Consider the following 124,958-nt stretch of genomic DNA (forward strand, 5'->3'; position numbering starts at 1 on the left):
TAACATTTAAACCTATTTTCTGCACATTCCAGCACATAAAATAAAATATTTTTTGTGTTTACACTCACTCTTTCAAATAGATGTAAGTAAAACACAGCAGAAAATAAATAAAGTCAAAGACTCAGCGGTCCTGTTGCTCTATTTTTACCTGTAAAGCAGGACTGCGGTAGGCGGAGGTTTACCCTGGTGCAGGTGTGCCGCGGTCAGTTGAAGAATCCGTGAGTTTCTCTGTGAATTTCCCATTACGTCATGGCGCACTCGGTGCTTGCTCAGAAGTTTAGGGGTTTTTTTCGCTGTAAAAAGAAGTTTTCTTCCCACGCACAACAGACGCTAATGTTTTTGTCACTTTTTATGGACTCAAACTCAAAGTAAGGTCAGTACTTCCACGCTTTAAACACTGCACGCTCATACTCTCTCCCACAATCGATATGTGATCCATTGTTGATCTGCACACAGCTGTTGTCACTAATGGCGCACTCGCTTACGTGAGACATTCTCGCAAAAAATCACGGTTTTAGTAACGCAGTAACGCAGCGTTCCTATGGGAAAGTAACGGTAATCTAATTACCGTTTTTGCAATAGTAATCCCTTACTTTACTCGTTACTTGAAAAAAGTAATCAGATTACAGTAACACGTTACTGCCCATCTCTGGTCACATCTACATTAAACTCCAAACTGTGTCTTGTGTTGCATCATATTACTGAGGGGCATAATGAGAAAACTGACAAGAAAAGTCCATGGTGTATGTGGGTATGAATTTCTGTCATTTTAATTGCAATAACTTATAATTGTGTACTGTAATTCATATATTTTTACTGTATAATGTGATGCCCGAGAAGAGTTTTCTGACACACAAGTGAAAAAAAAAACTGGAAAGATTTTTAACCAAACCTTACTATCATTTTAAAATAAATCTTCTGTCATTTTTAAAAGAACATTGGAATTCTTATGTCGACATGTATCCTGGTAATTAATTAGCTGAGGTATTAAATTTAAAGAAAACATAAGGAAGAAAATAACAATGGAAGTACTAGCTCCTGTAGCCAGCAGATGTCACTGTTGAGACATGGCAATATCAAATTCAATAATCTATTATTTCCAACAAGAGAGGGCATTTAGTTTATTAAATAAAGACCTTTAGACGCTGGATGTATAAAATCAGTGCAAATGATTAATAGATTTGCCTATTTTTCATCTCATTCACACTAACAACGTCATTTCACTGGACAAATTATTATTATTATTATTATCCATCCATCCATTCGCTTCCGCTTCTCCTTTTCAGGGTCGCGGGGGGCGCTGGAGCCTATCCCAACTGTCATAGGGCGAGAGGCGGGGCACACCCTGGACAGGTCGCCAGTCTGTCGCAGGGCCAACACACAGGGACAGACAAACAATGGCGCTCACGTTCACTCGCACATTCACACCTAACGGCAATTTGGATTTTTCCAATTAACCTATCTCCACAAGCTGCATGTCTTTGGACGGTGGGAGGAAACCGGAGTACCCGGAGGGAACCCACGCAAACATGGGGAGAACATGCAAACTCCACACAGAAAGACCCCGGCCTGATTTTTGGAATTGAACTCAGGACCTTCTTGCTGTGCAGCAACAGTGCTAACCACCGTGCTGCCCTATTATTATTATTATTATTATTATTTTAAAAGTGAATAAACAGATCTGGCAAATTAGACCACTTCACCTGGTGTGATGGCATCAGCCACACATGGGTAAAACAAGTCCATTTGTTCACTTATTAGTTTGGTTTACAGTTTTCTTCATTAATATAGTTCATTAATCATTTTATTTAAACCTAACACTGATATTATGAGCATAATAGCATTGTGTGGTTTTTCTAAAAATGTTTTCTGTTATATTAATTATGTTTCTCTTTCTTTGAGTTACCTGGTTTTGGGCAGTGGCTGTTTCCTGTTTGGGCAAAAGGCGTGGCTGAGGAATCCCAGAACAAAATGCCTGCTCAGCAGGACCAACCACGTGCTTATCAGGAACAGGGGTGTTTTAGGTTTACTCACGTTATTCTGTGCATAGTTAGTATTAGTGTTTGTTTTTGTTTCCCCCCTATTGTGTGTAAATTGTTTGGCCAAACCACTATAAAAGCTACCCTCTTGTGTCTTTGTAATTAGGTCAGTTTATGAGTTAAGTTGTGTCCACTTTGTTTTAAGTTTCTGAACATTACTTTTTGTAGAGTTATATTTAGTTGACCTCTTTTATGGGCCCGCTAATTATATTTTTGAATTTTGTCTTTTGAACTTTTTTTGAGGTTTAAAATGAAGAAAACCCATTTTGAAGACATTTTTTCCTGTCCTCTATGTCTTGGCTGCTTGGTCCCTCACACTTGGCAAAAAGTCCACTCTTAGCTCAAAACACACAACTGTACTGTGTGAGTAACTGTAAATATTAGGGCCACACAGTTAACTAGGAATTGAACCTTAGAAAAAGTAATTATGTAAGATGAATGTTTGATGAAATTATTTGCCAACAGTCTTTATTGATACTGGCTAGAGGCAATATCCAGCAGAGACACACACACACACACACATATTAAAAATAAATTCCCCTCTGGGCGGTCTTTATCCTTCAAGTTCAGGTCCTCCTGGGAGCTTGAGGGTAGCTTGCCCAGTTGCTTAGCCGTTCCTAGGACTGCGCTCTTCTGGACAGAGATATTTGATGTTGTTCCTGGGATCTGCTGGAGCCACTTGCCTAGCTTGGGGATCACTGCATCGAATACTCCGATTACCACAGGGACCACTGTTACCTTCACCCTCTACATCTTCTCGAGTTCTTCTCTCAGCCCTTGGTACTTCTCCAGGTTTTTGTGTTCCTTCTTCATGATATTGCTGTCACTCAGTATAGCTACATCTATCACTATGGTCCTCTTCCTCTGCTAGTCATGTTAGTTAGCCATCACCAGGTTGTCTGTCTTTAACTTGAAGTCCCACAGGATCTTAGCTCGGTCACTCTCCACCACGCTAGGGGGGTGTCCCATTTGACCTAAGGACTTCCAGGGCAACTTAATTATGGCATTCAATCTATGCTCTGCCTGCTAGCATCTTGCACCCTTCTGTTATGTGCTAGATTGTCTCAGGGGCATCCTTGCACAGCCTAAGGGACCATCATGGAAGGACAGGCCCATGCACGGTATGTACCACCGGCAGGCAGAGGAAGTGGCTGATATCCAGAAATCCTTTACAGATATATAATCCTAGAGAGAGAGAGAGAACATTATATTTTATTGGAAGGCATTCAGATCTTGTGTTACATTTAGTGATTCTGTTCGTGAGCCAGTCAAACTTTAGTTTCACATGACCACTGCCAAATTTATCAACATGCTCCCTCCTTTGGGTGAGAAAGCGGGAGCATGATCTCCTTCTGCTTTGAAGAAAGTCATGCTCAGGATTGGCTCACTCTGTCAGTCTTCACCTTCTTGGTAAGTTCATTAAAGAGTTCAGAGCATTCTAGTTTATTTCTGAAGCTCCACCTTTTTAATTGGTTTCCATTCTTCACAAGGCTCTTTTGGTATATTACCACAATGTGATAATTTTTTGGCACTAGTCGCTCTCTATACACAGCCAAACTCCTATGCTTATTTTATTTTATTCTACTTCAATTGTGTCCATTTGCAGAATAATAATAAAATGGAGTCCAGAAGAGCTAAAGCTTGGAAGTACTTACATTACTTTGAGTTTGATTCCGTAAAAAGTCACAAAAACTTCCTACTGGGGAAGGTTCTTGTTGGCTTTATTTTGTGGCACCAACTAACCCCCATACATGGAGCAGGCTCTTACAGCATTCCACGGGCTTCGTTCTGTTGGAACTAACTGTTCTCCGTACTTTGGGCAGGTTCTTCTTGTTTGTATCTTGTGGTAATAACTACTCTCCATAAACGGAAAAAGTCCTTATGCTGCGCTTCTCTACTCTGCCTGAGCACTCAAAGCATTTTATTCAACGTGTATTATTCGCCCATTTACACAAACACTTTTTCCATCTACTTTTGACAGATTGATATCGACTCCGCCTTGGGGTACTAACCACCCACCATACTTCGAGCAGATTCTTGTTGGCTGTGTCTTGTGGCACTAACCGCCCTCCATACTTTGACAGACTTCTACGGCACATTCCTCCGACTGCACCTTTTATCCTCGGAGTTTCGGCCCTAGCGGAGGAGTCCAGCACGGCAGCTCTTTCAGTTTCCTGTTGAGTTTCCCTGTTTCAGGGACAGGAACTCCCAGCTCTGCTTCTGTCCCCCGCCCATGATAATAACACGGACCGAGGGCAGGACGCGATTCTTGGATTAAAGCCGTCCAAAGTCGGGACTTCCAGGGTCGCGAGAGGGATAACTTCCCAGCTTTATGGCGCTGTAGTCGGGTTATAAAGGCACAAGTTTTCCCTGCAAACCAACAACTCCGGGTGAGTAGAAACGATTGATCGCAGAGTTGGTTTCCAGCTAACTCGCCCACGGCTGGAAAAAGAAAAAGTTGTGCCGCTTCGGTTCGGCAGTTTCCTCCTTGTTGGGGCTCCATGCGGTAAAAACAGGCTCGGATCTAAAGATAATCAGCTCTAAGGAGGTGAACAGCTTGTCGCAGAGCCGTTTTCCTGCTCGAGGCCCGAGCTGTGACTAATCTCAGGCCACGGCACGAAGAGCCATTTTTACCGCAGAGTCCTGTTGGAGGCAGGACAGCCTCACACCAAAGAACCGCTTTAATCACACACTGTCATCGCGTTTCATTACCGACGAGTTAATTTTACTTGATAAAAGTAACACCTGGACTTCAGAGAGAGGCACCGGGAGTGAGAGCCGGGGTCAGAGATTTAAAACGGTCAAAGTTTTTCACTTTCAAACTAAAAACCGCCGAGTTTAAAACGTGAGGCTTAACATTTGGGGTTTTTCTCGACTTTTTCTTCTTCTGTTTTTTCCTTTGGGAATTACAGTCAGGAGAGGTGTGTTCAAGAACTATCTGTATTCCCCTGTGTCCTGATGCTGCATTCACGGTCCAGTAAATCAACTCAGTCATCCTTTGAACGCGTTTTAGTTAGGTATTTTGGTTTATTCGGCGTTTGGAGACTAAAGTTGAAAGTTCCAGAATATACCCCCCAACTGTGCTGACACTCACTGCTGTGTTCATGTGTTGAAAGAGAAATGATGTCTCGGTTGCTCAAACTGATGCTGGAGTTTGATCTACAGTTGATGTACAGTTTACATTCTGCAGAGACAGTGAGTTCAACTTTACTCAAATTTCTAATTTTGTTGAATTTTTTTATCAGACAACAAAATAAACAAATATTTTTTTAACTTGATATTTATTTCTATAAGACAGCATAAAATATAAATACTTGCTAAAAAATCATTCTAAGCTATAAACTATATTACATATTTTAATACTCTGCAGTGTCAGGCCCTCCTTCCTGTTTGAGCTTCTATTTTATTCAAAAGAAGCAACCAATAAGCAAAAACAAAGCGCTCGTTTGCACCATGCCTGAGATAAAGTAGATATAAAAACCGCATCATAGAGGATGACACCAGATGAATCACTTCAGAACCCTACATGTGATCATTAACCTACACAATTCAACAGAAAAACAAACTGAAACCTTTTTTGGGGGTGGAGATAAAAGTAGAAAAACTAAAATAATATGTTTGCATAAGTGTGTGCACCCACCTATAAATGTGGATATGGGTGGGGATAATTAACCAAGCACATTCAGATTAATGCCAAATAGTCAGAGGACATTGACTCTGATTTAAAATCAATTTTTGCTGCTCTCAGATGGTCATCAATACCTGAAAAAAACATGACACAACAGTGACTTCACCAACAACTAAAAACTGATGAAAATATGGTTCCAGATGGTTTGTTTGGTTCAAAAGCAACACTGCACATGACCACAGAACAGCATACCTATGGTGAAGCACGGGGGAGGCAGTGTCATGCTCTTCTGTGGAGGGACCTGAAGAAAATGCGCTGAATTCTGCAATAAAATCAGTTGCCCAACACAGTTCCTGTTTAAGGATCCTCGTATTTATGCCGTTAGGTTATTATTGAAGTTTCTCACTCTTTTTTTTTTTTTTTTTTTTTTTTTTTTTCCTTATGTGTGTGTTTTGTTTTGTGTGGTGTTTTTTTTTTTTTTTTTTTTTTAAGTTGAATTGTACAGGTTAAAGGTCACATTAATGGTGGAAAAGGTCCTGAAGTGATGTATCTTGTTGTCATTGTTTTACATCACAAAACCCTGGCATTCTAACAGGGCATCGGTTACAGGACATCGGTTATTATATAGAAATTATATCTATATTTAAATACTTTCTATAGAAAGTTCATATAATCGTACAGTAATTTTCAGATCTATTTCAATTCAATTTCACTTATACAGCGCCAAATCACAACAACAGTTGCCTCAAGGCACTTATTATATTGTAAGGTAGACCCTATAATAAAACACAGAAAAAAACCCAACGATCAAATGACGCCATATGAGCAAGCACTTTGGCGACAGTGGGAAGGAAAAACTCCCTTTTAAAAGGAAGAAACCTTCGGTAGAACCAGACTCGGGGAGGGGCGGCCATCTGCTGCGACCGGTTGAGGTGAGAGAAGGAAGACAGGATAAAAGACATGCTGTGCAAGAGAGCCAGATCGTGGGGGCGATCGTGGCTCAAGAGTTGGGAGTTCGCCTTGTAATCGGAAGGTTGCCGGTTCGAGCCCTGGCTTGGACAGTCTCGGTCGTTGTGTCCTTGGGCAAGACACTTCACCCGTTGCCTACTGGTGGTGGTCAGAGGTCTGTGTCTCTGCCAGAGTCTGGCAGCCTCGCCTCTGTCAGTGCGCCCCAGGGTGGCTGTGGCTACAATGTAGCTTGCTATCACCAGTGTGTGAATGTGTGTGTGAATGGGTGGATGACTGGATATGTGTGTATTGTGGGATGAACTTCATATAATTGTGTAAAGCCATTGAAAGGGCTTTACTGGGAATATTAAAACATTGGGGGGTGCTGTTAGGATTTGTAAGGAGAAAGAACTGCCCTGTTTGTCACAGCTTTGTTATTACTCTTTTTATGAAGTGCTTTACTTATCAGTGTGTGCTGGAAGATGTGGCGGAAGGAAGGAAGGAAGGAAGGAAGGCAAGCGGGAGGGAGGGCTGGTGATGAGGCAAGATAGTGTGAGTTAGACTACATCTAATGTTGTTTTGGTAGAAGCTGCCATTTTATTTTATTTTTGTGATCCTGTAAGCCTTTAAATAATAAACCTCAGGTAATAGATTATAGCAAACTGTTCACACTGTAACATAGCAGGAAGCGGCTGAGAGGCTTCTGTGTTTTATATCTGTTAACTTCTGCAGATGTGAATCTGTTGGCCCTCTTAAGACAGAATCACCTTTATGAAAAAAATCTCTCCATCTTTTGCTTGTAAAAGTAAACAAGTAAGTAGGGTTTGCAGTTTGAGGCTTGACCTTCATTCTGGTAAAACTGGAAATGGGGACAGTGAAATGTGTGAAAACCATAGATGTAAATACAATATATAAGGTAAAAACGTAGTTTGTGTAATTCTAATGAGCTTGGAAGTCAAGTTTTGGTTTGAGCGTCTTTATCCTTCAGCAGAGTCTTAAGTCTCTGAGCAGCTCTCTGTGAGGATCTTCAGGAATAGTTCTCCAGGCTTCTTGAAGGACATTCAAAGCTCTTCTTTGGATGTTTCTGCCTTTTGTTCTGTTATCTGTCAGGATGATCCCACACTGCTTCAGTGATGTTGAGGTCTGAGCTCTGGGAAGGCCCATTCATGACTGATAGTGTTCCCCTGTGTTTTTTCTATCCAGGTATGCTTTCGCTGCATAGGGTAGTGTGTTTGGGATAATTGATGAAGCCGTTGCAAATTAGATACTTTCCAGATGCTCCGTCGTGGATCATAATGTGATGGGACTTTTCTGTAACATCGCTATCACCACTGTGTTTTACAGATTGCTGTAGTCGATTACCTTTGTACCCAAAAATGACGATTATTGTACCATTTGGCCAGGGGGTTAGGGTTAGAAAGGCCTTCTAATTTATTTATCTTTTAATGTTTTTACCCTGTGGTATAGAAATGGTAACAAGTATTTTCCTTAGTCATAATAACTTATCATAACGACACTACTCAAGAATCAAGATTAACTCGCGATTTTTGCAAAGTTCTGTAAGTCAAACAAAAAGCAGGTTATCAGGAAATCAGAAAATAAAATACAGAAGACAAACACGATCCAGCCTGCACAGACACGAGGATCGCCGTGTTTGGGTCGGGATGATGTTGTAGGTGTCGTGCAGCGAGGATATTTCAAAGATGATTTTCAGGGGCGGATCTGGAGAAATTTTCTGAGGGTGGTATGGAAATCAGATGGGGTGGCAAAATCAAAGCCCTTTTTTTTTGTTACACATATGAAAATGTTAGATTCTTTAATATGTGGTTAAAATACACATATACATGTGTTTCATATAAACCTAGCCTGTAACTTTTATATTGGCTTTAGCCCCAATAATTAAACACGTCAGTTACATTAAAAAATGCAAATTTTTAGGTTACTATGTAGCCCAGTAAGTATAAAATCCAGAAAGCTACACAACATGAGGTGGACCAGTTAGAAACACAAGTCTAACTTAAGTTTCACCATCTTTTATTAGAAATAATTACATTGTTACATGCTTACGTTTACACAAAATATCAGAAATCTGCACGATCGGTTGCTACTGACAACAAGAAACAAAGCTGTTTCCCATTTTTAAGGGGGGCAGTATGCAATATATTTAGTTTTATCATTTATATTCATTGTTAATTGTAGCTAGGCTCAAAGGGTTAATGTTAGCTTATTGTAATAAACAACATTGTCATGTGCAAAATGAGGGTGGCACTTTGGGTGGCAAGCGATTATCTGCTGGCCCCACAGTAGATCCGCCCCTGCTGCTTGGACGGATGGATCAGCTAATTCGACTGCCAGATTGATTCTGCACTGATAACCAAAAGCTTTGTGTTGTCACCTGCAAATAAGAAAGTGCAAAACTGTTTTCACACCTCTGTCATGAAAAACATCTCTGACTTCCTTCAGGCTGGTACTGTTTCATGCACCCAGCGAATGGCGTTAGTCGACGCAGCTGTGTTGTGTTGCCTGGTTGCCATGTTTGGAAACACATGTGAGCCTGATGTTGTGCAGGGTTTAGATTTACATCTGTTTGTTTTTTCACTTGAGAGGAATATGAAGCGTATGTGGCTTCCTCCCTGCGTGCTGATGTGAAAATCCTCTGAGAGTGTGATCCGCTGCTCTTTGTTTAAAGTGTTTTTACTCTTTTTATGTGACGTGTGACAATTACACTCCAGCAGTGCCAAGCATACAGTCAGAGAAACTGATGCTTCCTTCTTTTAAAAAAGAAGGCTGCACAGCTGCTGTTTGCAGAAAATAACATTAAAAGGTCATTTTACAGGAAAAACACATACTTCCACTTTTCTTTTCTTCTAATTCCACCTCTAAATTTTTATGTTGGCATCTCCTAGAGTGGCTTTGGTTGATTCACAGCTCAAAATAATCCTCCTTTATCTGATAATTTAGCATTAATCTCAGTCTCTGTGTAAAATGAGCCGTTAGCCCCCCCTCCCCCAAGATAACTTTATTCTGATTGGCTGCCTCTCACAAGCAGAAGGTTTAAAGAGCTGGTGAGTGGGAGGGAGATGATCGTATTAGGGATATCCCCTCTTTGTGACCTCTGAGGTTAGAGAGTTGAAAAAACTGCGGTGACGCTGTAGGAAGTCCGGTGAATTTTTATAATTTCATGCACAGCCCACCTACAGTTGCTCTTTGCCCTTCAAACATACAGGCAGTTTTCTTTGGGATCAGCACTTTGCCAGATTGTACCTTTTGTTTCTTTCTTGATTCTTTTCTCGTTTATGATAATTGCTCGGCTGATGTTTAGCTTGCGTTTGCGTCTGTCTAGCGCACCTCGGCCACAAGCTTGATGGTGGTTTTAATCTTCTTATTGCGCTGTTACGCCTGCAGACACATGGTGTGCAGCTTCAGGAGTGTGTGCAACAGCTCACAAACTAACAGGCTAAAATAACGCTTGTATGAGGACATAACTCTAGACATGTTAACAGGAACTGTGCACTGAAGTCAAGGTTCCTTTTTTCTTACATACAGGACATGGTTTCCCTCCTGAGTTAAAGCTGATCAGCAGACTCAGCAGCAGTTGTTCTTTGTGCTTACATCTTTTTTCCCTCTGCAGCAGTTTCAGTTAAAAAAAAAAAAAGATCTTTGTTGAAATTTGCATCTCCTTTTTTATTGGTTACTTTCGATTTTAGTGGACATGAGGGTAAATTAGGAGTTCTTCCCCCGTACTGAAGTCGACCACGCATCACATGCTCTCTCTGTGGTTTATACTTCCCTGTTTTGCCAGTTTTTGATGACTGATCTGTAGTCTGTAATGGTGCTTACTTAACTGTTGGCAGTTCATCTTTGTTTGGCTAATTTATAAATCATCAGCTCTTTGCATTTATTCCCAGCTGACTTCCTTCTGTTTTTTTGTAAAACTGTTTTGCAACGAGCCAAATCTATTTTTACTCCCAGGTCAAGAAAACATTTAATAAGAGCACAAGTTGCATAGAAATGTATTTCTTGTGCTCCACCTCAGTGTAGCTAAAGTAACAGGACTGCATTTTTGCGTTGGTTGGCTCTGATATTAAAAAATGACTGTGAGATTGCAGTGCAATCAATGAAAATCAATGCTGTCAGTCAATATGAATTCAAACTCTGACTGCTGGCTATTGCAAAAGTCAGCCTTACAGATATTTTGTTCTATGTTGAAAGCAGTTATTTTTTAATAAGAACTGCAATAATGTCACAAACCTCAGTCATTTTGTCGTCTCAGATTTCTTAAGAAAAGACAACGTGTCACCATCTAGACTGTAACTGTCTGCCTCTTCCTCTTCCCATGGCAGAAGTTTCTAATGATGAGCTCAGTGTTTGGACAGTAATCCCTGACTGCTCTGAGCACCCAATTTATCACATTTTGCTCTACTTTTTGGATCTCTGTGATGTCAGAGAGAGCTGATATGTTTAATGTGGTAATCTAAGGATCAGAAGTTCCACTTTCCTGCTACTCAAATTATTTGTCAGAGGGATCCAGTCACAATAAAGCTAGTTTAAAGACGGGGATTCCAAACTCACCAAAACCAGACTAGCGGCAGTCCAGTTCTGGGAAGGAAGGGGAGCTCAAACGGTTTGTTTCACTCACTGAGGCTCCACTGAGATAAAAGAGGATTTTTTTTGGGGGGGGGGGGAGAGAGAGAGATCTGTGAATTATGCAAAGCTATTGTATAGTTAAACATTTTTTAAAAAGTGGAGGTGAAATGTTTTCAAAGAGACACTTTTTTTTGTTTTGTTTTGTTTTGTTGTGAAACTTTTTATGCAGTCTCATTAATGTGAGGAAGTCTAAACAGTGCCAAGCAACTATTTGTGTATGTGCATCAGAAGAGCAGCTGCACATGTTCTATAGATATCACTATGGAGTGCATGCCTTAGCTTGTGTTCCACCATCCAGGTCTTTGGTATGCATTTGATGATGAATATAAGCTTATCACAAAAACTAAGAATATATGTTGTTTGAAAATTCATTTGTGGGTTGAGCAGCAGAGTTAAGTGGGCTGTGCCAATGCTAAACAGCTCATTCTGCTACCGACACGTGTTTGGTGTCGTTTATTGGTATGGTGACCAAGTTAGTGATCAGCATGAGGAAGAGGTGCACGGTTGTTATGGTTCTTCCATATGCTGCTGAGGCCTTTTAATTGAATAAATTGTGAATATGTCTTGTTTCTTTAGACTTCAAACATCAAATTCAATAAATGACACCAAAGGAGATGATAACTCTGACACAGTTGTTTTATAATTTTGTGTATCTGACTGTATTAAGATTAATGAGCTTCTATTGTTCTTCGGTGTTGGATGACAACACTGAAGCCATGATTAAATGTTCTTTTCTTAGCATCAACCACCAAATATCCCATGAGTCATACGGGTGGGGCCGTGGCTCCAGCTCACCAGAACAGTTTACAGATTTAGACGAACCACCCCAGCTGACAGTTATTTCCCAAATCACCACCCAAACAGTCATTTCATAAATCCTGATGATACTTTCAGCCTTTAATTTTAAATGATTTGTTTTGGGTGGGGGTGTCATTACATCTAAAATCAATAAAATATGGAACATTTGTGATGTTGGGCTTGAAGGTTTACCTTTTGAAATGATGATGATGGTGATAACACATCCCATCATACTCTGAGGTGGTTAGAGGGGAAAAACATGCGGAACTAAAACCAGATTTAGTGTTTAGATTGTGACTCTGGGAGTGGGTTTAAAATTAATTTGGCTGCAGTTTCTAATGGAGCTTAAATTAGTTTTTCAGCCCTGAAAGTTTCATGTGCAGATGCTCTGAGGCGTGTAACCTGGAAAGTATTCATCGAATGAAAGTAAACTTTTGGATGGCACAAAGAAACGCAGTCAAGTTGCCGTACACAAAGAATCGGCTGATTTTTATGCTGATGCAGACTTTTAAAAATCTATTTAGTTGCGTATTTTTTTTCCCCACTGTATGTTTCCATCTGCTGATCAGCAGCTCGGTGACCCCTTCGGTGATCCCGCACACGCTGTGACCGCTGAGCTTTTGTTTTGGTGGTCAGTTGGTGTGAATTGTTGGACTCGCTGTCAGTTCTGATTGCAAAAGGTCTTTTGATTGTTGGGTATCAGTGACGTTAGACAGTCAGCAGCAGTGAGAATGCAAAGCAAAGCAGAGCATACCAAACACCTCCTAATTAGAGCTGGGCAATATGAGATTTTTTCATATCACGATATGTTTTTTTCATTTCAGGCGATAATGATATCTATCACGATATAAGCCAAATAACTATATTTGTAAGATTTAAATGTGCCGTTGCTCACAAGTAAAATGTGAAATAATCAGCAGCTTGTTTTTATTTAAATATTTATTTCCCATAATAAGTTCAACAGGGTAGATGTAGTTAAGGAACATGAGACTTTTTCAGATAAATAAAGGCAAATATTGCAAACTACACAAAAGGCAGCCGCTAAAGCGTTTAAGTTTCAAAATAGAACAAACGAAACAGACTAAATTGTCAATTCCACTTAGAAACAAAATATTAATTCTAAAAATAAATCTTAGTTTGTTTTACAGAAGAACAGACAAAACTGACTAACTTTTGTCAATATCAAATAAACTGAGAACTAAAAGGAAATTCTCAATCTCTCCTTGTTGTATAGCTGAGCTTTTCAAACAGTTTTAACAGTTACTTTAGTCTGACAAAAGCCGAATGACGAATTAGCGCTTCCAGTCAGAGACTGAGGCTACGTCCACACGTACACGGGTATTTTTGAAAACGGAGATTTTCCGTTTTCGTTTTAAAAAATAATCCCGTCCACACATAAAGGCAGAAATGAAGGAAAACGCTGCTATGAACATGCCAAAGCAGCAGGTGGAGCTAGATTCCTAACCGTGCAGAAATGTTGGCCAATCAGAAGTCTAGAAGCCTCGGTGGGAAAAAGTAAACAAAGCTGGGGCATAGAAGCAGAACCGAGTCGTATGTGTGGAGGGACAGTAACTGTGTGTATATGTAAGCATTTAAACACTGCAGAGAGTAGAATTAACAGTATTGTAGAAATTCATTTCACCGAAACAATAACGTGGCGCACAGTGTGACGCATGCACCAGTTCATTGTATTTCCAGACTTGCTTTCGGCACAATTTACAGTGCACGCTACTCTGTTTTTTGTCAGACTTGAAATAGCCGAAATACCTTCACACTACGGAACTTCTATGGCTCTTCCGTTCGACAATCTCTCCGGCGTTGGAACCATTATCTGTTTTCTCTTCGGTCACGCTCGGTTGATTTTTCTAGTCGGCACACTCATTTCCTCCATTACCCGCTGGCTGCTTCCCAAACAAACACACGTGCGGCTTGGCACTTGTGCTGTACGTAACAAGTCACGCGACGTGACGCTGCGGCTGTGATTGGTTCGGCTCTGCGCTACTTAATTTGGATTGGCTGATCCTTTTTTTTTTTTTTTAAAGAGGACAAGAGCGACGAGGTCTATCGCGATAGCTTAATTTCTCTATCGAGTAAAAGTTATATCGCGATACATATCGTTATCGTTCTATCGCCCAGCTCTACTCCTAATACAGCTCATCTGTCCACTTTTAAACTAAATCTGTTGACCACATGCAGCATCAGGATGCATCACAAAAACACTAAATACACAATAATAGAATTAAAATAAGCCTAAAATCTTTCAAAAATAAATTATAGAATGAATTCAAATTATAGAATCGATTAAAGTGACACGCAAAACTCGAGAGGCATCAGCAGAATAAATGAAATATAATTATACACTTGAAGGTTTTGGGAACAACACAGAAATAAGCTCAAAGTATAAAAAATCAAAAACATTTCTCAGAAAGCACTAAATTAGACACTAAATACGTCTGTAAAAGTTTTAAAAAGGAAACGGGCTCTGACGAACCAGAGTTTGTCAGAAAGCAAACGGTCAAACAATAAAAAAATATCTTTAAAGAAATGAGCAGCCAGTGCAGTCATTGATGATGTATTTAAAAAAATAACTGGGACATGTGGCACACTATTGCGCTCATGAAACACAGTCCTGTGGTCAGATGGGTGAGGAGGTTTCTTCCTGTTAAAAGGGAGTTTTTCTTTCCCACTTTCGCCAAAGTGCTTGCTCATAGGGGGTCATATGATTGTGTTATTGTAGGTTCTAGCTTACAACATAAAGCGCCTTAAGGCAACTGTTGTTATTATTTGGCACTGTATAAATAAAATTGAATGGAACTGAGGCAGGAAAATTGTGCCAAGATTAGCAGGTAAATAAAAAAGCTGCTGTCAGATTGGGTGGGCTGCTCATCGCCAAAGAAATGAATTTTGGTCAGTACTAATAGTAGATTCATTAAACTTTAAAAAAGGAGAAACTCGTCGCTATTTAATCTTATTTACTTAAACTTTGAACTATGATTCAACTGCATAAACTGGACAGAATGACGATGGACTTTTGTGGAGAGGAAAAAGGAAATGTTGCGCTGAAAGGCCGAACGAGAGAATCATTGTAAAACTGAATGTGGTAAAACAGTCTGACTTTCATCTCCATTATTTCGTTTTCACATTAGACATGTTTGTCATTGTAGCCGAGACAGTGACTGAAGTTGAACGTAATAGCCCAGTAGCCCAGTGAGATTGTTGTTTTCAGCGGTGCTGAGGTTATGATTCAGCAGTGACCTCGTTGGCTGAGGCTTTGGACAGGAAGTGTCCGGACAGTCTGAGGCTGTTGCATAAAGGGGAATCTAAACATGGTGTGAAGCTTCTCTGTCTGCCGCTGCATCGTTTCACTGTGTTTGAGGTCCTCAGTATGACTTTAGCAACCCCCCCACCCCTCCCTTATTCTGCTGCCTGCAGGCTGACAGACCGGCCGACAGGTTAATACCTGGCACCTGAGCTGCCTCCTGCAAATAAAATCTCTGCTGTCTTAGTTTAAGCCGTGTTAGCGGAGCTACTTTAGAGAATGCACTGTGGGTTAGTAGGTTAGTTTACCTCTGGCCTCTCAACATCTGTCTTGGTTTAGAGTTTGAACATTTGCCTATTTTAGCATGAGGGTAAAACAAAATCCAGACTTAAAGTCTCACAGCTTTTAGCTCTTAACGGACTGAATCCAAACTCCACCTCGAACCCTACATGGGCCACCAGTGACCTGGTGGATGATGTTTCTACCTGCACCAGTGCAAGACTAACGTTTGTAATCTGCAGCCAAACATCTGACATTACGCTCGGTGCCTGTTCATGTTTCTCTCAGGGTAAATTAAATTACGAAACAATAACTCATGTCACGTTGCACTTTATTAACAGTTTGTGTGACTTGAGAAACTGATAAGATAAGATAAGATAACCTTTATTAGTCCCACACGTGGGAAATTTGTTTTGTCACAGCAGGAAGTGGACAGTGCAAAAGTTATGACGCAAAAATTAGAATACAATAAGAATAAATACAGTACACAGCTGTACAGAATAGAATAAAATAATATACTATATACAGTAGAATAAAATAGAATAAAAATATACAATAAGATAAAAATAGAATACGAATGCTATATACAACTGAGTAAAAATACAACGATGCCAGAAAGGATTATTGCACTTAGTGTTATTGCACATGTGTGGATGTGTGTGTTTGTTCAGTTAAAGTCTTTGTTGTGGAGTCTGACAGCAGTGGGGAGGAAAGACCTGCGAAATCTCTCCGTCCCACACCGTGGGTGCCGCAGTCTCCCACTGAAGGAGCTGCTCAGTGCTGTCACAGTCTGCTGCATGGGGTGGGAGACGTTGTCCAACAGGGATGACAGCTTAGCCGCCATTCTCCTGTCACTCACCACCTCCACTGGGTCCAGAGGGCATCCTAGAACAGAGCTGGCCCTTCGGATCACCCTGTTCAGTCTCTTCCTGTCCCCAGCAGAGATGCTGCCGCCCCAGCAGACCACACCATAAAAGATAGCAGAAGCCACCACAGAGTCATAGAAGGTCTTCAGGAGTGGGCCCTCCACCCCAAACGACCTGAGTCTCCGCAGCAGGTACAGCCTGCTCTGCCCTTTCCTGTAGAGGGCGTCTGAGTTATGAGTCCAGTCCAGTCTGTTGTTCAGATGAACACCAAGGTACCTGTAGCTGTCCACAGCCTCAATGTCCATACCCTGGATGTTCAGTGGTTGCAGTGGAGAATGCTTGTGCCTGCGGAAGTCTACCACCAGTCCACAAAGTCTTGAGTCAGTCCTCTGTACTCCTTGTCGTCCCCATCAGTGATGAGGCCGACTATTGCAGAGTCATCAGAGAACTTCTGCAGGAAGCACTGGGTGGAATTGTGGGAGAAGTCTGCAGTGTAGATGGTGAAGAGGAACGGAGCCAGAACCGTTCCCTGTGGGGCCCCCGTACTGCAGACGACCCTGTCCGACACACAGCCCTGAGTCCTCACATACTGTGGTCGGTCGGTGAGGTAGTCCAAAATCCAGGTAGTGAGGTGATGGTCCACTCCAGAGTTCACCAGCTTGTCCTTCAGAACCGAGGGAAGAATAGTGTTGAAGGCACTGGAGAAATCAAAGAACATGATTCTCACAGTGCTTCCAGCGGTCTCCAGGTGAGCGAGGGAACGATGTAGGAGGTGAATGACGGCATCATCCGCGCCAATGCCAGGCTGGTAGGCAAACTGAAGTGGGTCCAGTGATGAGCTTGTTAGGCGCCGAAGCTGAGCCAGGACCAACCGCTCCAGGGTCTTCATCAGGTGGGATGTCAGAGCCACCGGCCTGTAGCTGTTGAGGTCCTTGGGGCGTGAAGTCTTTGGCACTGGTACAACACAGGAGGTTTTCCAGAGCTGTGGGACTCTTCCCAACCTCAGGCTCAGGTTGAAGAGGTGCTCCATCACCCCACACAGTTGGTCCGCGCAGGACCTGACGACCCTCGAGCTGATGCCATCTGGGCCCGCTGCCTTCTTGCCATTAAACCTCCTCAGTTCCCTCCTAAGCTGGGTGGTTGAGAGAGACAGGCTGGAGCCTTGTGTTGAGTGTGTATTGGATGCTGTTGTTGGGGGTGGGGGGGTCACGTCATGAGTCACGTCAGCCTCAGTGTTACTTTTTGTTTTAGTGCTATTGTCATTGCAGCTGCATGCAGGTTGGTAACAGTGTGATGAGCTACAGAGGGTGTCAATATGTGCAACCAGCATAAAACAGTAGAAGTATTTACTGTAACAGGCAATGGCACGTTTGACTTATTTCCTGTGTAGCTAAAGTGTTGGCTGTTAAAAAACATAAAACGGTATAAGATTAAGATGTTCTTTACTCTGAGGGTTTACTTTGGTTGTTCTAATGTTGCACTTGGTTGAGCGTTGAAGCCTATGGGACATTTAATGTTAATAACAGCTCTGATCGTATCTTTTGCCCCACATTATAATAACGGGAAAACTAAGCCTGGAATAAATCAAACTGAACTTCTTTTAAAGTGAGAAAAATATTAAAATACGACATCACTGGGCTGAACCACATGGAGTTCTTCGAAGGTAGAAAATATTCTGACCTGATTCAGCTGAAATCATCACAGATGTTATAATGAGCAGCAGTTTAAGTTTACTAATTATGTCCAAAGTGTAAATTTGTTTCTTTTCTTGTGCTTTTCAGCAGCATGACGACTGCAGTGACCTTAGAGGATGCTCTCTCCAACGTGGACCTGCTGGAGGAGCTGCCGCTCCCCGACCAGCAGCCATGCATCGAGCCCCTCCCCTCCTCCGTCATGTACCAGGTCAGTACTCAGGAAACCTTGAAGCACACTTCTTAACATAAATAATAGGAATGATGCTGGGTCACTACAAACATAAACATACACCCACATGTAAGTGCAAACATGTGCAGTGTATGAGCATACCTTATGGACACATTTAACCCACTGATTCCTCAGTGAAGTACATTTAACCGCTGTGAGAACCAGCAAGGTGTATCAGCAAGCTCCACAGATTCCAGAAATACGATGAAATCGCCCCGTTAGATATAATTATCTAAGCTAATGATGGCTTATTGTGGCCAGCTGTGAAGTGTTCAACATGAAGTTCAGAGGAGAAGAAATCGAAAGTGATTTGGTTTCAGTATACAGATGTTCTTTATCCGTGTGAGCGCTGTGATACGATGCTTACCTTTCATTTTCCGTCTTTCCATCACAGCCCAACTTCAACACCAACTTTGAGGACAGGAACGCGTTCGTCACCGGGATCGCCACGTACATCGAGCAGGCCACCATCCACTCCAGCATGGTACAGTACACTCGCTCTGATTTCAGATTGCTCGCTTTTGTCTTCTGACTTACTGGGAAAAATAAATCTGTCAGAATTGGGTCAAAGGCCTGCTGGAAACGGGGCCTGGGAAGGTTCCCACCATTTGGTGTTTGTCTGGCAGGCAAACACAAACAGGATCCAAACCCAGAAGGAAATGACCCGGGGACAGACGATGCTTTGTGTCCCATTAGCGAGGGATGATGGTTCGGGGTCTCTGCGTGCAGGCAGGGCGGGTTTCAATGCATGCATGCTTTGTTGTGAATCATTGTAGATCGTTTCTTTAATCGCTGATGTGACTGGTTTTTTTCATGTAGAACGACATGCTGGAGGAGGGGCAGGAATACGCTGTCATGCTCTACACCTGGAGGAGCTGCTCACGTGCAATACCACAGGTAATACCACAGAGCGCGTTACTGCTTTGGTTGTTCTCAGGGCAGTGAGTCAGTGTGTAGAGAGAAAATGACATCAGACATCTTAAGTGTATTTATTTTTGTTTTTCTCTACAAGGAGGAGTGCTGAAAAAAGTGAATGAATAAGTGAATGATCTAATTAATATATGCACACTGGTAAATTCATCAACAGAGGTACAAAATAATTGTAGATATCAAAAACAAAAGAGTTAAAAGTTTGATATTTTAGTTCTAATTTGCTTTTGGGTTAATTTGTCCTTTTTATTAATGCCATATTTTTTTCATTTTTTCCTCTTACCTTTGTATGTTCCAGTTTAAATGTATGTATTTTAATAGTTAATGTACTATATACCTTATTATCAGTATAACAGGAACTTTATTGGGTGTTGTTTGTTGAATTGCTTCCTTTATCTGTTCTGTTTGTTTCATCGTCACACTTTTATTATTTTTCACAATTTCAAAAAACAAACAAAAAAGAGAAAATATTTAACAATAAGCAGAGGAATAAGTGATGATGCAGCTTAAAGCTGAGATATCAGTTTGTCACATTTGCCAATGAACTAATTCAATTCAATTTTATTTATACAGCGCCAAATCACAACAACGCTCGCCTCAAGGCGCTTTATATTGTAAGGTAGACCCTACAATAATACATACAGAGAAAAACCCAACAATCATATGACCCCCTTTTAGCACTTTGGCAACAGTGGGAAGGAAAAACTCCCTTTTAACAGGAAGAAACCTCCAGCTGAACCAGGCTCAGGGAGGGGCGGCCAGAAGGAAGACAGGATAAAAGACATGCTGTAGAAGAGAGCCAGAGATTGATAACATGTATGATTCAGTGCAGAGAGGTCTGTTAATACATAGTGACTGAAAAAGAAAAACTCAGTGCATCATGGGAATCCCCCAGCAGCCTAATTCGTGCTTATTATTAATTTTGATGCTAACTGGGACTTTAGGTTTTTTCCAGATCATTTGAACTAAAAACAAAAACGGAATCATTATTTGTTTAATTCCTGTCTTTGGTGTCTTGTAGTGGATCTCAGGTTGATCATAGATGTGATGTAATGATATTGTTTTTATTTTTGTGTTGATTTCTGCTGAAATTTCTTTTTATTTGATGAACATTAAACTGATTGGATGATGAAAACGTGAACAGTAAAACATTTTTTTTTTTTAAAAAAACAACCAATTTCATAGTCGAGCCTTTTGATTAAACTGCATTGTGCACATCTGATGGTCACCTAAAGCTGGGATGTTGGTTTGTGACACTGCGGTGCTAACGCTGACGATGCAACAGAGGGCTGACTGAGGCAAAAAGAGTTAACTTTAGTAGAGTAGATGAGGTGGAGGAGGGTCAGACTGTTCTGTCTCTGCTGATTCTTTAAGAGAAGTCTCAGCTTCCAGAGAGCATTCGACTTACTGAATCTGCTGTAACTAGGACCCAGTCAGAAAAAGGTCATGTTTTTCTTTGGTTCATAAGATGAACGCTGCTCTTTGCGTTTGTTTCTTTATTCTCAGGTGAAATGCAACGAGCAGCCCAACAGAGTGGAGATCTATGAGAAGACTGTCGAGGTGCTGGAGCCTGAAGTCACCAAACTGATGAACTTCATGTACTTCCAGGTATCATCAATTCTTTGATCAGCAGATACTGATGATGACCGGCCGTCTCTAAATCCTCTAAAGCTGCTTTATTTTCCCGCAGCGCACAGCCATCGATCGTTTCTGCGGCGAGGTCCGCCGTCTGTGTCACACCGAGCGCAGGAAGGACTTTGTCTCCGAGGCGTACCTGCTGACCCTCGGGAAGTTTATCAACATGTTTGCCGTGCTGGATGAGCTGAAGAACATGAAGTGCAGCGTCAAAAACGACCACTCGGCGTACAAACGGTACTCCATAAAACACACGCTCTCCTGCACTCACGAGGCCGGTTAGCCCCACAGACACTAGATGGCAGCATCAGTCAGCAACCTGGAAACCATTTACTATCCCCTTCCTGATCTCGGTGTTGGAATATATGGAATTAATCATATGGAGTATGATAAAGAGCAGAGGCTCATTCGACCCTCCTTGCTTCTGCTTTGACTTATTTGTCTGCGTGTCTGCAGGTTTACAGATGCAAAGTGTCTGAACAGAAATCGGTAAAAGAGCTTCCCACATGCGGTCAGACATTCAGAGCTTCAGTATGATGTCAAAGTGTTCATAGTAAACACGATAAAAGTTCATGTTCATTTTTTTTTTTTTCTCCCTTTTAACTTGCTCAGCTTTTTAGCCACATTTTAGGATGTTTGAGGAAAATGAATCAGTCCAGTTTTGCCTGCCTAACATCAGGGAGTTCTCAGGATGACCTTTTTAACACTCAGCGTTAAAAGGCTGATGGGTATTATTGTCTCCATACTGGGCGGGCGGTCACATTTGTGAATGCAATAATGCCAGAACAAAGTGACGCGTCATATAATGTCTCGATTTGATACCATAGGTGCATCTAGTAAAAGTCTCCGTCACGTTTGAATCTCAGCGAGCTTGACTTCAGGGGTAGCACTCCCGTCAGTGTTTCTTCTCGATGTAAAATACATAAGTTGATCTCTGGGAATTTCAAGCGCAGCTCACGTATGTGTTCACGTCTCTCTCTGGTATAGAGAGGCTGTGTTTGGTCTTTAAAACGAATGCACAGTTTCTCTCCTCTGCTCAGAGCCGCTCAGTTTCTCCGAAAGATGTCGGAGCCTTCGTCCATTCAGGAGTCTCAGAATTTGTCCATGTTTCTGGCTAATCACAACAAAATCACCCAGGTTGGTCTAAAGAGTGTAAAACACTCTTTGCAGCATTCATAACGTCAAATCTCATTTCTCCATATTCTTTGGCACACAGGATTTGACAAGTAAATATTTCTTTAATATTAAACTCTTGTGTACCCTCTGCCAGTCGTTGCAGCAGCAGCTGGAGGTGATCCACGGATATGAAGAGCTGCTGGCGGATATCGTGAACCTGTGTGCCGATTACTACGACAACAAGCTGTACCTCACTCCCAGCGAGAAACACATGCTGCTCAAAGTAAGTGACGCTGCGGAGGCTCGTTTTAAACCAGAGCGCTGTGCACAGGATAACCACAGCTCTCCTCTTCTCCAGGTGATGGGCTTCGGCTTGTACCTCATGGATGGAAACAGCAGCAACATCTACAAACTGGATGCCAAGAAGAGAATAAACCTGAGCAAGATCGACAAGTTTTTCAAGGTACGGCGGGACGTGTGACATGAACAAAAAACACAAACACATCTGTTCTTGACTTGAAAAACAAAAAACCGATGATGAGTGATACGTTATATAAGATTTCTTTTTACGGCTGTTTGATGTATTTAGGAAATAAATACCAAAACTTCAAACCATGGAATAAAATCCCACATGTAAAAAGCTAATGGTAATGCTAGCTTTATCGATCGTCAAATCGGTGTTTAAAATGCTAGTTTCCACCTTGTGGTTGTCATCATGGTTGCTGTCCACGGTTTTAAATGGTTCGTGTGTTCTTGGTGTTCGCAGCAACTCCAGGTGGTGCCGCTGTTTGGAGACATGCAGATTGAGTTGTCCCGGTACATCAAGACCAGCGCTCACTTTGAAGAGAACAAGTCCAGGTGAGAGCAGAAGACAGCTGCGTGGCTGAAATTTTAGGAGCTGACAGACTGTTAAAACTATGATTTTTCTTTTTCTTTTCTCCCGCTCCAAACGTGAACAGTCAAAAACGAAATTTGCTTTTCGTTCATCGCAGTTCTTTCTCCAACCAGCTGTGACCGTCGGCATGATGGGATCTAATTTGAATAAAGTGTAGCAGTTTAATGCTGCTCAGAACAGATTTCTCCCTTTAAACTGTGAGCTGCAGACTTTTATTGAAGCTCGTGTCCACTTTTTCTACTAGAGTTATTCAAAATGTCGGACATTGTCCCGATAAATGGGACAAGGGATAAAAATGCGGTCTGGGCACCTGGTCCGCTATATTTGTAGGGACGATGATGTCAGTTTGTCTAAAATATGTGAGCCACAGTTTGATTTCTTGTCTTGTAGTCTCAGTGAAATCTCTCAGCAGTTGTTGGACTGATGATTTTGCTTCAGCTGAATGTTGTCGTCCCCCCCAGGCGGGGAATGTGCTTTGTTGTAGGAGCAGGCAGCTGCAGACAGCACGGACACAGTTTTTACTATGTGACTTTTTCATAAGTCAGTGTGAAGGGTTGACGTGGTGTCGGTGCGTTGTAGCATTTCATCTTTGTGATCGAGTTGAACTTTGGCAAACTTTGGCAGGCGTGTGGTCTCACGCTCTCCTTTAAAACAAACATGCTGCAGCAAAATGACATTTTTACTCGATCCATGCACCACCTCTCTATCGGGTTTCATTTGTTTTTATGCGTAATCTTAGCAGCTGGCACCTAAAGCTGTTTTTCTCCTATGGATGCTTTTCTTTATCATCACTCATTTATCCCATAATTCCTTGCTCTGATTCTCTCCTCTTTCTTATGTTTTAGGTGGACTTGCACGTCCATATCCAGCAGCCCTCAGTACAACATCTGTGAGCAGATGCTTCAGATCCGAGACGATCACATGCGCTTCATCTCCGAGCTCGCTCGCTACAGCAACAGTGAGGTTAGTGTGGCTTTCCCTCGGATGTTAAAGATCATCGGCGAGGTATTGGATTGAATGCGGTGCAGGTTTATTGTCATAATAAGCTGCTGTAGAGGATCAGTATCCCGCTGACCTTTATTTCACCAGAGAGAAACACACTCCAGCTTTTAAAGCTTTCTTATGTTCATTGGTATGTTTAAATTCCCAGCTGTGATGTAAGAGGCTTTTCAGCAGATGTCTTAACCCGGCGGATTTTCAGGGGTCATTGTTTAGTGTGACTGAGATGGGAATTTAACTGACTTGTGGGTCAGAAATACACTGAACACAGGAATGATAAGGGCAGGAAAGATAAATTCGAAGAGGGCCGTTTTTATTGGTATTTAGGTTTATGCTGATTTTCTTTTTTTCAGCACTAATCTATACTGTGAGAAAGTCAGGATTGTGTGGATTGAGCCTTAAATGACGTTTGTTTGTGTGCTGATGTAGGTGGTGACTGGGTCAGGGCGTCAGGAAGCCCAGAAGACTGACACTGAGTACAGGAAGCTGTTTGACTTGGCCCTGCAGGGCATGCAGCTGCTCTCACAGTGGAGCGCTCATGTTATGGAAGTGGTGAGGAGAAAACGCATGATGAGTGATTCCAGCTGAGATGTTTGTATTTATAAAAGTAAGAGTAATCCTCCCCCCTTCCCAACTCTTCCTGCAGTATTCCTGGAAACTGGTACATCCCACAGACAAGTACTCCAATAAAGAGTGCCCCGACAACGCCGAGGAGTACGAGAGGGCCACCAGATACAACTACACCAGCGAGGAGAAGTTTGCCCTCGTAGAGGTCTGTCACATCAGTGCACACATTTAAATGGTCACTCCATGTGAAATCATTCAGACCGGAAAAACATTCCCACTGCAACCTACCAGAATCAGCGTATTCTTTATGTACCCACTGTACATAGCGTCCTTCTAAGTTTCTTGGTGGATGTGATCTGTCCAAGCTGTTATAGAGAATACATGAACAACAGTTTTGTTCCTCATTTTCACATACCGTATTTTCACGACCATAAGGCGCACTGTGCTAAAAGGCGCAGTCTCAGTTATGTGTGCCCTTACTGTATTTAACACACACATAAGGCGCACTGGATCATAGGGCGCATACAAGTACCGTATGCGTATTTAAAAATAAAGCGGGAGCAAACCTGAGTTCGGTACCTTACTCACATTTTTATTACCAGTAATCGTCATCATCAACAACACACAAGCATACAAGTGTGCATATTTAACAATAAAGCAGGAGCAAAACAAAGTTTGGTACTCACATTTTTATCATCAATCAAACCCATCGAAGTCCTCATCCTCTGTGTCTGAATTGAACAGCTGCGCTAAATCTCCATCAAACATGCCAGGTTCACTTTCTTCACTGTCAGAGTCACTTTCCGTGCCGTGCGGCTCCTCGGAAATGATGCCGGCTTTTGCGAAAGCTCGAACAACAGTGCCAGCAGACATGTTAGCCCAAGCATCTACAATCCATTCGCAAATTGTGGCGTAACTCGCCCGGCGCTGCCTTCCACTCTTAGTGAAACTGTGGTCTCCATCGGTCATCCATCGCTCCCAGGCCGCTCGCAGCCTTACTTTGAACGGGCGGTTCACACCGATGTCCAGCGGTTGGAGTTCCTTTGTCAGGCCTCCCGGAATGACAGCAAGCTCACAGTTCATTTGTTTCATTAGTTTTTTCACATCGGCTGTGAGATGGGCACAGATTAAGAGCGATGGTGATGCGTGGAAAAAACCACCTGGTCTCCTTACATACACCTCCCTCAGCCAGTCTTTCATCATTTCCTCATCCATCCAGCCCTTTTCATTTGCCTTAATGATGATTCCTGCTGGAAACTTCTCTTTAGGCAAAGTCTTTCTCTTAAAAATCACCATAGGCGGCAGCTTCTGTCCATTAGCATGGCAGTCAAGCACAACAGTAAAAGAAGACTTTTCGTGCCCCGTTGTGCGTATCGCTACCGTGCTGGTCCCCTTCTTCTCCACAGTGTGACTCACCGGGATGTCAAAAGTGAGCGGGACCTCGTCCATGTTTGTGATGTGGCTGGGCTGGATGTTTTTGTCGCCGATGTGTTTGCTGCAGTAGGAGCGGAAGATGGCCAGCTTTTCCTTATAATCCGCTGGAAGTTGCTGCGCTACCGTAGTCCTGGTCCGGATGGAAAAATGGCACCGTTTCATAAAAAGTGAAAGTGAAACTGCTTTTAGCCGAATGGTGACCGTCGAAACGCTTCTCCCGCTCGTTCTTTGCTCGATGATCCACCGCTCGAGTCTTTCCTCCAACTCGGGCCACCTCGCCTTATGTCCGCGGAAACTCAGCTGCGTTTTCTTGACCTGCCGGAGCTTGTTTTCCAGCTTCCTCCATTTGCGAACCATCGATTCGTTAATCTTAAATTCTCTCGCCGCTGCTCGATTTCCATGTTCCTCCGCGTAGCTGATGGCCTTCAGTTTAAACTGTGCTTCATAAGCGTGTCTCGTTGCCATTTTCAGGGTTGCGCCCACACTTCACCCTTTAGCGTTCTCATGGTGTTCTCTACTACGTCCTCCTTACAACACACAGGGCGCACTGCGCTATAGGGCGCGCCGTACTTTTTGAAGGAAATCTAAGACTTTTAAGTGCGCCTTATGGTCGTGAAAATACGGTAAGCTGCATTCAGAGTGTTAAAATATGAATATATTGGAAGCAGATTTTGAGCCAGAAGGAATCAGGACTTGGATGCTGATTGATTTTTTTTTCATGGAATGACAAGATTGGTCTTTTGATCCACTTGAATTCTTGTCCCTGATCCATTGTTGTGCTTTTACAGGTGATTGCAATGATAAAGGGACTGCAGGTGCTGATGGGACGCATGGAGAGCGTGTTCAACCACGCCATCCGTCACACCATCTACTCAGCTCTGCAGGACTTTGCTCAGGTCACTCTGCGTGATCCGCTGCGCCTCGCTATCAAGAAGAAGAAAAATGTCATCCAGAGGTTCGAATCGCATTACAGTCAGATTTAGATCGCACTCAGATTTAGATCCAGTTTGTGGGAGATGTGATGGTTTATTAAAAAGCGCTGATTCCCCCCCCCCCCCCCCGAAAATGTTTAAATTGCCTTTGTGATGCAAATAAAACAACATGGGGGACTCAGCTGATTGCACCATCCTGTGCTGGACTTCCACCCCACAGTCCTTAGAGATCTCCAGAGCAGAACAAAGCTTGTGTTGCAGATCATCCATCCACAGGACACAAAGCTCTCTCTGGAGAGGCGGTTAACTGATAATGAGGACCGCTTCAGTAACGATCCAGCCAGTGAGTGAGCCCACAGGGACACATTGGGCTGAACTTAGCTTTCAAAATAAGAGTGCAGGGACTCTTCACTAGTAATTTGATTGCGAGCTGCTTCGTTGTCTGAGATGGACAAAAAAATAATAATTAAAAATGCTCAAATTAATTGGCAAACTATTGCTTCAAATATCTGGCCATCCTGCTCAAGTAAAACCTGTTTGCCTAAATAATTTCCTGCTTAATGTCAATTTATTTACCATGTTTAGCTCATCTGTTATTAAGTTGTGTTTGAGACTACATTTGTTAACATATTGAATAGAAATATTGTGGTTTTTGCATGAACCACCATTTATACACATTCTCATTTTCGGTTCGTTGGTGCTCCAGTAAAGGCCTAAGTGCGTCTTCCTTTTGGCTGAAGACACAAAGTAAAACCGTCTCATTCAAAAGTATTTTGTTTTTCCTTCTTTCTGCAGCGTCCTCCAGGCCATCCGAAAGACCGTGTGCGATTGGGAGACCGGCCGGGAGCCTCACAATGACCCCGCCCTCCGTGGAGAAAAAGATCCAAAGGGTGGCTTTGACATTAAAGTTCCTCGCCGCGCCGTGGGGCCGTCCAGCACGCAGGTCTCACCTCACTGACATTCTTTATCATAACTCATTTTAATGTATGAGGATGCAGGATGCTACATAGACGTTTTGCGTATAGTTACATTTTGGCTGAACTGCATTTTCATGTAGTACCAGTGTATACCACACAGTGGTGTAAGTTATTAAGAACACAGGAAAAGGTGTGCGGCATAAAGTAAAGCCTCTCGAGAAAATGCAAGTAGGACTAAAACGAGATATCAAAGGTTACGTCTGAAAACGGCAACAAACCCACGGGTAGAGCACTGCCCCCTGGTGGTGAAGGTTTGACATTAAAATTTGCAGAGGGTATTTACCGTATTTTCACGACCATAAGACGCACTGTGCTAAAAGGCGCAGTCTCAGTTATGTGTGCCATTACTGTATTTAACACACACATAAGGCGCACTGGATCATAGGGCGCATACAAGTACCGTATGCGTATTTAAAAATAAAGCGGGAGCAAAACAAAGTTTGGTACTCACATTTTTATCATCAATCAAACCCATCGAAGTCCTCATCCTCTGTGTCTGAATTGAACAGCTGCGCTAAATCTTCATCAAACATGCCAAGTTCACTTTCTTCACTGTCAGAGTCACTTTCCGTGCCGTGCGGCTCCTCGGAAATGATGCCGGCTTTTGCGAAAGCTCGAACAACAGTGCCAGCAGACATGTTAGCCCAAGCATCTACAATCCATTGGCAAATTGTGGCGTAACTCGCCCGGCGCTGGTTTCCACTCTTGGTTAAACTGTGGTCTCCATCGGTCATCCATCGCTGGATGTGTTTGTCGCCGATGTGTTTGCTGCAGTAGGAGCGGAAGATGGCCAGCTTTTCCTTATAATCCGCTGGAAGTTGCTGCGCTACCGTAGTCCTGGTCCGGAGGGAAAAATGGCACCGTTTCATAAAAAGTGAAAGTGAAACTGCTTTTAGCCGAATGGTGACCGTCGAAACGCTTCTCCCGCTCGTTCTTTGCTCGATGATCGCCTTATGTGCGCGGAAACTCAGCTGCGTCTTCTTGACCTGCCGGAGCTTGTTTTCCAGCTTCCTCCACTTGCGAACCATCGATTCATTAATCTTAAATTCTCTCGCCGCTGCTCGATTCCCATGTTCCTCCGCGTAGCTGATGGCCTTCAGTTTAAACTGTGCTTCGTAAGCGTGTCTCTTTGCCATTTTCAGGGTTGTTAAAACAACGATGTCCTGCATAACGCACATACCTGTTCTTTTATACAGGTATGTGCAATAAAGTCAACGCACACACTTCACCCTTTAGCGTTCTCATGGTGTTCTCTACTACGTCCTCCTTACAACACACAGGGCGCACTGCGCTATAGGGCGCGCCGCACTTTTTGAAGAAAATCTAAGACTTTTAAGTGCGCCTTATGGTTGTGAAAATACGGTACTGTAAGGAGCCTTTTTAATGTGGATAAAATGGTGACGAATTAATCAAAATCCACAATAATTCTGTATATATTCTGTATAATTCTATATTATGTTTCTAATGTTTCACACTGCATATTTGAATGAATGAGTGAAAAGCAAAAAAGTTACAAAAGTACATAAATGCACTGTAGCATAGTAAATCACTGTAGGTGATCCTCCAGCACTTTTCCTAACCTGGAAACCCATCATCCATCAGCCCAGCTATCACCACCTCTCACTGAGAATTGGAAGGGGATGTTGGATTTACTAGCTTTTCAAAGATCCTCTTACCTGCTTTTGATATTTTGTAGTATGAAAGCTTCAGAAGATGGTTACTTTTTGTTTTCTACTTTTTTTTTTAATGAATTGTGAATCTTCTGTGTAAAAGGTGTTACGGGATTGGACTAAGACGTTTTTTGGGTTTACGGTACTCAGTTTGTGGCTCTGAGACCTCTGCTTTCACCATCGGCAGTTACACCGCACACCTCACCTTGGGTTCTTTTTATACCCATTCATCCTGTGTGGTGCTGGGTTTAAAGTTGTGTTTTATGTCAGACTCAGTAGTACCATCTGTTATGTTCTGTACTGCAGACAGATTTATCAGCTCAGGGGTCATTTCCAAGAACTAATCTGTTTTCCAGGTGTGTGCAGGTGTGTGGCACTATTTGTTTACGCACCAGAGCGCATCAGCACAGTTAGCTTTTGATTTGTTTCCAGGATTATATAATTCTGCTTCCTGTGGAGGCAGTTTTGCATAATAACTGACCGCTCACATCCTGTCCTCAGTTATTCTTTATTAATTAACATGGGAATTAATAAGAAATGTCAGAGGATGACACCATAGATAATCTCATGTACCGTATTTTAAATAAAACGAACATGTTTCTTTCAAAATAAAAGCCTTGCTAAGAAACAGAGTTTCTATCCATGCTAAAGCACTTTTAATTTGAGATGGATACAGCAGTTACCTGGAATATTTGAACTGCTACAGTATTTTATTCCTTAGCTTAAGAGGAAAAAAATAAACATGATGAAGCGCCGATCCATTGCGCTCTGACAGGACCACACCCTGGGGTGCAAATATGCAACACACTAGGAAACCAGGAAAGAGGCAAACACTTTTCCACACCACTATGGAATGACTGAGATGATGAAAATGTTGAAAGCAACACGGAGCTTTCATACCGGCTGCCCACCTGTAATGAGATTAGTGTTTGCAGGGTTGTGAGTACAGTCAGCAGGGCGCCGGCACTAATGAGGTCTTCCTTTACTCAATTCTCTTTGTTGATGCAGCTCTACATGGTGAGGACCATGCTGGAGTCACTCATTGCTGAAAAAAGTGGCTCAAAGAAGACTCTGCGCAGCGGCCTGGAGGGCCCCACCATCCTGGACATCGAGAGATTTCACCGCGAGTCCTTCTTTTACACTCACCTGCTGAACTTTAGCGGTAAGAGGCAGATGCAATCAGTCACACCTGAGAACGTTTCATCTCTGCCTCCCTTAGAATAAGATGATTCTTATTTTATTTTCCTATTACAACTTTTGGATATTTAACGATATTTAATGAACATTTCTGGGATTAGAGGGTTGGCTTGAAAAGTCATAATTTTTGAGCACTCATAACTTCAAGTACAGGACTTTGAAGCTCTGTTTAAAAAGTGCAACCAACTCACACACATCTCATCACTCACACACTCAGAAAGTCATAGTCTAAAACTCAAATCATTTTGTTCAGCAAACGATAAATATCATCACCAGCCCGAGGCCCCTGACAGCTTTTGGAAGGGATGTAACCTTCTTCCATCTCCCCTCTCTTCCCTTCAGAGACCTTGCAGCAGTGCTGTGACCTCTCCCAGCTGTGGTTCAGAGAGTTCTTTCTGGAGCTCACCATGGGTCGCAGGATCCAGTTCCCCATCGAGATGTCCATGCCCTGGATCCTCACCGATCACATCCTGGAGACTAAGGAGGCTTCAATGATGGAGTAAATATGCTTCTTTTGTAACCAAGAACATTTATTTCCACTGGTTACCACCAACTCTGATAACTACTGGACAGTTTCCCTCCCATTCTTATTATTAAGTTCTTCATCCTATGTGAAAGATGGGCTGATTGTTTGGTGTTCTTCTCACAGCAGTGGAAATAGATATTCTCCATGGTATAATTTGCAACTTGGTGCAAAAACGGAGGACTGCGTTTGTCCTTCTCTAACTAAACTTCATGTTTAGTCACAGTCTGGCTCTTTGCGATTGGCGGTTGCGATCGGACAGATGCGTTCTGACAACTTCAGCGCTCGTTTCTTTTCACCTTCCATTTTCAAATAGGACCCTGGATGAAATCCTAAAAATTGGGATTATCCGTGAATGTTTTCGTGTCTGCTTTAAATCTTTGCTGCAGGATTACGTTGATACGAGGCAGGTTTTACATAAGCCATTAAGCACATCAGCTGGCAGGAAGCATACGTGCTGTAATTCTTCAAATATTCACCCAAAATTTTTGGGAAAAAAAGAAAAGAAAAACTCTCCGTTTTACTCTTATTTACTATGGAGAGTAAGTGTTTTGTGCAGGTCGTGCATATTTAAGCAGATGTCTGTGTGGCGCGTATCAGTTCTGCTAGTTTCCAAAGAGCGGCGCTGAACGACGATGGTTAACCTCGAGTGAACACGATCGAACTGATGAGTTTGATGTAACGCTTCCTTTTTTAACCAACTGCTGCTGCAGCTAAATGAAGCTTCTTATTTTACACGTCTCAGCTTTTATCCTTGTTGCTGAACAGATTAATTCTCTCACGGTTGCAGGGTGTGTTTAATTCTAGAATAACATCTTAATCCCCTGCAGGTATGTGCTATATCCTCTGGATTTGTACAACGACAGCGCACACTACGCCCTGACCAAATTCAAGAAGCAGTTCCTCTACGATGAAATAGAGGCAGAGGTAAAGGATCATGATCTCAGATATGTGGCGGCTGCATCACCGCGCTCATAATGCCTCTGACTGCACGGCTTTCCTAAATATCCTGTTTGTTGCTTACAAGCTCTCCTATAGTCACCTCATTAATCTCAGTTTCCTGTCCATTTCATGAGCTGTTGAGTAGCTGCATTTCTATTCATTATGTAGCCGCTTGCAGAGCTTTGTTAATGTGCATGTAGAATGGATTTGGCTCGGTTCTTTACAAAAATCTGTGAAAATAATTTTTCTCCTTAAACCAGAAGAAAGTACTATTTCATTGGTCATCTATGTTGAAACTTTTAAACATTATTTTTTTTCTTCAGGTTAACCTGTGCTTTGATCAGTTTGTCTACAAGCTTGCTGATCAGATATTTGGGTACTACAAGATTCTAGCTGGAAGGTACGTCGACCCCTCTCCCCCTTATGTGCAGACACACAGTCTCATAAGAAAGGATTTGATTGCTTCGTCTGTTTTCTAATGTGTTGATTCCAGTAGTAATCAAGTAGCATGATTAGTTTGAGAAGCAGTCGGATCACTTTTCCAATGTTTTTACATTGTCAAGGCCTCAACGACAGCTAGCTTATTTGTCGTCCAGCTAGAGTGATAGTGTGAACGTAGCAGAGGGTATTAAAAAACTCTGTGGGAGGATGAAGGGGATAAAGGTGCTATAGCACATGTGCTTAGGTACAAATTATTTATTTAATATTTGTAATATTGCAAATGTCAAATATGACAGACACAAACAGGACATAGTCGGACAATTTCAAATGCACCTCTACCCTCCAGGATTGTGGGGATCCGAGGGAACGGTTCAAAACTCGGCTCACTTCCGGTTCTATCACAATAGCTTTGCATAATTCACAGTTCAGAATAATCCTCCTTTATCCTACACTGGACCTCGGGGGAGCCCCTGTGTTATGTCTCTGAAGCAAACTATTTTAGTTTCTCCCCATTGAAGCCATCTCTGTTCTGATTGGCTGCCCCTCACTGAGCGTTTAGAGCAGTCTGAGCTTATGGCTCACAGAGGTTTGTGTACATACACTGACCTCGTCATTAGAAACTCTGGTCATGATTAAAGTGAACCAGATATACATGCCAGGAAATAAGGAGCAGGCCTAAAGGTGTGATTTTTACAAACCTTGACTTCTCTGTGTTTATGTGAATCCTCTTTCAGTCTTCTGCTTGACAAACGGCTGAGATCTGACTGCAAGAACCAAGGAGCCAACATTCCCTGGCCGTCCTCTAACCGCTACGAGACTCTGCTGAAGCAACGCCACGTCCAGGTATAAGCTGCACGCTGTCGTGCTTTCCACCTCACTGTACTCCCACCTTCATGTTGTCTCTAACTAACTGGCTGTGAACCTCAGCTTCTAGGCCGCTCCATCGATCTCAACAGACTCATCACTCAGAGGGTTTCTGCTGCTCTTTACAAATCTATGGAGTTGGCTATCGGTCGCTTCGAGAGTGAGGATCTAACCTCCATCATGGTATGTAGTTGTAATTTAATTTAGCTGATGATTCCTGGGGTTTTTCATTTGACTTAGTTAAAAATATATAATGGTGGTGTGTGACTTGTTTAAAGGAGCTGGAAGGCCTTCTGGAGGTCAACCGCATGACGCACAAGCTCCTGAGCAAGTTCTTGACTCTGGACAGCTTTGACGCCATGTTTCGCGAAGCCAACCACAACGTGTCGGCCCCTTATGGCAGGATAACACTGCACGTCTTCTGGGAGCTCAACTACGACTTCTTACCCAACTATTGCTACAACGGGTCTACCAACAGGTGACATTTCAGAATAAAATCACGGTGAAGGTCACAGAAAGACCAAAATGTTCATATATTAATGCCAGTAGCTGGAGCTAAAACTAAGAGGCAGTTTCTTATAAACGTTCACAGCTGTTTATTTATTTTATTTTTTATAGTTTTATTAGATAAAATATCAGATTGTGCTTCTCAAAGGTTTAGGGGGGAAAAGGGAGTAATTGTGTGGGTCTTGTATTTTCAATCCCGATGTTATTTTAATGGAGATATGTTTCCAACTCTGCCTTCAGGTTTGTGCGCACCATCCTGCCCTTCTCTCAGGAGTTCCAGAGGGATAAACCACCCAACGCTCAGCCTCAGTACCTGTACGGGTCAAAGGTCAGGACATTTTTCTGTTAGAGCTCCCACACTTTATCTCCTTATATTACAGGGGTGGACTCTCAGATATTCAGTATACGCTGTCAAACTGTATCCACAGAATACAAGGGTGAAAGCATTACTCTGGGAAGTGTGTGCACGTGCTCAGACGTCCCCTCGGAGGAAATGAATGCCTTAAATGTCATGAAATGTGAAAACTCCATGCAGCACATGAGTCAATCACATGTTCTTCTGTTTAACGTGTAGTTATGTGGACCAACACGCTGGGGGCGCTAACCTGATAGTGTAGCTATGATGCTGTCAGACTGTTTCAGTCCTCACACTCATGATGTTGATGTCTGTGTGTTCCTGTGTCTAAAAATAAGACCAGAAACTGTGTATAAAAGATGGACGTGGCCGCTGTGATGTCACTCACTGGTCGGTGAAGTCCTGTTATGAAGCATCGAGGTGACCGTTCTCACCATCGCTTCTTGAAGCCAGACGTGAAGAGAGAGGGGCGGATCTGACTATGACAGACGCTGACTGAACACTCTTTGGCTACTAATGTTTTTTTTTGGGGGGGGGGGGGGTTCCCAAGGCAATTCAAATCCACTTTTCATATCATCTTTATAAATCACACATCAAGGATTTTGTCTTTTTTCATTGGACTGCAGAATACTTTGATATCCAATCAAAATAATGTAAATAATATTTGGATAAATCAAAATCACTCCCAGACATGTCCAAAAGTAGTTGTTGTTTTTACTTTGGGAGAACAAATATGGCTTGAGAGGGTTTTGTAATTTCACTGTAGGAGAGGTTAAAAAATACATTTAAAAAATATATTTTTGGTTTATTTATGGACATAAATAAATGACATGAATATAAAAGAATGATCTACAGAGTTATGAGTAAAACAATTTTATTTATTTTTAATGTTTTTGTGGATAGTGAAGCTTTGATTAAACAGACAACATTTGTTTCTGTCTGAGCCCGTTCTATAAACACGCAGGCGACGCGTTAAATGACAGATTTTTTTTATTTTTCTACATGGATAAATTTTTGTCAGTGCCAAAAGAAAGATGAGTGCCATATTAATGATATTTAATTTTTGGTTTGTAATTTTTTTTAGGTCTTAAAAGCATAAATCTTTTTATTTAAAATGGTGTGCATGTGTGCGTGTGTGTTGAAACCTTGCTGTAATAGGTTGGAAATGTTTCCTCTGAGGAAAAACACACAAATAGGATTTTGTGAGTGGATGAAAATACTCGGTGACAATTGAATCTGAACAATGCTGTGATGACCTTAATCCAGTTGATTCATGTTGGCTCGCTGCCGGACAGCTTAGCCAGCGTCCTCAACTCATGGTCTTGGGTAATTATGTGACCCGTAGGCTGCGCCGAGAGGTGGGGTGATTGCATGATGTTGGAGAGTTTGATGCTGTCTTGGCTGCTGCTTCTCGTAGTGTAGAGGGCTCCAGATGTGGACATGCCTTGACAGGTTGAGTTGGTCACCACCGGGTGTCCGGCTGCGGCCTGGCCGGGGAGGATACAGATGTTGTTAAGACAGCTCCACAACAGGATGCTGGCGATGACGAGGAGCAAGATGCAGCAGATGAGCCATACGGCCATTGCCAGCTCCCAGCCGGCTCTGTCGTGACCTTCGCTGCTGTCGCTCAGAGTGCTGAACACTTGGCATTGTTCCCGCACCGGATTGGCAGCCTGACACGTCACACACAAGAAGTAGGCAGTCTGAGGGAGGAGATTGGCCAGGTGTGTGCTGGTCTGACTGACAGGGATACGATCCTCATACATGAAGCTTTTGCGCTTGTAGCCCATGAACAGGCTGTTCCAGTTGGGGTCGTACATGACGCTGTAGAAGGTGTCAATGCAGGTGGGGGAGGATGGCCAGCTCACCCTGGCTGAGGTGGAGGAGATGTTGTAGATTGCAATCACCATTGTGAGAAGATGGAGTCTGCAGAAATGAAGTGCATCCTCAGTTACTGCAGCTGTCTGATGCTTGCGATGTAAAACTGAGCTGGGAAAAAAGGAAGATGGGAACACAGTGAGACACTGAAAGGACTAATTTGAGATGACAGGGTGAGGTATTTCTGTGCTCTTTCCCCATCTAAGAGCTAATATAAGAAGACATCATCAACAATAAGCTTTCTCTTGGCTCAGTGAGCCATTTGGTCATGATTCATAACATTTAAATAAGTCACCATCCTAGTTATGTTGCACAACAGAAGCTTTCACATTTTACTCTTAATTTTGGCTCCTTCCCACCCATATTTTTTTAACCCATTTCCTTTTTTTTCCCACCGATCAGCACTTTTGTTCCCTTTAAGAAGCAAAGCACTTTTAACCAGATTTGAGAAGTGATTCTCAAGCTCTTAATCCAGTTACTCCTTAGAACATAAGTAGCAACCATTATTTATTCCACAAAAACAGGCATCCGAGGCTCGAGACAGCGTTAAGTAATAAGTAAACAAAGTAAGTAAATGTTTTAGTGGAGGCAGCACATCTAAAGAGCTGAAATGCTTGAATTCGCTCACAGGGAAGACCTAGTCAGCTTGACGCACCTTATAGGAGAAAGAAACCTGATGTTCAGTCCCCTCAGAAGAGTCCCAAAGATCCCGGATGAGCCCCCATTTATGTCGCAACTAGGTTTGAGGCTAAAAACAAAAAAACGTGTGCACTAAATTTAAAAAAGAAAAATGAAAACAATAATAATATGCCGGACAAATACCAGAGAATTACCACATACGTGATCCAAGTTAAGAATTTATGAATTAGGCCTGACTCTCATACACCTACCCATGCACATTTTATTTATGTACAATTAGCAGTTAAACACATGCTCAAACTGCACGGCCACTGTTGTCCCTTTAAGGATTATAGAAGGGAATAACACATCTGCTTTACTTTGATCTATAACAACTAAAAATGTAAACACTGATATCAGTGGCTGTTCTTTATTTAATGCTTATAGCATCTATGCAATTGTACTTTTGATGCTGATATTGGTCGCCGTCGTCGGCGGTTCCAGATTTTGTCTCAGGTCTTTAATGTCAGTGTTTTGTTGCGTTTCAGATAGAAGTGAATGGAGGTGGTTCTAAATAGTTGGTGGAAAAGCAGCATTAAGTCTTAGGACTGTTCTGACGTAAGTGGGCAAAAACGCATCCAAAAACTCACCAATTTATGGTTTCAATAAAAGCTCTAATTACTTCCTGACTTTAAATCCTGCTCCCATTTGCAGTATGCACAGAGCTTAGCATAATGAAAAATGTCATGACCACACAGCCGATCCTCACCATGTTATATAAAGCATAACGAGGGGGAAACAAAGCAATTTCGGAGGATAATAAGCATTGTACAAAGAGTTATCTGGAACAGATGGGTGGGAGGGAGCTGAGATTATGCACAGATGATGCAAATTGCATAATGGAAATTTATTTTTCTGAGCTGTCCAGTTTACGAGCTTTTTATTTCAATATTTTAATAAATCCTGAAATTTATTTTATAAAATCACACTTTGACCCAAAGCACCTGCTGACATATTTAACTATTGCAAGAGTTTATTTTGCTTTAAAAATCTAAACTTAATCTTCAGTATTGAATAATATTTTACGTGCATTGAATAAAATGACACCCAAATGTAAAAATGATTAAAAGTTTTCACTTTGCCCTTAACCAGTGCAGGGTGGGTTTGGTGCTCACTGCAGGCTCAGTTAAAAGAAATGCTGATGACAAATGATGCTTTAAACCCTCCTAAATACTGGTGCTTTTCAGACAAAGTTAATCTCACAGGTTTCATTTTGTTTTCTTTTTGCCACATTTTTACAACTGTAAAGAAATCTTGTGGTTTTTCAGAGGTGTCATAAAAAAGCATCTTGTTATTGACGTTTCTATAACTATTGGCTGTAACAAGTAACCAGTACGACCACCGTCATCAATTCAAAGCATAAAACGGAAACTTACCGGGAGACCTGTGCCAGCACATGTTGGTGTTTGCTCAGATTATCCCGTAATGCTGCTGCTGCTCGTCACTCACTTAAAAAATCTTTTCTTGTGTCGCCGCTCTGATGCTGCGTGCTGCTGTGGAGATTTCTAACCTCAGTACTGACGCAGAGATCGGTGTGTCCTCATCGCCGCTGCTGCTGGATTAGAGCTTCACCTCACTGCTGACAGGAGAGAGGGAGGACTAAAAATCTGTGGTGTATGTAAGGGAAAAGTGCACAGTGCAGACAAATCAATCTTTATATGTTAGCAAATTTGGTTGCTTTGATTTTGTTTTCCATGCCAGCGAGTTAATGCAGAGACATCATAGTGTTATTGATCGTTATTTCCCCTTCGGGCAGCACTTTGGTTTATGTCAGAGTATCTTGTATATCTGACACTGGAGCTTAAATGTGCTTCAGTTGGCGAGACCATCTGCCTAACTGTTTGTTCCACAGCAAAAGCTCTGAACAACTGGCGGCCAGATTGTCGTATTGCTGTTCGTGGTCCCCAGAGGATAATCCTAATGTGGAAAATGTTCCCATTTTACTCGCTTTAAAAGTGCCATGGAATTTAATGTAAGCATTCGTTGATTCCTTTCACTTTTATTTACAACGCATCAGCTCACAACAGCAGGTTAGTGTGTCTGATTATTGTGATCCTCTCAAATGTTTAACACTGTGATGACACAAGAGGAAAACTTACCCTCTCCTCTACTATGACCTTCTTTTCCGGCCTCAGCTGTTCTTTGGGTTTATTTTGGCTTTTTCTTTTTAATTAAGCTGCTTTATAACGTAGCACTTGGGGACTGTGGGGACAAAGAACTCCCTTAAAGAGAAGCAGACTCTGAAAGAGTAGTTGGTGGACTGCTTTCTCAGAGCTTCACCATCCCCCCCTTTAAATATCTCAAAACAAAGTCCCTGCATGGTGGTGTGCAATATTCATACTAACCTTTTTGATGTCTTTTGATGTCTTTCTCTGCATGTAGACCCTGAACCTGGCCTATAGCAGCACTTTTGGCTCCTATAGAAACTTTCTGGGCCCCCCACACATTAAGGTGATGTGCAGACTGCTGGGCTACCAGGGCATTGCTGTGGTGATGGAGGAGCTGCTGAAGGTTGTCAAAAGCCTGGTGAGTGTGTAATGATGTGCAGGAGCTATGATTTCATGATGCTACTGTGCTTCATTCTTTGTGAGTTCACTTCCCTTTAAGTGGAGTTAAGCTCTCTGTTTCTACAGCTTCAGGGCACCATAATGCAGTATGTGAAGACCCTGATGGAGGTGATGCCCAAGATTTGCAGACTTCCACGCTACGAGTACGGTTCCCCGGGTATGTCAAAGTGTAGCCAGCTGATACACAATGTCTGGGTCTGATACAAGCAGTAAAAAAAACTCAGCAGATACTGCACATGTAGAAAAAGATAACAGTGATATTTGATACGAGTCAAAGAACACCCATACATGTGAATATAAGCCACTGCGTGGAGACATCTGGTGCTTTTTGGTCTCAGTGCTGGATTTTGCTTGTTTTGTGTGTTAGCGTTCAAACTGCATTTTATTGACTTTCATTTTAACTGGTAGAAAAGGCAAAACCTCTGAGCACAGTGGATTTGCTCTGTCAGTCGTGTCAGGGTCTTAGCCGCACAGACTGAATCTGCAGAACAAGTCGGAGTAAAATCTGAAGCTGTGAGTCAGGAGCGAACGCTTCATTCAAATGAAGCAAACTGCTGGAAATGAGTCGTATTTAACATTTTAATCAAAGCTTTCAAATGTGAGGAGAAAAACTGGTCACATTTCCTTTTGTTAGATGACCTTGTTCAGTCAAAAGATTTGCGTCACATCTACGTGTATCCAGCAATGATCCAGAAGCACCTAGTCTGACATGTAGGCAAAACACTGATTGGCGTAAAGGTTTTCCTTAATGGGAAAGGAAGTATCAGTGGACGTTCACCAGGAAGAGGAGGCACAAAAAAGTAATCAAAGAGTTGCGGTGGACACGTTTCAGTACAGAGACCTTTATCTTGACTTTCTTTACTCCACTGAGGGAGCAGCAACAGAACAAACATGAGCCCACAAAACCTGCCCTTCATGTGCTTATCAGGGAGCGCTGCATACCTGCTGTAATCTACTTTTGAGTGCTGTTATCTGTAGCAGATATGTGATAACTGCAGTGTAATTCCATTCAGGTATCCTGGAGTTCTTCCACCACCAGCTGAAGGACATCGTTGAGTACGCTGAGCTCAAGACTGTGTGTTTCCAGAACCTGAGGGAGGTGGGCAACGCCATCCTGTTCTGTATGCTGAGTGAGCAGAGCCTGGTACGGGTCGCGGGGTCATCGGGAGCCTCTGGCGACATTAAGATGCTCCGCAGATGTTTTCATTATTTTTTTTCCTCATGCAGTCGCCTCCTATTCTAAAGTTTTGCTGTTTTCCCTCCAGTCACAGGAAGAAGTTTGTGATTTGCTGCATGCTGCACCTTTCCAGAACATTCTTCCCAGAGTCCATGTCAAAGGTAAATACTGAGAGGAAAAGTCAATTTTATTTGCACAGTCAAAACAGCAGGAGGGACCCAAAAACTTTTCTAGTTCAGACACATGTATTAACATCCCAGATCTCTAAAACGTCCACTTGAATAAGCGGCCTAAATTTAATAAACAAAGTAAGAATGTGTAATATTTTGTAGTCCCTGCACAAGTCACAGTTGTTCCTGGGCAGGGTTGGACTTGTTTATAACTTTATGGACAAATTTCTAGGCAAAGTCAACAGGCAGATGGGTTCCTATTGATAACTTTGTGCTCTTTGCTCTGCGCAGTTCATACAGTGTAATCAATAAACTGTCTCCGTGCTTTATCTGCTCTGGGTCCAAAACAATGATTCAAGCGTCTGAAATCTCTGCTCGCTGTTGAATAAAAGGCGGATTCTGGTGGTGCCAGAGTGACTCCCAGCGATTTAACCATAACCCGAAATCACAAAACTCTTTAATTTCCCTTCATGCGACCTTAAGCTCATTGCATCCTGCTTAAGTAATCTAAAAAGGGTCACAAGGACTTCATCACATTGACCCTTTTATCCGTCTGTCCGTCCATGCTCTGCTGTTATCGCTCCGCTCAGATCATTCTGGCAGCAGGATTTATCCAGATTTGCCTCATTTTTCAAATCGTCCTGGAGGAACTTGAAGTGTTTCCTGGCCACATGAGATTTATGATCTCTTGTGCTTCCTTTTGGGTTTTCTACCTTTGGATGGAAGGATCCTGACCAGATACCAGAATCCTCTCGATGTCTGTCTGCTTTGACATGAAGGAGCAGCTGCACTGAGCTTGTTCTGGATAAGGCTTATTTTATTTGTATGAACCCCCACCTTTTTTTTTTTCTCTAACCAAAGACAAGTTTGTTTAAATAGAGGCTCATTTCATCTGCGTGTATTCATGATCTCATCTTTTGGTTCCAAAGTTGACTAACAATGAGACTCATTAACCAGCTGAAAAAACGAAACCTTTCCATGTAAATTTCCTCCTTGGTTTTTCCCGTCGCTCAAGGGTGAGATGCTGAGATGCAGCACTCAGTTGTTTTCCATCATTAAAGTATTGTTTTAGGAAAAGCTTAACAATTTTAAAAACAGCTGGGTGCTGTGTTCTAGCAAACATTAGTTCAGCGGGAGTCAAGAGTGCTTTTGTTGGGTACGGTTTTCAGCCGGGATTACAGAGAGTCAGTTATTCCAGCGCAGCATTATCTGCAGCAGGTGTGCATGCGTGTGTGTGTGTGTCAGAGACACCAGCGTGCCATACTGTGGTTTACTGATATGTTTTCATGGGTTGCAGAACATTGTAGAGGTTGCATCTTGTTCTGGCTGAAAATATTGCTAATTTTTATGATTGTTTTTAAATATTAAAATCCCATAAATTTAAAATTTTATAAACCCAAACTGGATGCTGTAGCCATCATGTGTGCGTTTGATTTTCTATTAATAACAAACTCGATCTGTGCCTCTCATCTCAATTTTTTTTTTCTTTTGATGTTTACAATAACTTTAGCTTATTCCAGGCAAGCAAAATTTTACCTTCATTCTCTGAATATTTCCAGACTTGCATTGGGGCTTAATAGAAATTTGGCACATTCTTAATTTTCTTTTTCCAACATCTTTTTAAACCCTCATAATTCAGAAATATCCAGAAGAAATTTTAAGAGCTGAAAAACACATTTACTGTCTGTTTACATGAACTGCAACCAAATAAATTTTATACCCAACTCGTGTCAAAATCGATGACAAAATCCGATTTTTGCTCGGCGCGATTTTGTTTTTCTCTGTAAATCGTAGTTTGAATAAGCTGTAGCAGTTTAACGTCTGTGACGTAGAGGAGCATAAACGGCCACAGGGTACCCTGGATGTTTGATCCGTTTCTGATGAATCATCGGTGGTTGCTCATAAAAAGCTCATCTTCTAACTGTGATTCCATCTGTGTGATAATATTTTTCCATTAATGTTTTATTTTAAATGTTCAGTATGAGTAAGCCCATGCACGAAGGTGCGGTTTGTGCATTTACTTTCCACTTGATGTTGATCACACTTTTTCTTTTTCTTTTTCTTTTTTTTTTTTTGCCTTTCTTGCTGGTGTCATAAAGCTCCGTTACACAACCTGTGTATTTCCAGGACCTGGTAATCTGGAAAAATCTTAATATGAAGGTCAAATTCTGGCAGGCTTCATTAAATTTACTAAAGTTAATGTAGAAACAAAACAGCTGATTGTGAGAAGTTTTTGTTTTATTTAATTTTTTTTTGTTATACAAGTAACAACTCTGTCGGACTGCGTTTTGGCACATTTTCACTTTTTTCCTTTCTTAGTCTGAATTTTCTATTTCTTGTAAGCTTTTATTTTTTTATTTTTTTAAACCTCTTTCTTAAGAACAAATTTCCACTGGTTGACAATCCTCAACTTAAACTTCATGCATTTCTTTGTCTGTCTGTGTAGAGGGGGAGCGCCTCGACGCCAAGATGAAGCGCTTGGAGGCCAAATACACGGCGCTGCATATGGTTCCCCTGATAGAACGCCTCGGCACACCACAGGTAAGAGCCGCCGGATGGTGTGTTCACTTTCCCTCGGGTTAGTTATGTAAATACAAATGCTGGAGTGTTTCAGGGCCAATTCAAAACCAGCTGATGTTTGTCTCTAACAACCAATGAGGAAACTACTTTCTTCTCAGTACAGCTGAGAGCTGGAGTTAAAACATCTTCAGAACTTAAATAAATTCTCCAGGAGGACTTCATGAACAAATTTGCTGCCATATAAATGTGTTTCATCGTGTGGACTTTATCCTGAGGATGACATCAGGCAATAAACCAACTTATTTTGTTTCCCTCTGAACACACCATTAAGACAGAGATAAGCTACAGTTGCTCCTGTGTCATGTGACACTTATGGAGGATGCTGACCGGTAGACGATCTTTTGAATGCTTTTACTTCTCTTTCAGCAAATAGCCATCGCTCGTGAGGGCGACCTATTGACCAAAGAGCGCCTGTGTTGCGGTCTGTCCATGTTTGAGGTTATCCTCACACGTGTGCGAGGCTTCCTGGAGGACCCTGTGTGGCGTGGGCCGTTGCCCAGCAACGGCGTGATGCACGTGGACGAGTGTGTGGAGTTCCACCGCCTCTGGAGCGCCATGCAGTTTGTGTACTGCATTCCTGTGGGAGCCCACGAGTTCACAGTGGAGTGAGTGTGGCCGAACACAAACACGCACACGCTTCCTCTCACCTAATATTTACTGACACACCCTCTTCCTGTCCTCCAGGCAGTGCTTTGGAGACGGCCTCCACTGGGCAGGCTGCATGATCATCGCCCTGCTGGGACAGCAGAGACGCTTTGACATCCTTGACTTCAGCTACCACCTCCTCAAGGTGCAGAAGCACGACGGGAAGGATGAGATCATCAAGAGCGTGGTGAGTTTGAAAGACATGAGCACGGCTGTTAAATACAGCATACATAAGGTGCAGATTTAACGCATCTTCCCTCACCTGACGTCCCCGAGCATCTCCACCAGTTACTGCATCCAAAATAATGAGCACACCATCTCAAATAGCAAATGTACCAAGAATATAAGTAAAGACCTGCGTATGTCTTCAATTCAGTTAGATTTTTTTATTCATTTTTAATTATTATTTTTGACACACATCAAGAAAATGTGATTGACTTTTCTGCTTCATGCCATAACCTGCTGATATGATTTGAAACCTCAACAACAGGCTGTTAAACGCACGGCTGAACTCTGAACATTAGATAATAAAATCTGCTGATGGCGCCCTGCGTGACGTGACGTGCAAAGTTAATAAAGATTATGACCCGTATGGAATTTATCAAGGTGAGTTTAGGTTCACATGACTTCTGTTTGTTGTCGTTTTGTAGCCTTTAGGGTGTTGATAATGATGTAATCTGGCTTCAGTCACACCAGATCATATGAGACTCAGATTTAAAAAGCTATATTCCTTTTTTAACCTCTGTAAATAAGTGATACTTTTCTATAAATACTTTGTAAAAAACCACAGTAAGAACTGGTAATGAAGCATGAAAGATGAGCTTGATGAGTTTCAGATCCTCCACCTCTAATTTTTGTCGTGGAGCAGCCAATAACGTCGCAGCGTTTAAAGTCACTAAACAAGATCCGTCTCAGGTGTGAGACTGCAACAGTTAAAATAACTTCGTACATTACTGAGAGCAAACCACACTGAACTGTTGTTTTTGTTTTCTAATGCTGTGTTTCTGCTTTGAGTCCAAAATTATGAATTATGAATTTCACTGCTAACAGAAAGCTAAATACAGCTCAGCGTGAATCTGCAGACGTCCGTCCTTCTGCTTCATGAGCACAAGCGTGTCGGCGATCACAAGAGCGGCTTCAGGTGTTCATTTTCTTCAGTTTTGCAGCACTCTGGTCCTTGCGGAGGCAGCGCAGGGAAGTTGAAATCAGAACTCGGATTTCTGTCAAAAAAAAATACTTGAATAATTTATGTTGAAATCTGTTACTGAGTGTATCCCCTCAGAATGTAGCAAAGAGCAAAAAAGGCTTCAGGGTGACCCACTGAATCATAAATGGACTGTTTTTTGTTTTTTTGGGGGGGGGGTTTTCCCTCACGGACTATGAAAGAGTTTTGAATCAGTTGGGAGTGAAGTGTAGGACGATGAAAGAGAAATGGGCGTGATGGTTCTGTTTGCTAGGAGCTTACCTGCCTCTCAGGAATTTTTGTTGCGTTTTGTTTTCCGTGATTGTTGATGAACTCTTTGTTGAGTATTGTGCGTTGGCAACACTGACCCAGCAACATTGTGATGCATTCATGGGCAGATAAGTAGGTCACTGAGAACCAAACCCACAGGTTTCACTGAGTACATGGGGGGGGGGGGGAAGCTAATCAGCGTGGCTGCACATGAAAACACAGAATGAGGTTCTGAAGTCGTCAGATAGTCGCTGCAGGTAACCCTCCGCGATGTTACACTCTTCAGCGTTTGTGTGGATTAAGCAGATGAGTTTGTTTTAGAACTGCCGGGAGCTGGATTTAACCTTGAAATGAGCCTGGCTAACTGTCCCGTTTTCTTGGTGCTCAGCTCACATCTCCCAGCTGGATCCTCAGATTGAACTGAAACACTGTTAAAGTTCATAATAAGCTGTTTTATACACAATTGCATACAATTTCCTGTTCTTCCACTGCCATTTGGAAACACCAAATATCAAACAGGCTCTTATAGCTCCTCCCCCTTTATGGGAGCTTTTTATAATTGGCTGTCCCAGATAAACAGAAGGTTTAAACAGCAGGTCAGCGGGGCTTTTCTGTAGTTCCACAGAAATAAATCCTAAAGCCCAAGAAAGAGTTGGCATTTTTTCCTGAAGTTGCTCATTCAGAACATCCTCATGTTCTACAACAAGCCACTAAATGAGACTGCAGAAGATGTCAGGCAAACTCCAACCCACCAAATGCACAAGCTCAGAGGCATTGATGGCCACCACGACTGCAATGTTTATGTCTGAAGTTCAGGGTTTTTTTTGTTGTTTTTTTATGCAACTGATGCAAATGCTCTTGAGAAACTGCAGAGAAAAGTTATCTGGCTAAAACGTATCACAAACTGTTATTTCCTGTGATGATCCAAAAGCCCGTAGGGGGGGTTAAGAAAAATAATGTTGGGAATTATTGTGTTGTCAACTTCAGGGCTGACCTACGGTACTATAAATACACCCTGCTCTCTCTGTGACCTCAGAATGGAGAGTTGGAAAATCTGTGTAACACTGAGCGTTTAGCACAGTCTGAGCTGTTGGCTTTATGTGCTATTAGAAACTGTGGCCACGTTTAAAATAAACGTTCACCAGTGAAATAGGATCTGACATAAAAGCAGCAACGTGATTAAGTGGGACCTGTTCTGAGCTCATTCCCGTGTTTGTCTCCCTTTCAGCCTCTAAAGAAGATGGTGGACAGAATCCGTAGATTCCAAGTCCTCAACAACGAGATCTTCGCCATCCTGAACAAGTACATGAAGTCTGGCGACGGCGAGAACATGCCGGTCGAGCACGTGCGATGCTTCCAGCCTCCGATACACCAGTCGCTCGCCAGCAGCTGAGGCGGCCGTCGACACTGTGGACCAGCGTGAAGTTTCAAACACTGTCCGCATCACCACAAATATCGCCCTTTAGGTCTGAGGACCATCATGTGTCAGAAGTTGGGCCACTTTTTCTTTTTTGTATTCATTTGTGCCTTATCAGAAAAGAATATTTCCCCTTTTTGGATATTCTTTGTTTTATACTTGCAGACAGAAGTAGATCAGAGAGAGGAAGTAGTTTTTATCTGACGTATTTAAGGGTTTGCGGTGGCGGGTGTTTGAGGGTGAGCATTAATCTATTTTAAGTGTGGGTGATGGTAAATTTATATTTTCTACACTGTTCAACTTGCATGCTAAACATTTTAAGTGGAACTGAAGTAACAGAGCTCAAGCTCATGTTCAGCATTTATTCACTGTGCCTTATGTTTTAATCATTTAATTCAATAAATATGTAACAAATGTTGGTTTGTGTCAAGCTTTTAATGTAAAAACTGCAAAGAAAAAGTTCAGAACTCCCAACATTAACTGCCGTTACCTTCAAGTATGACGACAACTCAAATCATAGAACGTCCTATCAAATGTAGTCATTGTCAGCAGGACTTCATAAAGTATATATATATTTATATATATATATATATTAAAACTTCATCTGATTCATAGAAAGGAAGTCAGTGCATGAAGGTGCATGTCCATAAAACCTTTTTATAAAACTTATTTACAGCGCTACACAGGAATGAAATTAAGTTTAACTAGAGATGAATATGAGCCATATTCCAAGAAAAGTAAGGCAAATTAAAACATTAACTACAATCCACTGGTCTGTTTACGCCCCGGATCGCTGATTGTCTCATTCTCGCGCTCCACGTCTACATCAGAGCCGCGGCCGAGTCTTCTGGAATAGGGAGGTCCTTAGTGATCCAGCAAGGACGTCATCGTGCCATTCCTTCTGGAGACGCTGTCGAAATGCGAAGCCGTGTCTCGCTCCTCCAAGTCTCCGGCCGACTTCTCGTCCAGCAGTTCGTAGGCGGTGTGAGATGCTATGCCGTTGGCTGTGGGAAACGCTCGTTCTTCCTTCCGCATGGACACCGCGAGCGTGGCCAGGCTCACGCTAACGTCTTTAAAGGCGTGGAGCAGGAAGATGCCCACGATGATTGTGAGGAAGCCACTGAGTGTACCGATGACATCGTCCGCTCCCATGTGCTCCCACTCTTTGAAGAGGATGGCAGAGCAGGTGAGCACGGACGTGGTGAAGAACACGTAGTAGATTGGCGTTACCAGGGAGGTGTTGAAAATGTCCAGAGCTTTGTTCAGGTAGTTGATTTGCGTGCTCACACAGCCCACTAGACCCAGGAGCAGGATCCACGCCAGCGGGTTTTTCACCACGCTCGTCCCGGCGATCGCTTCCTTGATGGCGATGCCCAGTCCTTTCACACAGGACACAGAGAGTGCTCCGATTACCGAGCAGATGGTGATGTAGACTAGGATGTTGGTCTGGCCGTGGCGGGGACCCACAACAAATATGAAGATGAGTGCAACGATGATGACGAGGGTGGCAAAGACAAGGAACCCTGAGAAAGAAAAGGAGAAGAGGTGGGACGGGGAGCATTTCAAGAAAATAAGCATCTGCAAACCATCACTATTCTCAGCATCCTTCACTTCAATAAATCCAATCTTATCTAATTCCGGGTTGCAGGGGGCTGATCCCAGCTGCCATAATGTGTACACCTAGGCCAGGTTGCCACTCTGTCACTGGACTAATGGAGAGACAACAATTTACACTCACATTCACACATATGGGCAATTTAGAATCATTAACCCAACCCCACCGAGTACCCAGAGAGAACCCATGCACACACAGGGAGAACATACAAACGTTTAACAGTTAAAATTAATGTAGCCCTTCCAACTTTAACGTGTGACACACAAATCTTTTTTTTTTACTTCCAGAGAGCAGGAGTCTGTTTTGTGAGGTTTTTTTCACATCGTCTTTGAGCTAAAACAAATCAACTGAAGCAGAATGACACAAGTTTAGCTTTTCAAAACCATAGAAACAGATTTATTTCCCTCATATTTTGCATATTAACACATTTGTTCATATGAGAGTAGTTAGATAACTAAAAGTACTCGCAGAAAGAAACATCTTAACCAGCTGAAATAAAGAGATTACATTATTGTTTCAGTTATTTTAAAGTTTTTCCATGACCTGTTATTCTCACATGACTCTTAAGTCAGGAAGTGTTAGATTTGTATTATAAAGATTGGATCTTGCTCCTGACCAAATATTCTCCACATTCAAATAATCAGAAAGAGTAATGCTAACAATGAAACTAACAGTGGATACTAAATACTTTTTTGCTTCAGATGTGAACTTTGTGTTACAACAACAGAAAGTGACTCAAACAATTCCTGAGTTATCGCAGGTAAATTCCAGCTTCCATTTCCTGTCTGATGGAAATGAAAATATTCCAAATATACAGTGGGGCAAAAAAGTATTTAGTCAGCCACCGATTGTGCAAGTTCCCCCACTTAAAATGATGACAGAGGTCAGTAATTTGCACCAGAGGTACACTTCAACTGTGAGAGACAGAATGTGAAAAAAAAATCCATGAATCCACATGGTAGGATTTGTAAAGAATTTATTCGTAAATCAGGGTGGAAAATAAGTATTTGGTCACCTCAAACAAGGAAAATCTCTGGCTCTCACAGACCTGTAACGTCTTCTGTAAGAAGCTTTTCTGTCCCCCACTCGTTACCTGTATGAATGGCACCTGTTTGAACTCATCATCTGTATAAAAGACACCTGTCCACAGCCTCAAACAGTCAGACTCCAAACTCCACCATGGCCAAGACCAAAGAGCTTTCGAAGGACACCAGGAAAAGTATTGTAGACCTGCACCAGACTGGGAAGAGTGAATCTACAATAGGCAAGCAGCTTGGTGTGAAAAAATCAACTGTGGGAGCAATCATCAGAAAATGGAAGACATACAAGACCACTGATAATCTCCCTCGATCTGGGGCTCCACGCAAGATCTCATCCCGTGGGGTCAAAATGATCATGAGAACGGTGAGCAAAGATCCCAGAACCACACGGGGGGACCTGGTGAATGACCTGCAGAGAGCTGGGACCAAAGTAACAAAGGTCACCATCAGTAACACACTACAACGGCAGGGAATCAAATCCCGCAGTGCCAGACGTGTTCCGCTGCTGAAGCCAGTGCATGTCCAGGCCCGTCTGAAGTTTGCCAGAGAGCACATGGATGATACAGCAGAGGATTGGGAGAATGTCATGTGGTCAGATGAAACCAAAGTAGAACTTTTTGGTATAAACTCAACTCGTCGTGTTTGGAGGAAGAAGAATACTGAGTTGCATCCCAAGAACACCATACCTACTGTGAAGCATGGGGGTGGAAACATCATGCTATGGGGCTGTTTTTCTGCCAAGGGGACAGGACGACTGATCCGTGTTAAGGACAGAATGAATGGGGCCATGTATCGTGAGATTTTGAGCCAAAACCTCCTTCCATCAGTGAGAACTTTGAAGATGAAACGAGGCTGGGTCTTCCAACATGACAATGATCCAAAACACACCGCCCGGGCAACAAAGGAGTGGCTCCGTAAGAAGCATTTGAAAGTCCTGGAGTGGCCTAGCCAGTCTCCAGACCTCAGCCCCACTGTAGCATCTGCTGAATGCGCTTTCACAAAAGTGAAAATACACGCTTTAGTTGTTCAGAGGGTGTGGTTCACTGAAACCTGCTGCTGGTAAACAAAGAAACTGAACATTTCTTCCACCTGATTGCCTGGAGCCAGTTTCCTCAGTGAAACAGAAGAACGATGCAAAATAGGATAACAAGTTTCCTGAAAGATCAACTTGCGTTTTTGTTTTTTTGTTTTTTTTTTGTACATTGTATTGATCAGTGAAAATCTGCAGATCTCTGTTAGCGCCCGGGACCGGTGTTGGGAGTATAGTGGCTTGTGATCCCCTGAAGCTGGGTTTGTGCTGCCTTCAGGAATCGAACCTGAGACCTTTTGCATGTAAGGCATGATCATGTTTTGTGAAGCAAAGATGAATATTTGGAGGAAATATCTGTAGACACGATCTACAGAGAAGAATTTTTTTCTGTACCTGGGTCAACCAGCTTGGCCGCCATCTCCTCGAGGCTGCTGATCTCCTCTTCCTTCGGCGCGTGAATGACCATGGTGGTGGAGCCCAGGATACTGAGCAGACAGCCAAGCTTCCCGTGCAGGTTTAACCGTTCCATCAGGAAGTATGACGACAGCACGGCGCTGCGACCAAAAATAAATAAATAAATAAGTTCATTTCAGGTCACACACACTCTTACACAATCAAAACATTGAGGTGGATGAGACACATGCACTCATCAGTACCTGACGAGCACGCTCAGGGCTCCCAGCGGTGTGACTAGCGTTGCAGGAGCAAAGGCGTACGCGGCGAAGTTGGCCGCTTCCCCAGCCCCCACTGCAAAAGGTTAACAGACAGTTATTTCCACACATGAAGGAAAGTAGAACTGTCCTGTGACAGAGACATGCAAACACTGTAATACTATCTGAGGTTTAGGGCATTTTGCAACAGAGGTAGTAGAGAAAGAAAGGGTTTGACAATGGGACAGTGACAAAATATCTTAAAGCTAGCGAGATGAAGCTGGATTATTATATCTGTAATAATGAAATACATGCACCAATATACCATCTGATTCAACAATGAGATTACATTTAGCTCATTTGTTATTACCAAACACTTTCGTTCATTCCCAGGTCCTTGTTTTTATTTTTGGACTTTCCTAGAGTAGCCCTGCATGATTCACAGTTCAAAATAATCCTAATTTATCTCACTTGTGTAGTCAGACTTCACCGACTGCCTGAAATAAGCCGTTTCAGCCCCTTTAAGGATACTTTCTGATCCCAGAGTAGGAAACAAATCTGTGATAAACTGAGTGTTTGGAGCAGTCTGAGCTTTGAAGGATTATTGTAAATACACTGAGCTCATCATTAGAAACTTTGGACATGTTTAATATGAACATCCGCCACTGGTAAAGGATGACAAGAGAGCGAAAAAAACAAGGTTTGCTTTAAAATCAAGTGTAAGACTGAGATCGTGATTACTTAACATGGTTAATCAGTCCTTGGAGAACTTAAATATCTAATATTAAAAGAAAACTGTGTTCTTCCTTGAATTTGAATTGTAATTCAAGAGAATGGAATTAAATAAGTAAGAAAGAATAAATCTGGGCAGGTTTTCTTCAGTTCAATCTGCCAAAGACCAATTCTGAGCTTTTCTGTAACGATAACAAAAGTGAAGGAGACGCAAAAGAAGTCCTGAATGTGTCAAAATAACAACAGCAGCAGGTCTCCTTCAAACAGCATCAGCAATCAGCATGAGCCCAGGTGGTGCATCCACAAAGACAAATACCAGCTCCTGAAACCACATGTGACCTCAACATATGCAAATATGTTATGCACCAACTCTGGAGAATGTCTGCTACACCTGCATCTGAATGATCTCATTTCATTTTGAGCCACAGCGTTATCACTTACTTGATAGTAAACCTGCCCACCACAGCCACTCTTTCAGATACGCATGACCTCCCTGCCCTGAAAAGCAAAAGAAATGTTTTCATTTCCACGTGATTCCTCATTTCAATGTCACTTGCATGTAAGAAAAACCTGAATTATGCAACTCCTCGCTTTGACTGCAGGTCAGGCGATGGACGTGAACTGAAGGTCGAGCAGAGCGCTGGAGTTAATGATTGCTAAGATTTAAGAGTGTTCATGACTCATGCACACAAACAACATGCAGACACACACTTAAACACACCCTGCACAGGTGAGGAGAACCTGACAAGCCTGAAATGTCACAATGGATAAGCATGTGTGGAAACACCCCTCACAGGGAGTGCCTGTGAGGGGGGAACAGACAAGCAAACAAACAGAAAAAGAAGACTGAAGTGTGGGTCCCCTCAAGGATTGGGGTAACCAGCATCGATGCTCAGAAAAAAGCACCCCTACCTGCCCGTGTGGACCCCTTCCTCGCCAACCTCAGAAGTCCTTTCTTCTTCAGGATAAAACTGCCTCCGATGAAGATGCTGGAGCTGACGGCCAGCGCCAAGCCAATGTAGAAGTCATATTTGCCCCTGTCTTGAGCCATAGTGAGGCTGGATGTGTTGATGCGGTCTGTCACATTTACCAGCTGACAGCGCAGGTGCTGACCCGGTAAGGTGCAGTTCTGTCCGACCCAAACACCTGACAGCAGAAGAACAGACCACAGGCTGGAGTGAGAGACTCATAAAGACCAGTGTTTAACGTCAGCACCCCAGCAGGAACCTACCGTGACCACAGTCCACTCTACACCCTGGAAAAGCATCACCTGAGGAGTTGGAGGAATCCATCTACCTGCTGTCCTTCCTACCTACAGTCTGCTCCCATTCACGCACATCCGAGTGACTCTCGGTAAAACCTGAAGGGTTTCTGGGTGTTGTACTGAGATACATTCAAAAGCATTGTGCAACTAAGTCACCTGCTATGTAAATCACCCATCTCCAGTACTCAAGAATTCAGGAAGTGATACGAAAGGGAGGCTCACCTGGCCGCGATAGGTGAGGCTTAATGTCGAGTTAGCCTCAGGCGGTCTCTTTTTTTACGGGCTGCTTTGGTGTTTAACTGAGTCTTCCCTGTGTGGACACTAATCTGTGCTTTAACTCACCGGCAGAAATAAAGAAAGCGTGTAAATGCTGCTATACGCCGCTAGCCGCATTAGCTTCATTAGCGCGGAGGCTAGCTGGCTGACTGGTTGGCTAACGCAGAGTGAATGAAGCCACTGAGAGTCTCTTTGCGCCGCCTTTAACGAGCACAGAGCTCGGATTATTACCTGCTCACCGCGGGCTGCTCAGCTCCACACACACAAGAAGGTTCTCGCTGATGAACAGTCTGCTTTCCGGCTCCGTGGCTGCGCATCACCTACTGCTCCCTCCGCGTTCAACCAGCGCGCACACGCCGAGCCTCCAGACGCTGCTGCCGCACTGCGCGCCGCTCCTTCCGCCTCGCACAGGACACGCGGCCGGAGCGGTGTGCCCTCCGCCGGCGGGACCCAGCACCGCAGGCGGGACGCAACATCGGAACCACCTGGACCCGGAACCGCAGGCGTACTGGAAACTCCATCTCCATCATCAGGTCTACCGGGGAAACCTAGCAGCGCTTTATCATTAAAAAGAAAATCAGTGGTTACTAAGGTTATGATAGTTAAGTAAAACTAAACTGCTAAAACTAAATGTAATATCTATAGATAGATAGATAGATAGATAGATAGATAGATAGATAGATAGATAGATAGATAGATTTCAAACGCACTAAAAATAAAATAATAATATAGATATCCTTATGATTTAGCATTTATTCGTTTTATCACAGTTTTATTACACTTGGTATTGAGGGTAATGTTTTTGAGACTGTCAGTCAGCTGCTTTCAAAAGGGCATGCCTCTCTATGCCCTTCATACCAATGACTGTAGAAAACAGTCATTGCTTCATACAATCATAATTAGAAAGACTAAAACAAAAGATTTTCAAGCAATTAAAAACTAAATTGAAGCAAAATAAATAAATAAATAAGCACTCTGGAAAATAACTGAAACCAAACTGAATTTAAAAATAAAAAGTCAAAATGAAATAAAAATCCCAAATAAAAAATAACAAATTATACTTCCTAAATAATACATTTTATTGCAAATCTGGTTTCTTTTTTTTTTTTTTTTTTTTTTTTAACTAAGTAATTACAATAGCAATTTATTTAAGGTTTAGAAATATGACTTTGAATGGAAATTGCCTCACTATGTGTGGAATTACCTTTCAGAGAGCTGCAGACAAACAGGGCAGATTTTTTTTTTGTTTTGTTTTGTTTTTGTTCAACAGGTATCTTTATCTGTCATTAGCACATGCTACTTGAAGAAGCTGGTGATCTGGCTGTATATTATACCATATAAGCCCATCACTGACGTATATTTTATAATAATATTTTCCAAAGACATTATTGAGTTATAACTGTTAAAATGGGATTTACCAGGCACCTAAAATCCAATACTGTGGGTAAAAAAATGACTCAAATTAATGACCAAAGTTGATTTGCACTTTGAGCTCTGCTGGACCTGTTCTCTTTGTGGACAGGCTGTTTGATCAGCTGAACTGTGCTGCTGCAGTGGCTTTGAAGTTTTCTTCTCTTTGTGGAATTAACTAGTTGCACTTTTCTAATGTAATGTGACAGTTTTACATGTACTGTGACAGATTTCCCAACTTTTAGCAATAAAGAAATTTAGAAAGCGAAACTGAATAGCATCATCCGTTTAAATTTGAACTGATGGCTCCTCCCTTTTGGACTGTAATAATCAGGTAACAAACATGTAATAAGCATCTCAATAGCACGTTATATAAGTGCACTGTAGGCTTAACATTACCTCATAAGCAGTACATCAGCCCTGTTATTTGTTCACCCTGCAGAAGAAGACGAAATAGCACACACAGCACTTGATACACCAACTATAATGCTCTTTCCTTGGCTCCACTCTGTTGGGACCATACGCTCTGCTCTCATTTGGAGAAAGGTGATTAAAAGGAAATGAAGTCATTATACTGCAACATTCAGTAATTTTTTTAAACACACTGAAGTGTAATATAAGAAGGATTTTCAATGTCCCTAATGTCTTGTTACTGTTAATAATGTTTGTTTGTGCTGCTTCCACAGTAGAATAATTAATGTGATATAGAACACTGTTCTCTTGTCAGTCCTAAGATGAGTCAATACCGATGACACACATCTGCCTTTTAGTAAGAAAATACCCAGAAAAAAAAATCATCATATTAATAGGCTGACACCTTCTGACACCAACAATCATGCCACATTCTTTTTTTTTTTTTTTTTTTTTTTTTTTTAGATTTTTTTTTTTTTTTTTTTTTGGCCTGTCCCGTTTGGCTCCCTTGCCACCAGAATTGCCGTCCAAAGGCAAAGAAAGATGCCCAACGGATCCACTCCACCAAACTGACCATCCCAGCCCCGCCGCAATGGTCCACCCGATTCACCCTCCACCGTTTATTCTATCTTCACTCACTGAATACGGGACAGACCCGACTGGGGGAAAGAAGGGGAGAAAGAAAGAGGGAAAGAGAAACAGCCGAGAAGAGGGACGGGGGAGAAGGGCAAAAGACAAAAACCAACAGAACGGGCAGAGAAAAAAAAATGCACACATCAATCACCTGGACCACCCGCCGAGAAAGAAAAAAGAAAGCAAGCAGAAGAGAACAAGAGCAACAGAACAAACAACATCACAATGATACATGGGAATATGACAGCAAATACTAAACGTTAAACATCATTGTGCAGCACATAAGATCAACAGAACACAGCGTGCCCCGAGGCAGGAGCCAAAAAGGGTGCAGTCTGCGGGTGCGACCACCAGTGTGTACACCCGTGAGCATGGACGCGCTTGTTTTTTGTTTTTTTAAAAAGGTTCCTTCATGTAATAATCTGCTAGAGGGTGTGGGGGGGGGGGGGGGGGGGGGGGGGGGGGGCACAGCCCCGTCCTCCAGGGCGTGAAGCAGGTGTGGAGGAGATCAAAACTCCAGACATCCAGAGGCCCCCAGAACACAAGAGACCAAGTCTGCAAATCTGGTTTCTAATCAGACAGGTCTCACTTCAAAACATTTTGGTGTAATTTTCCAAAACAATGTATTTTAAATGTCATCCTTTGAAACCTGAATGGCCTGTTTTTGTTTCTCATACCTATATATGCTTATCTGTGGCAGACATTATAGATGTTTTAATATTATTAATTAATTAAGCGGTTTTAAAAAGCATGCAAATGTTTGTCTTTGAAATAAAGACATAAAAACTTGCAGTTCGGTGCTTAACAATGTTCATTAAACCACCAGCCTGGGTAAGGTTTATGCCACAGCTGGCATAAATGAACAGTATTGGTATTTACCAAAATCATTTTTATGTTTTTCTAATAAGTAATCCACCAGTATACGCAGGCTGTTTAATAATAATATTGTAACACTAAAAATATTTTTTTCTTCATTAATTTTAAAATGTTCTTTTACAACACCTAATAAAACATTTGTAAGGATGCCAAATTCCAGTTATTTTCTTGCATTCCTGATCAGAAAAATTAGTTTTAGTGGTTAAATCCTATGCTCAGATAATTTCTGACTTCTCCGAGGAGTCTATTGTGCTGGCTTGAATTTGGGTATAAAAATGTGAACAGAATCGTATAATTTTTCATTTTAAACATTTTTAAACAGTTTTTTTTAACTCGATGTTTGAGTGAATTATAGATAGACAGTATGCTGGTCTGATTTGAGCACCAAACTTGAGATAAACTGAATAATGTGATTGCACTAAAGTCCTCACACTCAGGGTGCTTTTCATCCTTTGTTATTTGGCTGCTTCAGTTTCAAAAATCTGGTTTGGAAATGTGGAAAATTTCAAAGAGTTTGTGCAAAAAGACTCAGATCTGAGGTCTCTACAGCAGGAAATCTGATCACCATGGTTCACTGCAGAACAGGGAACCATAAATATGCGCGGAGTCATAATTGACCATGCTGGGTCAGTCTCTAGTTAACAGTAAATGAGAAAGTGTCACTACAGTTTAAAAAGACGGAAGGAACTTATTCATTTATTCAAATATGTAGTTTATATTTGTTATGTTTGACTAACTAAAATAATATCCAACTCAGTTGATCGTCTATGCAAACTATTCAGACCGTCTCCTGAAATCTTCAGATTATGAGACAAAATTTCATGTTTGAGCTGCATTATAGCACAGCTTACAAACTCAAGCATGAATGTAATATTCATTCAATTGTATTCAGACATTATAATCAAAGTAAACAAGTTTATTGGCCCGTTTAAGTTAAAAGGGAAGATTAGAAGACAGTCATAAGTGTGGATGTGCTCGTCATGTTTATCATTTTTCATGATCTACTCTTAATAGTTTATGATAACAATAAAGTCACAGCCAGGAAACATCTGCTGACGTCTTCAGTGACCTCCAATAAGCTGAATTTAACACCCAGACTTTGTGTTCACTGGTGTGATAGTCAGAGAGATTCATTATGTGCCTCACAGTTTTCAAATTGTCCCAGAGGAACATCCAAGCTCCTCAGGTGTGTCCAAACTTTTGACTGGTGCTGTACATCATGTGAGATATTTGGACTGGAGCCTCCTTCCCTCCAAATAACAGAAGACAATGAAAAGCTAATCTGTAAGCTATTTCAGTAGAATTTAGCTTATCTTGTGTGATTTAAAAGTATTAATCAATCTCCCTTTTAAAGGATTATGAGTTATAGTCAGTTGCATTTTAAATGGATATAAATTAAGGGTTTGACACTGATGGAGGCACATCTTACGTCCACTTGTGTGTTTGTTCTTCTGTGAAGAGCTTCTGATGATGTTCACATGCTGGTATGTTTGCTCTGAGTCTGTGCATTAGTAATCTCAGGAGGAATGACTCATATAAATAACCAGGCATGAAAGTAGAACATTAATTAATTTATTCAAGTTTTAATGTATTCGTGTAAACAGCGAGTGGCCACAGAAGAGAAGGAATGTGTTACAAAATTCTCCTTTGCACAGAATACTCAGTCGTCCTCCACACAGCTGAAGAGGCAGCTTATGGAGTTACCTTCAATAATTTACAGGCGGCCTGAACTCACGGAGGTGATTCTAAGAACTGAGACAGCCTGTAAAAGCCTGATGGGCAAGACTCTGGAGGAAAGGAAGCACAGTTATTTACACAACAGTGACAAATTAACTGTCGGTCCTCAGACCACATTTAAGCTTGTAATGAAATGCCTCATTTATGATTCCAGTGCTCTTTAGAGTTTTTCAAGCAGGAAAATGTTCTATCAGTCTACACGTCCTCCAACTTTTCTTTTTTTTTTTTTTCATTTTAAAAAAACAAAAGAAACAAAAACAGGATTTGGACCACTGGTGCGATGAGGAGAATGGAAAGTGGTTTTTAACATTGCAGGCTTTGATATGATTGAAATTTTCTGCTTCTTTTTCATTAAACTGTGATATTTTACATTGGACAACACATGGAGAGGAGAAAGAGGACCCCTGATTTTTAATGTTTCTGCACAAAATCTTTGAACTCCATATCCCCAAACCAGATGATTTAGAGTTTGTTAAAGTTCCCTCAGTCGTAGATAAAGGCATTAGAAACACAGAGAGAAACATTAAAAATATAATCTTCTTTAAAATAAAAGGTGTCATAAGATAATTCAGCTGATTGAGGGTTAACTAGATGAAAGCGTTAACATCATATCTAGTGTTACTTCAAACATATTTAAGATAAAATAAACTAATTATATATCTTATGTTGTTTTGGTCATTCAAACTGGAGGTAGGAAAAAGTCTCAGGAACTCAACTTTGGCGCAGATGCGATGTAAAGGATTAAAAGGCATCTGAATCAGTCTGACTTTTCCTCTTTTTTCTTCCACGTAATCAGCGCCTCCTGGGAAATGTGCAGTAAAACAACACCGACGCACACCGTGGTTAAAGCACACAGTATGGCGAGGCTGTCTGTTATAGTCAGCGCGGTCCACTCCTTAAAGAGAAGACCGGAAGCTAAAATCACGGTGGACGTGAACGTCACATAGTAAATCGCTTCAAATATGTTGGAGCTGAAACACTCCAGCGCCTTGTTGATGAAGAAGAACTGTGTGAGGATACTGACAGCCAGCGTGCCCAGCAAGCCCAGGAAGAGCGCCCGAGCCCTGCTGCTTGACGGGCCCTCGCCGAATGCGTCCGGAACCGCCAAGCCGAGGCCTTTGCTGCTCGGCACTGTGAAGCTTCCCAGCAAGGAACATATGGCAACGTACACCATGATGTTAGATGTGCCATGAGCCGGAGCGACCCACACGATGAGAATGATCAGCAGCAGGACCACCACAAGGGCGTACGTGACAAACACTGCAGGACAACAAGAGAAACCAAGAGTTATTTTAGGAGCAGGTGTAGAGAAGTTGTATTACACACTAACTATAGTCCTTTTTACTGTCTGCAAAGTAAAGGAGTGTATATTGGTATTTAATGGCCTACTGAAAAGCTTCTGGACACAACAGATCAGTCAGATGAGGAAGTGTATATACACATATACATAATGTTGGTGTAAAACAGAATGACTGATTAAGTGCATAATCAGTGTGAAGGAAACAGCAAATAAAGAGCCCCTCTGCGTTACCTGGGTTGAGGAGCCTCTCCTCCAACTCGAGCCTTGAAGTTGCCTCTGCTGTCGGGGCGTGAATGATGAGCACCACAGAGCCGCAGCAGCATAAAACACAGCCGAGCTTCCCCAGGATGCTTAAATGCTCTTTCAAGATCCAGGAGGCCAACACAGCCCTGCAGCACCCAAACACACACCGTCAAAAGTTCAAGAAATTAAAGTGTTTAAACAGTTTCTTCTCTTGTAGAGCTTAAATCAGGGGTGGGGAACTCCAGGCCTCAAGGGCTGGTGTCCTGCAGGTTTTAGATCTCACCCTGGGTCAGTACAACTGAATCAAATGATTAGTTCATTACCAGGCCTCTGGAGAACTTCAAGACATGTTGAGGAGGTAATTAAGCCATTTAGATCAACTGTGTTGGATGAAGGACACATCTAAAACCTGCAGGACACTGGCCCTTGAGGCCTGGAGTTCACCCACCCCTGGTTTAAATGATGCAGCAGTATCATTTAAACCATTCACTAATACTACCAACAGTTTAAAGGCTGTAAATATTAATCATACTGTTGACTCCCATCAGCAAATAAAGAGGACCTTTACTGAAAGGAGTGGCTGAGATTTATTGGCTGTGTCCCGACAGTTTTACACACCTACAACCGGTGATCCAGTTTCATTAAGTTATATGATTTACAGATGCTGGCGTTGACTGACAGACATGATTTTATTTTTAAAATAACAAAAAAATTATCAGCTTTTTACAGTTGATCTTCAACTTCAGGCATGTTACCTAAAGTAGAAGATTTACAACTTCAGGTAACATACCTGTCAGATGAGAGGTGTGGCAGTGATAAGGATATAAGGATTTATGTCTTCAAGTGCAACAGAAACAACTGATTCAACAGGGCGAGAAGTTTAATCCTCTCAGGTTAAAGTAACACAAACATTCTGCTGTCAGAAATTGTGATTTCTGTCTTTTAATAACCGTTTTCCCAAGTCTCAAATAAATAATCAATCAGTGGACAAAAAGAAATAAGGATGATCACTGTTATACCTTAAAAACCATTTCAGAATCAGAAAACTTTGTTGTCCATTGGAAAGCAGGGGATTTAAACGTGTTACTCAGTGTATACAAACAAAACAGCAAAAGAAAAGGAACATAAGACACGATATAAACGCCACACAGCAAGATCATGTGATGCTCAAAAAACAAACAAACATTATTTGGCTGCAGGGAACTGATAGTGCTGTCTTTATGTCCCACTGCCTGGGTGGAGATCTGACACTGTGTGGTGTCAGTTTTTTTGTTTATCTGCTCAGTGACCCGTGACAGTTTTTGATTTGTTTTTACTGAAATAAATGTGTGCCAATATACGATGCTGTAAGTGTGAACATCTGGTCTGGTTTTGTGGTGAGTCACAGGAAGTGTTCCGCATAGCTCACTACTAGGCCCCATCCTCTTCACTTTTTCAATTCTAAAAGCCAAATCTAACTTAAATTTAAGCGTTAATGGGTAAATGAAATGGTGTATCTAGCTTCTCATCAGCAGGGGCAGATTCAGCTCCGATCGTTGACTTTTAATTATTTCTTTGAACATAAATCTGTAACGACTTCAAAAAAAGAAGAGTTGGGTGCACAAGTTTGAATTTATTTTGGATTTTCTGTAATCCAGACAGAGTCAAAAATATAGATACAAACACAAATAAACATACACACTCACTTTAATTTTTTAATAAGTGATGCTGCAGGTTTTACGAAGTTGACAAGGCCAAGGACTGTTAACTTCTTGTTAGTGGTCATGATTGACTTTGGTTGTTGCTGTTTGCCAGCATTAAAAAGGATTTGTTTGACAACACTCAATAGACTGACCAATACTCAGAACAAATCCAAGGAACTCAGTGAAGATCTAAGAATAAAAATTGTAGTTTTACGCAAGTTGAAAAGGTCTCTTGAATCCATTTCTAAGCAACTGCAGAATTATCAATTCAAACAACCGTAGATAAGTACAAGTTACTCAGATATATCACCACTTTGCTAAAGTCTGAACGAAGACCAAAACTGTCTCCCTTGGATGAGAGGAAATTGGTAAGTATTTTTGGGGAACAACCAAGGAACCATCAAGGCTCAAGCATGCCATAAGCTGGAACCTGTTGTAACACCAGCATCGCTGTACACAGTGAAGCAAATTTTACATCGCCATGAACTGAGAGGGAACCACCAAGAAAGAAACCCCTGCTCCAAAATCAAAACCTCCAACAGCTTGATTTAAAATTGCAAATGCCCAGGTGGACAAGTCAAATGTTTCCTGGAGAAAAGGTCAGACAAGAACATTTTTATCTATTTTAACAAATGACAAAAGGTATGTTTGGAGTAAAGGTGAGTCCTTCAAACCTAAAAACACTACACGATCTGTTAAGCATGGTGGTGGTAGTATCATGCTCTCAGGCTGCTTTGCTTCGACGGTACTGGTAGATTGCAAAAAGTGGATTGACTAATGATGAAGACCGACTACCTCCAAATTCTTCATCTTAACCCCAATTCGATTGTTAAAAGTTAATGCTCCAAACACACATTAATACTTAAAACTGCTCTTGGAATTACTAAAGCAGGATAACATAATGCTTTGGAAATGCTTTTGGAACCACAATCCTAAATGAAAATTAGTGGATAACACTTAAAAGCGGGGTCAGTGCCAGGAAATAAAGCAGCTTAAATTAATTCTACCAAATATAGCAAGAAGAGTGGTTGATTTGGTACTATATAGAATTAAACAAAATATTAGTGGGGTTATATAGATTTATGGTTGGACCTATAAAGACATTAAAGACGTATGTTGTACATATATAGCTCAAAATGACCATGATATTCATGCCCATGAGGAGTTGATTAAAACTTCTGTATGATGTTTGTAGTTTAGCCCAAAAAGATTCCTCGTGGAGCTGAATACTTAAGAAACAAACAACCAAATGACGAGCAACTGAACTCACCCAAACAGCACTCCTAGGGCTCCCAGAGGAGTAACTACCACCGCAGGGGCCACATTGTATGCCAGGAAATTACCAACCTGACCCGTAATCACTGCAGAGATTCACAGACAGGTGTGTGAGACATATAATTTTCTAAATAACACACCAAGTCTGTAAATGATACTCACTACACAGTGTCCCACTCCACCACACCACATCTGTGAGGTACGACCTTCCTGTTGGAGAACATTCAAAAGTTCAGTCAGTCTCTATTATTCCACAAACAGCCACGTTTACTGTTTCTGTGCTTTACCTCTGTGGCGGGAACGTAGTATCCCTTTTTTCTGCAGCACAAATGTCGACCCATTAATGAAACTTGATATTATAGCTATTGTTATTCCCAGATTTTGAGAAGAAACTGCCGGTAGTCCTGAGTCAGAGGCCATTACTGCTGCTCTGTTTACTTCCCGTTTCTTTGAGCCACAGCGACACCCAGCGGACATCTCAGCTTCACCCCAGGTCAGCCCAGCCTCTCCTATGTCCCGCCTCAAGTCTGAAAGTAGCGTTAATTTTATAACACCGCTCTGCGCGCGCAGGGCGGCCGCACTGGAATCAGTGGAATCAACATTGCCGCCTCTTGCGCAATAAACCCCGCCCGTGGGTACGCTGTGGTGATACACATGCATCGCACTGAAGCAGGCAGTTAAAACTACGTAATTTGTTTCCATGTCTCGTGCACTAGTTCGCGATCCGTCAATCAAGCCCATAATGAAGGTCTCGTTAATGCAGCAGAGCAGCTGAGGGGACGAGAGCAGATTGAGAAGAAACCGCAGGTAATTCACAGCGTTGTTGCTGAAAACTGACATGTTCCTGTCTGTGTTACTGAGCTCCGTGACCCGCTGCGTGTCGCTCGGTTCGGTGTCAGCTCACAGCAGCTCGTTTATCAGCGCCTGCATGAGAGCTGCTTTAGCACGGGCTAGTGCTAGCTGGCTAGCAGGCTAAGTGATTAGCTTTAGCGCCAAGCTAACGCTGCCCAGCGTTAGGTACAGCTTTATGAGCTCAGTGATGCTGTGTCAGTGTGCGGTGTTCTCTGACTGCTGTTTGTTATCATGTGTGGGGAAATAGCGTCAAAACATCAAGGTTATCACTGCTTTTGCTAGCATGCAATGCTGCGATCTGCTGTTTTCCTCCCAGCGATTTATGTAGCTGAAACATTTCTGGCCCCAAATCATAATCGCCTTCATGTTATTTAACGTCGTTCAACGCCTTATTTAGGCTCTGATTAGGTTATAATTATTACTACCCCTGTTATGGATGAGAGTCTTTCTTGTCTTATGTAAAGTTGTTTTTCAAACCCAGCTGCTAAAGCTCAACCCACTTACTGCTTAATCACATTTTTATGCATCATCTGTCAGTGAATATTCGAGTCCAAGTTTCCCATTTGTTTACACGCCTTTTCATATTACCTGACTATGGAGAGCTTTCCTTACTGTCACTCTACACACACAGACGAATATTTATATAAAACGAAGTAACATTAACATGATATTAACACGCTAAACTAGTATAGTCGTTGCTGTATACTACTTTCTGTGTCAAACAGCCAACAAAACTGAATTACAGTCGTAAAAACAGGGCTTACATAAAGTAGAATAAATGCAGCATGACAAACATGGCCAGTAGGGTAAAATAACAAAAAATTAATATAATTAAGCATGTTAAGCACGTTTGATTTTGCAGATTTCTATGATAGATGCACTTCCTGATGCAGCCCAAATTTTCCTCCTGGGACCATCCAATGATCTTGTCAGACAAATATGTAAACCACTGCTGTAGTGGTTAGTGGACATATTGAACAAAGGATATTGAAGATGAAATTGTCTGGCATAAGGACCCCAAGTGACGTCATCATGAATGTAGTGAAGGAGGACATGCAGAGGGTTGGTGTGACAGAGGATACTAGGGATAGAGCGAGGTTGATGCAGGTGATATGATGTGGTAACTGCTAAAAGAAGAAGAAAAATAGTCTTCTTCTAAATATCCACTGTGTGATGGCAGTAATCTATAGTAGATCCCAAGTTTGTCTCAGTTCCTTTTCTAACAGCAAACGGTGATACCATTTCTAATGAGACAAGCTTTAGAAGCAGTTAGGAGGGTGTGAGGTTCATAAGGTTTGACTAAATCCATAAGCAGGCTTTAAAAGTAATTTAAGTTAAAATCTATCTGATACCTAAGAGTTGGCCAGTGTGGGCATCGAGGATGGTGATGTGGTTTCATCTCTGGCAGTTTAGGTGGATGTGGGACCTTTGGCACAGATTCGAGTAGAGGAAATTGTAGAAGTCTAAACCTGATGCTAGGAAGGAGTTGATGACTTTATCAAGATGCGTTAGAGATGTAAAAAAAAATTTATTAAATGTATTTCTTCGCTGGGGAAGGCTAGCCAGTACGGCCTTATTAATTTGTGTGTGAAAGCACAGCTCAAAGTCAAAGATCACATTCAGATTGATGCTGAGGGCAGATTTTCAAGGTTTTTATTCAGGTTCCAGGTCAGATATGGAAGGAATAATAAGAGCTTCAGATCTGGACTCTTTGATCTAAAGAAAGAAATGCATTTTGTTACTAAATAGGCTAAATGGAGCATATACCTGTGTATCAGCCATATGAGCAACAGTGTAAATCACCATTATATTGATGGATTATCTAACGGATAAGTGTAGGTATTACAGGATCAGGCAGCACAAGAGGAACAGATGTTTTGCAGAGAGTGGTCAATGTATTATCCACAGCCACAGTTATTTGGATGACTTCTGCATCAAACAGTGAAGGAATCAAAATAGTGTGAGGATTCCAACTGAATTTGAATAGCCATGATGGAGGAGAAGAAACACAGACACATTCAAACAGCTAACAGAGACACTGCGTTGCATGAAAATGTCTGAGATTATACCACATCGCAAGCAGCACAATTCCACTCAGATTCACATTCCTTTCCACCTGGAAACTAGAATAGAAGTAATTACTGTGGCCTAGGAAGTAGGGCTGGGCAATATGAGAAAAATCTAATATCACAAAATTTTTTGGCTTTGTTGCGATACACTATATATATCACGATATGTCTTGAGCCCCAGCACCTGTGGTAACGTGGGCTAAGGGGGTGAGCTGCAGTTTTAAGCCTTCATGAAATCAAGTTTTTCATGTAAAGATCGGCATGTGTGGTATCCACAGAAACTTCAGAATCTCGGTTAAAAGCTCATGAGAACCATTTCTACAACCACTAAACACTGTGAAAACTACAAACAATTAAAAGAGCAGTTACGCAATTTTGCAAAATGTCCCTAAACACAGAAAACAAAGCCACAAACTCACTTGACTTTTTGTAACGAAGCAAATTGTGCATTGTCTAAAAGCAGAGATCTTGCAGATTTCGAAACTGCAAGTTTTGTCACGCTCCGACCAAAATCTTCCACTTGGGAATGGGAATCAATGCATTCGTGGCATGTGGAAGGGAAAAAAAACATATTAAATTTCATGCAGACAGCTTAATATTTCCATGGCAACCTATACTCGATGGTTACGATAAAACCATTGAGTATAGCCATCATACGCAGAAAAACTTGCGATACATCCATTATATTCAATATATCGCCCACCCCTACTAGAAAGGTCTTCTTGAAGCACATCAAACTGCTTTCACTGTGTTCCCTCTGGTTCTTCGTTACCTCGCTGAGCTCATCCATCTAATTGTCTTCACTTGAGCGATAATCGTCAGGATAAAAACAGACATGCTTTTAATGATTTTACTGACTTTACCTAGGATGAAGTCACTAAAAAGTAGCATATTAAGGGAAAACTTGAAACAAACCTGGAAAGTAAAGTTTGTAATTGATGGTCATAAAGCTCAGTCCATTTTCATGTACTTACATTGTCATTATTTGTGGATTCCCACCTTGCAGTGACTTAAATTGTCTTTTTATAGCACTCCTTGTTGCATGGTTTTCTTGCAGGTTGGCTGCGTTTGCAGCCCAGAGAGGAGAGGGAAAGATGCCTTCTCCATCATTTACCCTCGATGCTCAGCTGAGATTTCATGACAAATGGCTGAAGATAGACCTGCAGGTATGTACACGAGAAGGAGGCAGTGGCACAAAATAATATTTATCGTGGTGGGTTTTGTTTTTTGGTTGTTTTTTTTTTCCCCCCCAGTCACTTGATCTGTCAAGTGACTGAGGAGAAGAGATGATCTGTAATGTTTCTTATCTTTACCTCAGCTGTGAGATCAATTTTCCAGATTAACTGGGAAAACGTTACCCCATGTCAGTGTGTCATACTCACTGTTGTCCCCTAGCTGTTTCTTTGTTTTCTAAATATTTCAGAATCGTGGTGCCTTATTGATTGTATTTTACATGACTGACTGCTGTCATGTCAGAACCAGAATTAGTAGAGTTTTATATTTTGAAACCTTTAGTTTTCAGTTAAGTTTAATTTCACTTACTTTGCAGAGAGGGTTTTGTCATTTCACTTTAGTTTTTTATTCTTAAGAAATGTTCAGACTTAGTTGAGTTTTTAACTGGTTTCGGTGTTTGTGTCACTTTTTTCTTTTATATGTAATAGTTGGTGTTTTTCTGGAGCCCAATTTTGAGAGGTTCAAAACAGGAAAAACGGTGCATTACAATAATACAGACAGTTGGCTCACAGGGCAGTAAACATCTGCAGCAGAGCCTCTCGAGATTAGTTCTGACTAAAACCAGAGACATTTCCTCTGTATTTGTATTTTCAGGGCTTGAGTGGAATTCCTCTGTATATTAATTTGTGCCTCACACATGCATAAGAATGGATGAAAATTACATTTTTGATTTTAGGTCAGAGGCATGTAGGATACAAAATGGCTCTATAGAGGCCACTATGAAAATTTCTATGAAGGTCGAAGTCTACAAGAAGCCTTGATTACATATCTGCGTCAGACCTCATGCAGATGATTATTGTTTTTCTGGTTCAGCCTGTAATAAAGTACATCACCAGAAAATCTTTCTTTTTTCTTTTGTTGAATGTCTGTGTTGTGGAAACAAACCCTTGTTGTTAGTAATTATGAACTCTTTCAGTGAATACACCACAGACTTAACAGGCTGCAGTCTCTCTACCCGGAACTTGAAAATTAATTTGGATCATCCTATCAGGACTTGATTTTAGGACCCACCATTTTCCCACCATAAAAGCTTCTTTCAGCACTGAAGGAAGTGCAGCTTTAGTGTTATCTGTCTGCTCAGTCTCTGAGCTAACATGGGTTCAAATCTGTCTAAGAATGAGGAAACATTTGGCTTTCAGCTTGTGAATATTTCAGAGCAAACCAATGTCATGCATATGTGTTGTAGCACTAAGGGGATGACACACAAATGGTTTTTTTCTTCAGTCGGTTGATACTCTGAGATAAAACAGCTATTCTGGTACTCTTGAGTTGTGAAGGCTGCACAGATAGATGAAAGGACCTCTGTGTACACTCTTTAGCGAGGAATAAAATTCAGGGAAATGATGTGGAATGACCTGATTATGGAGAAAATAATGCTCTTGGCCATCTTGAGCTGACCTTGAGCACCCTTAAAGAAAATGGTTAGCAGCAATTGAATTTTCAAAATAAGAGGATTATCCAGTAGGATATTATTTGTGGTGTTATCACAGTTCGTTCAGCATGTAACTCAGCCTGTATCCAAGTCAGTGTCTGACCCTCTGAGGAAAAACTTTGGATCAATGAATGATCAGAGTGGATCCATATTAGCTGTTGTGTTCTGATAACGTGATGGAAATGTGTCTGCAGAAGTGACTAGAGAACAAACCGAACGCTATTAATACGCACCACTGTGTGGCTCAGGTCAGGACTTTTTTGTGGGGGGGTTCACAGTATGTAAGTAGAAATTGTTGTTTTCGAATAAATTACTTCACTGCTGGAAATTTTCCTTTAGCTGTGGATAAAACCTTTGAGGTGGTGTCAAATATGTCTCCATGCAGCATTAATAAAAGCAGAGGTTTCTGTTCTGTTCTGCACTGCACTGATTGTGTTTCTCTTCCTTCTGGCAGCGGGCTTTTTCTCCAGAGGGTCTGAGTGAGATGTGGAATGAGATGGTAAAAGATGAGGAGATAACATTCAACGGAGAAGAATCAGCTCACCCAGGTATTTATGTGTGACATGTGACACCTATTTCCACGCCGTCTGAGGATTGATACCTGAGATTGGGACAGACAGCAGTGCTTTAACCTTGCTGCTGAGGATGAAGGTTAACGTCCTAATCTCTTCTGACTCTTTATAGAAGACTGCACTGACTGTTTTGGAGCTCAGAAGAAGGATGAGCCCAATGATAAAGAGAAGAAGGAAGAGGAGGAGACGTCGACGTCGGTGCATCACTCCATCATTGAGACATGGGACTGGGGACGGCAGCCAGGTGAGAAAACTACCTGAGTGAGTTTAAAAGTCGGGTTAGCTGCAGTAATTCCTGCTGCAGTCTCGTGCTCCCCCTGTGACTCCTGTCATTTTATGCCTTTCCGTTTCCAAGTAGGGTAATTAATACTACGCTGAGAGCAGAGGGTTTCGTAACACCTACATGTGAACTACATAAATCTCGTTTTAGCTAACGGCTCATCTCTCACTGTTTGGCGGTGTGTCTGGCCATGTTGATGTGTGTGTGTTTTGCTGGCACGTGAGGTGTGGAAACTGAAATGACAACCTAAAGTCTGCTGGTCTGAGTGGTTATTTTTACCCTGCAGAGTTTAATCTTAGTTGGCATTACGTTGGTTCACAGCGGGATACAGACTCTCACCCAGTTTGTTTGCTGGTGGGGCTGGGTGGGACGGTTCATGGTGGCAGGAGATAAGCACCGAGCAGGCGGGCCAGTTAATACAGATTTTGATACTGTCTGCCTGGTTGCTTCCTCCTTGTTTTTATTATTGACTGAGACAGGAAGTTGGGCTGGTGTGTACAGTGAGTGTAACTGGATCGCCGCATGGACAAGTGCTCTGTCATTGATGCTTAAAGTTCAAACGGCACACTTCCTGCTTTCCCATTGGATGTTTGTAATTTCCCGAGCTGCTGCGTTGAAGCCAGGATGTTGACATGTGAGATCTTTGCAGGTTTCCTCTCTGTCCCTTGTTAGATTTTTATTAAAGATGTGATAATTTCCTGTGAGTCTAATATTTCTTCAGCTGTGAGGAATGCAGACTGAGCAGAGAGTCTGACTAGGATCCATATCTGTTCTGACAGCTGAGCACAGCTGACTGCTGTGTGGCTCATACAACCTCAGGACAGTCTGGCTTACATAAAGCTTAAGTGGATTTCAGAACTGCTATTTTGGCCCACTTCGCCTTCCCTGCAGCGCTGTGGTTTAGACACAAAAAGGTTTTCTTTTGAGTCAGATCAGAACTCAGGACTTGCTGTGATGAAACTCAGTGGGACAAAATTTATTTTATTTTTTAATTGAGCAACCCTGAAGCATCTAACCAAAAAGCTTAGGTTGCTATACCCGGGGTTGGAAGTGGGATCTTAAATCTGCATTCATTTAAATGTCCAGCAGGGTGGGACTTCCTGATGAGTTTAGTTTTTTGCTCATTTCAGGTAATTGATGAGTACGACATGTTTGTTTTTTGTAAATTATGGTCATTCGATGGGCCTAAAAGGATGATTATCCAGGATGTTTATTGCCTGATGATTTGTCAACTAACTTATTAGACAATGAGTCCATTTGCTCGTTTCACTTAAGTTTTTTATTAGTTTCAGTGTTATTTGTTTTTTAGTCCATTCATTGAGCCAGCCATCCATTTTCTAGCAATTATCTGGGCCTGTGTTTTGGCGTCAGCAGCCTAGAAGGAGACCTCTCTCCCTGGCCGTCTTCTCCAGCTCTTGCAAAGGGTTGCCTAAGCATTCCCAAGCCTCCTCACCTAGGCTCTTCAACTCCTCTCTAAGGCTGAGCCCAGACACTAAGCTGATATTCGCCACTTGTATCAGCTTGTCACCATAGGTATGAGTAGGAACATAGATCGATGAATAAATTGACAGCTTTACTTCCACACTGAGCCTCATAACAGATCAGTACAGTGTCAACATCACTGCAGATGTCACACCAATCCACCAGTCTCCTACTCCATCTTCCCCTACTGTGAACGAGAGCCTACTTAAACTCCTTCACACTTGAGATGGCAACTAATTTCCCAAAAAATGAAAAAAAAAACCAAAAAAAACAACAACCCAAAACAACAAAAAAGCTGAATCTCATACAGTAAAGCAGATCTTTTTAGGGTAAAGTAACTAAATAAATGAATCAAGCAAAAACATAATAAAATGGCATACTAAATGTATGTAGTAGATATGACTTTAGCTACAAGACAGCAACTCATTCAATCGTTCAGGTAAGCTGCTGAGCAGGTACTTTGTAGAGAGATTACATGGTGTGTAGCTCTGCAGCTCTTACAAAAACAAAAAGACCCATTAAAATGGACCAAAGATGGGGAAATCCCAGGAAGTATGTTATGACCTCTTTTTAGCTGATATGCAGATTTATCACTCAAAACTAGTGACTTAACTCCTGTAGCTTATTTGCAAATTGAGTGTTTCTGGTCATAAACAAATGACATGCCAGTGCACTCACTTATTTTTACTATGTTATTCTTTTCTTTGAACCGTGTGTGTGTGTGTGTGTGTGTGTGTGTGTGTGTGTGTGTGTGTAGATGACAAGGAACTGAAGGACTGCCTGATGGTTCTGGTTGAGGACCAGCAGAAGCTCTCTGCTCAGATGGCCAAAAGCACCCTGTCTGCCCAGCGTCTGCGCCAGCGTCTCGTCATCCTGGAGCGCTATCTCATCTCTCTCAGCCACAGCATGATGGAGGAGAAGTACAAGGTCCGCTGGAAGACTCCGCCCAGCCCACCACTGCCAGCTGCTGACAACAAGAGGTAAATAAAAATGTTTCCTTTCTCAGGAATTGTGCACAAAACATTGGTCTTATGAGAGAACAGAGGCAGATTTAGAAACTGGGTAATTCCATGGAGAGTCAATGAGCTCCTCTCTGACCTCTTCAGAATCAGCTGATCTTTTTTGTACAATGACGCCTTGCAAAACTTGACCTTCATACTATGAATATTTTTAGAGTTAGAGAGTTGGAGTGAGGTGGGGGTGGTGGTTATTTAAGATTTGTCTTGTTTTTTGTTTATTTTTATTTTTTATCCTTAGCTGTAAAGCCACATTGGACTAGTGAACTGGTCCGTCGGGTTTGTGCAATTAGTCAAGTGTAGTAATCTGGAAGGTTATACACTCATGTCTTCTACAGCACATGCTGCAGGTTAAAGCAACGATTGAAGTCGATGAATGAGGCATTCTGAGTCTGTGCCAACATTTATACATGACTGATGGACTAAATAAATAATAAATAATAATAAAATAATAATCCTCAACTTTCAGCAACCATTTTTAATGTTCTCTCTAGCCCACAGTGGTTGAGGAGTATGGCAACGTTTAGCGCAGGGGTGTCCAACTCCAGGCCTCAAGGGCTGGCGTCCTGCAGGTGTTAGGTCTCACTCTGGGTCAACACACCCGAATCAAATGATTAGTTCATTATCAGGCCTCTGAAGAACTTCAAGACATGTTGAGGAGGTCATTTAGCCATTTAAATCAGCTGTGTTTGATCAAGGATACATCTAAAACTTGCAGAACACTGGGCCTTGAGGCCTGGAGTTCCCCCACTCATGATCTAGATGGAGCTTAATTTTTTCTTTGTGTGTGTGTGTCCATGTTCAGAGAGCAGTGTACCATGAATACCTTATCCTATCATGATTATCCCCATAATGTCCTCCTTCTCTTCTTACCATAACTGAATTTATCTTAGCTTCCTTACCAGAGGGAGGGAGTTGTGGTCATTTAAAGCTTTAAAGTGCTTGTAAAATGGGCCATAAAGGGATAAAGTAGATTATTGTAGGGCCAATAGAAACTGTGTCAAACTTACTGTTTCATTCTTCCTGACTGCCAGAGGAGGTGTGAAATAGCTGGATATCCATCGTATGATTAGAGATTGAGACAGAGTACCAAGAAAGTAACACATGTGACCTGGGTGACGTAAGGAACCCGGCACTCAGTAGTAGTCACTAAGCGAGCATCAGTGCTCACCGCCTGTGCCAGTAGCTTTGTAACCTTCAGCTGGAGCAGTTTCATCCTCCTGAGACTGCATAGCCAGTACCCATCTCTGAAGTCTCGCTTCTGTTTTGATGGGGAAGTGGAGTAAGAGTAAACAGTATTGTATACTCTTAACTATTATGGTGTGTCTATCCAGTCACTGAAAGTTAAACCCTGCAGCTCAGTGTAAGTGCACACTGTGTTTTCTTTAAGTAAGCCTCTTAGGCATGCTCCAATAGGTCTCTCATATGCATAGTAAATGTAGGCCGTACTCTAAATGTGCTCCATATTTACTGTGCAGGGCTTTTAGTTCCAGGCATTTATTTGGAGCAGACTTGATTTTTTTTATTTCTAATTGAAAACCTCATTTTAGGATCTGCTGTTGCTCCCCTGTGATTGCATCACAGCGATGATACTAGGGGTGAACCGTTCATCAAATTTTAAATAGATTTTTGGCTTTCAGCATTTATGAAAGGAACACAATTGTAATTTAAAATGATCTCTTTTAGGCATTCCTTTTTGTGACAAAATCTTAATTTTCCTTGTGTTATAAATCAAATGGACTTAAACCTGTACAGTAGTGGATTTTTCATCCTTTCCGAAGCCTCCCTAGCTCTTCAGTTGAGCTTGAGCTAAGATGGTGAAACTTTTTGTCACAAGGCTCTAAAGGAAGTAAAAGTCACACACAGACAGAAGAAATCCAATGCATCTTCTGTATGTGGGCTTCAGTTGGCTGTTTGATAGTATGGTTTTTACAATGATGATAATAATATGATGATATTTAATTGATCCGTATGTGCTCGTATTCTTTTCAGCCCTCGTCCAGCCAGTAAAGGGGTGGAAGGTTTGGCCAGAGTCGGCTCCAGGGCAGCTCTTTCTTTTGCCTTTGCTTTCCTTCGCCGGGCATGGAGATCAGGTAAGAAGTGCTGATAGTGAAGACATTTTGTCCTTCGGCGCCGGTGATGATAGGTGTTGTCATGGTGGTGCAAGTTTGCTTAACAGCTGCTGAAGAATGCGTTGCGCCACATTAGAAGCTGCTCGTCGTAAACAACCAAACATCTTTCGCAAGGCTGTGTTTTTAGTCGTGCTGCTAGACGACAGACTGACAGAAGAGGGCCAAGGAGGCAATCCTGCTGCTTTGGCACAAGAATGAATCCAAAATAGCTGTTTTGGATGTCGTTAAATGTAACTCTGTCATCATGCGTGGTCTCCATTACAGGCAGATAAATCAGGATCCAGTGTCTTGCTTTAGTGTCATGTATTATAATAATGATAATTATAATCATCATCCTCAGGCTATAAATTCAAAATGACTAATAATATTCAGTTATTAACTTTTATTTTGATGTAAATTAGTCACAGATTCTGATTACGTTTATTCAAGCGTAAATCTTTGACCATGTTATTCATTCACTCCCTTCATTTTCAGCTTTGCTAGTGGAGGTGTTGTTTTTGTTAACATTGTGAGGGCTTTGTGTCCACGGGGACTGGGTGGGAACAAAGTGCCTCCCTGTCCTCCATAGCCCTCCTGTAACATGAGCAACACGCACACACGGACACCTCCTATCCCCATTTTAGCCGTGTTCCTGGAAATACTCTTTAGGAACAATGAAGTGTAACACACTTTTTTAAAAAAATAAAAAAATTTGTTTGGGCTTTTTTTTGATTGTTTGGATATTTCTTTTTTTTGTTTGTTTGTTTGTTTGTTTTTTTTTGGGGGGGGGGTGAATTTTAATCTCTGTTATGATTCTTCTTCCTTCCTCCTCCTCCTTCCTCCTCCTCCACTGCGAATCAAGCACACCCTTTTTACTTTGCAGCAGTGAGTTGATCACCTCCCTAGCCCAGTGCTCAAACTCGTTTTGGTATGACATTACAGAATAGCTGCACTAGAGGAAGTAAATCTTACAAGAATTTCACAGGTGAACCTGTGGAATGATCAATAATGGTCTCCTTATACTCTCAGATCCCTCAGCGTCTCTGACCAGGTCTTTCTTGGGGGATAACAATTAGTCTTTCAAAGAGCACATTGAAAGACTAATTGCATCACAGTTATCCTGTGGTGAAGGCAAGATGGCAGAAACTGGTGGTTGGTCTTCAAACACAGGTTTTATGTTCAAAATTAGCCACTATTCTGGGCCCAAAACTGCTCTTTTTCAATTAAATTGAGCAGTAACATTTTGAGTGGAAGGAGGTGATATGTAACTACTTTAAGCTTCAAACTGGGGCTCATGTTGGTCAAGGGTTACAGAAACAGGACTTTGGTAGGTGACATCACAGCTTTCTCTCTGAGTGGTCATTAAACACGTGAAATAAGCCAAATTAAGATATGGATAAACTCTATTTAATGTCGGTAGCTGCGTATTTAAAATCAGATTTTAGCAGCGAGGGGAAGGAGAAAGGAAATAGTTTTAAAGGAATGTCTGAGTTACATTCTTAATCAGAGGTTTTTGTTTCACCGTTTCTTGCCCATAACAAAGAAAACTGGAAATGTCTACCGTATTTTCACGACCATAAGACGCACTGTACTAAAAGGCGCAGTCTCAGTTATGTGTGCCATTACTGTATTTAACACACACATAAGGCGCACTGGATCATAGGGCGCATACAAGTACCGTATGCGTATTTAAAAATAAAGCGGGAGCAAACCTGAGTTCGGTACCTTACTCACATTTCTATTACCGGTAATCGTCATCATCAACAACACACAAGCATACAAGTGTGCATATAGTGGGGCAAAAAAGTATTTAGTCAGCCACCGATTGTGCAAGTTCCCCCACTTAAAATGATGACAGAGGTCAGTAATTTGCACCAGAGGTACACTTCAACTGTGAGAGACAGAATGTGAAAAAAAAAATCCATGAATCCACATGGTAGGATTTGTAAAGAATTTATTCGTAAATTAGGGTGGAAAATAAGTATTTGGTCACCTCAAACAAGGAAAATCTCTGGCTCTCACAGACCTGTAACGTCTTCTGTAAGAAGCTTTTCTGTCCCCCACTCGTTACCTGTATGAATGGCACCTGTTTGAACTCATCATCTGTATAAAAGACACCTGTCCACAGCCTCAAACAGTCAGACTCCAAACTCCGCCATGGCCAAGACCAAAGAGCTTTCGAAGGACACCAGGAAAAGTATTGTAGACCTGCACCAGACTGGGAAGAGTGAATCTACAATAGGCAAGCAGCTTGGTGTGAAAAAATCAACTGTGGGAGCAATCATCAGAAAATGGAAGACATACAAGACCACTGATAATCTCCCTCGATCTGGGGCTCCACGCAAGATCTCATCCCGTGGGGTCAAAATGATCATGAGAACGGTGAGCAAAGATCCCAGAACCACACGGGGGGACCTGGTGAATGACCTGCAGAGAGCTGGGACCAAAGTAACAAAGGTCACCATCAGTAACACACTACAACGGCAGGGAATCAAATCCCGCAGTGCCAGACGTGTTCCGCTGCTGAAGCCAGTGCATGTCCAGGCCCGTCTGAAGTTTGCCAGAGAGCACATGGATGATACAGCAGAGGATTGGGAGAATGTCATGTGGTCAGATGAAACCAAAGTAGAACTTTTTGGTATAAACTCAACTCGTCGTGTTTGGAGGAAGAAGAATACTGAGTTGCATCCCAAGAACACCATACCTACTGTGAAGCATGGGGGTGGAAACATCATGCTATGGGGCTGTTTTTCTGCCAAGGGGACAGGACGACTGATCCGTGTTAAGGACAGAATGAATGGGGCCATGTATCGTGAGATTTTGAGCCAAAACCTCCTTCCATCAGTGAGAACTTTGAAGATGAAACGAGGCTGGGTCTTCCAACATGACAATGATCCAAAACACACCGCCCGGGCAACAAAGGAGTGGCTCCGTAAGAAGCATTTGAAAGTCCTGGAGTGGCCTAGCCAGTCTCCAGACCTCAACCCCATAGAAAATCTGTGGCGGGAGTTGAAAGTCTGTATTGCTCGGCGACAGCCCCAAAACATCACTGCTCTCGAGAAGATCTGCATGGAGGAATGGGCCAAAATACCAGCTACTGTGTGTGCAAACCTGGTAAAGACCTATAGTAAACGTTTGACCTCTGTTATTGCCAACAAAGGTTATGTTACAAAGTATTGAGTTGCATTTTTGTTATTGATCAAATACTTATTTTCCACCCTGATTTACGAATAAATTCTTTACAAATCCTACCATGTGGATTCATGGATTTTTTTTTTTTCACATTCTGTCTCTCACAGTTGAAGTGTACCTCTGGTGCAAATTACTGACCTCTGTCATCATTTTAGGTGGGGGAACTTGCACAATCGGTGACTGACTAAATACTTTTTTGCCCCACTGTATTTAAAAATAAAGCAGGAGCAAAACAAAGTTTGGTACTAGAGCTGGGCGATATGAGATTTTTTCATATCACGATATGTTTTTTTCATTTCAGGCGATAACGATATCTATCACGATATAAGCCAAATAACTATATTTGTAAGATTTAAATGTGCCGTTGCTCACAAGTAAAATGTGAAATAATCAGCAGCTTGTTTTTATTTAAATATTTATTTCCCATAATAAGTTCAACAGGGTAGATGTACTTAAGGAACATGAGACTTTTTCAGATAAATAAAGGCAAATATTGCAAACTACACAAAAGGCAGCCGCTAAAGCGTTTAAGTTTCAAAATAGAACAAACGAAACAGACTAAATTGTCAATTCCACTTAGAAACAAAATATTAATTCTAAAAATAAATCTTAGTTTGTTTTACAGAAGAACAGACAAAACTGACTAACCTTTGTCAATATCAAATAAACTGAGAACTAAAAGGAAATTCTCAATCTCTCCTTGTTGTATAGCTGAGCTTTTCAAACAGTTTTAACAGTTACTTTAGTCTGACAAAAGCCGAATGACGAATTAGCGCTTCCAGTCAGAGACTGAGGCTACGTCCACACGTATACGGGTATTTTTGAAAACGGAGATTTTCCGTTTTCGTTTTAAAAAATAATCCCGTCCACACATAAAGGCAGAACTGAAGGAAAACGCTGCTATGAACATGCCAAAGCAGCAGGTGGCGCTAGATTCCTAACCGTGCAGAAATGTTGGCCAATCAGAAGTCTAGAAGCCTCGGTGGGAAAAAGTAAACAAAGCTGGGGCATAGAAGCAGAACCGAGTCGTATGTGTGGAGGGACAGTAACTGTGTGTATATGTAAGCATTTAAACACTGCAGAGAGTAGAATTAACAGTATTGTAGAAATTCATTTCACCGAAACAATAACGTGGCGCACAGTGTGACGCATGCACCAGTTTATTGTATTTCCAGACTTGCTTTCGGCACATTTACAGTGCACGCTACTCTGTTTTTGTCAGACTTGAAATAGCCGAAATACCTTCACACTACGGAACTTCTATGGCTCTTCCGTTCGACAATCTCTCCGGCATTGGAACCATCATCTGTTTTCTCTTCGGTCACGCTCGGTTGATTTTTCTAGTCGGCACACTCATTTCCTCCATTACGTGCTGGCTCCATTACGCGCTGGCTGCTTCCCAAACAAAGACGCGTGCGGCTTGGCACTTGTGCTGTATGTAACAAGTCACGCGACGTGACGCTGCGGCTGTGATTGGTTCGGCTCTGCGCTACTTAATTTGGATTGGCTGACCTTTTTTTTTTTTTTTTTTTTTTAAGAGGACAAGAGCGACGAGGTCTATCGCGATAGCTTAATTTCTCTATCGAGTAAAAGTTATATCGCGATACATATCGTTATCGTTCTATCGCCCAGCTCTATTTGGTACTCACATTTTTATCATCAATCAAACCCATCGAAGTCCTCATCCTCTGTGTCTGAATTGAACAGCTGCGCTAAATCTCCATCAAACATGCCAGGTTCACTGTCTTCACCGTCAGAGTCACTTTCCGTGCCGTGCGGCTCCTCGGAAATGATGCCGGCTTTTGCGAAAGCTCGAACAACAGTGCCAGCAGACATGTTAGCCCAAGCATCTACAATCCATTGGCAAATTGTGGCGTAACTCGCCCGGCGCTGCCTTCCACTCTAGGTGAAACTGGTCTCCATCGGTCATCCATCGCTCCCAGGCCGCTCGCAGCCTTACTTTGAACGGGCGGTTCACACCGATGCCCAGCGGTTGGAGTTCCTTTGTCAGGCCTCCCGGAATGACAGCAAGCTCGCGGTTCATTTGTTTCACTAGTTTTTTCACATTGGCTGTGAGATGGGCACGCATAGAGTCACAGATTAAGAGCGATGGTGATGCGTGGAAAAAACCACCTGGTCTCCTTACATACACCTCCCTCAGCCACTCTTTCATCATTTCCTCATCCATCCAGCCCTTTTCATTTGCTTTAATGATGATTCCTGCTGGAAACTTCTCTTTAGGCAAAGTCTTTCGCTTAAAAATCACCATAGGCGGCAGTTTCTGTCCATTAGCATGGCAGCCAAGCACAACAGTGAAAGAAGACTTTTCGTGCCCCGTTGTGCGTATCGCTACCGTGCTGGTCCCCTTCTTCTCCACAGTGTGACTCACCGGGATGTCAAAAGTGAGCGGGACCTCGTCCATGTTTGTGATGTGGCTGGGCTGGATGTTTTTGTCGCCGATGTGTTTGCTGCAGTAAGAGCGGAAGATGGCCAGCTTTTCCTTATAATCCGCTGGAAGTTGCTGCGCTACCGTAGTCCCGGTCCTGATGGAAAAATGGCACCGTTTCATAAAACGAAAGCACCAAGACGGACCTCCTTGGAAATGTTCAATTTTCATCTCTTCAGCTAGTGAAACTGCTTTTAGCCGAATGGTGACCGTCGAAACGCTTCTCCCGCTCGTTCTTTGCTCGATGATCCACCGCTCGAGTCTCGGGCCACCTCGCCTTATGTCCGCGGAAACTCAGCTGCGTTTTCTTGACCTGCCGGAGCTTGTTTTCTAGCTTCCTCCGTTTGCGAACCATCGATTCGTTAATCTTAAATTCTCTCGCGGCTGCTCGATTTCCATGTTCCTCCGCATAGCTGATGGCCTTCAGTTTAAACTGTGCTTCATAAGCGTGTCTCTTTGCCATTTTCAGGGTTGTTAAAACAACGATGTTCCACACAGGTATGTGCGATTGTCCGGTATATACGATCAACGCCCACACTTCACCCTTTAGCGTTCTCATGGTGTTCTCTACTACGTCCTCCTTACAACACGCTATAGGGCGCGCCGTACTTTTTGAAGAAAATCTAAGACTTTTAAGTGCGCCTTATGGTTGTGAAAATACGGTACATAAGAACAGCTTTACTGTGAGTTCTGCTGTATCAGACTAGAGTCTGTAAATGCTGGGAAGCTAACGGATGTCAACGTTGGGCACATTAGCTGATTGCACATATACTGGTTTTCTTATAGTTCTGGTATGCTGCTGTCAGAAATGCCAGTAATCCAGTGAGCCTCAGTTCCTCTCGCACTGGGAGTGCACAGTTTGGGTCACCTCAGTGTTTAAACTGACATTTTAGACCCTGTTACAACTCTGGTGGCCTGGTTCCTCAATAGTTAAACATTTGAAAGCACTGGAAATTGCACGTCTCTGCAGCTTAAAAAAATGCTACAAATGCTCTGTCCTTCTTATTGCTTTATATTTAATCTGTACTGTATAATGTAGCTACTCTGCAGTGTTTTAAACATGAAAATGTTTGTCTTTGCAGGAGATGATGCAGATCTTTGCAGTGAGTTGCTTCAGGAGTCTCTGGATGCCCTGCGAGCGCTGCCCGAGGCGACACTGTTTGATGAGGGAACTGTGTCATCAGTGTGGCTGGAGGTTGTCGAGAGGGCCACAAAGTTCTTGAGGTCTGTTGTTTTATCAGTTGTACATAATGTTTAATCCCCAAATTTTGCAAGATAAATAACATCTCGTCTTATAAATTGCATAACTTTGTGTGATTCTCATCTCTTGTCTCCTTTGTGAACAGTGATGTACATGGAAGTGCCAGCATCAAATGTAACATTCCCCTTCAGGATCAACATCTAGCCTTGGCCATCCTGCTGGAGCTGGCTGTTCAGAGGGGAACACTCAGGTAACCAGATCTCCTTATTACCTGTTTATTTGTTAATGCCAAATCTAACTTTTCTGCTCATCTGTTGTTATGTCCTACCAGTCAGCTGCTGTCTGCTGTTCTGCTGCTTTTGCGTCTGTGGGAAAGTGGCACCAGGGAGATGGACAATGAGCGCTCCACGCAGGGAACCAGTGCTCCATTACTGCCACTCCTGCAGCGCTTTCAGAACATACATAGCAGCAAGGAGGAGCCCGTTCCTGAAGAGGAAGCTGAGGTGGAAATTTTCTTTTCCCAGCTGGTTTCTAAAAGAAAATAAGACATGGGCTGACTGGAGATTGATTTCAATTTTTATTTTATTACCATATCATGCATAAAACATGACACCAGTAAAAGGAGAGATCAGAAACAAATAACCCAACTTGAAGTCTTTCCCTAGCACTGAAATGGAAACGGCCAACTTAAAAGCACCAATTTGTTTGTCAAACTGTCTCAGATATTTCATAAAATATGCCATAATCAGAAAATTACACAAAAAAAATGTAATCCATTCTCAACTGCTACTAATTCACATAGTTCACACGTCCTGCTGTCCTCTGGGATGCTTTTAAATCTCCTGCCTTCCTCTTCAAACTGTGCTTCTTGTCCAGTTTGCAGTATCATAGAGCTCAGAACTATATTTTGCTTAATTTGAATATATGTTCTCAAATTGGACTTTTAACAAAATATCTTGCACAACCTGTAGTTTTGCCTTTTCATTGGCTCTGAATGAATAATAATTCATGTTTTTACTTTGATTTAGTGCCAGCCTCCATCTCCAAACAGCAGCTATTTAATCTGCATTAAAAAGCAGTGTGAGGGCAGATGAAAAACTAAATGAAATTCATTGATTTAGAGAGGTAGATCTTTTATATTTATTTTAAACGGGGGGAGAAAAATTATAACCCTGTTATAATAAACAACATGCAGGAAAATCGAGACCATAAGAACAGATAAAGTGCTATCGATATAAATTGTGTTGATTCACGTCTCTCTTGGGAACACGTCTTAAAATGCCCTGTTTTTCTTTTTTTGTTTTTTTTCCATTCATGGTTGAGAATGAAGCTAATTAATATTTCATGGATCTTTGCTGTGGTTTCCAGATCCTCACAGCCCCTCTGAGTCCAAATGAGAGTTTCCTGCGATACTTGACGTTGCCTCAGGATAACGACCTGGCTATCGATCTTCGTCAGACTGCTGTAGTAATCATGGCTCACCTGGACCGCCTAGCTTCTCCTTGCAGCCCTCCACACTGCAACTCGCCTACGTCACACAAGGTGACCCCTCTTTTTATTAGCTGTCACTGCTGAAGTGTTTGGTTCAGTTTTTTACATTTTTAAGTATTACTTAAATCTGTCTTTTTTACGAGCATTATTCAGACCCCCACCTTGAGATTTGAATATGTGACTTGAATATGTGTTGCCTAAGTAGTTAATGCTCAAGCATAAACCAATACTGTCTTGTTTTGTTCCAGGGAACCTTGCAGGAAGTGATTGCCTGGGGCCTCTTGGGTTGGAAACTTTATGCCAATGTTAATGCACCCATTCAGTGCAAAGCCCTGTCGAGCCTCGGGGTCACACAGATTGTCTGTTCAGAAAAGGGGTTTCTTATCCTTTCCAGCAGCGGTGCTGTTTACAGCCAGAACTACAAGAGCACAACCCTGGTCAGTTCTGTCAGTTTCTCTGAGGTCGATCGTTTCATCTCTGCATCTGCAGCAGGTTGAGACTCTGAATTGTTTTGTTGCAGGCTCCCATGCTAATCCACGTTCTAAGCTCCAGAAAGATTGTGAAACTTGCAGCTCATCCTGATGGGCAGCATTACTTGGCCCTATCGTCCAACGGGGAGGTGTTCTCCTGGGGGTGCGGTGATGGTGGCCGGCTTGGACATGGAGATACCACGTAAGCAACCAGAGAAAAAACATGTCCATCCTTTAAAAAGGCTTACACACATTTTGTGCTTCCACCTTTTTGGGGGGGTGTATTAGTGGAGAGTATGTAGGTACAGACATACAACAAAGGGCATCAGGTTGGACTTGAACTCGAGCTGCTGCATTTTCAGCCTCGTGACAGTCGCTGTTATATTACCACTTTATTACACTGAATGTGTTTGTCTATTACAGATATAACAGTGGAGTTGTAGGTTTTTGGAGCATTAAATTAGATTTTGAAGATCTGTTTAAGTTAAATTATTGATGAAACAGGTGGTGCATTATTTCCCAAAATCTGGGACATTTCTATTAATGTTTTGTGCTCGTAGGCCAGAGACAGAATCAAAGGCTTCTGATGATAGAGTGAAATCCCCCAACCCTGCCAGTTCATTTTAAAAGAATCTGTGTTATTAGTAAAATCATAATGAAAATAAAAATATAAATGATAATTATTAATGGTAATGAGCTTCCTGAAAAATTTAGCCTTCTATTTTTACTTTATTTCAGATACCTAGAAGAACCTAAAATGATTGGAACCTTCAATGGAAAACAGGCCGGAAAGCATGTGGTGCATATTGCTTGTGGGAGCACATACAGTGCTGCGATCACTGCTGATGGCGAGCTCTATACATGGGGAAGAGGGAACTATGGTCGGCTTGGCCACGGTGAGCTCCAAATCAACTGCCCCTGATAGATATTCTTGACTTTTTTTTTGGTCTCTTTGTCTTTACTAAAATTAGTTGTAATCTGTTGGGGTTTCTAGGCTCCAGTGAGGACCAGACTACTCCCATGGTAGTGACGGCATTCAAAGGGCTGAAGGTGGTGGATGTGGCATGTGGGAGTGGTGATGCCCAAACTCTTGCTGTGACAGAGAATGGTAAGCATGCTTCCTGTGGGTGATTAAAAATGCTGGAATTAAAATCCAGGAATTAATGTTTTTAAAATGTCTGTTAGTTAAATAATTGAACCCCCTTTAAAGTTTCATGTGAATTGCTTAGTGTTGTTGTGTCCGACCTGTGTCACCTATTACAAAACCATTAGCAACAGTAGCAGCTGGTGTGTTTCTTGCTTCTTGGTAGCCAGCATATCGGCCATTTTTAGCTTGATTTTTAATAATAGAAGCCACTAGAAATCACCCAGGCTACAGCGTTTAGCTCCTCAATCTGTTACCACAGGTCAGGTGTGGTCCTGGGGTGATGGAGATTATGGTAAACTGGGCCGAGGAGGCAGTGACGGCTGTAAGACACCCAAGCTGGTGGAGAAGCTGCAGGATCTGGACATAGTAAAGGTGTGCTGCGGAAGCCAGTTTTCAGTAGCCCTCACCAAAGATGGCCAGGTGTACACCTGGGGGAAGGGAGACAACCAGCGCCTTGGTCACGGCACCGATGAGCATGTCCGATACCCAAAGCTGCTTGATAGTTTACAGGGTGAGTGAGCTTGACCTTAACATTGATTTTCAGAAGCTTATTTAAAAAAACTAAAAAAACAACAACAAACGTGTTGTTTGCAATCAGGAAAGAAAGTTGTGGACGTAGCTGTGGGGTCGACACACTGCTTGGCCCTCACTGATGATGGAGAGGTGCTCAGCTGGGGCAGCAATGACAAGCTACAGCACTTTGATACGCTCTTTTCCAATAAGAAGCAGCCTAAAGCTCTCCCGGGGCTCAACTCCAAACACATAGTTGGAATCTCCTGTGGACCCGGACAGGTAAGATACCATCACTGTTGGTCTCATAATGTTAGTAAAGAACGAGACACAGATCAGTTACCATTTGCTTGTTTTCAGAGCTTTGCCTGGTCCTCGAGCTCCGAGTGGTCTGTGGGGAAACGTGTGCCCTTCGTAGTGGATGTTTGCCCCATGAGTTTCGAGCAGTTGGACTTGCTCCTGCGGCAGGTCAGCGAGGGCATGGATGGCAGCTCAGACTGGCCCCCTCCGCAGGAGAAGGAGTGCATGGTAGTCGCCACACTCAACCTGCTCAGGCTCCAGGTAGGAAACGGCCTTTGAACGGGTGTGGTTTGATTGGAAATGCTTGTAGAAGTAGAATTTTTCCTCTGCATGTTTGTTTTGTGATGGAGCAAATTATTTGATATTAAGTCTATATCATACAATATTACTGGAGAGGAACAGAATTGTTTTGGTGGGTATGTGCTGTTTTTGAACAGCAGTTCTGTTTTTTTTCACATCTGCATTTACTTTTTAGTTAACATTAATAACTTTGCAGTGGAAGAAGACTCCATCTCTTTAGTAAGAATTTCACTGTGTGAGTTTTATTTTTTTTATTTATTATTTGGGGTTTTTTTTTTTTTTGATAGTCGGGCCTGAGTCATGTTGTGCTGGACTTGGTTCAAATTTTCTTGACATGCTTAAAGGGATGATTCAGTGAAAAGTCCAAATTTGTCTTAGACTTCCCCAAATTTTATTTATTTATTTATTTATTTTTTATTTTTTATTTTTTTTGGTCATACTTCTGTCCTGTGGTTCCCATTTCAAAGATTAAATGATCAACGAACTGAACAATCAAAGAAATGAAAGGAAATAATTATTTATTGCAGCCCTAAACCTTCACTGTTTTTCCTCAGTTGCATGCAGCCATCAGTAATCAGGTGGATCCAGAGGAGCTGGGGCTGGGCCTTGGAAGTGTGCTGCTCAACAACCTGAAACAAACAGTGGTGGTCCTAGCTAGCAATGCTGGGGTGCTCAACACAGTTCAAGCAGCTGCCCAGGGTGTCCTCCAGAGCGGCTGGTCCGTGCTGCTACCCACAGCTGAGGAAAGGGCAAGGGCTCTGTCCTCACTCCTGCCTAATGCTGGTGAGTACAAATCAAAACATCTGGTAACACTGATTCAGTATGAAAATAAACATTTAATAGTCCATTACCTGTGATCGGTTTGATGGAAGTGCCTGCAAAGGCTGAGTTTTTAATTTTTATTTTCTAGCATCTGGAAATGAGATGAGTGTGAGTCCCGGCCGGCGCTTCATGATCGACCTGTTGGTCAGCAGCTTAATGGCTGATGGAGGGTTGGAGTCTGCACTCAATGCAGCCATCACTGCTGAGATACAGGTCAGTGTAGTAAATGCACGAGTCAGCACTTGGTTGTCTGTTTGAAATGCTGAGTAAATTCTCTCTTGACTGATATTTGTATATGTGACACAAGGCTCACTCATTTGTTGGCACCCCCGGCACAGAATGCCAGTGCAATGCGATTTTAGTTTTGTTTTTTTGTTTTTTTTTCAGTGTGAAAAGTGGCAGCAGAAGTTGTAGCTGGAAGCGCATAGAAGGAAATAATGGTACCTTATGGGCCTCTGACAGTTGTTGAAGGCTGTGTTGCCACAATGCGTAATTGCGTTTCTGGGGAGGTGCACATCAGGTTACAGCGTAGTGTTTCAAAAGCACTTGTAATTACAATTTGCCTGTGGCATACATTTAACAATGTCTAAATCCCACTTTAGAGCACACATGGACAAAATTTGTGACCAAGGACCAGAACCGGCCCATCGAACATCTCCATGTGCTCCCTGACATCCTAAATGATGGTAATAATTTTGTGTATTATGTTTTTTTTCATGATAGGACATTGAAGCAAAGAAGGAGGCTCAGAAAGAGAAGGAGATTGATGAACAGGAAGCTAATGCCTCCACCATACACCGGTGTCGCACCATGCTGGACAAAGACCTCATCAACACGGGCATCTATGAGTCGGCAGGGAAGCAAAGCTTGCCCCTTGTGCAGCTTGTACAGCAACTCCTGAGGTACCTTCACAAATTGTGCTGCATATACTCCTATAATGTGGTATAATACTTCACTCCCTGCTAGCATATTCATGGATTTAACTTCTGCAGAAACATCGCCTCCCAGACCATTGCAAGGCTAAAAGATGTTGCTCGTCGCATCTCAAACTATTTGGAGGCAGAGCATGTCAGTAAGGAGCGCTCTGCATCTCTGGACCTACTGCTGCGCTTCCAGAGGCTGCTGGTCAGCAAGCTTTACCTGGGAGTCAATGGCACAGAAAATGTTAATGGATACAGTAAGTCTCTTCTAGCTCTTTCGTTTGTGTAGACAGAGGTTACAAGCAAAGCAGTGCTGTCTCAGTGAGGTGGACAGTGAGGCTCATATGCATCCAATGTGTGGTTTGGCCATAAATCTGACATCAACCTAACCTGATGTGCCTTCTGTTCCAACCAGCTGATTGGTTCGGCACTGTGCCCGGTGTCCAAACATGCATGGGATGAGTGCTTTTGACTTTGTTAACTATCTCATATCTATTGAGGAAATGTTATTTCACAGTAATTGTTTTAATGGTTTTAGTCCCCACCGCTAATTAAGAATGAGTTGCAGAAATGCAGTGTGTGATTTCTCTGGTGCTTTTCTAGATCCTGAGCTCCTGGGTGTTGGTTCCTTGTTAAAAAAGTACATCGCTTTGTTGTGCACTCACATTGGAGACATCCTCCCAGTGGCAATAAGTATCGCTTCTACTGGTTGCCGCCACTTTGCCGAGGTCTCTCGTGTCATCGAAGGAGATCTAACTGGTAAAAAAAAAAATTTCCCTCAGATTTGTATTTCCAGCATATTTATGCTTTAGAGATGTTTGCAACACAGTACTGAATACTGTACTGTTTGTTCTTTGGTAGGAGTGCTTCTCCCTGAGCTGGTGGTGTCCATCATCCTTCTCCTCACCATTGACGCTGGTCTGATGCAGGAGACCGGCTCGATCCCTCTCCTGGCTGGACTCCTGGAACACTTGGACCGTTTCAACCACCTGGCTCCAGGACACGAGAGGGACGATAATGAGGATCTGGCCTGGCCAGGAATTATGGGTAAAACAACATCTATGTTTTACTTGAGTGACATCCTAAATTTTAGGGCAAAGATGAGATGCTACTCTGTGCGTTTCTTTTTAGACTGTAACTAGACTTTCTGCTGTGTTGGCAGGGTCTTTCTTTACAGGGCAGAGCTCCAAGAACAATGAGGAGGTTTCACTCATCCGCAAGGCTGACCTGGAGAATCACAACAAAGATGGTGGCTTTTGGACTGTAATAGATGGAAAAGTGTATGACATCAAAGACTTTCAGGCCCAGTCCCAGTCACTGACAGGAAACAGTGTCCTGGGTAAGACTAAACAGTAGTTTTGGAATGTAATGTGACATCCAGGATTATTTAAAATAACACAGGGACACCCTAAGTGCTCAGTGTTGTAAACATGGAAGCTCAGAGGCTGGACTTTGTCAAAGGGTTATAAGAGAACTGATGTCAGAACTCATGCCATTTGTTCTTTGCGGTTTAACAGCCCAGTTTGCAGGAGAGGACCCTGTGGTTGCTTTGGAAGCTGCTCTGCAGTTTGAAGACACTAGAGAGTCCATGCAGGCCTTCTGCGTTGGCCAATATATGGAGGTACCAGTTGTACTTTTATTTTAAACACAACTTCTTTTCTTTGTTGGTGGCTTTAGCCTTTGATATTGGGACTTTTTATCATTTTCAGCCTAACCAGGAGACGGTCACTACTCCAGACCTCAGCAGCCTTTCTTCTCCACTTATTGACACTGAGAGGAACATGGGACTGCTCCTGGGTCTGCACGCCTCCTACTTGGCCAAGAGCACCGCCCTGTCCCCCATGGAGATTGAATGTGCCAGTAGGTTTAATGGTTTTACATCAGCCTGGTTTAAAAATTCACACTTCAGGTTGGAATTAATTTAACACAAGTGTTTGCTCTCTGCACAGAATGGCTCCAGTCCTCCATATTTTCAGGGGGTTTGCAGACCAGTCAGATCCACTACAACTACAATGAGGAGAAGGACGAAGACCACTGCAGCTCACTGGGCACAACCACTCCTGATAAGACCAAACTTTATTCCCGCAGAATAACTCTCAGCGATCACGCACAGCCTTTCTTGCAGGCCATTGCTGACAACAACACTCAGGACCATACTGTGAAGGTACAAGCAAGGCAGAAATGCCTGAAGAGGTTGTTTCACAGTGAGAAGGAGGCTGATGGGTAATAATGTCATGTTTTGCTTTTTGTTTGGAATATTTTAGGACTTCCTATGCCAAATAGAGCGCTGCTGTAAGCAGTACCATCTTATTGCGCCCATCACCTTCCTCCCAGAGCACCCTGTGGAAGAAGTTGGTCGCCTGCTGCTCTGCTGCCTCCTCAAGCATCAAGACCTCGGTAACTTAGCAACTGAACCCAGAGTGGTCACCTGAGGAGAAATTAGAGGCTAATTATGGCTCACTAAAATGTGTTTTTTCTTCTTGTATTTAATTATACTGAGATTCACATGAGTTTCCTTCATGTAACACTGCTAATACCACACAAAGATATTTCCTAATGAAACTGATCGATGGTGAGTTGCATGTGAAGTTTTAAATAAAAATCTTTCCTGTCACAGGTCACGTTGCGCTCTCACTTGTCAGTCAATGTGCCTTGGGTGTGGACCAAGGAAAGCAGAGATCCCTCCCTAAATCTGTGATTGATGTATGCCGCATGGTCTACCAGGCAAAGTGTTCTCTAATTAAGGTATGCTTTCTGCTTGTGAAATATTTACACGTTATGCGCAGTTAAGCTGTGATGCAAAAGGAAGCAGGAAGATGAACGGAAATGCTAATGCAATGATTGCTTTGTCTTATCATAGACCCATCAGGACCAAGGCCGCTCTTATAAGGAGGTGTGCGCCCCTGTTATTGAGCGTCTGCGCTTTTTATTTAATGAGCTGCGTCCAGCTGTAAGCAACGACCTGTCTATAGTGTCCAAACTGAAGCTGCTGAGCTCCCAGCCACGCTGGAGGAGCATCACCCAGAAGCTCATCAGGGATCGTAGGAAAAAAAGAGGTGGGGCATCAAGAATCTACTGCAGGGTAACAGGTTTTTTAATTTATAATCCATCTACTCCTTTTGAATGTGAATGTTATCTTTTTTTCTTTTTTTTTTTGTAGTGCCTAAGAAATCAGAGTCGGCTGATATTGAAGAGCCAAAGCTGGAGAATGAAGGGACCAATGAAGAGGAACTTAATGTTCACATCAGCCCCGCTCCTGCTGACAGGAAATCACCCACTGACAAAACAGCCAAGGTAGTTTAACAGGATTAGTTCATGAGATAAAAAAAATGGCCAAAAAAACATAAAGAAGATGGCTTCAGTTTAAAATCTATTCACCTTCATACACAACGAAAGTTTGGCTCAGTCTGAATTTGTAGATTTATTTATGTACATTTATGTTGCACTTTCATCCCTTGCAGTTGTAGCTAAAATATCAGAGCAGGACAGTGGAGTGTGTGTGTCTACAGAGTTTGTTGTCAACCTATTATTGCATGTCTTGGCAGCAAGACAAGTGGCAGCCGCTTCTTAACACTGTGGCCAGCGTCCAGAAGTATCGCTGGCTGAAGCACAGCGTTCAAGGTGCTTTCTCTCAGTCCAGCCTCATGGCCACCATCGTGGACTTTGCACTGAAAGAGGAGCCACTGGATGTGGAGAAAATGAGGAAGTGTCTTCTCAAGCAGGTGGGAGTCGGTGTGTGACAATGTTTTAAAGCAGAGTATATAAAACAGGCGGAAATTTGATTAATTCTGTTTCCTTATAGCTGGAGAGGGCTGAAGTGAGACTGGAAGGCATTGACACCATGCTGAAGCTGGCCTCTAAAAGCTTCTTGCTGCCGTCTGTGCAGTATGCAATGCTCTGCGGCTGGCAAAGAATCATACCAGAAGGGACCAACATTGGGTAGATCACCTGGTTCAAATCCATGTTAAAATTACACTTCTTGTTTGTTTCTTTTGAAGTTATTTGTAATAATCACATGACAGTTATTCTAATGATGTAATCCTGGTGCAATTTTTGTGTTTGTGTTTTTTTTCTCAGAGAGCCCTTGTCTGATTGCCTGAAGGATGTAGATCTGATCCCTCCCTTCAACCGCATGCTTTTGGAGGTGACGTTTGGAAAGTTGTATTCCTGGGCCATCCAGAACGTTCGTAACATCTTGCTTGAAGCAAGCGCTCGCTTCAAAGAGCTAGGTGAGTGCTGAAAAATAAGTGGTTAATTCATTTCACACTATTCTTGACCTGTTGTAGACAAACCAGCTGAATGACCACCTGTTCTTGTGACCAGGTGTGCAGCCAGTTCCTTTACAAACCATCACAAACGAGAACCCGGCGGGACCAAGCCTTGGAACCATTCCGCAGGCCCGCTTCCTTCTGGCCATGATACACATGCTGTCCCTGAAACACGGCTCTAACAGTCTCAGTCTGTTGCTGAATTCAGGCATATTGGCCCTCACTCAGAGTATTCTCAGACTGATAGGTGAGTAGTGTCCAGTCAAAGGCAACCCAGAATGAAATGAAGTGTGTACATATTGTTTGTTCGGTGTTTGATGCCTCTTTTCTGACGCTTCAGGACCGAGTACAGACAGCAGTGATGAGGACCTGAGTTTATGTGCACATGGAGGCTCAGCGACAGTCCTGGAGGAGTCCAGAAAAGAGGCAGCTCCCGCCCCTCTACCTGCCTCTGGCCCAGAGCTGGCTGCCATGATGAAGATAGGTACCAGAGTCATGAGGGGAGTCGACTGGAAATGGGGCGATCAGGTACCTAAATCAGTTTTTACTCTAGCTGCTTATTTTATGGACATATTTAACATTATGTGCGTGGTCTGTCCAGGACGGCCCAGCACCAGGTCTTGGCAGGGTCATTGGGGAGCTGGGTGAGGACGGTTGGATCAGGGTTCAGTGGGATACAGGCAGCACCAACTCCTACAGGATGGGCAAAGAGGGAAAGTATGACCTTAAACTTGCAGAGCCACCACCAGCAGCACAGCCCCCTGTTGAGGACTCGGACACAGAGGACGACACAGGTCAGTTTAAAGGACAGGCTCAGTAGAGATCCTCACAGCTACAGGTAAAGTGTGATGTTCCAGTAATCACCTGTTATGTCCTTTATACAGAGGGAGAGCTGATTGAGAAGAGCAGCCATCCTACGGCAATGATGCTAACCAGCACAGTCAACCTGCTGAAGACACTGTCACTCTCAGCTGGAATCCATGCTGAGGTGCTTCAGTCCGATGCTACACGGACCCTGTGTGGCCTTCTCAGGATGCTTGTGGAAAGTGGCGCTAATGACAAGTCTGGTAATTGGATTGCCGTTTTCTTTTTCCTAAGGTCTTATATTGAACAGCATGTTATTCTAACCTGACCTCCTCTGTGCTGTCAGGCTGTCACGCGCACAGATTGGTGTCTCGGGAGCAGCACAGGAGCTGGTGTACCCTCGGCTTCATACGCAGCATTGCTCTCATGCCGCAGATGTGCAGCACCCTCAGTACCTCTGCGTGGATCGGACTGCTCATCCGAATTGTTGAGGGACACCAGTCCTTCAATGCTATTACCTTGCAGAGACAGGTTGAGTACCAGGATTTGCTTCCTCTGCTATTAATGATGCCATTCTTTAGTACTAGAAAACTCTATCCTGTTACGTAGAGAAATGTGTTGTTCATTGTTAAATATAGTTATAGGAAGCATATTATTAAATTATTTTGGGTTCTAAACAGAGATTTGTTAACTGCAGTTTGTCAAACTAAGAGAAAAATCACGAAGAATTAGATTCTCAACATTTACAGTTAATCTTTCCATTAACTGTAGTTTAGATGAAAGGTTTTGCTTCTTCTCACTCCTACAGTCCAAAAACAAGTTAAAGAAACAGCTTTTGTAGTTTCTACAGAAGCACATAATTTATTTTTGTTGATCAACCAGTAAATTAGCCACACAATCTGAGTGGAGATGTCATCTTTTCTCTCATTCACCCTGTGTTTCCAGATCTTGGCACTACGTCTCCTTCAGGCGGTCCTGCCTTCATGGGACAAAACGGAGCGCTCTCAGGACATGAAGTTCCTGGTGGAGAAGTTGTTTGGCTTTTTGGGAAGCCTGCTGAGCACCTGCTCATCAGACCTGCCACTCCTCCGAGGTGCTGCAATGGTTCAGGCTTAAAGTAACAAATGCAATGCTGTTGTTGTCATTGTATTTTTAATTGGTTGTTCCTTCTCAGAAGGTTCCCTGAGAAGGAGGAAGTCCCGCCCACAGGCGTCTCTAACAGCCACTCACAGCAGCACGCTGGCAGAGGAGATTGTGGCTGTCCTGCGTACTCTGCACTCTCTCAGTCAGTGGAACAGCCTGATAAATGATTACATCAACAACCAGCTGAGCTCCATCGCAGATGTTATGGCAAGCTGCCAATCTGAAGTGGTAAGATTTATTGTGGCATTATGAGTCCAATTACCGTGTTGCTTAAATGTTAACTTACAACAGTGCTTTTATTCTGCCAGTCAGCTCTAACAAAGCGATAATTATAAATGTCCAGAACTGTCAGTGTTTCCTGGAGGAGTGTTTCCCTGATTTGGAGGGTCCCAGAGTGGGCAGTCTGATGGCAGTGCTGGCGGTGATTGGTGGGATCGACGGGCGCCTCAGGCTTGGTGGCCAAGTCGTTCACGAGGAGTATGGAGAGGGAACGGTCACACGCATCACCCCAAAAGGGCGCATCACTGTCCAGTTTCATGAGATGAGAACCTGCAGAGTTTGCTTGCTCAGCCATCTTAAAACGGTGCGGGAATGCTCAGATACTCACAGATGCATTGAAACTGGCTCCACTTAGCAGTCTGACTTTATTTAATGTTTCTACTCTTTAGCTTCCTGCCATATCCTTCAGTGTGCAGAACCTGCCATTCACTGAACCCATGTTGGCTGTTTGGGCCCAGCTGGTCAGCCTGGCTGGAAGCAAACTGGAAAAACAACGCATGAAAAAGTCACTTAGCCGAGGGCTTACAGGTGCAGACTTGATTGCCTTGCATGTAACTGAAATAAACAAACGAACAATTTTTAAGAAAAATCATCGACTCTGTTTACAGCAGTATGTTTTATAGTATTCTGGCAATATTTGAGACACTGAAAGCGTTTGTTTGGTCACAGACTGAAAGTTTAGTGAGTGTAATCAATGCTGTTGTTTCCAGCCGACCAGGTGGACCTCTCTTTGCTGCGGTGCCAGCAGCTGAGGCTTTATGTTTTAAAGGCAGCTCGGGCCCTGCTGTCTCATCAGGACAAACTCAGGCAGATCCTCTCCCAACCTGCAGTGGTGGACATAGGACCCAATCCCAGTGGTAAGACCTCACCCAGTGAAAGGCTAGGTTAGTACATCTTAAAAATGGACTGAGGAAGTTTGATCATTAGGGACTATTACTGCTGTTTGATGCAGTTTAGTGATTTCAAGGTTCAGTTCACAGGACATTACTGAGATATCAGATGTGTTTCCATACTTGGAGCAAATTCTAGCCATTTAAGGTTTGAAGGCCTTGCACACTGTGGGTGTTTTCTTAAAATGTACAGCAAGTTGCTGATCAGAGTTTAAATCTTTATTTGCTTACCTTTGAAGTGAAAATGTAGAGTTCGATTTAACCTTAAGGTCGAGGGCACGGATCAAGTTTAGGAAAATCTTGTGAATGCAATAACTTGAGAAATAGGCAACATAGGATTTTAAAATTTCTACCATAGGTGCATCTACTATGAGGCTGAGGGGTACCACTGGTAGCCACCAGAATTTTTTTTTTTTTCAATCTAGATCTTGTCCAGAACTTGTCTGTCTCTCTATGTGCAGAGGATCCAGTGGTTTCATCTCCTGATGTGGGCGACTTGTCTCCTGAGGGACCTCTGCCTCCACTGATTCTCCTGCAGCAGCTGCTTTCTGCCGCCACACAGCCTTCTCCCATCAAAGCCATTTTTGACAGGCAAGAGATGGAGGTATGTCAGTCTAGCTGATTGCAGACAGCTGGTGTCAGCGGTAATGTTGCTGATGTATTCGGTGTGACTTTGACGTTATATGTATGTGCAGGCGGCAGCTCTGGCAGTGTGTCAGTACCTGGCTGTGGAATCTGCCCACCCATCCTCGCCGCTGTTTGAGGAAAGCAGCTCTAGTGAAGCCACCACACCCATCACCACGCAGCACATCAGACCACCCAAACAGAAGAAACAGAAGTCCTCCCCTATCCCGCCCTTACCAATAGTTGGCCAGCTCATGGAGATGGGATTCCCTCGGAAAAACATCGAGTTTGCCTTGAAATCTCTGTCTGGGACTACAGGCAATGCCTCTGGTATCCCAGGTATCTTATCATATGAGTGCTTGGTAGCGCTATAGATAATTTAATGTGAAATTACACATATCTGGAAAAGGTACCCACGTACATTAAAGGCCTGTAGGTCAGGAAATGTTAATAATATGAAGGTAACATTTTTCAGTGGATCCATTAAATATATATTAAAGTTCTTGTGCATTTTAAAAACAAAACAAAAAAACAAACAGCTGATTTTGAAAAGATACAGTATGAGATACCGATTTGTTTTTCATAAAACAAGGCCTGCTTGCCTCATGATGTTTAGACATTTACCTCAGGAGAGTAACTGAGCATATCCATCAGGTGTTGAGACTCTGGTGAGCTGGCTGCTCGACCATCCAGACGTTCATGTCACTGAGCTGTCAGATGCCGACACTGTGTCTGATGAATACTCAGATGAGGAGGTGCTGGAGGAGCTGGAGGAGGCAGAGCCGGCATTCTCTGTGGTGTGTTCCTTACTCTTTTATTTCTGGTGTGACCCTCACAGTTACCTGTCCCTCAGCTTGTCAGATTCAATTATTAATACCTTCATATATGATTAAAATACGTGTCTGTCACATTAGCCTTCAGGTGCAGTTGTGACTGAAAGCCAGATATTTAAGAAGAGATCTGATTTCCAAAGCAACGATGATTACGCTGTTTATGTGAGAGAGAACATTCAGGTGAGAGTGTTTGCTTTTGTATGTTTTCTGAATCTGCCTTAAAGACATGATGAATTGGTGTTACGACTCAGCGGCTTCCCTACAGGTGGGGATGATGGTGAAGTGCTGCAGAACGTACGAGGAAGTGTATGATGGCGATGTGGGCAAAGTGATTAAGCTGGACAGAGATGGGCTTCATGACTTGAATGTGCAGTGTGACTGGCAAAATAAAGGAGGAACATACTGGGTTCGCTACATCCACATCGAGCTGCTTGGTAAGATAACAGTTAATGTGATGCTTTGCAGGCATGCTAATAACAGGAAGTAAATAGACATAAGAAACCCGTGTCTCTGATTTTGCCGTTTCAGGATTCCCACCACAGAGTTCTCCTTCTCACATAAAGATTGGTGACAAAGTGAGGGTGAAGCCCACAGTCACAACACCAAAGTACAAGTGGGGCTCTGTCACACACAGGAGTGTGGGGGTGGTTAAAGGTAAGCAGAGTCACTCCAGTCTTAAGACAGAGTATCATCTGTTTTTCTTTGAATTGAATTGAAAATTTTATTTCAGTCAACAACAACAACTGATTTTTCTTCTGTTATTGTAACTTGAATCCACAGTTTATTGTGCTAATAGAGCCTCATTGTTTGTTTTTTAGCTTTCAGTGCCAATGGAAAAGATGTGATTGTCGACTTTCCACAGCAGTCCCACTGGACTGGTTTGTTGTCTGAGATGGAACTGGTCCCCAGTGTTCATCCTGGAGTGAGGTAAAGATGTACTAAATTGGTATCTTAGTATGTTGTGAGTAGCAATGTGAGGGATTAGTTGTCCAGATTTTTATATATTGCTTAGTAGCAGAAATACTTATTGGTTAAACTAATTGTTTATATTTTAACAGTTGCTAAGACATCATCCACCACTAGCTTGGTGTCAATTTGTTAACAAGCTTTAGACGAAGGGGTCAGTCAAGCAGATCACAGCTACATGAAGTTCCTGCAGATGTTGAAAATCAACATCATCAGAATAAAATGACCACTGTACTTGAGCAGTAACCACATCCCACACAGGTGTTTCAGCATTAACCTGCGAGGAAAGTCTCCTTCTGAGCAACGAGGCCAATATTTCTAGAAGATCCACTTACCTTGTTCTGAGCAGTTTCACGTGGGAATTTATTTTTATTTATTTTAAATATATCTGTAGTCTTTGCACATGGTTTTGAGTAACCGAGTCATTATTTCTGGAAAGGTACATTTGAAGCTGAGGTATTCAGATCTAATTTTTTGATGCTTTGAGCAGCACAGAGTGAGTATATTCAAGAAGAGGGAGGTCTATAGTTTGCTTTCAAAGCTAAGAAACTTGCAGTGAAATAAATGGACCAAGACCCATAAGGAAAATAGGTGAATTAGATTTTGCTTGAACTGAACATTTTACATGAAACCCTATTGCTTTCTCCAGATGTGACGGCTGCCAGATGTTTCCTATTAATGGCCCCAGATTTAAATGTAAAAATTGTGACGACTTTGACTTCTGTGAAAACTGCTTCAAGACACGCAAACACAACACCAGACATTCCTTTGGCAGGATCAATGAGCCTGGTTAGTCCTACATTCGCCAACATAAAATTCTGTGGTGGTTCTACGTACGTGTGCATAAACCTGTCCTCCACCTTCTCCACAAACAGGCCAGTCTCCGGCTTTCTGTGGGCGTTCAGGAAAACAGCTAAAGAAGCACCACAGCAGCCAGCGTGGGATGCTGATTGACGATTGGTCTCGAGCCGTCAAGAGCCTCAACGTGTCGTCGTCGGTTAACCAGGCTTCGCGCCTCATCGACTGCAGTGATCAGTGTTGGCAGTCCTCTGGCTCACAGGGGAAGGTAAGAGCGAATTGCATAGTCTAATAGGCCGGATGACAGCCTGATTAGTTTGCTTTATTAACGTTTAATATTTTCTTTTTCTTTGCAGCACTGGATTCGTCTTGAGCTTTTCCCAGACGTTCTTGTTCACAGGCTGAAGATGATCGTAGACCCGGCGGACAGCAGCTACATGCCCTCGTTAGTGGTGGTGTCAGGTGAGTTCAGATGTTTTTTGTTTTATGTAAAATTGTACTGATTTTAGTATTTTTCCCTTTTGTTTGAGCAGATGACAGTTTAATTTTAAACTTTGAGACCAATTGTTTGTTTTTTAGCATTTTGATCATTCTGACATTTTTATCACGCAGGTGGAAACTCTTTGAACAACTTAATTGAACTCAAGACAATTAACATCAATCCCACTGACACCACTGTCCTCCTCCTTTGTGACTGCACTGAGGTTTGTCTGCTTCAATAACTGACAGCTTCTAATTGTTTTTGTTTTCCCCCTAAGCTCAAGTGTCATAATAACTTTATATAAACACCCCCAACAGTATCACAGGTACATTGAGATTGCAATCAAGCAATGCCGCAGCTCTGGTATCGACTGCAAGATTCACGGACTCGGCATTGTGGGACGCATTAGAGCTGAGGATGAAGACCTGGCTACAGTCCCTTTCCTGGCCTCTGACAATGAAGAAGAGGATGATGAAAAAACTGCAGCTGGGAGGTGAGATGAGGCAGAATTATTTCCAGGTTCCAATCATACATATGTGCGATTCGCTTTCCAGGGGATAGCCTGTGAGTTTGTGGTTCTACCATGTGGCCTGTCACCGAACCCAATGATGTTTGTGAGATGCACTGAGGCAGCAGTGGGTACTACTCAGCAAAAGGACATTTGAGTAGCAGCACACATCAAAAACTGGCTGCTGCCAGCTCCTACCTGTCAACAGGAAGAGAATTTAGACTTCCAGATAAATGTGGAACAGAGCGTATTGAGACCCACTGAACATATTAACTTCACAGCGCTCAGACTTGATGCCCTCCAGTGAAGACTTTCTCCAGACAGACTGGTGACGATGCAGTCAACCATAGCTCTTTGTTGCAGGGCAGCTCTGTTACCCTCAGACAGTGCCAGAGGCTGCTGAGCCTGATGGATTCCTCTTTAGCAGAGATACCGCTGGGTACATGAGAGGTTTTCAGCTCTGAGTGGCCTCACTGGGATTAGACCGTCATCGTGACTCCCTCCATGGACTGCTCAGGTCAGACTCTGGGCATGGTTTTAGCCAGGAAGGTGGTCTCATAGATGCCTCCCTTGTGGACCAGGGTGAACTTATGAGGGGAGAACAGTGAATGATCGTTAGGCCCCCCACAGACAGTTCATGCACATAAACTGTCTGGAACTGCTGGCAGTTTATCAGTCGCTAAAACATTTGCTCTCTTGGCTGAAAGGGCATCATGTTTTAGTGAGGTCAGATGCTTCCACTGTTATGGCTTATATCAATAGAAATGGGGATCTGAGGTCACGTAGATTACACACACTGGCCCACTGACTGTTAGTCAGCAGTCATCTATAGTCATTGACAGCGACTTGTGTTTGGAGAATTTTGAACTTGTCCATGGATTTTGGAAAAAAAAGGAAAAAAACCACTGCCCTCGAGACTGTAGCAGTAAAGCAGATCTGGCTGCAGTTCACTCAGTTGCCTGTGGACGTTTTTGAGTAAGTGGAGCGTGTTCAGTGCCCACACTGGGGGCTTACGAATGGCCAAGGACCCTCCTTTTTACATTTCCCCCAGTGGCCCTCATTCCCCCAGCTTTGGCCAGATAGGGACAGGCGCCCACACTAGGCCAGGTAAACACTGGCTGGCAGAAATTTTTCAGCTGCTGCTCTTCAGCTCACCATGGCCTTTGCTACTGTGCAGAGACTTTTAGGCACAGGGGGAAATATTCCACGTCCACCCAGAGAGGCTAGCTCTTCGGCCCTGGCCTGAGTAGATCAACCTGAGCATGCTTGGGGCTCCTTTATAGTGTTATTGACACTGTTCAGTGTGTTAGAGCGCCATTCACAAGCTACATGAGCACAAATGGCATAAGTGCTACTTAGAATCACAGGGCATCCCATTACTGTGCTCTGTGGCAGTGATTCTGTTATTTCCTCAGGCTCTGGTTAAAAAGAGTAAGACCTTTGTTACTATCAAATTCTATTTAGCAGCTATTTCAGTCTGCCAGCACTCCCTGATAGTGGTTTTAAACTTGTGACAAACGTAACTGTGCAACAATGTTTTATTAAAATTTTTTATTATTATTTTAAAACAAGGAAAAATGTGAATCCATATTCAGCCTCTCTCGCTTTACTTTTCAGTCTTGCTCGGAAGAAGCCGTCAGGACTGGAGTCCGCAGCCACCATCAGGACCAAAGTTTTTGTGTGGGGTCTGAATGACAAGGACCAACTGGGAGGACTCAAAGGCTCCAAGGTGCCGTTTCTCCTAATGAATCAGTAATTGAAAGTTTAGGGCTTGTGTGCCTTTGTCCCAAATTAAAAACTATGTAGTATGAACACTAACCAGTGATTTACACGCTTCAAATTTTAACTTTTTTCCCCCTCCACGTTAACATCTGATGTTTGTTTTTTCCAGATATATATTGTGTGTGTGTGTGTGTGTGTGCGTGCGTGTGTGTGTGTACACAGCATGGACAGGAAAACATCCTTTGGGTGTGAGTGAGCTGCACTCTCTAATCTCTTTCGGTTTGTTCACAGATCAAAGTGCCATCCTTCTCCGAAACCCTGTCTGCACTCAATGTGGTGCAAGTGGCTGGTGGCTCCAAAAGCCTCTTTGCAGGTGAGGAATGAATAGAAATGCTTTTGAAGATCTGTCCATTCACACGTGTTGTGCTACAGTAGTGTGTAACTGATATGTCGTCGTTGCAGTGACTGTCGAGGGGAAGATTTACGCATGTGGTGAGGCAACTAATGGCAGATTGGGTTTGGGCCTCTCCAGTGGGACCATCCCAATCCCCCGTCAGATCACCGCCCTCAGTAACTACGTGATAAAGAAGGTCGCTGTGCATTCAGGAGGACGCCACGCTATGGCCCTGACTGTGGACGGGAAGGTGTTTTCCTGGGGCGAAGGAGACGACGGCAAGCTTGGGCACTTTAGTAGAATGTAAGTCATTGAATGTGGCCACTGTGCACACCCCAGATACTTAACGCACCTTTTATTAAACTCACTGTGTATTTTTAGCAAACTATGACTTGTATAATATCCACATGAAGTGATGAATTAATAAAAGAAATAACAAAAATGTGTGTAGTTTCTCAGACAGTCAACAGTCAGTCAACAGCTCATACACTGTGGAGCTACACGCTGATTGGCTCAGTTTAATTATAATAAAACACTCCTAAAAGGGTAATAGCTTTTATCTTTTCAGCTTTGAAGGTCCTGTAGATCTTCTTCAGTGTAAGGTTGAAGTATAAATTGAGCTCATGATTTCACAAGCTGTGTTCCAACTTCAGGAGTTTGATTTGACAGTTTACTGCCTTCATATAGTCTTGTAGCTGTACTCGTCCTTAATCGTCATTGTGATTTATTCTTAAATAAACCTTTTCATGATTTATCAGCTTTAAATCTTAATTATAGTTGTTGCATGCACTGATTATGAAAAAAAAGACAGTCAGCACAATATGATGATTACACTTACAATGCACCTTTTTGTCATGAAACATCATCATCTTCTCTTGTTTAGAACGGAGTCAGTCAGTTTGGGCATTTCTTTATAACGTTAGCTAAAGCTGTTGGGTGCAGATATATGCTGTAGTGAAGGCAGGCCAACAGGGGCTAAAGCTGTGTTAAGTCTATGTCGCAACTTATGACCTAACCGTAAACTCCTTTTAACTCCTCTACCACGTAATGTTCCAAGCAGTTTAGTTGATGCAGGCTGTGTCAGCGAGATGTGTAGTTAATTTTTTTATATCGTCATATGTGCTTCATGGACAGCAGTTTCTAATGAAATAGAAATAAGTAAGGACTATTAAGAAGAGTCTGATTTTTATTTGTTTGCTTTATTTTTTCCTTTAGGAACTGTGACAAGCCCCGGCTTATTGAGGCGCTGAAGACGAAGCGCATCCGTGACATCGCCTGTGGCAGCTCTCACAGCGCTGCCATCACATCCAGCGGGGAGCTGTACAGCTGGGGGTTGGGTGAATATGGCCGACTCGGACACGGGGACAACACCACTCAGCTGAGGCCCAAACTGGTAAGCTCAGCCTTTGTTTACTTTACACACATGGCTGCCCATTGTGTCATCAGCTGATCAAAGAAAGATGAAATTTGCATCCAGTATAGTCTATGATGAATTCACACACTTTACACAGTAGAATTCACAGCTTTGAAGCAGCAGACAGATTGCTTGCTACATACAGACTTAACTGCATGACGTGTGATTTGATTGTCTTACTCTTCTGTCTGTCGTTCAGGTGAAAGTACTTCTGGGACACCGTGTTATCCAAGTGGCTTGTGGGAGCAGGGATGCTCAAACTCTAGCCCTCACTGATGAAGGTATTTCTCTTATTGCCCTTAAAAGTAGCCCTACAGATTAACAGCTGTTGGATTTGGCAACATAGTCACGTTGTACTGTTGACATTGTGATTGTCGCCGACTAATGCAATTGGATTGAAACTAAAATATCGTTGTTGTTTTTATTTATACAGCACATTTAATGTGCTGTATAAAGCAACATCAACCAAAGTGCTGTAAAGGATTACAAAATAACTAGTAACTATATTATCTTCAATCACCTCTGTCATTTAAAAACTGTCCAACAGGCAGAAATCCCAGCAGCTCTTTCTGGCTTTGTAATGGATCAGTGAAGTCTGTTCTCTTCTATCAGCAAAATACGACCAACTAACAGTGAAGAGCAGCATTTAGACTTTGATCAAGCCTCCTCTTAAAAAAAAAAATACACTCATGCAAGTGTTTTTAACTTTTAACCTTTTTTTTAAAACGGTCTTGTCCGACAGCTTTAGCAAGCGAACCATCCCCAGAGTGCTCTGTTGTGCCAAACCCATTTGCTTTGCCAAGAGAAGCTTTACAAACTTTATAGGCTCGTCTTGTTAAGTCTTTTTCTTGTCTTTATTTGGTTATTTTATCACTAGTGCTAAAGCTGACAGGAGAGGCAAAATTTGAACTTTTAAATGGTTCCAGTAAAAAAAAAAATAATAATTTTTTTTGACACAATTGGGTTCCAGTTTCTAGTCCGTAATGTTTTGGGGTTTTTTTCTTCAGGATTTGTGTTCTCCTGGGGGGATGGGGACTTTGGGAAGCTGGGTCGTGGAGGAAGCGAAGGCTGCAACGTACCACAGAACATCGAAAGGCTCAACGGGCAGGGCGTCTGCCAGATTGAGTGTGGAGCACAGTTCTCCCTGGCTCTCACTAAATCTGGAGTGGTGTGGACCTGGTGAGATGAATGTGTTCCACGTTTAGGTTATCATTCATTATCTGTCCTCAGGCTTTCTTTGACCGTTAACTGTTTCCAAACAGGGGCAAAGGCGATTATTTCCGGTTGGGCCACGGCACCGACGTCCATGTGCGGAAGCCCCAGATGGTGGAGGGACTGAGGGGCAAAAAGATTGTCCACGTTGCTGTCGGAGCGCTGCACTGTCTGGCTGTCACAGACACAGGACAGGTTTGTACTGACCTCAACAAATGGTGTTAGAAACCAGAGCACACCCTTCAAAGTCTGATCATTTAGTGCCGTGGCTCTGCTCCAGATGTGAGTTTGTGTTCCTGCAGCAAGACCTGATTTATTGAGCAGTTAGCTCTGACCTTTTGCTCTCACACTGATTTTTTTTTTTCTCTCTTCACCTTGTTTAATAGTTTTCCTCAGTACAAATTTGATTATACTAACATATCACCTCCAATGATAAGAGGCAGCTGGTCAATGTTTTTTAAGAGACTGTTGAAAGTAAAAGCTTGGCGCTGAGCCTTCACTTTACAGGAAACAAAGCGATTCAGAAATGTGTCAAATGTACAGAAATCTAAGGTGGTGTGAAATGTTTGATGGTATCTCGTAACCTTTTGTTTGTGACATACACGAATAACAGGTGTAATAAAAACTCCATCTAATTAAAGGCTTTATGCTTCTCTGTCAGGTGTATGCGTGGGGTGATAATGACCACGGGCAGCAGGGAAATGGTACTACCACAGTTAACAGGAAGCCCACCCTGGTTCAGGGTCTGGAGGGACAGAAAATCACTCGGGTGGCATGTGGCTCATCCCACAGTGTGGCCTGGACCACAGTGGATGTGACCACCCCCTCTGTTCATGAGCCAGTTCTTTTCCAGACAGCCAGGGACTCCCTCGGAGCGTCATACCTGGGTAAGCCTTGCTGTTTACATGCAGCTTCTCCACAAGGTGGAGCTGTGCAGTCATTCAGTGCAGCCAAGCAATTTTTCAGCAATGATGCTTTAAAGAGTCTTTTTTTAATCAGCATTTAAGGTAAATATATGCTATTAAAAAACATCTGATGGATGCTCTTGAGTTCACTTATTTTCTAAATATGCGCCCAGCTCTGCACATCCTATATTGCTAGTTGTGGTAATAGTAGGGCAACTGCAGGGGTTGGATATTGAGACGATGGGGCATACATCGACCATTTCTTGAACAAAAAGTGCTAAAACCACCTCCATAAGACGACACTGTGTCAGACGTCAACCTTTCGGCTTAATTTTTCACCTTCAGTTTTGAAGTATTAAAAAGCCTGCAGTTCCTCTGTGTACAGTAGGCTCTTAATGTCAGTCAGTCCCCCATAGACAGGGGAAGATGCTAAAAGGTCCATCTAATTTTATGCTTTTTAACAATTATATAGCATCGTGACTTTTTTATTTAACTCACCTGTTTAAATTGGCTTAAGGCCTAAAGTTTGCTTTATCACACTTTGACTGACGGGCGAATGGTTACATTTGTGGTTTTAGCTGCTAGCTTTTTGCTAGGCTGCCCCTCGGCTAATGGAGTCCCTGAACTGCATCTCTGGACCTTTTTTGTGCTGTAGGAGATTTAGGACTGTCTAACACTTGAAATAATGGGGGTTACCCATCTGAGAGCTGACTCAAATTTGAAACTAAAAAGCAAACTCATTTCCTATTATGGTCTCTCTCAGTGGGCCCAGGTGTAGCTCATTTAGCTAGTTACCATCAGATCAAGAGCTGCACGACAAAGAACGACACAACAGAGATAAAACAAGCACAACCTTCAGGACGTCCGGGCAGTATGGGTCATCACAGCAATAAATTAACAATATATTTCTCTTCTGTACGGCCTTTGCTTTTCAATCTGGAAGCTCTCAACATCCATCTTTCACAGAGTCTGTCTGTCTCCCTCATTGTGTGCAGGACCCAAACACGACCATATCAACATCTGCATCAGGCTTCAGCAGCAGTTACTTTTCTTAGCTGCAGGTGGTAGAAAACACAGGCCTGGAAGTAAAGCTGGAGCTATTTTACGCTGCCTCCCATCAATGACAGTGCGTCTCATTGTTTTGGTGTTGTACTCTGTAGGTGTCCAGTCAGACAGTGACTCATCATCAGTGAGTAACAAGCTGAGTGGGCAGAGCAGCGTGAAGTCTAATCGACCCTCACTGGCCAAAATTCTCCTCAGTCTGGATGGAAACCTGGCCAAACAGCAGGCTCTGTCTCATGTGCTGTCAGCCCTTCAAATCATGTATGCAAGGTAGGCTGTGTGCACGGTTTGAAAAATCTATTTCTAATGTGCAGGAAGACTTGCATGGAAAATGTACTTTCCTTAAATGATAGAAATGTGAGAAGTAAAAGAAAACAGGTAAAGAAATTCAACTAACAATACATGATATGAAACTTATATCCTGCAGCTATTCAGGGCTTGAATGCTGTAACTTCTATCTTGTTCGTTTAATTATGTATGACCAAACTGACTGACTCCGTTCTAAACAGGAGAAGATGATGATGTTTCTGAATAAATTAAGTATCTGACTGGCAGGAGTCGTCATCATTAATTGGCGTTAAACGTTGACAGACTGTGTTGTGTGTTCCCTCAGAGATGCAGTGGTGGGTGCACTCATGCCGGCCAGCATGATCCTGCCAACAGAGTGTCCTTCCTCTTCACCTATTCCCCCATCAGACTCTTCATCCTCATCCAGCGTGAGCGATGAAGAAGATCCTCCCGTTCCACCAGAAGCTGAAGAGCGAGTCAGCCCAAATCCCTGGCAAGACAAGAAGGGAGAGGTCAGGAACACAATACACCTTGCCTCTTAAAAACCTCACGGTTTAGTAAATGTCAGTGAGGCTGTTCTCGTGCTGTTTGGGTTTTTGAAGCGCTGCCTCAGCTGGACTTTCTGCTGATTTCCTGTTAAATTGTAAAAACACTCAGTGTGCATTTTTTTGTCCATGACAACCAGGTGTGGGGATGCAGTCATCAGCAAACTGCATTTGGGTCCAATCTTGGAGCTCTCACAGGACCTTGATGAGAGTTATGACTTTAAGTTTCTGCAAACATTTCCATTCTTGGTGTTCTTTCTAAAGATAACTGTTATGGTTATCTCTGAGCATGATCCAGCTTCATTTAAACAACCTGAAACCATTACTTATCCATGTTTTTAAACTTCCTTGTTGTGCAAAGAGCCCTCCTCTCCTCTCAGAGAGTGGTGTGTCTGAAATATGTAGTAGTCACCCGCAACAAACAGGCCTATAACAAACAGGCCTGTGACTTTTTGGGGTGGATAGTTTTCTTTTGATCCTCACAGCACTGAGACTTTGGTGAAGCTGACTTTTTTCACAGCCTAACCACACAGCAAGAGGGTCCTGAGTTTGAACCCCAGATGGGCCCTTCTCTATGGAGAACAGATTTGTGTGGTTTTTACCCCTGAGCTGTTAAAAGCTGATGGGATACTGCCGTCACCTCACAGGGGCAGCGTGGACATCCAACTTTGTGAACACAGTAACTCAAGAACGAGGCAGTATAGGACTTGGAAAAGTTGGAATGTCTGTGACCTTAAACAGTATATTAGATGTATATTTACTCTCAGATATGAAGATTCTTAGTGGGAGCTTGTTAACCGTGTGCAGTAAATATTGTTGTTTGTTGGCGTTTGGTGAACTTGGGTGAATTTGGTGTGTATGAACAGGTTCCCTCATCTGAAGACGCTATCACCCCGTCATCAGCAGTAACTCCATCAGCCTGTGGAGCCTCCTCACGTCCTTTCATCCCTGTCACTGATGACCCCGGAGCAGCCAGCATCATAGCTGAGACCATGGCGAAGACCAAAGAAGTAAGTCAGTCTGGTGGCAAGCAGAGACTTTGCCCTGAGCCAAGTGTTGTTAGCTTAAAGGTTTTTCTGTTGTTTGCTTCTCCTCAGGACTCTGAGAGTCAGAGCAAAGTGGTTGGTCCGGAGCCTCAGTACCTGGATGAGTTCACCAGTCTGCTTGTGCCGGATGACACACGAGTAATGGTGGACGTGTTGAAGCTTGCAGTATCCTGTCGTTCTGGGGAGAAAGGCAAGGAGGTCCTGTCTGCAGTGCTGTCTGGCATGGGCACAGCATATCCACAGGTACTGTCATATATTCCCTGGAAGCTGTGCGTGCATCGCTCTGCAAATTGTTAACATTCTGTATGTGGGTCCTTGCAGGTTGCTGACATGCTGCTGGAGTTATGCGTCACTGAATTGGAGGATGTTGCTACAGATTCTCAGAGCGGCCGTCTGTCCTCCCAGCCAGTCGTCGTAGAAAGCAGCCATCCCTACACAGACGACACATCGACCAGCGGCACCGTAAAGATCCCAGGTTAGGAAAAAAAAAAAAGACCTTTGAAAGGCAGAGATCATTATCAGGGTCTTATTGAATCTCAGTAAAATCACTCTCTCGGACATAAACAGCAACTTCTGTTTTGCTCTTCAGGTGCCGAGGGTCTGAGGATAGAGTTTGACCGACAGTGTTCGACCGAGAGACGCCACGACCCGCTAACAATCATGGATGGAGCCAACAGGATTGTCTCTGTCAGATCAGGTGATGAGGGGAAGAGATTAAACTTTACTCTCGCAAAATACAAGAAATGAAAAATTAATGTAGCTTTGCGTTTCAGGTCGGGAGTGGTCTGACTGGTCAAGTGAATTAAGGATCCCCGGAGATGAACTCAAATGGAAGTTTACCAGTGATGGGTCGGTTAATGGGTGGGGCTGGCGCTTCACAGTCTACCCCATCATGCCTGCAGCGGGTAAGACAGGATGGATAACAAACTTTTCTGATAATAGTTCTTTATTATTAGGGTTGTAAACGTTTACTATTGCACTGATGCTGAACAAACACTGTCATGGTGTGTGCCCAAGCAGCAGCCTCCACCTTGTACAGCTCTTATAATAGCTTTATAGGCTAAACATGTTTTTTGTAGGATGGAAACCCATGTTGTTTTTTATTTGGTGTCAGTAGGGACTCACTCATTGCTGGTGCCAGTTTCAAGTGGACGTTTGAACAACTTTAGCTTTTGGCACTTCAGCGTTGATTTTATTTTTCAGCAACAAGTGGATGGTAGCTACTAATTGTGTGTCAGGCCTAGAGCTGGGCGATATGAGATTTTTTCATATCACGATATGTTTTTTTCATTTCAGGCGATAACGATATCTATCACGATATAAGCCAAATAACTATATTTGTAAGATTTAAATGTGCCGTTGCTCACAAGTAAAATGTGAAATAATCAGCAGCTTGTTTTTATTTATATATTTATTTCCCATAATAAGTTCAACAGGGTAGATGTACTTAAGGAACATGAGACTTTTTCAGATAAATAAAGGCAAATATTGCAAACTACACAAAAGGCAGCCGCTAAAGCGTTTAAGTTTCAAAATAGAACAAACGAAACAGACTAAATTGTCAATTCCACTTAGAAACAAAATATTAATTCTAAAAATAAATCTTAGTTTGTGTTACAGAAGAACAGACAAAACTGACTAACTTTTGTCAATATCAAATAAACTGAGAACTAAAAGGAAATTCTCAATCTCTCCTTGTTGTATAGCTGAGCTTTTCAAACAGTTTTAACAGTTACTTTAGTCTGACAAAAGCCGAATGACGAATTAGCGCTTCCAGTCAGAGACTGAGGCTACGTCCACACGTACACGGGTATTTTTGAAAACGGAGATTTTCCGTTTTCGTTTTAAAAAATAATCCCGTCCACACATAAAGGCAGAAATGAAGGAAAACGCTGCTATGAACATGCCAAAGCAGCAGGTGGCGCTAGATTCCTAACCGTGCAGAAATGTTGGCCAATCAGAAGTCTAGAAGCCTCGGTGGGAAAAAGTAAACAAAGCTGGGGCATAGAAGCAGAACCGAGTCGTATGTGTGGACGGACAGTAACTGTGTGTATTTGTAAGCATTTAAACACTGCAGAGAGTAGAATTAACAGTATTGTAGAAATTCATTTCACCGAAACAATAACGTGGCGCACAGTGTGACGCATGCACCAGTTTATTGTATTTCCAGACTTGCTTTCGGCACAATTTACAGTGCACGCTACTCTGTTTTTTGTCAGACTTGAAATAGCCGAAATACCTTCACACTACGGAACTTCTATGGCTCTTCCGTTCGACAATCTCTCCGGCGTTGGAACCATTATCTGTTTTCTCTTCGGTCACGCTCGGTTGATTTTTCTAGTCGGCACACTCATTTCCTCCATTACGCGCTGGCTCCATTACCCGCTGGCTGCTTCCCAAACAAACACACGTGCGGCTTGGCACTTGTGCTGTACGTAACAAGTCACGCGACGTGACGCTGCGGCTGTGATTGGTTCGGCTCTGCGCTACTGAATTTGGATTGGCTGATCTTTTTTTTTAAGAGGACAAGAGCGACGAGGTCTATCGCGATAGCTTAATTTCTCTATCGAGTAAAAGTTATATCGCGATACATATCGTTATCGTTCTATCGCCCAGCTCTAGTCAGGCCTCAGCTCTGCCAATCAGAGTCTCTGATCTGAACGCGGTCTGTTAACCAGGCTTTCTGGTGTCAGCTGATGTGGACCTCCATCCTCATCCAAATATGGCCCAAAAACAACAGCACTGTGGTACCCAAAAGCTAATGTTGAGACTTTAAAATGTAGAGTCCAGAAACCAGTTGGTGATAATATGATGGTATTTTTTAAAGTGTATGTCTGTGACAGTCAGACTTCATTCTTCTTCTTCAGGTCCCAAAGACTTGCTGTCTGATCGCTGTATCTTGTCCTGCCCCTCCATGGATCTGGTCATATGTCTCCTGGACTTTAGGCTCAACTTTGCATCCAATAGGAGCATCGTGCCCCGTCTAGCCGCTTCTCTTGCTGCTTGTGCTCAGCTCAGTGCTCTAGGTACAGAATTGTGCTCTTGCTTCACCAGGTTATTTCTTAATAAAGTACGAAATAAATTTTCACAGAACTAAATTTGTTTTTTGTAGCTGCTGGTCACAGGATGTGGGCTCTGCAGAGGCTACGGAAACTTCTGACCACAGAGTTCGGTCAGTCAATCAACATAAACAGGCTGCTGGGCGACAGTGAAGGAGAGGCTCGCTCTATGGTGAGTACACTGTCATAATTAAGATATCTGCCCGATGGCTTAATTGGAATATTCGTTATCCATTTATTATGGTAAATTATTGGCCTGTAAAAGAGAGCTAAAAAATATTTGACTCTTGTGAAGATATTGTAGCTAAAAAAAAAAAGTCCAGAAAAAACATTTCTTCCTGAAGAAAAGACGAGTGTTAGTTATACATGTGGTTGCTCAGCACATGCGACTGACCGATGGCCTTTCTTTTTTCAGAGCTTCACAGGTAGTGCGCTGGCTGCTTTGGTCAAGGGGCTGCCTGAGGCTCTGCAGAGGCAGTATGAGTACGAAGACCCGATTGTCCGCGGAGGGAAACAGCTGCTTCACAGTCCATTTTTCAAGGTATACACGCAGTTGTTCTCTTAAATACACGGTAACACCATAGTTTTCCTTTGCAGAGCATAACTTTAACACTTTGCCCAGGTACTGGTTGCTCTTGCCTGTGACCTCGAGCTCGATACCTTACCTTGCTGTGCGGAGACACATAAGTGGGCCTGGTTCCGCCGATATTGCACTGCCTCCAGAGTGGCTGTGGCTCTAGATAAGAGAACATCTTTACCCAGACCTTTCCTGGATGAGGTACGTCTGCACAGCTGTGTTGTCTGTGCAAGCTTTCATTTTGCCCTGAAAATCTCTCTAATCCATTTTCCTTCACCTTTTAAAGGTTACAAAGAAAATTCGCGAGCTCATGGCAGATCACGAGAGCATGAACACCCTGCATGAGAGTCACGACTTATTCAAGCGCGAGCACGACGAGCAGCTTGTGCAGTGGATGAACCGGCGCCCAGATGACTGGACGCTTTCTGCCGGGGGGAGTGGCACCATTTACGGCTGGGGGCACAACCACAGAGGGCAGCTAGGGGGCATTGAGGGGGCAAAAGTCAAAGTACCTACATCTACAGAAGCCCTCGCCACATTGCGGCCAATCCAGCTTATTGGTGGGGAGCAGACTCTGTTTGCTGTCACTGCTGATGGAAAGGTGTGTTTGCTTTTACCTGTCATGAAAACCTCTGTGCCAGTAACCCTTCACAGAGCATGCATCGACAATATCAGCTGAACCATTGCTGCACGACTACTGTAGGGTCATTCATAAAAATGCATCACTACCTCCCACTTTAGCACATTTTTTCCCCCAGCTTTAGTATATTCAATGAAGCCGTTCAAGGAAGTAAATTAATACTATGAATATTTTCCTCAGAGTACAAAAATATTTTTTTTTTCCCCCAGCATTTCTGAGCTCTCATAACTTAATCTGTGCAGAAAATTTTAAGATAAGAAGAACTTTATTTATCCCGAGGGAAATTCTTTTGTCATACACATGCTCAATGCAGCAAGAGGGACAGAGGAATAGGATATACAATAGAATACTAGTATACAGTAATATACAGTAGGATAGTGCAAAATATAATATCAAATAACTCTAACAAGTAACAATATAATGATATCCTGAAAAATAAATATCTCAGCTATCAGTGAAGGTGATTCTAAAAGTGGCATAGTATTGTGCAAATGAATAAAAGAGAGTAGCATTATGATGGGGAGATGAAACAAACGTTCGATGAAAAACTGTTGGGTGATATTGCACGGTCTGAATGGAAACAGAATAACTTTGTTAGCGAGGATGAGTTGTACAGTCCTATTGCCACCGGCACAAAGGATTTCCTGTGGCGGTCAGTTCTGCATTTCGGGGCAATTAGTCTTTTGCTGCATATGCTCCGATGGTCCATCATGGAGGCGTGCATGGGGTGGGAGGGGTTGTCCATGATACAAAGAAGCTTTTTTTAGCATTCTCTTCTCAGACACCACCTCCAGGTTCTCCAGTCTGACACCCAGGACAGAACCAGCCTTTTTAATCGTGTGATATTTCATACTCCAAGTATCGCAATTTAAAGTCATGTACTTGTCATGTAAAAATGCATGGCTTGATTAAATATACGACAGACTGTGTACGTAAAGTCAGTCAACCTTTATTTTTGCTTTGGGTTCTAACACCAGTTTATTTTCTGTCGATGCTCAGCTCTATGCCACAGGATATGGTGCAGGGGGCAGGCTGGGTATCGGTGGCACTGAGTCTGTGTCGACCCCAACCTTGCTGGAGTCGATTCAGCACGTGTTCATCAGAAAGGTGGCTGTGAACTCTGGAGGAAAGCACTGCTTGGCACTGTCCTCTGAGGGAGAAGTCTACTCATGGGGTGAAGCTGAGGACGGGAAACTCGGCCATGGGAACAGAAGGTTAAGACTACATGCACTAAAAATAAGAAAACCTCTTTCATATTAAGTTTATAGTTCATACATATATATAAAACTAAACCTCACTCAAAAATTTGGACAGTAAAGTAAATTTATGTGCTAACTGTGCGTCCTTTTGTCTTTAGCCCCTGTGACCGTCCCCGTGTGATCGAGTCTCTGAGGGGAGTGGAAGTGGTGGATATTGCAGCCGGAGGAGCTCACAGTGCCTGCATCACTGCCAGCGGAGAGCTCTTCACGTGGGGCAAGGGTCGCTATGGACGCCTGGGACACGGAGACAGCGAGGACCAGCTTAAACCCAAGCTGGTCTGTGGTCACTCGACTCAGTTTCTCACAAGACTCAAAAAAAAATAAAAAATAAAATGTGCTTAACTTGTAAAGAGTAACTGTGTGTGCTTTATCCAGGTGGATGCACTGCAGGGTCACAGAGTCATTGATGTCGCCTGCGGCAGCGGGGATGCCCAGACACTATGTCTAACTGATGATGACATGGTCTGGTCCTGGGGAGATGGGGACTATGGCAAACTGGGCCGGGGAGGCAGTGATGGCTGCAAAATCCCCATGAAGGTAAGAAGGATTACAGAGCAGTGTGTACTGGAGGTGAACAGAGGCATCAGTTATACCTCAGTTTTCTAGTTATTTCATGTGGGAGACCAGAGTCTGAATCACCTAATCAGTTTTCTGTTCTTTGTAAAGTCAGTATACACAACTTTTAGTTAAAGGTATTTATTGTAAATTCTTGTGCCCCCAAAAAATAGATAAATAGGTTCATGTAAAATGGGGCCAGACTGCACTTTTTTAGGTACTACCAATTTTGTTAAGTAGCAGCTTTGCTAAATACATAGAAGGGTGTGTCATGCTGCCAAATATCTTCTCTTTGGTGTGGTAAGATTGGCTTTTGAAGATGACTTAAAGGCCACGGCAAGAGAATGGTGTCACCTGTCATGGTGTACAACAGTTATGCTGGCACCACCTGGATATGCAAAGATGAAGACTGTTAGAAAAGGTCCTGAGGGTGAAGACCATGAAAAGGCTGTAATGGAAGCACAACTTTCTGTTTCTGACTCTCCACCCTGGAAAGTTGAGATCATATCAAAGGGTCAGAGATATGAACTTGCTTTAATAATCTTTATTTTTGTTTTTCCACATAATTATTAAATTGCTGAACGTGACAGTTTAAAGATTGTGAATTTCAATAAAAATAATTTAAATTTCAAATAATATTAATTTCAAAATGGGCAGCACGGTGGCACGGTGGATAGCACTGTTGCTGCACAGCAAGAAGGTCCTGAGTTCAATTCCAACACCAGGCCGGGGTCTTTCTGTGTGGAGTTTGCATGTTCTCCCCGTGTTTGCGTGGGTTCCCTCCGGGTACTCCGGCTTCCTCCCACCGTCCAAAGACATGCAGCTTGTGGGGATAGGTTAATTGGAAAATCCAAATTGTCACTAGGTGTGAATGTGCGAATGAATGTGAGTGTGAATGGTTGTCTGTCCCTGTGTGTTGGCCCTGCGACAGACTGGCGACCTGTCCAGGGTGTACCCTGCCTCTCGCCCTATGACAGCTGGGATAGGCTCCAGCGCCCCCCGCGACCCTGAAAAGGATAAGCGGAAGCGAATGGATGGATGGATTAATTTCAAATAATAAAAACCCCAAAACCTTTGACCATACTTATCATGAGAAAATTGGTACACAAAAAATTTTTGAATCCAGAATTAGCTTTGCAGTTTTTCATTACCGAAATTGTTTTGAATTTACGGAAGGGTTTGTTGTTCTGTTTGGTAATATTTGTACACTGTAAACACAAAAGGACAGGGAACCAAAATGTAATGTGCTGCGTTATATTAATGTATAATGAGTATTTTGCTTGTTTAGACATATGTAGCGTTGTTCTTATTTTTAAAGCTCTGTGTGTACAGACACAGGTTGGTTCTGAGGCCTTGTCGCCTTTTTGTTTTTCAGTAAATGTAACAGGATTTCTCGGCTCCTCACCCTAACATGATCAGCTTCACTGTTTCACTCATAATGACAGAACAGGATAGAAACAGTGGCAGAGTGCAAATGAAATGATGACGTAGTTCTGTGTTTTATTCCTGTAATGTCGGCTCTACAGAGGAAGACCTTATCAAGGTGTTTTAAAAGCCACAAACGTGAGTTACGTTTCAATGCTGAAAAATTGAAAGTTAACCTGTCCCTCTGCTTTTCAGATTGACTCTCTCACCGGCCTTGGAGTGGTCAAAGTCGAGTGTGGTTCGCAGTTTTCTGTGGCTCTCACGAAGTCTGGAGCTGTGTATACGTGGTAAGTACAGAGACGAGCTGTCAAGTTCAGGTGTTGTATTTGGTTGTGATGAGGTGGCTCATCGTGGTGTGTTAATGTGTCCTTTTAAAGGGGAAAAGGTGACTACCATCGGCTGGGCCATGGCTCTGATGACCACGTTCGAAGGCCCAGGCAGGTCCAAGGGCTACAAGGGAAGAAAGTCATCGCCATCGCTACGGGGTCCCTTCACTGTGTGTGCTGCACAGAGGATGGTAGGAAGAATGTTTTCTGTGCGATCGTGCTTTTTTTTTGGTACAAATTCTCTTTATCATTAAACCTAGAAGATCGGTTATGTTGAGTTAGATTTAGCTTCACAAAAGGTTTTGTTGCTTGTTTGGCTCAGGAGAAGTGTACACATGGGGTGACAACGATGAAGGCCAACTTGGAGATGGGACTACGAACGCCATCCAGAGGCCGCGGCTGGTGGCTGCACTGCAGGGCAAGAAAATCAACAGGGTGGCCTGTGGATCTGCTCACACTCTGGCCTGGTCCACAAGCAAGCCCACTAATGCAGGAAAGCTGCCTGCCCAGGTACTACACTCACTTAAGGTAGAAACTGAGGTAAAAAAAATTAGGTTTCAGCTTCCAGTAGATGGCATTAAAGTTGTGCAGATAAAAATATATTTAAAAAAAAAAAATGAAAGCCAGATCCAACCAGATGAGCGTGTGCTGTGTTTCAGGTTCCCATGGAGTACAACCACCTGCAGGAGATCCCGATCATGGCCCTGAGGAACAGGCTGGTGCTGCTGCATCACATCTCAGAGCTTTTCTGCCCGTGCATACCGATGTTTGACCTGGAGGGCCGGCTCGGTCAGACGGGCCATGGCCCCTCGGTGGGATTCGACACACTCAGGGGCATTCTCATCTCCCAGGGCAAGGTGGGACAGCACGGTACTGAGAAACCAATTCCATGATGTGACAGGCACTAAAACATTTCTTTAAATTATTTGAACAGGAAGCGGCTTTCAGGAAGGTAGTTCAAGCCACGATGGTGAGGGACAGACAGCACGGACCTGTGGTGGAGCTGAACAGGATACAGGTACTTTTAGAAACACATGCATATAGCTCACATAATCACTCACTTTGGTCTACTTTCAAGTCTCCGGCCCCCCTTACTGTAGTTCCCTCTCCCTGTGAGGCTGCGTTCCAGACTGGCTCCTGACTGTTACATGTGATGTCTTTCATAAGGGGATTGTTTCATGGTGTGTGATCTGCTCTCCAGCTTGTCTGTAGGGAGTCTTTCCTCCTCCTCCACCCCTTTCCCCTTCATCTAACTTGAGTTGTATCTGTAGTGGGAGCTGTCATAACGGGCTGGTCATGCACATCAGGACTTCCTCTCTATCTAGCAGGAAGTTGTTAAGCCCACAACAGAACCAGATCAAACTAATCTCTATTTTTTTTCTTTCCTCCCCTTCTTCTTCACCCCACAGGTGAAGCGTTCCCGTAGCAAAGGAGGTCTGGCAGGTCCTGATGGAACAAAGTCTGTGTTTGGTCAGATGTGTGCCAAAATGAGCTCTTTTAGCCCCGACAGCCTGCTGCTTCCTCATCGCGTGTGGAAGGTCAAATTTGTAGGTACGTGTCCACGCTGTGATGCCCACGCCTCCCTTTAAACTCCGAACTGTCAGAAACTTTTTCTTACCCTTGTTTTAAATACGCTGCACCTATTTTCTCAGGGGAGTCTGTGGATGACTGCGGTGGAGGCTACAGCGAGTCCATCGCTGAAATGTGCGAGGAGCTGCAGAACGCACTGACTCCTCTGCTCATTGTCACCCCAAATGGCCGCGACGAGTCGGGCGCCAACAGGGACTGCTTCCTGCTAAACCCCGCAGCCAAGTCCGCTCTTCACATGAGCATGTTCCGCTTCCTAGGTATAATCCAGTTAATCTCCCAGTCAGGACTGGGGTGTTAATCCCAGATAAACCAACTCTGAAAATATGCTTTTAGTATAAAAAGTGTAAATATTTCATCTGCATTTTCACTGATAAAGCACCTGGCTTGTTTTATTTAGTACACATAATTTTTATTATTGGTTCACGCGTCCTCGCACAGCTCAGTGTTCATGTTTGATCTGTGGGTAATGTCCTCTGCCTTGCTGCGTCTGCAGGAGTGCTCCTAGGGATTGCAATCCGGACTGGAAGCCCTCTTAGCCTGAATTTGGCAGAGCCTGTTTGGAAACAGCTGGCAGGCATGAATCTGACCATCGCTGACCTCAGTGAGGTACGTGCACAGCCCCCTCACAGGCGTGTTTGTTTTCATTTTTGCTTTAACTTATTATAAAATAAATAAGTACACTTTGTAGTTTTTTTGGGTTTTGTTTTTTTTAAAGACACTATTAACCTCCTAAGACCCGAACTATTCCATTAGTATTTTGGTCTAGACAACCCAAAATGTGATGTCCGCATATGTGGACGCCAGGTCCTAAGAGGTTAAGAGTTGGATTGATTCCCTCTGCTGTCACTGTCTTTCCTTTTACATGGACCACAACCAAAAGAGGACCGTGCTTCTGTTTTGCTCTTTATCTGTCTGAAGCTGGAAGGATGGATGCTGCAATAAGTAGAACAGCTGGGCAAAGAGTTTTGCTGTCTGAGGAGGCAAAAAAGGCAAAGGGGATGTAGCAGGTTTCCACATAACCAGTGGTTAGTTTAAAAATAACAAAAATGCAGGAGAAGCTCATTGGCCGTTTTTAGTTCTGACTTCACCTGTGAAGCAAACTGGCTGCCCTCCCTTAACAAACATAGTTTCTCCCCTTTGGTTTTCTTTCTCTCCCTCTTTCTTTCATTCTTTCTCCCTGTCCTATCCCCCAGTCATGTCTGTCCCGTTTGTAGCAACTGAAAATAAAATAAATTCATAATTATAATAAAGGTCAATCAAATGGACCAATATGGCAAGGCCATGATGATCCACTTGGTAAAATAAATCCGCTTGGCTTCTTTCTTGGCCTTAAGACAACAATTCTGAAGGCTAAAGATCCAAACGGGACACAAAAAAACAAAAAAAAACAAACAAAAAAACATAGTTTCGTGAAGTAAAGGTTAGTGAAGTAAAGGAAGTGCAGACATGGACAATAACCATTTCACTCATGCAGGCTATAAAATGTAATGCTTCTCAACAAAAAGGCTTAAAATGATGACGGTGTTGTAGTTACTAATTCTTTTCCAGATGTAATTATCAATAGAGCAAGTAAATTTGACCCAGCATTAGAGCAAGAAGTGGAAAGAGTCTGCATCGAAGGAAGCGACAAAGGGGAAAAGGAGAAAGTAAAGAGATCAAAAGCAAAACCACAGTGAATTTGAAGTGATCATGCACTCAGAGCAGAGAGCGTGGACACTCAGGAGCATTTAAAATGATACGTTTCCGTTTTTGTTTTTTTAATGTTGGTGAATGCTCAAAATGGAAAGCAGTCAGGTTTTCTGTAGTTGCAGCATGCCAGCTCCGATGCACTTAAGCATCAGCTGCGTGCTACAGGCATCTCTTTGCTTTTGTGTCTTTGTTCCTGATTTACAAATGATTGTAAAAGGAATAAACGACTCTTAAACTCTGACACGAGGCAGCAAAATCATTGCTGAGTCAAAGCCACATCTGTTCTCACACAAGGGCCATTTAAAGTGAAGTGAAGAATGTCGCGAGGCATAACCTCAGCTTTTGTCTCAGAGATGGTGTGAGTCGACTCCTGCCCTTAAACTCTGATCATGAGCTCCTGAGCCGTCTTTGGGGGAACAGTGGAGTGGAAAAAAGGGCTTCTACCTCACAAAGCTCCCCTTGTTTTGTGGTTTTGCCCCTGAGATATTGGAAAGGTTAGCTGGGAAATGAATTTAGCACAAGACTCCAAAAAATGGATCACTCCAGCGCTCACGGGAACTGTGTTGTGTTAATGAGATGTGGACACACACACACACACACACACACACACACACACACACACACACACACACACACACACACGGATAAATGTTGCGTAAAGTTCAGCTAAATTGTACGTTTATTACTCAGTTTAGTTCAAATTCCCAGCAGTGATTTGCTCTGTTTTTTTCCCCCAGGTTGATAAGGATTTTATTCCTGGCTTGATGTACATTCGGGACAACGAGGCCACACCTGAGGAGTTCGAGGCCTTGACCCTGCCCTTTACCGTGCCCAATGCTAGCGGCCAAGACATCCAGCTCAGCTCCAAGTACTCCCACATCACCCTGGAGAACCGCGCAGAATACGTCCGCCTGGCCATCAACTACAGGTAAGAGAACATGCTCACTGCATACAAATAATCTACTTTCACAAATAAGCTCTGGACAGTTTCTAGAGCATCAGGTTAACAAATCTCCCACAGCTCTCCTCTCTCACATTAAGTCCACAGCAGGAAGTAGTCTGCTTCAGACTTGTTCATACTGCAGGAAATACTGTGTGGTTTAGGTGATGGAGGTTTCTGGATAAAGTGAATCATGACGCCCACTCACTGAGTTTTAATGCACCAAAATCTGAACTGATGCCCTGGGTAGCTGGCAGGTTAAAGGTCGCTTGATGTCTCATCATTCTAAGGCCTATAAACGTTGAGGTCTGCAGTGCATGTGTGAAAACAGCTGTGCATTTGTTTGAGTTTCCCTCTGTCTTCCTGCAGACTCCACGAGTTCGATGAGCAAGTGTCTGCAGTGCGTGAGGGAATGGCTCGAGTGGTCCCCGTCCCCCTGCTGTCACTTTTCACTGGCTACGAGCTGGAAACAATGGTGAGGGAGAGCAGCTCTAGGCTGTGAAGCCACATCTGTCCCCAGGTTGTGTGCAGATTTTATAGTGCATTTGTTTCTTCGCAGGTGTGCGGAAGCCCGGACATCCCGCTGCACCTGCTGAAGTCAGTGGCCACTTATAAAGGGGTGGAGCCGACAGCACCTCTCATTCAGTGGTTCTGGGACGTGATGGAGTCCTTCTCAAACACAGAGAGGTCTCTATTCCTGAGGTTCGTCTGGGGCCGCACACGTCTGCCGCGCACCATCGCTGATTTCCGAGGAAGAGACTTTGTGGTCCAGGTGAGAAACCTAAAAGCTGTCCCCTGATTCTTTTTCACGCTTTTCGTGAGTGAAATGATTGACTCTGCGTCACCAACTACCTGCATAAATGTCGTACTGTATACTGTCATAGTAAACTGACGTGTAACCGTGACATGTAGCCAGGCTGCAACTAATCTGACGCATGTGCACATGCAAAGATGAACATTTATGTTTAACGTTGTTCTTGAAATTGTTTCACTTTTTTTTTTTCTACTACTACTTTTTCTCGACTAAAGAATCAGCAGAAACATCTCTCGCCCTGATTCAAATACATAAAATAAAGCTCTAAATATAAAACTAATGTTCCGCGTTTGTCTTCAGGTGCTGGATAAGTACAACCCCCCCGACCACTTCCTGCCAGAGTCCTACACGTGTTTCTTCCTCCTCAAGCTGCCCAGGTACTCGTGTAAACAGGTCCTGGAAGAGAAGCTGAAGTACGCCATTCACTTCTGCAAGTCCATTGACACAGACGATTACGCCCGCATCGCCCTGTCCGGCGAGCCCGCAGCCGACGACAGCAGCGAGGACTCCGACAACGAGGACGCAGACTCGTTTGCGTCCGACTCCACCCAGGATTACTTAACGGGACACTGAAGGGCCGCAGAGAGACTGCTGGTCTCGTGTGTCGATGCACACATACATAGAAACACTGCAAAGACACAAATGTCTGTGTGTGGGGGTGGCGGGGGTGTGCAATGAGCTTTAAAAGCGTTATAAGCTAAAGAGAGGAACGAACACGGCCTCACTCTGGGTTAGTTTCTGATTGTTGTGTTACAGAATTGTGTATTATTCCAGCTGAACTAAAAAAAAACAGGCTCTAGCCTAGCACTGTGGTAGATCCCATCTGGTTTGTGTGAGTTTCCTCTCCGTAGGGTGTATATAGAAGTTCATGTGCGAAAAACAGTAGTGTTTTTGTTTCTTGGTGTTTCTTTATAATAAATTTAAAAAAAGTTTTTAACTTAAAGTCAGTGTTTCTCACCAGGCTCAGTCCGAGCCCACTGAAGGGTCATTTTAAGATTCCTATACCCCGCCCCTCCCCACAACCATATCTGTGCACCATCTCCTTAACAAATGTACATAATGCGACTGTGCCATGTATTCACAGGTCTCATTCCTGCTTATTAAATGTAATCTGATTAATCCCATGTTTTCTGTGTGAAACACAAATCACTACAAGCTCACATCAAAATGACATTCAGTTCTCAGTTTTATTCCTGTCAGACATCGTTTTGCAGATTAAGGTTATTGCATAAATGTCATGTTTGGAAAGAGTTGAAGGCCGCCCTAATGAAACCGCTCTATCCTTTTGTTTTCTGTTGTCCTCGTCTTACAAGAGGAGGTGCTCTAGCTAGAAGCCGATCAGATTTTCTCTTTGATTTCTGGAAGAATCCGTTTTCATATGCGGCACAAACATCCCAGCTTGATGGCGGCGGAGTGTTAAAGAAGTCTCCCGTGATTACTTGTGGGGGATTGTTGCTTGAGCACCGGGAGAGCAGCGCCTCTCTCTCATGTCCTGGGAAAAAGGCAATCAGACACGATCGTACAGACTCCTTATGGTGTCTTTAGCTCCAGTAACCGCTCTGAAATGTCTTCGGCTTTGACTTCCACCTTGCGTAATCATGCACAGTTAAGTGGAGTCACGAGAGGTAAAAAAAATAATAAAAAAGGCCTCTGTTTTATGAAGCCTTGAAGGCATTAGCATTCTTTGTGGACTTAGTCCTTTTTTTCACCACGTACAGTACTCTGCTGGGAGTCAGGTGCTTTTCACTACAGTCCAGGCTTCAGGCAGAGAGGGAGGATGGCTGAGCCCTTCATCTCCAGCTGTTTCCTATATAGTCTGTAACATAAGTGGAGGTTAATATTTCCCCCTAAATGACCTTTATTCAAGCGGATTACTTTCTGGAAACGCCATATTTCTACTAAAGCACTTTAGTCATAATGTGTTTTTGTTTTTTAGTTTTGGTTATTTCAGATTAGATTCCTGCCTCAATTGTGGAAAAAGTGTCCTGTCAGGCAAAAGTGGCAAACTTGTTTAATATTATATAAGAATAAATGCAATTTCAAATCTTTGCAAGGGATTATTACGACTGGAATTAGAAGTGTGATCTAGGGGAGTAGCAGAAGGGTGACCTGGGGTGACACCAGCCCTCTGTTATCATTTCAGTGCAACGATGTCAAAATAATGGGATGAAGTATTTAAAAAAAAAAAAAACTACTGCGCCTCATTCAAGGCTGCAGTGTTGCACCCTGCGGCTCAGGAGAAAGTTTGTCGCCTACCAGTTGGAAGGTTGGTGGTTCGATCCACAGCTGAATTGGGCAAAGTACTGAACTGAAAGTGCATCTGTCGGAGTACGAGTGGATGTTGGATAAAGTGCTTCGGTACTGAAAGTACTGCTTGTATGACTCTGTGAATGAGGCTTCTAGCAGAAACGCATAAGTACCCGTCCATTGTGATGATGCACGATAAAATCGTATCCACAGGAAGGTAATACAAGATGAGTTAGTGGGACTTCAACTCACTAACTGGTTAGAATGGTCCGTAAATTCCAGAACATGCAGTGTAAAAGACAAGATGAACCAATGATTGTTTAGGGTGTGGCCTGTGAATGACATCACTTCTGATGCACTGTTTCAACCGAAACACTCAAGGCTGCAAAAAGGTAATGTTTATGTCCATCTTTGGATACAGTCTTTAACCTGTTACTGGGGAATTACAGCTAAGTATAGCCATTTAGGTTTCAGCAAGAAGAAAAAAGGTTCCCGTGGTCATGTGAGAGCGTGCGCTGCGTTCCGCAAATCATCATGCTAAGCAGTTTAATGTTAATTCTATAATACCAAAACATAACGCAAGTTATGTCACAGGACTTTACAGAGTAAGGTCAAGACATAATATTATGGGAAACCTAGCGAGTCGTGTGTAGAGGCAACACTGTAGTGAAGAAGAAGCCCCAGGTACCTGCACCGAGATGAAACTGAATCATTGAATGCAGTGGTGTCATATAAATGCACAGGGAGTGAAAAGATGGAAGCAAAGGAACTACAAAATTCATCAAAAAGGAAAGTTTGAAGCCTGATCTTAAGAGTGAAGAGGATGTCTGTCTCCTGAACTGGGAGCAGGTTCCTCAGGAGAGGGCTGAAGGTTTTGGCTGCTGTATTTAGATCATGTGGACTGAGGGATGCTGCTCGGGGTGAGCAGGCAGCCCATGTGACTGCATGTGGGTGGCAAAGGTTTTTATCATCTCCAACCCTCTTTTTTTTACTCATCACTGTAAATAAGCATTGTAAAATAAGAGGGCCGTTTCTGTGCCGTAGTCTTCCTGTCAGGAGCACTTTCCTGTTTTTCAACCCACAAAACCGCCAAATTGTACTCCTGGCATGTCACTTTTCATACAGGGTGGAGCAGTTTGAAATGCTTTGTGTGTAAATGACACATGACAAGCTGGTGAAAAAACATCAAAGCAGTCAGACATGCCGAATACAAACACGTGAATTAGTCTCTTCAGCTGAACGGAGCGGATCGGTGCAGTCTAACGTACGTGTTCAAAGTGGCTGAAGTCATGTGGATCAGTGAACCAGAAAAAATTCCTGGAAAGGCAACACATGAAAGAGTGTTGGGGTGGGGAGTGACATTAAAAACTCCATACTGGTCATACAACTACGTTTTTGTGTCACATGAAAGAACAGAATGAAATGATCTGCAAAAAATTTATTGCCAAAGACAAAGTACCAAATGTTAAACTGAGAAATGAGGCTGGTTTTCGAAGAAGAAAAGCTCATTTGGAATTGGATGCCGTGCTGCATTCTTTTAACAAGGTTTGACTGTTAAAGAGACTACCTGGTTTCCTCAGTTCCCAAATATCTTCCTTTCATTCCTTGGTTTCAGAAAGCTTTAAATGTTTCTGATTCTCTCATTACAGTCCAAACTTTACACCTCATCCCAAAAAGACAAACTAAAATTTTAAATCTTAAAACATTTATACAAGAGTAATGTTTGGATCCTCGGGTGTTTGTCTGGGCCTCGTTGCAGCCCCTTAGTTCACCCAGAAATTTAAATAAGCTGTTCTGACTTCTCTGCTTCTCTTTGAGAAACTGTCTTCTGATTATGAGGCTGGTCACCCTTTTAGAGGTTTCTGAGATTGAATTCATGCACGGCAAAGAGTAAAAAAAAAAAAAACTGGGATAAACTGAGTGTTTCGAGCAGTCTGCAGCTCACAGGGAATATTGTGCACACACTGACCTCATCATGAGAAACTTTGTCTAATATGAAGCTCCACCGGTGAAACAGGAGATACGTGACAGGAAGTGAGGAGAAGAATACATTCAAACTGCTGCAGATTAGAGCAACGTCTAAATGGCCTCAACAGTGTACAAGTGAACTTTGACCCTTAGATATTTCACTTGAACATCATCAGGCTCCTCAGCAGAGTGCTGACAATCAGATAGTGTCTTCACATTCGGTTCAGAGGCCTGCACTGTTTTTACTCTTCTTGTATTCTGTAGATCAAGAGGATCATGTGCCACCAACTCAGAAACCTTCTCTGGCTCAGCAGACAGCTAACAAGCATTCAGATCAAGGCACTGAGTGAACAGGCAGATTTATCCCAGCTGAACATCTCTGAACGCCTGCTGCTCAGCCGGGCTCATGGACATGAGTGTGTAACTAAAGCGAGTTCACATTAACTTCTGCTTTGTGTGAGCCTGCATCACATGACTCCGTTGTCATGACCAGTCAGCATCCAGCACTCAGTCCTGATGAGATGAACACAAAGCAGCGAAAAGCTCCTTCACTCTGACGCCGCGGTGACGCCGGTTAAACCTCCGTCAGACTCCCAGTTTACTCTCCTCTCTGTCGTTCATGTGATTTCTCTGTTCTCACTACGACATCTCACATCAGCCCACAAGACCAGAGCGTAGCCGCCCTCACCCCCCCCCCCCCCGGGACATCTTCTTTGTCAAGCTTTATCCTC

At 42.8% G+C, this 124,958-nt stretch overlaps 5 protein-coding genes across 16 annotated transcripts; 2 read left to right on the forward strand and 3 right to left on the reverse strand.

Moving 5' to 3' along the window:
- Nucleotides 1–4,140: 4,140 nt before the first annotated feature.
- cyfip1 (cytoplasmic FMR1 interacting protein 1) lies at nucleotides 4,141–47,354 on the forward strand. Of its 2 annotated transcripts, none has more exons than XM_086283975.1 (31): nucleotides 4,141–4,429; nucleotides 18,249–18,366; nucleotides 18,782–18,871; nucleotides 19,207–19,284; nucleotides 20,824–20,925; nucleotides 21,008–21,189; nucleotides 21,993–22,089; nucleotides 22,223–22,351; nucleotides 22,427–22,531; nucleotides 22,835–22,926; nucleotides 23,809–23,926; nucleotides 24,392–24,514; nucleotides 24,609–24,734; nucleotides 26,752–26,918; nucleotides 27,691–27,838; nucleotides 30,551–30,704; nucleotides 31,082–31,238; nucleotides 32,093–32,189; nucleotides 32,528–32,604; nucleotides 33,380–33,488; nucleotides 33,573–33,692; nucleotides 33,788–33,987; nucleotides 34,257–34,344; nucleotides 39,310–39,453; nucleotides 39,561–39,651; nucleotides 40,508–40,638; nucleotides 40,760–40,832; nucleotides 43,288–43,382; nucleotides 43,788–44,026; nucleotides 44,106–44,253; nucleotides 46,748–47,354. In XM_086283975.1, exons 2-31 carry the CDS (start codon nucleotides 18,250–18,252, stop codon nucleotides 46,910–46,912), a joined length of 3,762 nt encoding a protein of 1,253 aa, XP_086140101.1. In that variant the 5' UTR covers nucleotides 4,141–4,429; nucleotide 18,249; the 3' UTR covers nucleotides 46,913–47,354. The 2 variants fall into 2 exon arrangements, with proteins under 2 accessions (XP_086140101.1, XP_086140100.1); XM_086283974.1 differs by having other exon boundaries at nucleotides 4,142–4,429; nucleotides 18,246–18,366.
- On the reverse strand, nucleotides 34,905–41,611 carry fndc9 (fibronectin type III domain containing 9). 7 transcript variants are annotated; one of them, XM_086283984.1, is made up of 4 exons: nucleotides 40,437–41,609; nucleotides 38,304–39,691; nucleotides 36,905–36,997; nucleotides 34,905–36,360 (listed from the first exon to the last, which is right to left on the reverse strand). In XM_086283984.1, the coding sequence occupies exon 4, from the start codon at nucleotides 36,279–36,281 to the stop codon at nucleotides 35,643–35,645; it is 639 nt and encodes a 212-aa protein (XP_086140110.1). In that variant the 5' UTR covers nucleotides 36,282–36,360; nucleotides 36,905–36,997; nucleotides 38,304–39,691; nucleotides 40,437–41,609; the 3' UTR covers nucleotides 34,905–35,642. The 7 variants fall into 7 exon arrangements, with proteins under 7 accessions (XP_086140110.1, XP_086140107.1, XP_086140106.1 ...); XM_086283981.1 differs by lacking the exon at nucleotides 36,905–36,997 and having other exon boundaries at nucleotides 38,304–38,503; nucleotides 39,273–39,691; nucleotides 40,437–41,608; XM_086283980.1 differs by lacking the exon at nucleotides 36,905–36,997 and having other exon boundaries at nucleotides 38,304–38,506; nucleotides 39,273–39,691; nucleotides 40,437–41,608.
- On the reverse strand, nucleotides 46,736–54,026 carry nipa2 (NIPA magnesium transporter 2). 2 transcript variants are annotated; one of them, XM_086283976.1, is made up of 6 exons: nucleotides 53,235–53,745; nucleotides 52,916–53,149; nucleotides 52,445–52,501; nucleotides 51,278–51,368; nucleotides 51,015–51,175; nucleotides 46,736–48,459 (listed from the first exon to the last, which is right to left on the reverse strand). In XM_086283976.1, exons 1-6 carry the CDS (start codon nucleotides 53,293–53,295, stop codon nucleotides 47,801–47,803), a joined length of 1,263 nt encoding a protein of 420 aa, XP_086140102.1. In that variant the 5' UTR covers nucleotides 53,296–53,745; the 3' UTR covers nucleotides 46,736–47,800. The 2 variants fall into 2 exon arrangements, with proteins under 2 accessions (XP_086140102.1, XP_086140103.1); XM_086283977.1 differs by lacking the exon at nucleotides 53,235–53,745 and adding an exon at nucleotides 53,775–54,026 and having other exon boundaries at nucleotides 46,737–48,459.
- A 2,527-nt stretch (nucleotides 54,027–56,553) lies between these two features.
- On the reverse strand, nucleotides 56,554–63,785 carry nipa1 (NIPA magnesium transporter 1). The gene is made up of 5 exons (XM_086284142.1): nucleotides 63,398–63,785; nucleotides 63,273–63,320; nucleotides 63,106–63,196; nucleotides 60,142–60,299; nucleotides 56,554–59,870 (listed from the first exon to the last, which is right to left on the reverse strand). The coding sequence occupies exons 1-5, from the start codon at nucleotides 63,768–63,770 to the stop codon at nucleotides 59,368–59,370; spliced, it is 1,173 nt and encodes a 390-aa protein (XP_086140268.1). The 5' UTR covers nucleotides 63,771–63,785; the 3' UTR covers nucleotides 56,554–59,367.
- Nucleotides 63,765–120,944, forward strand: herc2 (HECT and RLD domain containing E3 ubiquitin protein ligase 2). Of its 4 annotated transcripts, none has more exons than XM_086284137.1 (91): nucleotides 63,765–63,917; nucleotides 67,089–67,197; nucleotides 69,151–69,244; nucleotides 69,381–69,512; nucleotides 71,788–72,010; nucleotides 74,039–74,139; nucleotides 80,878–81,019; nucleotides 81,142–81,246; nucleotides 81,328–81,499; nucleotides 82,365–82,538; nucleotides 82,736–82,924; nucleotides 83,008–83,159; nucleotides 83,696–83,853; nucleotides 83,952–84,065; nucleotides 84,364–84,615; nucleotides 84,703–84,896; nucleotides 84,975–85,175; nucleotides 85,769–85,997; nucleotides 86,125–86,249; nucleotides 86,760–86,938; nucleotides 87,029–87,213; nucleotides 87,560–87,715; nucleotides 87,818–88,003; nucleotides 88,119–88,295; nucleotides 88,474–88,577; nucleotides 88,666–88,816; nucleotides 88,906–89,120; nucleotides 89,221–89,353; nucleotides 89,574–89,701; nucleotides 89,817–90,012; nucleotides 90,117–90,250; nucleotides 90,502–90,678; nucleotides 90,759–90,895; nucleotides 91,034–91,185; nucleotides 91,280–91,471; nucleotides 91,565–91,752; nucleotides 91,826–92,018; nucleotides 92,109–92,291; nucleotides 92,375–92,559; nucleotides 92,974–93,121; nucleotides 93,203–93,399; nucleotides 93,515–93,754; nucleotides 93,840–93,978; nucleotides 94,161–94,334; nucleotides 94,802–94,944; nucleotides 95,036–95,303; nucleotides 95,619–95,761; nucleotides 95,879–95,977; nucleotides 96,063–96,231; nucleotides 96,326–96,451; nucleotides 96,616–96,724; nucleotides 97,413–97,552; nucleotides 97,639–97,829; nucleotides 97,918–98,023; nucleotides 98,174–98,265; nucleotides 98,360–98,535; nucleotides 100,168–100,279; nucleotides 100,564–100,645; nucleotides 100,735–100,969; nucleotides 101,882–102,059; nucleotides 102,280–102,361; nucleotides 103,088–103,259; nucleotides 103,343–103,487; nucleotides 103,954–104,179; nucleotides 105,358–105,529; nucleotides 105,873–106,059; nucleotides 106,959–107,102; nucleotides 107,190–107,381; nucleotides 107,460–107,613; nucleotides 107,728–107,835; nucleotides 107,912–108,043; nucleotides 110,006–110,164; nucleotides 110,251–110,369; nucleotides 110,613–110,738; nucleotides 110,820–110,975; nucleotides 111,061–111,375; nucleotides 112,414–112,628; nucleotides 112,772–112,949; nucleotides 113,049–113,210; nucleotides 114,849–114,940; nucleotides 115,031–115,170; nucleotides 115,302–115,489; nucleotides 115,639–115,836; nucleotides 115,914–115,997; nucleotides 116,389–116,530; nucleotides 116,632–116,826; nucleotides 117,063–117,175; nucleotides 118,996–119,186; nucleotides 119,568–119,673; nucleotides 119,758–119,970; nucleotides 120,313–120,944. In XM_086284137.1, the coding sequence occupies exons 2-91, from the start codon at nucleotides 67,126–67,128 to the stop codon at nucleotides 120,583–120,585; spliced, it is 14,526 nt and encodes a 4,841-aa protein (XP_086140263.1). In that variant the 5' UTR covers nucleotides 63,765–63,917; nucleotides 67,089–67,125; the 3' UTR covers nucleotides 120,586–120,944. The 4 variants fall into 4 exon arrangements, with proteins under 4 accessions (XP_086140263.1, XP_086140266.1, XP_086140264.1 ...); XM_086284140.1 differs by having other exon boundaries at nucleotides 94,161–94,307; XM_086284138.1 differs by having other exon boundaries at nucleotides 93,206–93,399.
- Nucleotides 120,945–124,958: the final 4,014 nt, after the last annotated feature.

Source organism: Aulonocara sp. 'chitande type north' Nkhata Bay, linkage group LG23, assembly GCF_057382095.1.
Source record: "Aulonocara sp. 'chitande type north' Nkhata Bay isolate Kocher_YH1m ecotype deep benthic linkage group LG23, A_spYH_male_GT1.1, whole genome shotgun sequence".
NCBI lineage: Eukaryota > Metazoa > Chordata > Actinopteri > Cichliformes > Cichlidae > Aulonocara > Aulonocara sp. 'chitande type north' Nkhata Bay.

What these genes read in the sequence shown, in the direction of transcription:
- cyfip1 (XM_086283975.1), top strand. Translation starts at nt 18,250, where the DNA reads ATGACGACTGCAGTGACCTTAGAGGATGCTCTCTCCAACGTGGACCTG. An exon ending in AAGAAAAATGTCATCCAGAG is followed by an intron (nt 26,919 to 27,690) that starts GTTCGAATCGCA and finishes TTCTTTCTGCAG; the next exon opens with CGTCCTCCAGGCCATCCGAA. An exon ending in AGTACCTGTACGGGTCAAAG is followed by an intron (nt 34,345 to 39,309) that starts GTCAGGACATTT and finishes CTCTGCATGTAG; the next exon opens with ACCCTGAACCTGGCCTATAG.
- fndc9 (XM_086283985.1), bottom strand. Translation starts at nt 36,281, where the DNA reads ATGGTGATTGCAATCTACAACATCTCCTCCACCTCAGCCAGGGTGAGC.
- nipa2 (XM_086283976.1), bottom strand. Translation starts at nt 53,295, where the DNA reads ATGGATTCCTCCAACTCCTCAGGTGATGCTTTTCCAGGGTGTAGAGTG. An exon ending in GTGGGCAGGTTTACTATCAA is followed by an intron (nt 51,369 to 52,444) that starts GTAAGTGATAAC and finishes AACCTTTTGCAG; the next exon opens with TGGGGGCTGGGGAAGCGGCC. An exon ending in GCCCTGAGCGTGCTCGTCAG is followed by an intron (nt 51,176 to 51,277) that starts GTACTGATGAGT and finishes TTTTGGTCGCAG; the next exon opens with CGCCGTGCTGTCGTCATACT.
- nipa1 (XM_086284142.1), bottom strand. Translation starts at nt 63,770, where the DNA reads ATGCATGTGTATCACCACAGCGTACCCACGGGCGGGGTTTATTGCGCA. An exon ending in ACTACGTTCCCGCCACAGAG is followed by an intron (nt 63,321 to 63,397) that starts GTAAAGCACAGA and finishes GTTCTCCAACAG; the next exon opens with GAAGGTCGTACCTCACAGAT. An exon ending in GGAGAGGCTCCTCAACCCAG is followed by an intron (nt 59,871 to 60,141) that starts GTAACGCAGAGG and finishes GTTGTCCTGCAG; the next exon opens with TGTTTGTCACGTACGCCCTT.
- herc2 (XM_086284137.1), top strand. Translation starts at nt 67,126, where the DNA reads ATGCCTTCTCCATCATTTACCCTCGATGCTCAGCTGAGATTTCATGAC. An exon ending in CTCAGGACCATACTGTGAAG is followed by an intron (nt 89,121 to 89,220) that starts GTACAAGCAAGG and finishes GGAATATTTTAG; the next exon opens with GACTTCCTATGCCAAATAGA. An exon ending in AAGGAGAGGCTCGCTCTATG is followed by an intron (nt 110,370 to 110,612) that starts GTGAGTACACTG and finishes TTCTTTTTTCAG; the next exon opens with AGCTTCACAGGTAGTGCGCT.